Genomic DNA, 111,737 nt, shown 5'->3' on the forward strand with positions numbered 1-111,737 from the left:
AGAAAATAATGAAGATGAGTAACAAATATGGCACATTTAGAACTTGTTTATTTGCTAAAAATAACTAATTTACATGGTTAACACTGATCCCAGGAGCTGTGTTGTCCGGGGCTTAATGCCGCTGGTAGGGTCTTCCAAGGCAAACAGGTCCTAGGTGACGGGTCAGACTAAGATCGTTTCCAAAGCCCCTAATAAATAAAACAACAACAAGGAAGTGTACATCGCCCGGAATGGCGTCACCAGGGCCCCACCCTTGAGCCAGACCTGGGGTTGGGGCTCGCAGGCGAGCGCCTGGTGGCCGGGTCTTTGCCCATGGGACCCGGGCGGGGAGAACCCGAACGAGCGATGTGAGCCCGCCCTCCTGTAGGCTCACCACCCGCAGGAGGGTTCATAAGGAGCCGGTGCAGTGTCACACTGAATAAATTCTGACAAACCATCCCATGCCTCAGGAGGGGGAAGCAGTCCTCCACCAACACTGTTTACAGTGGAGGTGGGGAGCTGTTGACCGCGACTGGGGACATTGTCAGGCAGTGGAAGGAAAACTTCGAGGAATTCCTCAATCCCACTGACACGCCTTCCATAGAGGAAGCTGGAGAAGTTCATCGGTGCCAAGGCACCGGGGGTGGATGAGATCTGCCCTGAGTACCTCAGGTCTCTGGATGTTGTTGGGCTGTCTTGGTTGACACATCTCGGCAGCATCGCGTGGCAGTTGGGGACAGTGCCTCTGGACTGGCAGACCGGGGTGGTGGTCCTACTGTTCAAAAATTGTGAACGGAGGATGTGTTCCAACTACTGGGGGATCACACTCCTCAGCCTCCCCTAGAAAGTCTATTTCAGGGTACTGGAGAGGAGAATTCGGCCGATAGTCGAACATCGGATTCAGGAGGAACAATGCGGTTTTCGTCCTGGCCGCGGAACACTGGACCAGCTATATCCTCCACAGGGTGCTCGAGGGTTCATGGGCGTTTGCCCAACCAGTCCACATTAGTTATGTGGACTTGGAGAAAGTATTCGACCGTGTCCCTCGTGGCATTCTGTGGGAGGTGCTCCGGGTGTACGGGGTCAGTGGCCCTGTACTAAGGGCTGTACCGTCCCTGTACGAACAGAGCAGGAGCTTGGTTCGCTGCCCATTGTCACCGGTTCTGCTCATTATTTTTATGGACAGAATATGTAGGCGCAGCCACGGGCTGGAGGGGGTCTGGTTCGGGAGCCACTGGATTTCATCTCTGATTTTCGCAGATGATGTGGTCTTGTTGGCTCCTTCAAGCCAGGACCTCCAGCATGTCCTGGGGCGGTTTGCAGCCGAGTGTGAAGCGGCTGGGATGAGAATCAGCACCTCCAAGTCGGAGACCATTGTTCTCGACCGGAAAAAGATGGCTTGCTCCCTCCGGGTTGGGGGAGAGCTCCTGCCTCAAGTGGAGGAGTTTAAGTATCTTGGGGTCTTGTTCACGAGTGAGGGAAGGATGGAGCATGAGATTGACAGGCAGATCGCTGCAGTAATGCGGATGTTGTATCAGTCTGTCGTGGTGGAGAGAGAGCTGAGCCGAAAGGCAAAGCTGGAGACATGCTGGAGTGACTATGTGGCTCGGCTGGCCTGGGAACGCCTTGGGATCCTCCCGGAGGAGCTAGAGGAAGTGTCCGGGTAGAAGGAAGTCTGGGTGTCCCTGCTCAGGCAGCTGCCCCTGCGATCCGGCTCTGGATAACGCAGAAGAAGATAGATGGATGGATGGATGGATGGATGGATGGGTAGCACTTTATGATAACCTTTATTAATCAATGGTAAATTTACAGTTTAGAAGGTCTATTTAAGTAATTTCACCTTTAAGAAAAACTGAAATAAGCATTTATGAAACAATTGTAAATGTTCGAAACTTCAATTCCATAATGGCCATCCAAATAATGTTTATAAATGAACTATACAGTATTTATTAACCATTTACACAGTATTATGAACATGAATTGCAACTTTCCTGGAAACAATTGCTAATAAATAGTTTCTAAAGAATTCTATTGGTTGTTAACAGTGAAATCAATGTAAACTAAAGTTAAATTAACTATGAATATATAAGCTTTTTGCATATTTGCATTTTATATTTTATATAAATGTTTTTTTCAATGATATCAAAGACCCAGAAAAAGTTACTGAGGACATGTCCTTAAAGGTAGCTATGACACAGCATACTAGTTTCCATTGTGTGCGTGGCTTTATTTATTTCATGTAATCAAAAAGATAAACTGTAATCATAAAGGATTTGAATCTAACTTTCAAATAGTTTTTGTCGACAAAATAGGACCCATAATCTAATAATGAATTCATGTATTACTTCAGAAGTTTTCTCGAAGGTCCCAATCATTTCAGTTCATACTGAGTGATTTTGCCTGGTTGGATGTACAATTCTTGTGGTTTCAAAAAATAAAAAAACACAGCAGGTCCACATAGTTGGCCATAAACTATAACTGAGACTGAAAACGAACACATCATGTTTGATTGTTAATGCACAAAAATGGGTCAAGATAAGCACAAGTAAAAGCTTTGTAACATAAGCATCCTCTGCATCTATTTGATGTTTTATAAACCACTGAAACATCAAATGATGTTAGTGGAAAACTCCTGGGAGCCTCAACATTGGGCCTCATGCAAGAAGTGATATACAAATATATGTTTTCTTACTAATGTTTGTATCCATGATTTTGTCTTATTTTGTTTGTACCCATTGATTTCTGGGATTCACAAGTGTTTTCTTATTTATGCTCTTCTCTTCTTGTTGGGAGCACTCTTACCAAGAAAAAAGAAAAAACTCCTGTTTACACAGTCCACTGTGTTGCTTCATGCAACATTAATAGGGAGTTTTGGGTAATAATTCACTATCAATGATAATTCATCATTATCAGGGCTAATTATTAATTATGGTAAATATTAAGATCCAATCTTAATTCGATCTCCTCGGCGCACCACCCTTGAAGAAGGGAAAAGACAGCTAATTTACCAAATCAATCTCAGAAAAAGGTACTAAACTGTTTATAACTCTGATTAATAATTAACTTAATAACTACAACAAAAATTACCATAACGGCTGTAATGGTTGAAGGATTTTGGAGTTCTTGACAGTGTAGAGGTTGGCAACACTCACCCTTGTGCAATATTAAAAAGACAGCATGTAGGTTCAAAAATCTTATATTTAACACAAAGATGAAAATACAAAATCTAACTAACATACAGGTGTGTGTGTGTGTGTGGGTGTGTGTGTGGGTGTGTGTCTGGCAGAACAAAGAAACAATGGTGGTTCTTGCATCATGTGCTCACCGATATCACATGTGGGTGTGATATGCTCCAGGCTGAAGGAGTGTGTGTGTGTGATGTGGTACCAGGTTGGAGAGCATGGTTAGTTGCATGCAGTTAAAGGTCATGTGCTTGGCCGTGCTATGCTATGCTGTGTGCTATCTAGGCCAGGTACAAAGTTACTGGTCTTAGAAGAAAAGTAGCTGGTGGTTCCTTGGCTGATGAGCCAAGCAGGAGAAGGTTGGGATTCCAATGTTGAACAATTCTGTTCTTGCTGTGCAAGGTCTGATGAAAGTCAGCAGGTGGAGTAACCTAGTCACTCCTTTCCCTTGCAAGGATAGCAGTTTGGTGCTAACTGGCTTGGTATTCCTCAGATTGTGTGGTTAGCTGGTAAGCTTTGCATTGCAGCTGCTGGTGCTAACTGAGCTGAAACTAGCAGGATGTTGGGCAGGCAGCCACGTGGGTGGAGAGGTGGAGAAGAGAGAGAACAACAGAGGTTTGACTATCTGGTCAGAGGGGGGTCTGTCACCATTCGTTCAATTCGTTCTGAATTTGCACCTAGGTGTGAAAACTGGAGACTTCTATAACTTAATTTATTATTAAGTACTATAATTTGATAACAGAAATTTAATTAATGACAAGGTTTAACTGTAACATTCAGTAATACTGCACATAATAACAACAACAATAAAAATTAAAACTGCAAGCAGTGATGAACAGGCCCTCGCAGTCCGCGCGCCTGTCGGGGCGTGCTGTCGTAGACGCACGTTGCCGTCGGGCTTACCCGCACAACACTTTCCGTTTCAGTTTTTCCTATGATTTGGTGGGCTGTTCCTCCTGTCGGGATTAAAGAATGTCTGAAAAGGCTGGAAAGCTGGATGCAGTATATTATTAGCGTTGGGATAAGCAGTACAATGTCCAACATAACATTAGCAGAGGCAAAGCATGCTAAACAGCATGATGGCTTTACATACTGACTTGTTAACCACAGCTGTGATTTGTGTTATTTAACCAAAGAAATCACTCAGTCGATTCAAATGGCAGGGGAAGCCACTGCGTTCATCGCGGAAAAGTTGGGCTAAATCACAACTACACACATCTTGTTGTATGCCACATTGACAGGGCAGACACAACACGCAAATGGCATCCTTGGCAAATTGGCTTATTTGAAAATTGTGTGCTGTGCTTACTACCGCTGACTTATCCATTATATGGCTCTAAACATCACCCTTCAATTATGCCATGTTGTAATGTGCAATTTGGACAAAACTACTTGCAAATGCCATGTACATCTGACATTGTTTGTCATCACTGCACATAAATGAGTGAAAATTATGCTTCACTTGCCTTCTTTCAGAAATGAATTCATGGCTGTCTGCCAATTTCAAGCTTTTGATCTAATTTTGGCTTTGTTTGCTAGTTTGTATTCCATGAAGTGCATGCAGCCACATTTTGAAGTTTCAATAAAATATGAAAAATATGAGGCTGACTACCTGGAATGGAATGGAATTATTCAGAGGTTATCCAGAGGTTCGATACATGTGACTTGAAAAACAACAATGCCATCTAGTGGCGACTTGTATCACTCACTGCATGTAAGAAGCCCAAATTGACTGAGATAAAACTTACTTCATGTTTCCAGTGGGTGGCGCTATGGATATGACACAGTATTGATGCACAGATCTATTCATAACGACTCCCTCTAGATTCCCTCTAGATTTGGCTGAGATAGGAAATAGTATGAAGGAGTTATCAGAACTTGATACTTCATGACGAAGGATTTTAATGGCGGGCACCGCCACTGCCAGCAGGTATGACGTAGAATAAAGATTTTCCTAGTGTGTCTTTGGCATGGTCTGAGGAGTATACTGACTGACTGTGAAGTCTGTGGTGGCCAATCTGTAGGAGGAATGTAATGATATTTAATTCTAAAGATGATTTAAGTACAAAGATTGGCAATATTTCAAAATGGCGGCCAAAAGCAAAATGGCCGACTTAGTATTGATGTGGAGATGTATTAGGGGCGACAGCCTCTACACTTATGAGCAGTTTGGTGTGGATAGGAAATTGTATGTTGAAGTTATAAAGCCTTGATGCTTGATGGCGAGGGGAAAAAATGATTTCCACCGCCCCGCCCACGGAAGCCCAGACTTTGTGTGCTGACTTCTGCTCTTCCCCTTTGCCTAGAAAGACAATCTCCGTGTCCGTGTCTCATTTCTTAACAGATTTAAACCCAACAACTCCCTTTGCATTCCTGAGAGATTTGGCCAAGATAGGACATTGTATGAAGAAGTTACGAGGACATGATGCTTTACGGCGAAGGATTTGAATTGACCGCTCCACTGCGGCCAGCAGGTATGACGTAGGATAAAGATTTCCATAATTTTTCATCTTCAAGGTCAGAGGATGATAATGAGTGACTGTGAAGTCGGTGGTGTTACATCTGTAGCAGGAGATAATTTAAGTACGAAGATGGGCAATATTTCAAAATGGCGGCCAAAAGCAAAATGGCCGACTTAGTATTGATGCTGAGATTTATTCGGGGAGACAGCCTCTACACTTATGAGCAGTTTGGTGTGGATAGGAAATTGTATGTTGAAGTTATAAAGCCTTGATGCTTGACGGCGTGAGGAAAAAATGGTTTCCACCGCCCCGCCCACTAAAGTATGTCGCAGCTGAATGATTTCCATAACTTTTGTCCTTCAAGGCATGAAGATGATAATTGAGTTAATGTGAAGACTGTGGTGTTTAAGCTCTAGGACAAGATAATTTTCAAAGTAGGCATGATTTGGACAAAAATGCTGTCACACATCAAAATAGCTGACTTCCTGTTGGACTGAGAGCATGGGCCCCCCAGACTTTTTTGTGCGTCTGCTCATGATGAATCTGCGTACTGAATTTCTTTCGTCTACGCGCATGTGGAAGGCAGGGAAGAACATTAGGGGGCACTACAGAGTCCACAGGTCACGACCACACCCAGTGACAATGCAGGATCATAATTTTGGCCGGATGTGACCTATATTCCAAATTTGGTGAGTTTTTGGGTATGTTCAGGCATCCAAAACTGCAGTCAAACTTGGAGAAGAAAATTTCTTTCCTTCCAATTACAATAGGGACCTCGCAGGTTTACCTGCTCGGGCCCTTATAATACTAATATAGCAGAGATCACAAAACATTTTCTAAACTTAAAGCTCCTGTTTGTAAGATGGCAAAACTGACGCTTTGGGTTTCCCAACTTGTCAGTTATTGACGCTTTAGGATTGTAGGTCGGGTCGGCCACCATCTGAAAGCGTCAGTATCTGACGAGTTGGAAAACCCAAAGCGTCAGTTTTACCATCTTACAAACAGGAGCTTTAAATACTCAGAGGTTGGTGTTGGCTGCTGCAACAGTTCGTTTGCACAACCGAAGACTTTCTGCATAAACTGGCAGAAACCATTCCAAGGAAGCTCATCTGTGTGCTTACTGGCCTCACCTTGTTCGTATGGCATGTATGCCATAATAAGGTAATGAGGCGTCCACATCTGCATTTGTAGTAGCCAGTAGAGATGCCCTTTGTCTAAAACGACCTGTGATTGGCAAAAGACTTCCTTCACAAGCTTCACAAGATTTCTGAAGCCTAACACAGAGCCATGGCGGTGCAGAAGTCTAGCTTTCTCTCAAATTGAATTACAATATGCAATCTTATTTTTTTTTATCAAACACTGACTGATACATCTGTGCCATAAACCTCTTGGTACTGCTGAGTGTTTTTAATGAAAAAAAAATGTGTTGTCAGTTTGCTGGATTTTTCAAATTAGGAACAATCATTCAAAGGAATCTGAAATGTGAACGGCTTATCAGTCACCTTATCAGTGGGTTAATGAGGCTGTTGAGAAATTATGCATTCCGATTGGTTTATTGCTGACACTGAAGGCGTGTAGCTTTGTGATGTTGTGTCAGTGCCGCCCTCCTGTGACCAGGGAGCAGAACTGTGGAGTAAAAGCACCAAAGTAGGGACTGGAAAATAAAAGGAGATCATCAGGAGGATCATTAAGAACCATTACATTAGAACCTGTATTCTGTTACCTGATTCAGTAAAAATCATTGATCAAGAAAACAATTTCAAAGTATGGTAGGAATTGCAAACAAACGGTAACTCTGACAACGTGCCTTATATCAAGCAGCTTTAGGATTTTAATTTTTTTTTTGTGCCAGGTAATAAATCATTAGCAGTGGAGCTAGAGTAGAACTGAACTAGCTCAGCGGACAAAAGATCTTATGATTTCAGTTGGGGGACCTGGGACAATCAAAATATTCTCTGAATGAAACAACAGTATGAACACATGTTAGAAGCAGTCAGTCCACTGACACAGATCCTTCATTCTTCCTCCTGGGTTTAACATGAGAATCACACTGCCCCATTCAAACTCTCTGAGATGTCCTCGAGACAGATAAAACTATCCTAAAATTTTAGATAGAATTTTCTCTTATTGAAAACAGATGTGTGTTTTTTCTGACTGACTCACCCACTACTTTTCTACTGGCTGTGTAGCCCATTAGTTAGTAATTAGTTGGTGGTAATCTACAGATTAGCCTACATTTAACAAAATAAACAATATAAGCACATTAATAATAACACACACAGTAAAGGGGTTTAAACAAGATGTAAAGACCCCTGTACAAGATGGGACCTAGAAACCAGGTAATAATGCAGGTTTTGTCTTAAAACCTCTAACAGTTTGGTTTATAATGAAATTTAGCGGCGCATACATTATTCATAAGAAAATGTGTAATTAATGAATGTTTTACAGGCTAGCCCATCGTCACGCTCCTGCAGTCTCACATTCATCTATTTTCATCTCTGTAACAGATTGTAGTTAGTCCTCGACTGACAGATTTTTATCAAGAATTTAAGTGGCAGCATTCAAACACACACAACACTGCATCATTAGTAACTGTTGGCTCCGGGGAGGGAGTGGGGCGAAGGCTCCTCCAGTTGGTTCACTGTTCACTCCCCCATCCCCAGTACCCTCCAACAGCTCCACTAATGGCACCCTCCTGAAACCGCTACTGCAGAAACACCATGCAAATATATACGAAACAGGTTATGTTTTGGATTCGTTCGTTGTTCCTAGCAAATTCGTGAAGATGCGTGTGTCCCCCAAACTGTGAAAAGCTTTGAGAGAGGACATCAGAGAGGAAAATAAACGACGACCGATCGGATCAAACTGTTAACCTCGCTAGGTAAGTGGACTATGCTACACAGCTAGTTAGCTAACATTAGAAGCTAGCGCTGCCGCTTACTCGGTGTGCCCAACCGCCTCCATTGCGTCCATAGCCGCTTTGTCTTAAAATGTCAGATAGTACAGTGACTTGGACATGTAACGTTATTGTGACTTCTTAAGTCGCCTGGCAGATAATGTACTCTCCGGTGTTACCAGGAACGCCCTAGCCAACATCAAAGTCTGACAGGGTCTGACAACGTTTGTCGCAGCTGGTGTCTGGTTACTTCGAGCTTGCTAGCTGGCTAGCTTGTTAGCTGTGACACATAGCTACAAGCTATCGCTGCTATGTTATCGTTCAGCTGGTGGAGCTGACAAACCGCGGTCTGCATTTAGGGAACTAGGGTGACAAACACATGCTGGTAATCGTTTAACTCTGATGGGGGCAGGGATATATAACGTTATATAAATAGCAAAGCATGTAGCTACTCGCATTGCAGTCTCTGTTAAACCACAGAGCAGTGGTTAGCTTACCCTGACCCGTAATGAGGACATGCGAAACCCAGTGGATCTGTGGTTTCAGTTGTTGATGTCTTTCTTTTAAAATGAGATGCTGACTTGATCCAAAATCATGTAATATTTATGTAAATGATGAGGGTGTTGTGGTGAATTCGGTAACGTTATCTAGCTAGTTAACTCGATCAATGCTTTTATTCAATAGATTGCTTTATAAATGTTTCATGCTGCTCTTTACTCTTTTATAGTGGCCGTATAATAGTGGCTTAAACCAGTTATAAAAGTAGCATTGTCAATAATATATATATATGTCAAATAAAGCTCGCCAAGTCTCACACATGCTCTGCGTTCACTATACCAACACAGTTAGACTATCTTACATGGCGAATGACAACAAATGATTTGCTTTAAGATTAGCTGACAAGCAGGTGAGTCTCACTGCATGGGCCACCCTCTGCCAAATGCAAGCAAAGGTAATCTGATTATACGTTATGTACATATTATGAACATACAGATCCAACCAAAAATGTTTACCTTATTTCAAAGCAGCTTGTAATATCATGTTTTCATGTCATTATTTGATAAATACCTTTGAGCGTATATACAAAATGAGAGGTTTAAGAGCATGAATTTTAGTGCGCAAATCTTGAGAAGAGAATTTATCTTTTTTGACATTGTGATTGACTAGATTATTTAATCAAGAAGTTATTTGTAACCAGTTATCTGTTGTTCACTGGTGAAGCTTCAACTTTTAACATGACACATAGCTTTAAGAGCCTGGTTTAATGGAATCACATCTGCAACTTCCTGGGATCAGTTTTGTTCTTTAACATAACTTCAGACACAGTAATGTTTAGTCAGTCAGGACAGTCAGTCATGGCTCTGAACAGAGGACTATGGTAGTCAAGGGGATACGACGCAGGAGGCCTCTGTTGTCCAGGCAGCTTCTCAAGTGTTTCGTGCCCTGTATAAATTCCAAAGCTCGTGTTAATATGCAGCACAAGGGTGGATAGATAGAGAATTCTTACATGTCTGACTGAAACATGCTTTCAGACAGTTCACATTCAATGACCCACAGTAGGGCTGCATGATATGTTCATAAGTGATATTGTTTAATTATTGTTTACAGATATTGTGATTGCGATATAATCCATGAATTTTATGCATAATTGCATTTGAGATCACAATTGTGATTGTAAAAAATCATTGTGATTGTGATTTGTAAAATCACAATGATGTGGCATTCCTCCTGGTCTCACTACACTGAAGTTTAGTAAAGGCCAGCAAAGTCATCTAATCTTTTGACTTGAAAAACTGGAACAACAAGTTGATCAGTCTGTACGGGTGTGGAAGTGTTGTAAAAGTAATACTCACCGCCAAGTTTTGATGTTACATGTGATGAAATTAAACTGAAAAGCTGCCATTGATTTTACATTTTTTTTTAGTAAATAGATTTCCAGGGTCTGCTATATATTGTAACATCCAGGCATGTTCAAATACATAATTATTTGCTCAGCCTCAGAATACAGAATAATATGAAGTTCAAAATGAGCTCCGCCTTACCAACAACAACAAAATCCTGCTTTTACATTAATGCAGGATAAAATGACTTACTAGGTTTTCAATACAGTGAGTACCTGGGACCCATTACAGAGTGGCGATGATTGATTTTTGTAGGTTAACCCAGAATTTGCATCACACTGGTTCCATCGACTAACGTCAATGGGATTTCTGAATGACACCAAAAATAATCTCTGTGACAAACACAAGTTTATGATATTTACGTATTCTTTTCAGCAAGATAATCTTCTCAGATGAATACCACTTTGTGATTTTCGTAAGTGCAAGGGCACATGACTTAAACGTCACCACCACTAAGCGTCTTCCAACACATTTAGTGTACAGATTTTCTATAAATCGATCAATGTACAAGTTGTAAAGTTAGAATAGTTTGAAACTAAAGTCGACCTGTAAAACGGACTAGTAAGTAGTATAAGTCTCTGAGATTGCTGTGTGCTTAATAATTACATTCTGCAACATTTAGACAAACTTGTAAATATCTTTAGCCCGGTGATAACCATAGACCTTATCTCAGGCATTTAACTGAAAACCAATCAAAAAACCATAGACTGTGAGACAAGGGAGCTAAAAGAGCAAAAATGCTAACTGATTTCGGGGTTTTAGGAATACAAACTACACTACATTTCAATACAGATTTGATGTTCACATTTATTATTATTATTATTATTATTATTATTATTAAGGATAATAGATTGTGCGTCCACTGTGGACAAATGGATAATGACCTCACTGCGTCTTTTCAGATTTTAATGCAAGCAACGTCACTGGTGTGTGAAAAGTTGTGGTGAATAATAAAGTTTATTTTTAAGACATCGCTAACACTGACCTCAATAAAGTTTCATCAGCTTCATCAACAAAAGCAGGCAGCACCTTAATGTCTCATGTTGCTTTCTGTTGCAGAACTCTACAAAGATGCCTGAGGTTAGGGAGCTTTCTGAAGCTTTGCCTGAAATGCCCATGGACCCAATCACTGGAGTTGGCGTTGTAGCCTCCAGGAACAGGGCCCCCACTGGATATGATGTGGTAAGTCACTGAACATGACTCAGGACATCTGATTTACCTAATTACCATGTAAAAGTAGTTAGCTGTTTCAATGGTATAGCCCCAAAAAATGTCAAGGCTGTCATCATGCCACCATGAAAACAAAAAGCCTATTTTGATGTATTTCAAGACTATCTAATTAGAAAAAGTCAAGATTCAAAGTGATTGCTGAACCAAACCATACCATGACTCTAAAAACCTAAACCCTGAATGGCTTCACTCAGCTACATTCCTACGAAGGACGTTTTGATAATGCAATATATAAAAACCTGTGTGTGTGTGTGTGTGTGTGTGTGTGTGTGTGTGTGTGTTTTTCCTTGCATGTAATGCAGTTTTTGCCTTCTATTTTGGGTCATTGCATTGTGTATTTGGTTTTAGCCTTTTGAGTAATTGGATAATTGGAGTGCGGTTGCTTTACTGGTTTTTATTTTACTTTTTTACTATTTCGATACTGTTGGTTAATTTCTGATAAAGACGCCAAAGACCATTACAATAGTCCAACAGTGACGAAATACACACATGATGGATAGTTGTGATTTTAGTTTCAAAGATAGACTAGTAAAATACCCTGTAGATATTAACAAAGCCCAGCCCAGACAATCAAGGCAGTTGTTGAGGTTGTCTTTACTGTGTGTACAAGAGGAATTCTTTAAGGGCACACTCACATTGGCCCACATGCTTGTGTTTGTGCTTGCTTGTGTTTGTGCATGAGCAACTGTACTGTACTGTGCCGAAGCACACCTCTTCCAACTGCGCCAGGGCCAAGAAAGTGTACCGTGCATGGTACGGAATGCTAGTCTAACTCACTAATCAAACAAACTGGACTTTGGGGGAGGGGGGTCAAATGTGCCTGGACATGGTACAGATTGTCTTTGCTGTGACCTGAAGATTTGACTAAAACCACATGCAGCAGCTACTGTCAAACTGTACAATAAAGCCTTCATCACTGTTCACTACTTAAGGAATAAAGAACTGTAGTGTGCTGACATTTGAATCACTTTCAAAATGTCAATCACTTATATTGTGAACATCATCTTTACAGCTGCAGTGGATGTCTTTCAATTGTTACCATTGTTATTATCATTATTATTATTGTCATTATCGCCATTACTATTGTCATGTAACAGTGACATTTATCGATCCTGTCAAAGAAACCAGATGTCCTTTTCAAGTTATTAGTCTTTGGAATGTTGATGACAATGATCAGAGACAGGTTAGCAGAATCATGTGACAGCCAGATATTGTAATTGTTGTCTGAAGCCCCTTTCACACTGATATTTAAAGGCGGGAATCCTGCATCGCTACTCCGCCTCACTGTCTGGGTGAAAGTTGCAGAGGCGGAATGATCTGCCAGTGGAAGTAGTAACGGACCCGCAACAGAGACAAATTGCCGTTTGTGTGAAAGGGTAAGCTGGCAGTGCTGGACAGGACTGTGTTGGTCTGATGGTGTTCACAGTCTAGGGCTGAATGATATGGACAAAATTTCATATCTCGATATTCATGCCAGATATCTCGATATCGATACGATATGACTACAGGTTCGGTGAAAACCAAGCATTTTTCAGAAAAATAAAGAGATTATTTTAAGCCATATACAAATGGTTGATAGAGAAATCTTTACCAAATAATCACAAACTCACTACAGAGACAAATATATTTGAAGTAACAACAGTAAAGGTAGGGAGAAGATCAAACGAACTATGTGCATTTTTTCAAGATGAACGATGACATCCTAATCTGGAGAGAAAGAGTGAGAGTGAAGATCGAGACTCAGCAGCTTCAGGTTATCGCTGGTTAAGTACCAGTGTAATTTATAAAGACTAAGAAGTCAGAGAATTAACGGATCAAAACAGAGTAGACGTCAGCTGTACGGTCTCAAATCCACAGAGCGAGCGGCCGCAGTGTCCGCTCCTGCTGCCCCAGCCAGCCCCCCCCCATACACACCTGCCGCCTGCAGCCGTGTGAGAGGACAGAGAGCCGGCGCTGCTGCAGGGGAGCCGCAGACTGTGATGACTCTGAGCAGCAGGAGAATTACAATATGATATATTTCTCGCCTTTCCCCTGATGATCTGAATAAGTCGCTAAATTTTTTGCTAGTCGCTTTTTAGAAATAAAGTCACTAAGAGGGCCTGAAAAGTCGCTAAACTAGCTAGAAAGTCGCCAAGTTGTGTGTGTGTGTCTCAGTCTCCGTCTCCCTTACTCCCGCCCTCGTATGTTTGTCATTGGTTGGCTTCAGCTGTCGATCCACAGCAAGCATGAAATAAGGTTTGTGGTTGGCTGGCCTTAGCGATGCATTCAAGGGCAATCGTAAAAAGGATGTTTGTTGTAACTGCCAGAGCTGTACGTGCAGGGCGAGCGGGGTAATCTATATCGTTTATATCGTTGCTTTTTCGATATGAATATCTTGAATGTTCATATCTAGATATAGATATGATAACGATATATCTTTCAGCCCTAACACAGTCTGACAACTGAACAGATCCTTCACTCATTAAATAAAAGAGAAGCGTCCGATACTTCGACCCACAAAGGAACGTTACACCCGCCACACGTTTTTTGGTTCAGCTGCTTGGTACAGTTGTGACAAATAGAGGTGGTGTAGAGACGAGCCTTCTTTGTGTTGTCATTGCAGAATCTCTGTCTGAAAAGGGTCTGAGATTGATGATGCCTCCTACCTTGATTTATTTGTGTCCAGGTCTCTACAACAACAGACGGCCTAGATGCTGACCTGTGGAAAGATGGCCTGTTCAAATCCAAGGTGACCCGTTACCTATGCTTCACCAGGGTCTTCTCAAAAGAAAATGTAAGTAAACTCACCTCACCAATTAGCTCGACCACTTACAATCTTATCTCATACATTTAGCATTCAAATTAACAGTTTGGTGAATATTATGGAGGATTTAACCCCCTGCTTAAACACATTTTTTCTCTTCTATTTTCCCCCCATATCTCTCTCCTTCCCTTTATGTGTCCATCTGTCTCCTTTTTCCTTGATCCCTTTCTCAAAAGAGCCATTTGGGCAATGTTCTTGTGGACATGAAGCTGATCGATATAAAGGACACTCTGCCTGTGGGATTCATTCCAATCCAAGAGACTGTTGACACTCGTAAGTAATCAAGTCAAGTATACAGGCATTGATGGCATCACTGTGTGGTAAATGTGTCTTGAAGGAATTAAATGTTATCATGTTGATCTGCAGAGAACCTCTCTTTCTCTCTCTGGCATTAATGTATAGTTAGTGAGCAGACTCTCTACAGTGGAGTGACTGTCAGTCTGTTTGTCTGTTTCATTTGTGTCCCACAGAGGAGCAGGCCTTCAGGAAGCGGCGACTCTGCATCAAGTTTATTCCTCGGGACTCCACAGAGGCAGCTATTTGTGACATCCGCATCCTGGGACGCTCTAAACAGGCCCCTCCCCAGTACACTTTTATAGGGTGAGCAGCTTGGGACCATATGATGGAACATTAGTTTTGCTTGTTGACAAGAAAAAAGTATCCTTAGAATAGTTTATTATCCAGATGTTTGGACTGAAATTATTAAGACTGTAGTTGAAACAAATTACTCTTCTCAGCTGCAGTTTCAACTGGATCTTCACACTTTTTCAGGCAGTTTCTGTTCGAAGGGTGTTGTATAGAACCCTTTACACACAGAGGCTCCATATAATCAATGTAGCAAAGGCTTGCCTTTTCTCTACTTTTGTTTGTTCACACTGAAATTTGTTCACTCACCAAGTCTTTGTCTCACAATGAGAAAAATGTTTTGTGATTTTGTGATTTTTTTTATACTGGGCAGCAAACCACCAATTTGGCCGTCCGTTCTGCGGCCAGATTCGCAAATTTAGACAGATATGGTATATTGGGGGTCTGTTTTGGTCTGCCAATATGACGCCTCGGAGGGTACACTTTTTTCCACCTCCATTGCTATGTAAATCCAAGTAGTCGATGTGCCGGCAATTGCGTGAGATGGGCGGAGGTGTCGATGACCTGCACTGTTGTGCGACCCACAGCCGGGATTTTTAAAACCAGGAAACAGCTGATCACAGCAGTCAGTCCATCACTTCATCCACGGACGTCAAGATGAGCGACTGGACAGCTGCTGAGATCCGGGAGATGCTGGCGTCTCCTTGGTCTCTGTAGCTGTCTTTGGTTGTCCATTTGTTGGTGTAGTGGCAAGCCAGGAATAGTTGCTACTTTCAAATTGAGCGGGCAGCTACGTAGCAATTATGACTGACACTGGTATCACAGGGCTAAATATTCTTCCGACGCACATGTTGTATGTCACTGTTCACGCCCAACTTCGTGCTTCACATCACGTCACATGTTTACGCCTACCCCAGTGGCAGCTTTTTTAAAAAGACGGAATATTACACCTCCCTTTCACATAGATGAGGCGGCAGATTGCAGCCTTTACCTGGCTGCAGATGTGGAGCTCTGAATCTCTGAAAATGTATGTATTAAATGAGAAGTTTATGTGCAGATGTGACATAGTGGACAGGTTCGTTTTCGTCATGTGTAGACAACAGTTGGGCTTTTTTGGGGAATTTGCTGGTCCAGTCTGGTCTACTTACTTATACTAGTTGATTTTATGTTATGTATGTTGAGCTGACAAATATATAAGTTGTAGGTTGGAAGGGCTAGCTGCAAGCACTTAGACTCAGGAGGGCACTAGGATGGCCAGTTAGCTCAGTGTGTGTGGATCAATCTGGTAATGGTGATAATTGTGATACCAAGTGTTTCTGTTGTATGATCGATTTTCATATAAAAAGATAGATATTCAAGTTTGTCTACAGGGAAACGGTATAAAGTAACTAATCATCAGGATCTAGTTCAAATTATACCGGGTTCATAGCAACTACTTCACCTTCTGCCTGTCATAGTCATATGTGAACTATTGCTCCATGCTCCAAAGGTACAATGTCTGTTCATTGTATTGGTACCAACCTGGGTGGAAGTCAGTGGTGTTTTGCATTTCTCAGCGCCCCTGAGTAGTGCATTTGCCCATTTGTGCAACTGTACTGCTATACTCTCTAACCAAAGTCTCACTCCTCCTTGCCCTGTTAAAATTATAACACTATGCTGTTAATACAATCTCAACACGTCCTGTATCTGTTGAGGCAATGTGATATCTGATTTTGGGTTATATAAATAAAATTGGACATGCTTTATGTTAAACATGTGAGTTTTCTACATTATGTTAAAAGCCCTTTTTGTTAATATCTTCTGATTATTATTGCTTATTAATTTATTAAACAGTGAGCTCAACAACATGGGAATCTGGTATCGCATGGGGAATGTACCTCGGGCCCAGGACTCCACACACACACCAACTACCAACAACATCCAGAATATGAACTCCTGCTCCAGCTCAGCTCCAGTTCCAGCGGCTCCTATGCCCAAGTATGTCTACCCAAATAATGTATTTGTGCACGTGTGTGATAACATGTGCCCAATTTATACGCTCTTTCCTAGCTAGCTCACATGTATACTACATTTACTCACATGGATATGACTTTTTGCTCAGTGCTGAATTATGGAAAGAGGAAGTGCACTGTCCTTGGAACATTCTTTTATCAAGAGAAGGGAAACCGATCTATCTTTAGATGAACATGAAGAAGGAAAAGGTGACGCTATCAGCTGGAAAACAAAGAAAAGCACTGTCTGATGCATGTTGAACCCAAAGGGGGAAAAGTTGTCTGCAGTGAAGTTTAATTTCTACTATTGTGCCCGAAAGTGCAATGAAAATGGCAAATAGGAAAACACAGGAAAAAATTCAAATCAAATGAATTGGGCTGTCAAGTGATTGAAAAAAAAAAGTTACTAATTCCAAGCTTTGATTAATTAATCAAAACTAATTGCACGTACTGTACCAAAGTGTACCTGTTGTAAGGAGTGACATGGTTCCTTTAAGAAAAGGACGGTTTTTATTGAGTGAGTAGGTCGATAGTCAGTGGCTGAGCTTAGAGGAGACAGATGTTAGCCACTGGAGTAGATAGGAAAGTTCAACAGTAAAGTTGTCTAGTGGCAGTAAATGGACAATACAGTTTGACCATGACTATAAACTCAGCAGCTCAATACACAAGAAGACCTTTTGTTTGAGTAAAAGCTATCATCCATTTTTTTTCTAATATTCATGCTATGGACTTTTTCATTCAGTAGGCCAATGCTCAGCAGCTTTAAATCATCTTCCGCCATCATGTTTGCAAAGTTAATCTGCATTATTTTTTGTATTGTACTAATCAACCAAAATAAGTGGGTCTACACAGATTTTTTTAAAAGTGGGTACCCTTGCTAAGAGTCGTGTATTGACCCTACTCCCACTTGCTGAGGCAAGGCAGCCCAACTGTGATTTTTATCTGAAGCATCAATGACGTAACATTTCATGTCACAAATGCGCTGAAAACAGTTGTAACGGAAGAGAAAACAACAATAGACCCACTGTGAGAGAAGCATTTGTTAAACAGTAGATAAATTCTTTTGAGCGTCACAACCTCCACGAAATGACTTGTTTCACTGTCATAATTTGAGCCATTTGGTCCAGTAACTTTTGGGTAATCTAGAAGAGCTTCACTATTAAATAATGTTTTCCCTCTTCAAGTTATCTGGCACGGTCAGCTATTCAGCTATTTATCAGAGCCTGGAAGTTGAGCTTTTTTAGCTTCAAAACACAACTGAGCAGCTTTCATAGAAATGAATGGGGCTCCACCTCCAACACTGCGTCCAGTAGTAAGGCGTCCTTTAATACACAGCATCCCAAATGCCCTTCCTTATTTATGCACCACCACCAGATGTTGATAATTGTGCACTTCGCGCAGCGAAATGTAGCATGTTCACCTGGGCCTTATATTTAGATCAAAGCCCTGCCGAGGTGATAAAAACCAAGGTCTATTACAGAGTCAATTGACATGGGTGTAAATGCCAAGTGTACTCATTCCCATTGCACACAAAAGACCAGTCTTAGCGGGGTTAAGTGGGATTTTTTACCTTTCCCATCCATTCATGGTTCACACACAACCTATAAACACCAGACAGCCACTTAACATACACTTAGAAAATAGGACGCTATCCAGCTTATTCTTGTCTCATTTGTGTTGTGATTAAGCATTAAGACCCACTGAGCTCTCCATTGAACTAACCAGATGCTTTAATTGTTCTTCTTTTTGTCCCAAGGCATATTTCTATGACTCTCCCAGCCAGCTTCAGAGGGAAGAACACTACTAGACCAGACTATGAACACCAGAACTCCAACCTGTATGCAATCTCAGGTCAGCAACATGCCATGACTGTCCTCTTATCAACATCCTCTCCACAAAATCCCAAATGTCAAAATCGGTGTCCTTTCACTCATGTTGTTGTAACTGTGTGAAAACAAAATGCAATTTTAAGATTTCATGTATAAGTTTCAACGTCATCAGAAGCTCAAGAAGATCAAACTGAGAAAAGCTAGACTCTGCATGGGTACAAAATTGTTAGCAAAGCCTGAAGACAGTAGATTGTGCTTTACAAAAGTACTCACTGCTGCTGGTGTTATAGATGATACAATTTTATGAGACTTGGTTATTTATAGTCTCTGACTGTAGCTACATCATTAAAACAGAATAATTCAAATTGTCAAAATGACAAAAAGTATCAGCAGTTTCACTTCTGTAGCATGTAGCACTGTAGCATGAAAATATTAGATAGAAGTACTTTTTCAGATCCTGTGCTGATAATCCTGGAACCTTAACATGCACATACTGCTGCTGTTGTGATAATATGTGACTAATGACAACATAACATGCAGACTAATTTTGACAGAAATATAAATGTTTCTGTTTTATGTACTTCAATTGTTGCACTTATTGCTTACTGCAACTTGCTGCTTTTCTTGCTAGGACCCGCCCCACCCCTGTGGTCTGTGATATTCTTATCCTAATCAATCACACTCCTCCTGCCTAAACCTAACCAGACCATATATCAGATTCTACCAATCAAAGACAGACATAGAAGGGTGCATCTTGGCAAGAGAGGCAATGGAATCCATAATAACATCACGTCCTATGTCACTGGTTCCGATATTTTTTAAAGGAAGACATCTGTAATGTGACTGGCTGAGAGCATATGTATGCCTTTTCACAGCAGACATTTTGACTTGTAAAAGCAGTAAAAGCACAGGTGTGACCAAAAATGTTAACAAAGGCACCATTAAGTGTCCCTGAAAGCCATGGCAATGAGCAACCTAAATGAAATGCAGCCATCATTGATGTTATAAATTCCACCTGTGCTTCTCCTTCTATGACAATATGTCTGCCGTGAAAAGGGTCATTTCCACTTCAACCAGCCATTTTGAAATTTGTGTTTCTGCACTTACATGATACTAAATGTCAGTCCCACAGTAAGAGTGCAGTACGCTTTTCTCAGGTCAATTGAAATAGGCCCTTAAGTTTCTCTTTTTCTGAATAAATGTTTGTTTTGTCACTTCTTTGCTGCTAGTGTAAAAAGACCCATTGACTTATCTTTTTTTTTTTTACTTTGTTTTTTTAGCAATGGATGGAGTGCCCTTCATGATCTCAGAGAAGTTTGCCTGTGCTTCGTCCGACGTAAGTTGCCTGAGTAACTTCTTAAGTCTTTCGGCAGCAGGTTGACCTGATGGTGGGACACAGGTTTTATCCTCTTATAGGAGAGTTTTCCAGTCTTGTGTTTTAAATACCTTTGATCCAGCACTTTGTGTTTAAAGTAGTTGGTCTTCAAAAAAGAATGTTTAACCTGTAAACTGTTCCTCTTGCTCGACTGATCAATATTCTGTAAAATACAATGGATTTGAAATATTTTTGATAGTAACATAAAAAAAAACTGGATAGATAACACCAAAGTTGTCTACATATACTTGTTTCCAACTGGACAATTAACTAACTGTCACTACTCTTCATGTTCAGCTGCAGCAAGTAGATCTGATGGGTATAACAATCAAGTCTCTGGCTGAGATTGAGAAAGAGGTGAGTAGACAAATGTATTCAAGTTTGAGTAGTAGGATTACAGATTAATCAGTTATGATAACATTGTAGCCTTTAAAGTAATTGCTAAAAAAAAAAAAAGGGAACATGGCAACAACACTAACTGTACAAACCTGAGCAGTCAGATGATCTGACAGGCTGGTGTTCGGCATCAGTGTTTGTTTCAGAACAGTCACGTGATTAGAAAAGATGCAGAGTGTATATGTGTGTGTATGTATGTATGTATATATATATATATATATATATATATATATATATATATATATATATATATATATATATATATATATATATATATATATATATATATATATATATATATATATATATATATATATATAAAATATATATGATCTATCTATATATCTATTTATTTATTTATTCATGGGTCCTACATAGGTTTTTGTGAAGCATACACAGTCTCTTGCCATGTTTGTATTTTAGAGATAAAACGTTGAATGGAAAGTGGTGTACACCAATTTTAGTGCCTACGCATGTTTTCTACATTTCTACCCTGCTGATGTCTTGAATCGGTGTGGCCATTTGTTTGAAATGTCCCTGTAATTACACAAAGAGTCCACCAGAGGTCAATGTGTTCCTTAATTTGAACTGTATTATTGTAAATCAGAGAAGCTTTGTTGATGATTTCATGAACGTTTAATGTTTGGTGTAGAATTTTTTCTGCCAGATCTTATTACAATCGTAATGTTTGACCCTCCTCCCCTCTGTCAGTATGATTACAGTTTCCGCACAGAGCACAGTGCAGCAGCTCGCCTCCCTCCCAGTCCAACGCGGACCTCCCTGAGCTCTGAGGCCTGAGGATCCTCTCCTAACATCTCGCAAACAACACTTTCCCCTATGGAACCCAGCAGGAGAGACCTGTACACAACTACTGAGGACCTCCACACAACTAACAGTCCAAAACACATGTACTGAGAAGAGAAAAAAAAACAGATTCTGTGGGTCTGACTGAAACTATTTTAACATTGACGAGTGGTTTATGAGAGGGAATTTACTCTCCAGAGGAAAAATGGAGAGAAATTTCACTCATATGATTTAAAAATACATTTGTTTTCCCAAACAGCCTTGAGCGTTGTTCCCTGTAATACACATAACCACTCCACATCTGAAGGACTTGTTACAGACAAGATAAATGGATGAAAAGGATACTTAATTCTGATGGAGGGCACCTGTTAGGCCTTTTCACTCTGATGTAGAATGAGAGTCTGAGAGCAGGCATCATGTTTGCCTTTCTTGTTCCTGACAGACCTGCTGCTCTGTCATTGGCCACAATGGAGGCACCAGGAAGGACCATCATCCCACTTCATGTGATGTAAATACAAAAGGAAAACAGTGTGTCATCGGATTTTTCAAGCATATACTGGTCTTCTTAATGGGAAAGATTATTATTGTTCTCTAGATGTTACTGTAATATACTGGTGCGTCTGTGAGTGCACTCTGTGTTGGGAATTTCAGTGCACTTCTTTTTTGTTAGATGTTTTGTTAACCACTCCTTCACTGTCTGTATGAGCCAGCTACTCTGCCTACACATAGAACCACAGTTACTGCTCAGAGGTTGCTAAACCCTGACACAGGTTACTGCTGGACTACATATACCACTGTTATTCTGATTTTTAACAACCAGTAAATTCTTACATTTTTTTAGGGTTGGGTATCATTTTTCCATATTAGTGATGATATGCCACCTGTGTTGGTACTAAAACAATCCTTTTTATTATACCACAAACCTTGCTTCCACATAAGTAGTTCCATCATAGTACCCCTTTCCTTGATGAACTGTACCAGACAGTTCTTATATTGTGCACAAAGTTGTTGGTTGTGGTTGATCAAGCTTCATGTGTCATCACTTCTTTTTTTTCAAACTTAACCGAACAGGCCTGCACGGTGGAAACAAGGCTATACTTGGCCAGCCATTTTATTTTTTTACAACACACCTGTCAGTACATTTGCAGAGTAAGTCAGACTGAACCGCGCCCCAACTACTGTTGGTCACAATCTCAGTCTATTCAAATGAAACCTCAAACTAAAGTTTGTAAGCAGGGTTCAGTGAATTATATTTAGCTGCAGTTATACTAGTTTCTGCAACTGTGTACAGTCCAAAGTTCAGTGTCCATGGTGAGTATGTGTTACAGACACTGATATTAGAAGCAGAAACCCTCATAAACATAGGAAATGAATGATACATTTATTAGCAGTACTCTATAACTACAGCTCCCATTAACACCACTGATCTTAATGGAAATCGTATTCACAAAAAGAGAAAAAAATATATTAGAATGATGTCTTTGCCATTCTTATTTTGACACAGATTTTACTACACATCATTATATTAGATGCCAACTTCTGGTTCTTGGTTGATACCAAAAAAGTATATAGTTTTGATACCCAGCCCGAGTTTCCTTACATCATCAGAGCTATCTCCACTGTTTGAAGTTACTCTTCTAGGCACTGCGTTTATGAAACTGTTTATGAAACCCAAACTGTTGTCCATTCTTTATCCTACATGAGCAAAGACGAAGTTGTTATGCTGAAGTGCTCTTTTTTTTCTATTAGAGTACATTGGTTGGTAAAAAAGCTTTGTACCTGCAGTGTATGTATCCTCTGTAATAATGGTAGGTCTTGAATTCAGCTTGTTTCCCTTAAACTGTTTCTTTGAGCTTGATTCTGTTTTCGTAGTCTGATAGCTTTCATTTACCTTTTTTATTTTTTTACACAATTAAACATGTAAAGACCACTATCACTCCAGAACGTACTATTGAGCTAAGCTATATTGACAGCTGGATGGAATGGAAAGGAAAAGGAAGGGGCTGGCATGAAGGCAGTTTAGGCAGGTGACTTCAAGTTCTTTGGTAATATATATTTCAAAAGACTCGAGAGTTCAGGAACCAGCTCAAACAATGGCTTCTCATTGGTGGAAATGTCCTGTGAAAAAAGTGTCTTGTTAAGAAAAATATCCAGTTACTTTATAGGATGTCAGGTTTACACTTTATGGGATTATTTCTGGACAATTGTGACTTAATGTTGTCATGTAATCCCATTTATGAATTACAGTACACTATACTTTATTGTATCAAGTGGAGCATGACTATACTGAATTTTGACATAAATAATTCATATACTGAGACATTACTCTCAAGACTCCCCAGCAAGCTGTCTCTGTGTAATCATTGTGACTTTTTCTGTGTTCATACAGTATTGTCTTGAAAATGACCAGAGATGTTGGTGAAGAACAATGACCCTGTATTACTTTGCCTTTTTAAAAAATGCTTTGTTTGACTTTTTTTCCCGCAAGTGTCTGCAGTTTTTAAATGCATGGATTAACTCCTTTTTTATTTTATTTTTGTTTGTCTAATTTATTAGTTATGTCAGTATTGTGACCTTCTGTTGTTTTCAGAACTGTTATGTAATTGTCGATTGCACTGCTGACATGTCTGTTGAGGGTGAAAAGATAAACGGCTCATGTTTCATGTGATGCTCTGTGTATTTGAGCTGAGTGTTTCGACCTGCACTGTGCAAATCTTACACACAAATAATTTCTCAGCTGGAGTTCTAACTTCATGCCAGTTTTGCTGAATCATTTAATTGCTAACTTATATGGTATCTGCATTAACAGCAAATAACAATCCTGCTTTGATCTGTCTGTTAGTTTGCATGCATGGTGACATGAGATGTCAGAGGTTTCATAGCTCATTTTTTTTTTTCGAGTTTATTGATCAAGTCACGGATTTTGTTTCATAAATCGAGTTTATTCACTAATGAATGGACAAGATGGCATCAGTTACATTTTTATTATAAGGAAGTTTTATTAAACTATGATGAGCTGAAATTGTTTGGATTTTATTTTGGTAAGGATGATGATGTCAACTTGAATCTGTATATTGTCCTATATTTAAAATGCCTCAATGCCGGTGTCAGCCATTTCTGGATGTTTCTGCCCGATATCAGTCCCAACACATCATATACAATATTTAGTGGCCATACGCTTCCAAATGCGACTCTGTGGGAACCCTTGTAGTGTCAAGTCTTAAACCACCGCTGTAATGCAATGAAATGAGCAAGAAAAGTCCAAGTTGTTGGATGTTCAGGGGTGTTGGGTGGATCACACACTGGTCCATCAATTAGGAGACTAGGGATAACATCCACTTTGTGATAAAGAGGGATTTGTTTTTGAATAATGTTGTGTCAGTATGATAATGTACGGAAATGACATAACTTACTTTGCTTAAGTCACTTGCAATGTTACTTAAGTTAGGAGACCGAACGCCGTTATTTTAACCCAAAGTATGATCTTTGCCTACACCAAACCAAACTGAAACTTTTTGACAATGTCAATAAAAGACCAAAAGTCATAATAAGTGATTTGTTTGTAAGCAAGCTTCATATTAAAAGTCAAACCACACATTGCATATTATGTATTATTGCTAACTTGATCACAGAGCCCATGCAGAGTGCACGATGAAAGCTGATGCTAGAGGGGTAGGTAGTGTATTATAGTTTGGAAAGTGTGAATCAGCTCATCGCATCAGTTTGATCACATTTAATATAGTGATCAAGTTGGGTCTAGACATCCTTTAATTAACTAGTTGGTGTTACGCAAATGTGTATCGGCAGGGGGGATAGGAGACAGACAGGAATCACCATTTAAGGTATGGAGATCAAAGAGCTCCTCCCAGACGTCACTCCAAATGTCTTTTTTCTTTCTCACAAGTTGAGAGTGACACATTTGCAACATGTGTTCATTTAGATAGATCCTTTTTGCAGAATTCCTACAGTAATGTAGTGTTCAAAAAGTCCACAGAGCAGTTATTAAAGTAGTTATTAAACAGAGGACACTGAAGTTAAAGGGACTTTTTTCAGTGTGTGTGTTTGTGTGTGTGTGTGTGTGTGTGTGTGTGTGATGTGATGCCAGGTTAGAGAAGATGGTTAGTTGCATGCAAAGGCCCTGAGTCTGTGTGTGTGTGTGTGTTCACTCACAAACATGAGCCAGTTAGCTCTCCGGCAAACATAGGGCTCGTGTCACACTGTGAAGTGGCTGATAAACATCTGGAGCTGCGTCACTACACCACCAGGAAGGGCACACAGCTGGTCTTGTTCCAAATCTTAGTGGCAGCTGTTTTGTCCATGTGAGTAATCTTAGGTCGGGGCACATTTGTTCACATAACTTTGTATACCAGCGTATACTGCTTCACATATGCTCCTTCTGAAAAAACACTTTGATGATCAGATCATTTTCTTCAGTTTCACCCAAGATGGCTTTACCTGTTGCATCATCATCATGCTGTAACACTTGAGAATATATGCTGCTGCTGCATTGTAATTCTTGGACTTCTTGCTACTTTTGCTGTTGGCCAAGGTTATCATAGAGAGACCTCCTCTGTCTTTGGTGTCAAAGTGTCACCATAAATTGTGTTCCTCTGGCACTGCCACTGCATGGTACTTAGATGAGTGTGAATGAAATGGACTGTCAGCATGTGTAATTACCATGTCAGCAATTACTGTAAGATGAGGGCCTGTCTCGGGCTGATGATTAATGGAGCACTGACTTGTTCTCACATTAATGCACAGGCAGGTGGGCCCGAGGGAGCTCGACTGGCTGTGGAGTGACGGAAGCTTGTGCAGAGCTTGAGGTCAGCTACAAGGCTGGGTGTTTTCTGTCTTCTGTATGTATTTTTTGTGCACTTTTCAGAAGTTAGAAGAAGTAAATCTATTTCTAGATTATTGAGATAATATTAGATTGTTACATTTTCATGACGGCAGGATCATTTATGTTTATTCACCCCAAACAGCCTGATTACTTAACGTTGAATTTAACTGTAAGGTAGCAAACAATCAGAAGGTGTGTGTGTGTGTGTGTGTGTGTGTGTGTGAGAGAGAGAGAGAGAGAGAGAGAGAGAGAGAGAGAGAGAGAGAGGGCACCTCCAGAGATTACTACTGCAGTCAGGTTGATAAGCAGAAGTGAAGATAAATCCACTCCTGTCCGTGAACAGCTCCGGATCACAGCAGAATCTATTTATTCCTCCAGATGGTCTGGCTCTGCACCAGACTCTTTCCTCCAGAGCTGGCCGGCTCTGAGGAGCTGAGCAGTGAATCAACAGAAATGACTAATTGTGCATTTATGTGTTGCTGTACAACCCAGGTCTCACAGGGGAAAAATTAAGTAGTTTTTTGGCCTATTCTATTGCCAGTGTCTGCGTGATGTGACCATCGACTTTCTGGCTGCGAGAACAAAAAACATAGCTGCCATTTCTTTTATTTCCATAAAAAAAATGCAAAATTTTAAGGTTATTACATTAAAATGTGTTTTGATGACATTTTTATAGAGATTTATGGACTTTATTTTCATAATCCTTGCTCAGTGAATGTGTATAGTCTTTAGTTTGTAGTTTTTACAAAGATTATTGCAGGTTTTACCAGAAAATTGTCACGTATGTATAGTTGCTATGGTGGTTGCTATGGACGCTGCTATGGCGAAAGCCACAGCTTGCACGTTGTCTGTATCGTTTTTTGTAATGTGTAGTTATCTGGGCTGTTATATTATTTGTGTTCTTAAATGTAGCTGTTTTATGGTGCTCTTTCTGTGACTGTTTTTCCTAGAATTGAAATTGAGAGTACAGTGTGGAGATAAAGGGGATGCTAAACACATTTGTGCAATCAGATTTGGAATATGTAGTTGTTCAATGGGTGAAAATCAATTATAACCATGATTTATCTAGATTTGACAGCGCCCCCATTTGTTGAGTGTACCCATGTGATAGCTGAGGTCAAGAGCTCTTTACAACAGTTGGTCCCATATCTGTAACACGTTTTGTTGCTGAATCACACGCTGCTAAACATTCACCCCAGTCAAGGTTCTAAGATCAGCATTTCAAAGCCAGAGAAATGAAGAGCCGTCATACTGACATATGTTACTCTCCAGGTTGAGACCTCTCCAAAGATATATTTGGTTTAGCTCTACGCCAAAGTTTCAGAGAGGATTTTTAGGGCCAAGTATATAAAATGAGATGTTTTGTTGTCAACAGGTTTAGCTATGAATGTTACTTACTTTGGTCACTTTTTCCACAAAAAAGAAAAACAAACAAACAAAAACTTTGATCCAGAAAGTTGACGGTCACGTGCCGTGGACGCAGGCGATAAAAAAAGAATAGGCCAAAAAATTGGAGACATCTCACAACTGCATGTGTGTGGCCCTGTGGACCAACGTAGCTATTACATTTTGATCTGATGTCAGACTGGGTAACACATTTTTCCTGCGGGTACTTTAACATGACAGTTTTATCTCATCTCAGTGCATTCAGGATTCTGATTATGTGGTTTGCAATGTAGTGGTTAAGAAGTGACTTAGTGTCTTATGTAGTAGACGGGGTCGTATATAACATTAGAAAACAACAGAAAAAAAAACATGAGCTTGTCGAGGGTGTGACTATCATCTTCTCAGATATATTTTTGGATCTGCCTTGATTAGAACTTTATGAATTTTATGGAAACATTTTCTGTTTTTTTTTTTTTTCAGGTTGTTTTTTGAATTTGCTGTTTTGTTCAGAAGAATGCTGCTTCACTGTTTAACTGTGAAGCTCAAAAGATGTTTTGCAGAGTGTGAAACTTCAGACAGCTGTATATGGGCATGGGGGGGAGATAATGGAAGAATTTTCATTTTTACCTTGTCCTTTAAAGCAGAGAAAGAGAGTATTGTTGCTAAATAGATAAATACAAAATAATAATCCAACAATAACTGCTTCCAAAATGATGCTAAACTGGTAACAGTTGAGTGGACTTCACAGACCACCAGCACAACATGTCACTTCTGTTCATTTTTAATGAAGAACATTCACCATCGACGCGTTTAAACCTAACTACAGCAGTCTGCTGCACACAATTACCCAGAGTGCTTTGTGGTGGTGCCACCACAACTGCTTGAAGATGATGCCTAATTTTCCACAAACCTTTCCATTGCTCAGACACATCACTCAGACAGCGTTATAAAAACGTGTGTACAAGCAGCCAGCTGCTGCTGATTTCCTAACACACTGTTTTACAGCTCTCTGTGACAGAAGAAGCTGGTTAAAATCACACAAATGATGGAAGTCACTGTGTGGGGCACATGTCATCAAAGAGTCCTCGCTGTACTCGGACTTTCTTATCCCAGTCTATAAATGTGTTACATTACATTTACAGGCAATATGTGCATCTGATGGTTAACATCAAACCTCCTCTTGTCTGCTTTTTTATACAGCAGCTGCTGGTAAATGAACAGAGTGAGCTGCTAGGAGTAGCTACATTAATCAGGCGTCACTCAACTTGTACTGGCTGACAAAACCGGCACAACAATTTGTTTTCATTATTTTGTTTTCATTAATTGTGTTCGAGAATCTTTGGCCATGAATAGAGAAACTCTAGAGAACTTTAGAATCCCTGGTTGAGACATCATCTGTTTAAAGGCTCTTCTCTCAGAGCTGACAGCTGGTCTGGAGGTCGCGGTTGTGCCCTTTGTGTTGGGGAGCCAGCAGGTTTCCAATCACTCCATTAAAGTCCTCAACGTGTCCGCGATGGTGTGACGTCACTGCCACCTGACCGTGCGCTCCTTTCGCTAGATCAGTGTGTTAATGAAGCCTCTCCGCTCCTCAGACGTCGCGGGGACGTGTCTGACAGCAGCGCGGACAAAGGAGCACACGGTTGATGACTCGGGCTTGTTATGGCTTTCCACACAGCTGATCTCGGGCCTGCAGAGGAGAGCTGATCCGTCTGACACGCTGAGCACTGTGGTGTTATCTGTGGGTGATATCCAGCAGTGGGCCCTGCAGGTGGCGCGCTGTGCAGCGGGCTCGTTATATTAAAAATCAGGCAGCAAGTGCACACATGTAATCTCGGGCCTCCGTGCGCTCAGATCAGTGTATACTGTTCTGATCCACAGAACCAACATCACACACACAGCACGGGAGCTGTAGAATACTTCCGTGTGATATTATTTCACAACCACCAAATACCCTGAATAATTCACCACACAGAAGAACCTCAATACAGTGTGTTTAGCCTCATGCTGTATTAGTGGACAGGGCCCACAGCACACCCAGCAACACCGCTGTAGGGAGTCCTCACTCAACCCAAACCCAGCAACACCCAATGTTTTATGTTTGTTATTTTAATATTTAATAATATGGTTGGTAACACTTCATAATAAGGGTACAAATATTAAAGCAGGATGCATGATGAATTCCTGTTGAACGCCCTTATGTGATTTCCTCACGCTAAACACATCGTGAGTGGAAGAACATTCACGGTTTTATTCATTTTATTTTATTTTTTTTTAAAATGTAACTGTTATCAGATGCATAGGAGGGGCAGACTTACAGAAATGTTAAATTGGCGACCAGAGTGTGGCACTGAGACCAAGCCCTGCATGAAGACTAACTAAGTAATATTACTGTGGCACCTGAGCGCCTTTGAAATCAATTCATTGTTTGATATTTATTTTTTCTTATATGGCTTAAAATATGGTCAGAACAGTACAGCTGCAGGAGCTCATATCCTCCTGCATTTGCTTGCACAACTTTTCAGATAATTAGATTCCCCCTAGTAGATCCGTCCCTGCGCCAACATTCACATATTAGATAGAAGTAGTTACAAAAAAATAATAAAAATACAGAACTGAAATCCAGCTGACCGATTCACATCTGTAACGTTGTTAAGTAACTTCCTAAACTGATTATCTATCAGTTGTGATTGATAAATTCATAATGTGTTGGTGGTGCGCATTAACGCGTGCATTGAACCATCATGAGTCATGCATTAGACAGTGATTAACTGAGTATATGATATGTGCGCATATTATAAAGTGTCGTTAAAATGTCAATTCTATCATTAACAACACATGTGTTTACATTTACACGCTTTTGTCCGAAGCGACTTACAGTCAGTACATGTGTCACAAGAAAGAAGCAACAGCGCATCACTGTCGATAGAGTGAAAGAGACAACATAGAAACAATGTTCAAGCCCTCGTCTGAGCAGAGAAGCTGCACTGGTTCACGTCTGTGTGGATCAGGTATCAGGATCAGTGGTTCCAGCAATAAACTGGAGGGGAACACATAAATAAAACAATGTCTTTCAAAAAATAGTCAGATGAACGCACATTAAATCTAGAAATATTGTAATCAACCTTTAAAATATAGCATGTGTAGACTTTAAATTGTAAACGCGCCCGAGTTGCTAAAACCCCCCAAACGCAGATGATGGCAGGTCTGACCTCAGTGCTGCAGCGGGGCATGACAGCTTCAAATAATAATGGGCTTTTTTTTCATTTGTGTGGAATAAGAGGTTACCTGCATTTTAAATCCACCCAGTGTGGATATTTGATTCGATTTCAGACAGACTCCCGGTGCAGCTGCTCGTGGAGGCGGATCTCTCCGAACTCCGGGCACCAATACAGCTGCAGAGCGGAGGAGAGCGCTCGGCGGAGGGCAGGGGGAGGGTCCGTCCCCGCTGCGCTCCCTCTCTGAGAGAAGCTCCGGCTCAGGATGGCACATCGATCTTCAGACGGCTGGAGCATTTCCATCCCACACATCTGGATTTACATCGGCCGCACATCTCTGTCGGACACTGAACACTTGTGAACGTTTTTTTTTTTAATCTTTGCGGAACTCAAGTTTGCTTAATTCTTTGAGAGAGGTGAGACGGACCGGACGGGCCGGGACCTCACGGTGCGTGCGGAGCGGCGCGGCGCTGCTGTTTAAACATGCTGAACGACATTAAGATAGAGGACCGTCTGCGGACTGATGCCAGCTCTCTGGAGGTTCTGCTGGGTGAGTGTTCTCCTCCTCCCGAACCCTTCAGCTCATCTGAACACAGCTGGACAGTTTTCAGTTTTGTTGAAGAAAAAAAAAATGTGAACTTGATTAAACAAACTCTTTGATTTTGTTTGTCTGTTTGTTCCAGATATATTTGATATTTTGGCTTGCGGTCTTTAAATTGCTATTTGAATTCATTCTTCTTCCTTTGCTGCAGCACAGCTCAGAAATCTTGCTTTATATTTGATTCAGTCAGATGTGGTAGTAAACAGGCCTCTGTTATATCAGCACACTCGTTTTGTTGAGTGTTGAAAGACGTGCGCACCTTAGGGATCTGTTAAACAGGCTCAGAGGGAACAACTGCTTCAGGACAGAGTTTAGCTCCACATGCAGATCTCTGCCTCCAGAACAAAAGCCAACCCAAACCACCTCCGTGTCCTACAGTCCCCGGCCCTCCTCTCATCAGCTCCACACACCGCAGCTTCTATTTATGCCTTCACTATATTTGCTTTCTACTTCCTGTTTTCCTCTTATGTTTTCTAGGAGTTCATCTTTTTGTTTAGTTGAAAAATACCCGAACAGGCCTGAATAATTCCAACTCCATTTTACAGCAGGTTGTTGTTTTACAGGCTACTTGACGCTGTTCTTAATTCATACGCGCAGACACGGAGACGTGTGAGCGGGTCGTGCTCTGTGTAAATGGGTGCTCTGGCCTTTATTGAAACAATCCAACATGTTTGATGTCACCATGGCGATGACGCAGCTGGCCGTGACATCTGACATCTGTAATAGCCTTATCCTCGCGCCAGGCCCAGTGTTGTTGGTTTTGTTGACTTATTCACATGTTCCAGCAGTCACACACACACACACACACACGCACACACGCACACACACACACACACACACACACACACACACACACACACACACACAACGCGCATGTTTCCTTCTATGAAACTCGACCCGCAGAAAATAAATCCGTTCAGCTCAAAACAAACCACAGGCTGGAATATTTTGCCAAGTTTAATTTGTCCTGTTTGTTATTTTGCTTACAGCAGTGGTTCCCAAACTTTGCATTTTTGGTAGATAACAAAATGTTAAACCTCTGACTGTGAGACAGTTTAAACAGGTGATTGCATTGTGCAGCACGGTACTTCCTCTGCATCACCAGGCTTCTCCCTCTGCTCGGGAGGTGTAGTCCTGATGGATCAGCTCCATTCTGTCTGAGCTGATCTGTCGACACAGCTCACACACCGTGGTCTCTGTGACGACCCACTGCTGTGCTGCTGAAGCTGACAGATATTCATCCTCATATTTCTTGTCCTTGTTATGGCTTTGTTCAGTAGCTCTGCCACCCACCCAGGGGTCCTGCCCCTCACTTTGGGAACCAATAGTTTGCAGCATTAAACAAACGAGACAGTCCGCAGGCCTCAGTGTGAACCGTTTTCACTAAAGGCGACTTTCATCTGAGGAACTAGTCTCGTCCACAATCCTCGTCCAACAAACCGACACCTCCAAACCTAATTTGAGAGATGTGTTCCCAGTGCCGGCCCTGACCAGTGTGGTGCCCCAGGCAGGATTTTAGCTGGCTCCCTCTTGCATCGCAGTCAACTTCACAATCAATTTTCACACAGAAACTGAATGTATCTATTCAAGATTTTATTTCTTTTAATTCAAAAATATCACACCAAATAAAACTGAAGGAAGAGACAAGTGATAGGCCTACATAAAAAATACAATATAAATCAGGCATTGCAAAAACATATTATACTCTAACCAGTGTGCAAAAAGCAGGTAAGTGCAGTGTGCAGTATATATATATATATATATATATATATATATATATATATATATATATATATATATATATATATATATATACATATATATATATATATACATATATATGTATAAAATGTGAAAGCTAAGGTATGGAGTATTAACAGCAATACACTTTAACAAACATAAACCAAAGGCTTACAACTACCATATTGCTTATAAAGGGGATGGAAACCTAATAGCATTTTAACTTACAAGTAGGAAAACAGCCAACAGGTTAAAATAACACCTGAACAGGCCTAACGTTAACTTTCCAAATGTCCCTGATGAATTTAGGGGGAGTAACATTAACTTACGTCGATTTAAGCTGTTTACTGATTATTAAACAGTGCTCCTATTGTCCAAAGTAAACTAGCAAGTTAACACTCTACTCCAACAACGGTAACTACAATGCATTAAACTATTTATTTCATTTACTTCATCACACTGACGTCACTGTACCTCTATCTTCTTCCCGTTTTTCTTCTTTCCTTCTTTCCTTCCCTGGGTGCCGGCTGGTTTCAATCTTTTGGACCTTGTGATTCTGCCACGGCATCAAAAAAATCTCTCAAAAAAAGACAGCATATGTCTATGGCCGGCTGTGACTGTTGCTCAGGATTCTGAAGGTTTTTCTGGGCCCCCTCTCTTCCAGGCGCTGACCGGCCCCCGCACGCCGTGTGTGCGGGCTGCACGCGGATCATCGCAGACCGCTTCCTGCTGCGGGTGAACGACGCGTCCTGGCACGAGGAGTGCCTGCAGTGCGCCGCGTGCCAGCAGCCGCTCACCGCCACCTGCTTCTCCAGAGACACCAAGCTGTACTGCAGGGCCGACTACCACAAGTAAGACCGAGCTCTGCTCCGCATCACTGCGGGGCTGCCGGGCCTTCATGGCGGAATGTCTGTGGCGCTGGTGGAGGGACATTTCTCGCAGCTATTAAAGATGACATTTGCTTAAGTTTGAGCGGTAAAGGCTTGTTGTTCATATACAATAGGCCTGTTACACAGCGAATGTCGGCCGGTGTGTTCAGCCCACTCTTTATTCAGGGAAACGGAGCGAAACAATTTTAGAATCGAACGATTTTCTCAACAGCATTAAAGCAGTGAAATAAAGGAACACAAAAGGGTTAGGGCTCTTAGTTGGCTGATTTTTTTTCTGCCTAAACAAACTAAATAATCAAACTCTCTTTGATTTCTTGACGAATAAACGGAATAAACAAACGGACCAAAAGAACGACAAAATGTATACTTTTTTACTTTGTGTACTTTTACTTTCTTGCTTCAAACAGTGTTCTGGGGCATTATTTTCCTCTGAGAACAACTTATTTATTCACTTATGGAAAAATACGTATTTCTGAGTTTGTATCATTACCCCATTAATATTGTAAATATTAAAATTCTGAGTTTGAATTTCTTCTCCAGAATTACATAGTGCCCCTTTAAAATGATGATTATATGATTTTAAAAAAAACAATAAATCAATAGATACATTTGGCATTTTTTATTGTAGGTGAATTCTGGAATTGTATTTGTAATTTTGACTGCACACATTAAGCCTCTAAAAATCCTTGAGAAGTTTTCTCTCCATGTCAGAAAATAGATGTAGTTATCACATCCAGAGGAGACATGCCACACCTAATGGTGCTCTGTGTGCCAACAGACAGTTTTAATGAATTATGCCTGAATTTGATCATCTTGGAAAGGTCACTTTCTAATCTGAGGCACAGAAAAAGAAGGTACAGAGAAGAAGCCTAAATTACCATCATTTGTGGATGCCAAATTTAATATCACCATTTTTTATCACCATTTTTTGAAATATTATGAAAAAGTGTCAAAGATAGGAAGCCTAAAAAGAAAGAAATGTAATGAATTTATACAAACATATCAAAAGTATTTTCATATAAAGAGGTAGATAATGAAAGAGAGAAAGTGATTTTACAGAGTATTGTCCAACTGCATTAGACCTATAAAGCTGGTGTCATGCATATGATTGACAAGCAGTCAGAGCCTCAGGTCATGGTGTCATTGTGGGGAAAAAGAGCATGGAATATGCCTGTGGGCTGCAGAGGGCAAGGAGGAGGAGGAGGAGGAGGAGGAGGTGGAGCAGGTGTAGGGGTATGCAATGTGAAAAAGAACAACTTGAAATAAATGAAAACCAAATGATACCAGAATCAAAGGATAGTCTCTAACCTTTTTATGACCCACTTTGGATTGTTTATATAGAGGCAACATGTGTTGTTTTACACAACATGAAAATAATCATATGACTTATTTGATAACAATAATTACACAACTAAGAATGTTTGAGAAGAAATAAATGATCATTTCTAACAGCAGTATTTTTCTCTGGGCACTCATGAAGGTAGTCCTTGTATGTTAAACATAGTCCCAAATCACCTACACAAAAATGCTGCCCTACATCCCCAGTCATACTTAACAAAGTAGAACAACCAAAATATATTTGAAAAAAGAAAGACTAAAAACACTCTAATGTATATTTTGTTGCTTAAACAGATCACAAACATAGTTTGATAGAATAGGAAATATTTTCTTATTTGTGAAAGATTTATGTCCCTAACACTCATCTAAAAAAAAATCCCATTGCTAGGGTTGATTGTGGCAAATGGCCTGCCCCTTTCTGTGACATCCCCCCCAAAGAAGTCACATTATTTAATTTGCCCGTTAATTAGATTTTGTCAGAACAGGAAATAGTAATCCTGAAACCTGGCTGTGACTGTAAATGTCATGATTCTCACAACCCTTCAATCACTTAATATATATATATATATATATATATATATATATATATATATATATATATATATATATATATATATATATATATATATATATTCTCACAACCCTTAAATCATTTTGCCAAGACAAAGGCAGTCTTGGCTGTTTGTGTTTGTGTATAAACTGTAATTTACAATTTAAGATTCCTTTTAATTGAAAAAAAAAATAGATTTATTTAGCTATTTGTACTATATATATATATATATATATATATATATACATATACATATATATATATATATATATATATATATATATATAATATATATATATATATATATATATATACATATACATATATATATATATATATACATATACATATACATATGATAAAATAGCCACAACAAGGCACTGAAATAATACCATACTCATCTACTTTAGCATTTAAGGGGTCGTCCTAATAATAACAATGATATGTTATGTGAAGTCTGTGGGAGAGGTCTTTAAAAAAAACGTTTTATGAAAACACTGGAAACAGCATGATATTTTGCGCTTATATACAAGCAGTATGTTTCAGATCAATGACACACAATCATTTTTGAATTACAGGCGACCAGAAAAGGCACACAAGAAAAAGAATGTGTGAGCACGACAACACAAGTGTGTAGAAATGTGTTTTGGATGACAGACTGGAGTGTGTGATGTGGTTGATGTGGTTGTGCTGTGACAGTCCTGTGTGACAGGAGCAGTGTTGGTGGACTGGTACCCTGCAGCTGGGTGGTCTCTCCTGCTGTATTGAGGTTTCCAGACAGCCCAGGCAGCGTGCTGACAGCGGGTCGTCTGACTGTCACATCACCTCTCTGCTGGGTCTCTCTGTGAGCCTGTCTGCTTCTCTTAAAGAGCCTTTGTCCAGTCCTTTAAACACTCAGTGCCATGTGTCACGCTGCATGCTGGAGGTCTGGTGACCTGCAAGGGGCAACAAGCAACTTTCTATAACATTGTACTGCGGAGACATCCCAGTGTGCACTTATAGCAACATTTCTCAGTGCAGGCCATTCAGACTGACCTCACCTGTGACTGAGAATCCTTTTCAGAGTGACAATCATTATGTGTGACAATTTGTTGTTTTTTAATACCTTCTCATTTTTTAAATTTTGACATTAAAGCTAATAATGATTGAAGTAAAACGAAGAAATGCACAAAATACAATAATGTATAAATAAATGATTACATAGACCATAATTTAACAACTGAATTAGGGGAGCAATTTAAAAGGCAGAGGTAGACAAAGAGTAGATCATTTAAGAAAAGCCAAGTCCTAATAATGTGTTTAAAAGTCTGATCTGCTTATTTCTGAGTTGAGCGGTCCTGCTCACCAATTTTTAGTCCTGGCCTGGGGACAGCTAACACCCCACCTAGATCTGGGGTGGCCTAACCTTTTCCCACGGTGGAGCAAAAGACGAAGACATCTACAGGACAGCAGCAACAGGTTTGTGTAGACAACAGAGAGAGATGGGAAGGGTTTAGTTTTATCACGTCAATTTGCAATCTGCTCACATATGGCCAATACTAAAATCAGTCATACATGTAAATTGCTGCAAATTATAACATAGTATAACAAATTATATAATTTACTATAACAAATTATAACATATATATATATATATATATATATATATATATATATATATATATATATATATATACATATATATATATATATATATATATATATATATATATATATATATATATATATATATATATATATATATATATCCAATATGTGTCCTAAAAGGTGATCATTTAAATGTCAAAATCTACTCTGAAATGTGCAAATAACACATGATGTCACACTGATCTTTAGTTTAGAAATGCTTTTAATGGATTCAGTGACATTCACAGGGCATTTATTTAATCACTTTTTTAACTCGCTTTTGCTATCCTTCTTAATCAAAGAAAAATTCTGGTAATGTTTAATATTAAGCTCCTTGTAATAAGTATTATTTGATAGGTAATAGGACTCTTATAAAAACAAATGTGTTAATTGTTAGATTATAAGCACTTTCAATAAACACTAGTGCAGTACCCGTAGGAAATATGTATAGAAAAGTGGGAGGTTAAGTAACTTTTTCATGGATGGCCAAATGAGGCTGTGTTTGAAGGTGAGATGTCAGGGATATTTAGGCTTGTTGTGAAATCCGATATTCCAGGGTATAATTGGCCGTTTTTGACTATTTTTGCCATAATATTTCACCTTAAAAACTATTTACCTTGCCTTGCTTGGTGTCATTATTTTCAGCACAACCTCACATGTGTGACTGTACAGTTATTTTTTCATTTTGACAAACTGCTATAACACAATGGACCTTAAATCACAAAAAACTAAATCCAAGTAGATAAAATTGAGATTTTTTACTGTGAAAACGACAAATATGTTTAACAAACTATTTTTATTACTTTTAATGCAAATATATAAATTGTTGTTTGCTAAAAATTGAAATTTACAAAGTTATACATAGTGATATGTTTCCCCCAGCTCCTTCCTGCCTGCTGAACATTCAGCAGTCTCCTCATTGTTTTGCCTCATTAAATTAAAAAAAACCCGACTCCACTACACACTGAACTAAACACTACATATCACACTAACAATACACTCCAAACACGCTTAATGCCACAAATCTCTCAACTCTCAAAACTCGCTATCTCTGTCGCTGTCCCTCCGACAACTTCCCCCCCGTTCCTAAGCAACCAAATCACGTAGTTTGCCATTTAATTTTGTGATTTGTTGGTGGGGTGCCTTTTTCCACGAAAAGGAAAAGGAGTAGCACAAAGCAAACACTTCCTTGCTTCATGAGGGAAGCCCGTTTTGACCGTTTCTTCCTGCACCAAACGCGCTGCAAACGTGACCGCATCAATGATCGCGAAAAAGCATGGCGGACATTATTTATCATAAGTCCGGTTTTACTTGGCCTATCAACACAATTTAAAAACTGGTATATAGTTTGAAGGCAGCTCCAACACATACGTTGGAACCGAGACTCAGCGGCTTTCTGCTACGTCATCTTAAATTGGTCACGTGACGCACTGGCACGTCCGTCGACTCAGGAGGAGGTGGTGGGGCTGGGCTAGCAGCTAGCTGCACACGAACATTCACAGTTTGTTGTCCTTGCATGTCCGGATCTCCTCAGACCCGAACAGACTCGGTCTGGACTCATTTAGTCTCATTAATCCACAACAGTCAATTTAGATGCACAGAACAGAACGGGACCGAACCGCCGGCAAAATCCCGGTCCAGCTCGCGCCCTGCAGCTATAAATCTGCTTGTTTCTTACGGTGTGTCGTGGGCTTGAGCTCTGCAGTGATTGGCTCTGGTGCACACGTGGCTACGGTATACAGTGATTGGCTCTGGTTCGCACGTGACTATGGTGGCTATGGTTAGCAATGCTAGCGGAATTCGTAAAGCATTTCTGAAATAATGTATTCATGGTATCATTGTAGTCCAAACAAATCCGACGTTGCACACTTTAGAACCATGCAGCAGCCATATTGAAACTCTCAGGTCAGTCTGATCCTGATTCGTAGAGATATTTGAGGCATACACACACACACACACACACACACACACACACAGACAGACAGACCGAGATTCCTTGCTTTTATAGAGAGATGTGAACAGTTAATGCTGAAGAGCATTAATAGATACCTTATGAGTTTCTTATAATTGTTGATAACAGCATTACAGTCAGCATTACAGTCACATGCTCAGTAATTTAAATCTAAATCTAAATCATCTGCTCATTGTAGTTTTACTCAAATAGGAGGAAACACTGCACTTGTTGGGGACTGTATTCATCAGCGGAGCAATCCCAATGTGGTGCTCCAGTGAGTATTTGAAGCAGCACAATGGTTTTTGCTCGAATGCGTGTGTTCATTTTGAGAAAGGCATTGGTTTTAATTCATTATTGTTCTACCATTTTTTGATGTGAACATCACTTAACCATGTCATGTGATTTATTAGTTCAGTACCCAAATGCAAATGTGTGTGTGTGTGTGTGTGTGTGTGTATGTGTGTGTGACTGCTATTGTCTCATGAGAAAATTGTATATCATATAGTTTTTCACTGTGTTTTGGGAAATGCAGCTCACATTTTCGTGTAGATAGTGAAGCAGATGGATATCTTTTTCTTGTTTTATGCCCTGTCAGTGTAACCTCTTGATTATTCATTATGAGACCAGGTGGTATATGGGATATTTCATTGTAAAACTGAGCAGGCTTACTTTACTAGAAACCAGAGAAGCTGGTGTCTTCAGCATTAATCAGAGCAGACCCCGGCCGGTGAGCATCCTGGAGTAAATCCTGGAGCTAGACACAGCGAGCTGTCCACATCTCTAAATACACACCACCCCCCTGGGAGCAGGGAGCAAAGAAAAGAGGCAGGGGGTGTACACGGAATAACACAGGAACCAGCAGGAGCTCCTTAAAGCCCTGTTCTGTTTGGATACCACAGCTGACCAACAGCCGAGCTCAGCACTAGAAAAACAAGCCTTCATGAAAACTTTACAGATTAGGTTTCATCACCTCTCCAGACTCTTGCCCCAGCAGCCACAGGTTGTCCTCCTCCCACAGTCTCCAACATCGACTAACTACAGTGATTTATACCACTGGTCCCCTGACCCCACCTTGACTTCAAACAGAGGCAACATGAGACAGTTGGTGGACGTGGTGTACAGGGAGCTGTGGAGGGACAGTTTTCAGGATATAGCTATCTGAGGAGCACTTCGGCCTTTAAGAACTCAGTTCAACTTAACATTTCATTAGGTGCAGTTCTCAATTGCATCTTGTTACAACACTGTATTTATGATCTAGTTGGGTTAAGGCAAACAAAACCTACATTGTTAGAATAAGAAAAATATTTAGTTTTGGCTTAAAATATCTATTTTGGTATGCTTGTAAATCTTTCTACCTCCTGATGTGAAAGTCAGATCTGTAATATGACCATGATGTTGCACATGTTGTAGAAATATTGAGATGGCACGTTTGATATGTGCATATTTGAGCATATCAATGATTTGTCGAAAAGTTGCCAGCATTTTATTCTGGCAACTGGGCTGAGCTGTCAATGGGCAACAAGAGATCTTAACAATGGAAAAATACAAGTCTGAATATTTTCATTTATGGACTGTAGATTCTAATGGAAGGAGGCCAGAATGAAGTCTGAATTAAATAAATATTCACATTCACAAACTGAATGGCTCTTCAGCCATTTTGCATGCAACAGTCCTCAACTTCAGATCCTCCATTTCGTGTCTCCTGTTTAGTCGTGCACTAGTATCAGATCATGAGGGAAAAGCAACTGTTGTGCATCCGTTTTGTTTTGCACTGCACAGCGAATCTGGTGAAAATGATTGAAATGTTATTAATCATCACTTATGGATAACGCCATAATTACTATCACTAGTAAATGACACATTTATAGTTAATCAAACTTGAGTTACTAGTTATTTCACTGTTAACAAACAATAAAAAACATTTATTAAGAAATGAAGTATGGTAAAATTGCAGTCGATATTTATAAACCTGTATCATAAAGCGTTTCATTGTTTGTTAAGAGTGAAATAATTATGAACTACAGTTTAAATAACTATTATTTTAACATGTATCAATGGTGGTTAAGTGTTAAGCCATAAATGATGTCTTACAAAACATTACGTTGGACACCGCATCGAATCACATTTGATTGCTACTGCACTCATTTGATCCCTTTAGCTACAGTCAGTTTTGAGTTTTATTACACAAGTTTAGATGTATTTAGGAAGTGATCTGTGTTTCTTCCCACTGACCTCAGAACAGCTTGGCATTCCTCTGTCACACTGAGACAGACTCTAAAAGTTGACAGAGCCACAAATCATGAAGGGGCTGCAGGCAGTCTCTGATGAATGCCTGGTGATGCTGAATCTGCCATCTACATCCACACCACCACATCAATCAGTGGTTAATACCACAGCAAGCCTGCTTGAACTAATTCCATTAATCCCACATCACATATTACTGGAGTCTCAACTTGGCAGAAGATGTGAATGATCAGGTGTAACTCACATTATTTCATAATTATAGTTAAAAACGTTTTCTGAGATTTATAGAGAAATGGCTTGCAGTCAGTGCTCATATCTTCTCATGGGAATTGTATGGTTTATATAGTAATAATGAAATTAGTCCAAAAAAAGTATGCAAGCATTTTAAAGTGAGCAACATGTTTTTAATCCTGCATTAAAATTGGTTTAACTATTTACATAAACATAAGGCTGCAGAATGTTAAACTTTTTGAACTATAAACTATTTATTCAGGTTCAATATTTAATGCTCTTTTTGTGACAACGCTGTGCTTATGCTGTGGTTAGGTTTAAACACAAAAACCACTTGGTTAGGGTTAGGAAAGCCTCATGGTTCGGATTAAGATACCTGTTTCGGTCGCCACAAACACTGAGATGTCCAGAAATAACTGGTGGCGTCACACTTTACAAATGTGGAAACACAGACGCCAACAGTGGTCTTTGGCTTGTCAGCCTTCTCATCCACCACCATCCCCTCTACCTCATGAAATGAAAGTCAGGTCACAAAAATGTAATTCAGTTATAAAACTACATGTACTCATCTCATGCAAAGATTTCCGAGATAGAAAACACAGTTCCTCTTGCTGAGTTTGATAGCAGGAAAGCAGCATGTGCCAACATGACAGCTGACTGGCATAAACTTTTTAAAAATGTAATCTGGGAGGCATTACTGTTCCTTCAAAATGTATTTGGCAGTAGTAATTAGACATCATTTTTAGGGGATAGAGTTGCTAATACACATGAGTATCCCTAGGAATTGTGTTTGTATTGGGCTACTGCAGCACACAGTATACTTTATGTCCACTGCTAATGTTCAGTGTACATGCAAGTGGAGAGCAGGGTGTTCAGGGTGGTGGATAGTTTTGTAGAGCATCTTGGTTTCATTTTTAAGAAAGTGTAAAAAATGTTGTCTTCACTGTCACCATTACTGTAACCCTACCCAAAGGTTTTGCATTGCCTAACCATATCCATACCTTAACCATACTGTAGCAACTATGCACAGATGAGCAGCAGCTAGTGACTAATAACCTGGTAGTACTGAAGGCTTCTCCTCACATACTGAAGCCTAATGTCCACCAAAATACCTGTTCCGGTCAGGATTTATGTGGCTGTTCACCAAGTGCTGGAAGCGGTATCAGCCAACACTAATCACTGATCAAAATGTTGTTAATTTACTCTACCACCATATAGTGTCATTATAAAAAACAACTTTAAAATGTTAAGAAAATAGTTATATTTATTTTGCTCAATCAAAGAAAACAGACGGATGTAAACTGTAAAGAATAATATTAAGAAAAAATAAATAGGAAACAGAACAACAAACTAATTTTGGGAAAAATGAACCATGGTAGCTCACATGGTGGTGGAGCGCATGCTCATTGTAATAATGCTGAGTCCTTACCACAGCGGCCTGGGTTGGATCCAGCCAAGACCAAAATATAATTTATACCAAAAAGAAAAAAAAAAAAGTCTGTGTCTTAGTTGTGTCAGTGTTTGTCTGAGGTCTTTGTGCCTTGAGGCCACTCCTCTACCACCTGGTCGCAGCTTCTGTCTGGTTACTTTCATCTCTGACAGGAGTTTGGTAAGATGTACACTGATGTTACGTCCCTGTAACTCCAACTCAAAGTACTTTTACCTCCAAACACACACCAGAAGAGGCTCTAATAAAAACGACCTTGTGTTATGGAAGTAGACACAGACACAGGTGTGATGAAGTTAGAAGATTTATTAAGTACAGGAGAATAGAGGTGAAGAGGAGAGGAGATGATGGCTGGCAGGGGCCAGGGACAGATGTGAGATGGCGTTGCTGGTGTGGGACGAGGGAATGAGTGGAAGTGTGGCTGGGTGTGGATAGCTTAGAGGCTAGGAGGTTGCCTGCAGTCTGGCAGGCAGGCAGGCCTTAGTTGGCCTTAAAGTGTAGCTACCACTGAGGTTGTAACAATGTTCTGGCGAGGAGTGGGTGTGTAGAACCTGGGTTATGTATACTGCTGGAAGATGAATTGATGGGACAGAGATGGGAAACCTGGAACACTGGGAGGAAGTAAAATAGCAGAGAACTGTTGGTAAAGGCCCAAAGCCACAACAACTTCTGTGGATCATGTAAGAGGATGTTGAAATGTCATTGTTAGATATAATTTACTTATTTGGTTTAACATGTGTGTGAACCTGTCTGTAAAGCCTCCATGTCTTACCATAGCTACTTTGCAGCAACATCCATCTGAAGCATTGTAGTCCACCATTAGCTCAGTGGTGTTACTGATATTGAAATCCAGCGGATTATTGTTGCACCATGTGATGAGGCTCTCATCATTTAGTTGGACAATTAGTTTCTAAGGCTAGACAGCATGTTTCTCACTGGACATTAATCACTGAAATCACACGTTAATATAGTGATAACTTTAATTTCACCGAAAACACTATTTAATACCTTTAATTATATACATTCACAGTTTCTCTACATACAGTAGACAGAAATGCAACTTCACTGGTGTGCAGAGGCATATAACCATGAGGTGGCAATTTGTGGTATTTCATGCTAATTACTCTTGGTTGACATAAGTATAATATATTTATCATGTTATCTATTATTATACAAGAATCCAGCTGTGTTTATATATACATCGGCATTATAATGACATGTTTTCTGAAGAATTCATAGTTGTTCATCTGATACTACAGAAGGTGGCACAGACTGCGTGTTCTATAGAAAAGGCTTTTTTGTAGGTCAAGACAGTTAGTTCACTCAAAAGATGTGGGTGACATGACACAAGGGGAAACTTTAACCATAGGAACAATATGACATCAGGCTACTGTGGTAAGGATCGGTGCCCTCCTCAGCACTATTTGTTGTGTATGCCTGAGTGCAAGTCAGTAGCCAATAAATAGTGTCAGTCGGTGGGTTTTATGTCCCACTTTCTTACTGCTCACGGTTTAATATGTGAACCTCACTTTTCCTCCCGAGCACCACCTCTGCACTTCAGCCAGCTGCAGCTCTAAACATGTCTTTGACATGAAGAGGTTTATGTAGTAGATTCATAATGGGTCTGTGGATCAAAGAGTGAGTCACAGCAGCAGAGCCAAACCACCACCAGGGGGTGGAGGTGGAGGTGGGGGCACAGACAATTTTGTGGTGTCGACCATAACAGTCAGATTTATAGAGCATGTTCGGGTGGGACAGCATGACCGTGGAGTTTGTTGAATTAATTATTTTAATGACCAGTGACAAGCCAGAGAGAAAATAAGAACCAGATCCTCCCAACAATAGTTCATATGAGACAGACAGACCTCATCGTGTTGACACTGTTTTATATGTGCCCCACTATGTCATGTCTTGACCCAAGGTTTGGCCAGACTACTGATTGGTTTATTTTTTTAAGGTTCACTTCCCACAACTGCAACTAGTCTGTTTTTGTGCTTACTGCCCACATCCTTGTGTCAAACACTGGCTGTTTTAAATTAAATACCAACTCAGGATAAATTCTGTTTAAGTTTTCTACTTGCTTCTTGCTTCCTTTCCACTATACTTTTCAATTGATTACAAATCAAAATGGACAGTGCATTTAATGGATTTACATTTGTAACCAACAATGTTTGCTCTTGAACTTCTGGCTGTATCACAGTCCCTATGTGGTGTAATACAGCTGGAAGCTCCAGAACAAGAGTCAACCAGGTTCTCGCTTTTTTATGCTGGAAAAGAAGGAAGAAAGCAAAAAAAAGAAAGAAAAAGGTTTGCACATGTCGGCGATCAACAAATATGGAGTGTATGAACAGATGGACAGCTCAACTTAAAGCTGCAGTCTGGAGTTTTGAGAAAAAAGTGGACTTAGCCAGAATATTTGAATGATACAGCTCCCAGGTCCCTCCTTCTTCCTCTCTGCTGCTGAACCCTGCCTTCAAAGCCCCTCCCCACAGAGGAGCCTGCTGTGCACGAGCAGGCTTGTAACCACGGTAACAAAGGACGCCAGATAACCAAGATGTCACATTCTAAATAACAACAACAACATAAGCCCTGATTGTTATATTTCTGACCAATACTAAACTAAATTACAATGACAAGTGCCTCATGCAGATCCCTGTAGATATCCAGAGTAACAAACGATATTCCTCATATCACTGTAGACAAAGTTTCCAGCTAATCATTACCTGGTGCAACACCAATTTAACCACTTCAGAGCGTACTGAACATAAATGTTATAACTGCCAAAAAGACATAAAGACAAGCTAAACTCCGGAGTTAGCATACAAGCTAACAAGTTAGATTTAGCAGCAAGCCACATAGCTCCACTGCAATATCGTATGGCGATATGCGCTTTTGTGAGTATTACTGTAACTGCCACCATCATAGCCTTGTGGTTAAAAGAATTAAAGAATTAAACACATATCAAGCAGGGGTCCTTACTTGTCCAACAGAAAAGTGGCAGACTCTGTGTCGCTCTTAAGTCCTTACAAATCCTACAGATCCTTCCATCTCTGACATGATGCTCCGATATTTAGCCTAGTTGTTTTCCTGGCTCGGTCTAATTCTTTCTTTTTACACTGCTTTTATTTATCAGTCCTCTTATTTCTTCTCTTTGACATGGGCAATGGTGGGGTATTTTACGGCTCTGTTGTTCTCTATTCAAACATTGTTTACAATTTGGGCTTGAACATATCTGACCAGGTAAGAGCAGACACTGCGCCTGCGTGGGGGAGGGGCACTGCCCAGTAAGCCTAGTAAAGGAGGGGGGCTGCCAGCAACCTATTCACGACAATGATTGACACTTCTCAGACACTCCCCTTGGCTCTGATTGGTTGTGTTGATGCAGGAGCAGTGGATTCTTGCAAATCAAATTACAGCCACTGGATGAAGCCACAGACAGTGGATTTTTTCACAGCTGACTTGTATCCAATTCTACTGTCAGATCATGATGACAATTTTAGCAAATATAACAAAAAAAATAATTATAGACTAGCTTTAAAGGTGCAATATATAAGAAAGATATCCCCAAAGTAACTGCAGGGAGTGCGGGGGGAGTGCTAGTGTTGTTTCCTACAGTACTATCACCCTGCAAAGTAGCTAGGGGCTAGCAGGTTAACATGCTAACTTCAATAGTTACTTTTGCAACACAATACAGAGATGTCTTTGACATTAAGTCAAAACTGTTTTTTCTTTACATCTCTCTATAAAAGCAAGAAATCTCTGTCTGTCTGTCTGTGTGTGTGTGTGTGTGTGTGTGTGTGTGTTCCTCAAATATCTCTGCGGATCAGGATCAGACTGACCTGAGACTTTCAACATGGCTGCTGCGTGGTTCAGTGGTGTGCAACTAAGCATTTTCTTGGACTGCAATGATAGCGTGAATAAATTATTTCATAAATGCTTTACAAATTCTGCAAGCATTGTCCACCGGAGCCACCACAGTCGCGTGCGCACCAGAGCCAACCACTGCACACCGTGGCCACGTGCGCACCAGAGCCAATCACTGCAGAGCTGAAGCCCACGACATACCTTAAAAAACAAGCAGATTTATACCTGCAGCGGCGCGAGCTAGACCGGGATTTTGCCGGTGGTTCGGTTCCATTCTGTGCATCTAAACTGACTGTTGTAGATTAATGAGATTAAACAAGTCCAAGTCTGTTTGGGTCTGAGGAGATCCGGAGACGCGCGGACAACAAAGTGGGATCGAAATCTGTGGATGTTCGTGTGCTACACAGCCCACCGCCCGAGTCGACGGAGCGGACGCACTGGCATGTCCAAAACCGGATTTAGGGTAAATAATGTCCAACACGCTTTTTCGCGAACATGGCCGTTACGTTTGCTTTATGTCTGGTGCAGGAAGAAACGGTAAAAATGTGCTTTTGTCACAAGCGGATTTATACCTGCAGCGGCGCGAGCTGGACCGGGATTTTGCCGGCGGTTCGGTCCCATTCTGTTCTGTTCTGTTCATCTAAACTGACTGTTGTGGATTATAATGAGATTAAACAAGTCCAGACCGAGTCTGTTCGGGTCTGAGGAGATCCGGAGATGCGTGGTCAACAAAGTGGGATCGGAATCTGTGGATGTTCGTGTGTAGCTAGCTGCTAGCCGCTCACCGACCCACACGGCCCACCGCCAGAGTTGACGGAGCGGATGCACTGGCACGTCCAAAACTGGATTTAGGGTAAATAATGTCAAACACGCTTTTTCGCGAACATTGCCGTTATGTTTGCTTTGTGTCTGGTGCAGGAAGAAACAGTAAAAATGTGCTTTTGTCACAAGCGGATTTATACCTGCAGCGGCACGAGCTGGACCGGGATTTTGCCGGCGGTTCGGTCCCATTCTGTTCTGTTCATCTAAACTGACTGTCGTGGATTATAATGAGATTAAACAAGTCCAGACCGAGTCTGTTCGGGTCTGAGGAGATCCGGAGACGCGCGGTCAACAAAGTGGGATCGGAATCTGTGGATGTTCGTGTGTAGCTAGCTGCTAGCCGCTAACCGACCCACACGGCCCACCTCCCGAGTTGACGGAGCGGAAGCACCGGCACGTCCAAAACTGGATTTAGGGTAAATATTGTCCAACATGCTTTTTTGCGAACATTGCGGTTACGTTTGCTTTATGTCTGGTGCAAGAAGAAACAGTAAAAATGTGCTTTTGTCACGAAAGTGTCCAAGCAGCAAGTTTGGTTGTTGAGGAACAGGAAGATGTGGGAGGGACATCGGCGGATGATTGACAGCAGCAGTGATGTGTTGGAGACAGCGACAGAGATAGCGAGTTTTGAGAGTTGAGAGATTTGTGACATATAGCGTGTTTGGAGTGTATAGTTAGTGTGTTATGTAGTGTTTGGTGTGGTGTGTTTAGTGAGTAGTGGAGTCGTGTTGTGAGGCAAACCAAGGAGGAGACGGCTGAATGTGGAACAGGCAGGAATGAGCTGAGGAGCCTGAGGCATTGCCTGCATTTAAATGTAAATAGTTACACATAACTTTGTAAATTTCAAAAACTTATGCACCAATTTAGTAAACAACAATTTATATTTGCATTATCACTAATGCAATTGGTTCATTAAACATATTTGTGGTTTTCACAGTAAAAAAACTAACTTTTCTACTCTGATTTTATGTTATTTTGTGATTTTAGGTCCATAGTGTTAATATAGTACCTTAAAATGAAAAAATAACTGTACAATCACATATGTGAGGTTGTGCTGAAAATAATTACACCAAGTAAGGCAAGGTAAATAGTTTTTAAGGTTAAATATAATGGTATAATCAAAAGTAGTCAAAAACAGCCAATTATATCCCTGACGTCCCACCTTCAAACACAGCCTCATTTGGCCATCCATGAAAAAGCTACTTAACCTCCCACTTTTCTATAGGAATACATGCTTCCTACGGGCAATGCACTGGTTTTATTAATAATAGTTACATTTTGAATGTGTCAAACAAAAACTCTTAGATATTGCACCTTTTACATTTTTTGACAATTATTAATGAATTGTGAATGTAACTCTGTGCTTTATCAGTGTATGAGGTGTATACTGCCGGCTGCAGTTTGCGCTGACTGTGACAGCCATTTGAATGGATCCAACCCAGGCCAAATGCTCACTGAGTGGATGTGTGTCTTACCTTTAAAGAGAGTGGTATTGACTTCTTTCAGGTTGTGCAGTGCCAACCGAATAAATAAAAAAAATCCAGGTATAGTATTCATTTTGTGAGATTTTTAACATAAACACATGACATAAAGGACTTTGATAAACTCAAATTATGTAAAGAAGACACTGTTTCTATTCCTACTTAAACACATTTTGTTGTGTCTGTACTGACATTTTTTTGCTGATCTGATATATGAAAATATTGTTAATATAATTAGCAACATTTTGCGATATCGCTGATTTCAGTTGCTACATTTTTTTGTCTATTTAAAAAAATATATATTTGCGTATCAGATTTAAATAGCAGTAAGGTAAAAGATCAGGTTAGCAGATTTATTTTACACAGTTCCTCTTTAAGTTAGCGATGTTGTCTCACAGCAAGGAGGTCCTGAGTTTGATTCTGGGGCATTTGGGGCAGGGCCTTTCAGTCCACAGACATGCAGGTTTGGTTAAGTGGTCACTCTAAACAATGTGCGTAGGTGTGAGTGTGAGTGTGAATGGTTGTTTGTCTCTATACCGAATGTCAGCCCTGTGATGAACTGGCAACCTTGGAAGAATAATCAATACCGCAGGTTGTAATAGTCTGTGATGTTCTGGTCCAAATGTGGATATGACTGAGCCCTTTTTATTGGATCCTTTTTAAAAATTAAAATCTCCATCACTGCGTCGGCTACATGTTGCCAGTCTGTGATAGGCTGTCTCCCTTTCTGCCTCAGCCCTTGTCTTTTCCTCTGCTTCATGTTTTTTTATCAGCGCTGCAGGCCTCTCCTGGGAATCTGTCTGCCATTTAGCAGACTGAGAATGCTCAACACCCCAATGGCTCATCCAAAACCAGCATGCTCCAAGACATTATTAGCTTCCTGCTCTCAGCAGAGAGGACACACACATGCACACACACGCACACACACACACACACACACACACACACACACACACACACACACACACACACACTCCTTCACTCTGTTTCTTTGATTGTCGTCTCCTCATCTTTTCTCTCCAGACTCTCCTGTGCTCTGTGTCTGATCTCCCTGGAGAAAAAAGTTGTTTGTATTGTCAGACAGCATCTCCACCATCAGTGTAACAGTAATTACTTCATTGATATTCCTCATCTAATTGTACTGCTGCAGATCATTTGCATAAATCTTTTCCCTTTTTTAAAAAAATCATGAGGACAAACAGATGTCTGTAATCTTGTTGGGCTCGTTTCACTGCAGCATACATTATGTCTGCCTCTGGGGTCTCTCTCTGTTTCTGACTGCCTCCCTCTATCTTTACACAATACTGGGAGAGTATGTGACACCAGGGTTACTAACCCACATGGTGTAGGGTCAAATTTTTACCTGTCTGCTGCTCAAAGCTATTAACGGCCAGCAATGAGAACAGCTTATGAAGCAGAGCAACACTTACAGAATTACCTATGTAATTGATTGCTAATTACAAACCAGTATTTATATTCAAAAATCATAAAGATGTGTAATAAAAGATTTTTTTTTTTTTTTTGCAAAATCCTATAGCTGTACTCCAAATGTTTTTATTTTTGCTATAGTTTTTATTATTATTATTATTTAGCCCTCAGAGCTAAATTTCACCATTTCTGTTGATGATGCTTATTTTTCATGAATGGTCATTGGTCATTTGATTGGGTTGAAATCGGTCCTGAAAGAACCCTCATGATGATTTGCGACATGTGTTAATTTAAATAGTCGCAGAACATTTACAGCAATCTGATTAATAAAGATAAATAATTTTGTACCTTAATTTACCTTGATCTTAAACTTTCAAAAATGAATTCTGTGTAATGCTAATATAGTTCTATCACATCTAGATGTTATTTATAAGCTATATGGTAATTTAATCCTCATGAAAAACACTGGGTTGCAAAACGAAATGGAAGTTCATGAACTCCTTCATGCTACATAAATTATGGAACATATATACAATTATTTATATACAAATATGCAACATATGCATTATGATCCTGCATAACATTTTGAGTGCCATAGATCTTGCTAAATAAAACTTTTTGAGATATTTTGACAGTAGAGGACCATTCCATCATTTGATTATTTATTTTTTTAAATAGCCAATTTTCCACACTTTTCACTGGCTGTGATTGTACAAATATGTACATATGAGACAAAAATGAGAGTGGTTTGCATATTTGTATTGTTGTTCTTTTTTTTCTTATTTTTTTCAAATCTGTATGTTACCAGGAATGGGTTTTTATTATCTCTGCATTTTTAATTCAGAAAGATTGAAAGCAGTCCATCCTTACATATGATGGATTCAGGTATCGGATGAGAAACTGGATTAAGTTATGTATCGAAGATACTTTCTGATACCACATCTGAGGTGCCACAGAGTCAGAAATTTCAAATCTGACACATAGTGGCTTTCCCCCCCCTCTGATATACTTTGGTTTGGTAAACATGATCCTGCTGTGTGCAGTTTACCGACAGCATCTCTGGTTCTGATTTGAACAGTTACCACCTCCTGCCATTTGGTACCACTGAGATCCAAGGTTGCCATGTGCAGCTTTATAGGGATAATTCCAAACTATGCAAATATACATTGCAAACAATGGCATCTTTGTTTTTCAATGCTGCATCACTTTTGACAATCTGGAGCACATAGCTCACAGTGATTGTCAACAACCATTTGTTTATCAGCTGACATACAGGAAGAAATAGTATGTTTAGCACAAAGCAAGTGATAAAGACATGCAGTGATATTATACCACAGTCGATGTGCAACATTTCCAGCCACTGTTATTCAACAATAAACCCATGATCAAACTTTTTCCTTAGTTCAATTAGATTTCACCACTTGATGTTCCATGTGCCTGTAAGCCTGGGACAGAGGCTACTGGTTCATACACACACATCAGTCATGGTCCTCTGAGGGGACACATGAAAACATGTATGCAACACATCAGCTGCTCCCGCTGAGACCTGCACTATAAAGCACCATTTGTGGTCAGGGAGGCAACTAAAGCTAACTTTAGGGGTCACTCTGTGTTTTCAGTGTTACGACACTGGTATAGTTCTTGCTGGGGCTCATCACCATGGTAACTAATGCTGCACACCTAACCTTCTCCAGAGCAGGTTTCATTTGAAAGAACAGATCAACACATATGAAAACACCGCCCTCCGACAAACTCATTCTCTGAAAAATGGCATCATCATTCATAAGAGCTGTCCTCCTGTCTCCTTCCTTTCTTTTCTTTCCTCGTTGGCTGCAAGCAAGTCAAAACCTTTTTATTGTGCTTTATATGCCAATATCATCTAACAACACAGAGAGACTGAAACAGCCTCCAATAAGATATGGTCCAGAGATTGTTTGTCACTACTGGGGTTGACTAAAACATGCCCCAAGAATACATCCAAGCAACATTTAATTCATGAAATATGTAAATGTAACTATAGTTGGATGATCTACTTGCACCCTAATGATAGGGCGGAGTCCTTTATACATTCACAGTCAATTATTTCACTAAAGTTGATTGTCAAAAAATAGTTGGTGTGGGAGTAAAACTTAGATGGAATTGTTGACAGGAGTATTGTTTTATGCAGGAAGGAATTTTCATAACATCGAACAACTTAAAGTCTGAGATATCCTCTCCTAGTAAAGTTTTATATTTCCATTTATTCATTGATTCTCTCATCTAACAAAATACTTTTGCACCGAAATGTTTTGAAATGCTTCTTATGGCAAATATTGGTCCAGTTAGTGCAATACATTTAGATCGATTAATCAAAAACACAAAGCATTTAATTAATTATATACATTTTTTAAAAAATAATTTTTAATCTCAAAATAAAATGACATATCTGTGACTGCAAATCCATAAAATGTTATTGTTTTAAAGAAAATTGTTTTTTTCCACATGGAAGTACTTTGGCAAATGTATCCCTCTAAATGGAGGTGTTTTTCTGAAACGGTCCGACAGTGATGCAGTGATGAGAACCTTCGTTGCTGTGTTTTGTATTTGATAAACCTTTGAACTAATGGATGGAGTATTGATATCTAAAGTGGACTTTCTGGGTTGCAATGAATGTTCTCAAGAGTATCTGCAATCACACTCAATGACAATGCTTTTTGTATTTTATGAAATATGATTAATTGATTATATGATTTGGATTCCTTTAGTACGCACAATTCTTATGCTCAATACTTGCTGCATCGGACAGCATGAGTTTCAGCTCTAAATGAAACAAACAAGTGGTGAGCAGTAAAAGACAGTGAGTATATTCTCTGGGTGTTTGAATGATAGAAGTGGTTTGTGAGGCTCAGAGCCTGACAGCAGACATTGTAACAGGACGACAGGATCATGCTGCAGAGAGCAAAAGCGACCTTATTCTGATGTCTGCCTCTTCTTCATGTTCTGTTTCTTCATCATGTTGCTGTTCACTGACACAATGGTGATGAATGGTAATGTGTTTATCTTTATTTGTTTAGAAACCTAGAAGCTGGGACTTTTCGGACCTTTATGCTATGAATGTGGATATGTGTATGTATGTCCAGTATGTGAGCACATGTGTGTAAGTGTTAAAGTGTTGTTGGCTGGGATAAGGACTTTTTTTTTTTTCTCGGCCAGTGGTGACCGTACAAGAAAAATATACATTTCTAATCCCCCTGACAGTTCTATGGCTTAAATAAACCATTCATTTTCCCCCACTCCATACTGTGGCACAGAGTGACAGATGAAAGATGTAAAGAGTGGTCTGATGACATGCAACACAAAGTAAGTCTGATATGAGTTTATTGTATGTGCAGTCTGGTGCCTCAGAAAAAAATCTGTAAGTGAGAAAATTCTCCAAGCATAACGAGTGCTGTTCCTAAACCATCCTAGAAATGTATTATATCTTGTATCTTATTCATTATCAAGTCATTCACTCTCTGTGCTTTTAATACATTGCTAGTAAAATCTTTATAACACTAATCATATACTCAAAGGAACATTGTATAACTTTTTTTCAGCTTCAAAGTGATTTTGAAAGTACAGTGTCTTGTAATGGGGTGAATAGTGTCTCTGTCACATGTATCTGCACTATGTACCTACAGTGAGAGGGCAGGATCACAGTGTTACACATTTACTTCAAGATACTGAAGTTTAAGATTAAAGTGAAACTCTCGACAAAAAGCAACCAAGGCTTTATTTGTGATTAAATATGTATATATAGTCTAGGACACTGTCATCGAATTTTAGCCAATGAGAAACAGGAAAGCATAGCAACCGTTTCCATGAAAAAAAAAACTCATTTCATTTCGTTCATAGCTCACCGTTCTCGTTCGTTAACTGACTCCTCTCCTGGCATTTTCGTTCAGTCAGTCACTCGTTCTTGGTTTGCAGGCTTTAGCTGTTAGCTGTTGTGTTGTCTAAATGTACACATAATCATGAATTTGCAGCTATGTAATTGCCTTGAACTACAGAGTTATGTTGACCGTTAGCACGATCGTTTGAGAAGAGGAGCTGAGAACTGTGCATTACATGATTCACCACTAAACGACGTTGTACTGGAAACATGACTAAACGAACGAACAAACGATATGAACGATTCGTCCTGCTGAACTGACCGACAGGAACTGAATCTTGACATCGAACGATGAAATCCACCTGTAAAAGTTACAAGTCAGCCACGGAGTACGCCATTATTGTTTACAGCTCATAAATGCCCACTCACAGTATGGACAGATATGGTTGGCAGATGTGCTTAAAAGAAAATAGTTCCTACATGAAACTAAACACAGTAAGATATGTGGATTATCTTGAGTAACCAGGTCATGATATCTGGAAAAAGACACAACAAGCTAACTGCTACTGGGGAGGGCAGACATCTCTACAGCTGATATCTCCCAAACTCTGCAACTCACAGCAAAATAATCTCGATTGATTAATAGCACTAAAGGTTAACTAAAATTAGAAATATATGTTTTCTATTTTGGGGCGAAACATACCTTTAACATGGTTTAAAGGGGCAACAGAAGTTTGCTACCAAAGTCAGTATCAGTATTTAAAGGTTTCAAGAAACACGTCAGAACTGAGAGAACAAGCTTAACTTCCACCTCTCAATTCTGGCTTCTCAGATTTGTAAGTTCTGAGAAGTAATTACCTGCTCCATCACATGCTCCTGGTTCTTCTCTGAAATAAAGACACATATCGGGAGCAGCACAGCTCGGAAGTCATCCCACCTTTGCCCCTTCTCAGACAGAGTCAGAGTCAGTTGTCGGTGGTGTGTCAGTGCTGTCTCGTCCTGGAGGGAGGTCACAGGCACTCAGAGACAATCTGCACTGCCAGCAGTAATGAACTCTTTCTTATGGCGGGTACACACTACAGGATTTTTCAAACCTTCACAGATTAGGAGACCACACACTTGATAACAAAAGACAGATCGCACAAGATCTCTCTCTCTGAGGTGAGTAAAAATTGTCAGAAGTATTACAGATAGCTTCGAGAGCAGCGCTGTGTGCTCTGGCCCCCGGTACTGCGGGTAACCATGGTAACATGTAAATAAAAGGCTGACGGAGAAACACAGCTGACTCAGCTCGCGTCTTGATTGGCTGTTGGTCACCCCACACACTACAGGATTTCTAGTCGCAAATATTAAACATGTTCATTATTTACGATCTCTCCTTCCGACGCCTTCCGAGAGGATCTGACCGGACAAAATCACTCTTAACACACCCCACACCACAGGAAAATCAGACACGATGTCCTTTGCACACATCAGATAATCGGGCCTTTGCTGGCTTTGATCGTAAGGGGGAAATCGGGACAAAAATCGGCCCGATTATCCTGTAGTGTGTACCCCCCTTTTTATAGATTTCTGGGCTGAGGATGGGAGGAGGCGTCCCCTGGGAAATAAAATCCAATTCACCCACCCACCCATCCATCCCCTGTGCTCAAAGCCTTGCCTATTTATGAGGGTATAAATGGTGTTAAGTCCCTGTGCCTCCAGGATGTTTATTAGTAGCAGGTCCAGGCTGACTGACATGTTGAATGGAAATAATGTTTCACCTTTAACCCACATAGATGAATTTATTTAAAAACTCTTTGATACAGAACAACATTCTAACAAAAGGCAAGGTGAGAACCTTGTGGAGAAATTGACAATTTGTGGTAAATGCAGAAATATTCATTTAACATTCACTCTCAGTGTGCCCAACACTATGTAGCTAAGATGTCATTTAGCTACAGTCGCTCCATGGATTGCAATCTCATTCAATCAGTCCAGACTAAAATATCTAAACAACTGTTGAAATGTCAACAGTTAAATTTGTCCAGTACAGTTTATTACCAAATACCTGTAACACTACAGACAGTCCCATCAGCCTCAGCTCTAGCTACCTTGAGCATTCTAATGTTAGCGTTTTGCTCAAATTACTGCTGTCCTGAAGTCCAGCTTTGCAGAAATGCTGCCATAGCTGTATACCCATAAAGCTGTGATTGGTAAGATTGTAGAAATGACTGTAAGCAAAGTAGCAAACTCATTTTCTAAAATTATTCAAATGAAAAAATCCACCTCCTGCTGTCAGAGCCACTTGTCCAACACACAGAAACATACACACAACCTGACTGCAGAGCACCCTGTCAGCTGGGAGACGTATTAGCAGCTCATTCTGTATGCTTACCATCTCTCTTTGCTTTTTTAGACTAATAAATACACAAGTTAACATGTAAACACAAGCAAAATAGCCAACAGGAATGTAACTCAGTTTAAAAAGTCTGCTCTGAACGACTGCTGAAACAGCCTGCGCTCAATTAGTCTGTTGCTTCTGTCATTCTGCTCAGGGACGTGTGCTCGGTGTAACAGAGTTAGCTGCTGAACAACATGCCCAGAAACCATTAACCACCAAGCTAGCATGTTAGCATTTGGAAATAAAGGCTGCTATTCTTATGCCGCTATCTCATTTATAGCTTTAGCAGAAAATTCCACATTGTGGAAGTCTCCTGTAATGTTCAGTGACTGCAAGAGTGCACTCAGGGTGCAGACAGGTAGGCAAACAAAGGTGGATAGACAGGCAGTCTATGAGGACTGCAACTGCCTGTGATACAGTCACATAGGGTTTGTCTTTTTTTACTTTAAGGATGGCACTGAGGCTTTGTGCAGGTAACATGGTAACATGAAAGTTGAAAGTTGTCCTGTTTCAGAGATGGAAGAAAATTATGTGAGGAAAGTATGAAGTTCACACAAAAAAAAACCCTCAGTACCTGATTCACTACAAACAGTGACCTCTGTGGCAGGCAGACAGTCAGACGGATAGACAGACAGACAGTCAGACAGATAATTCAGATGTCGATAATGGAACAGTGATTGGTTGGGGTTTGGCACGAGGTAACTTTCACCATCACCGATTCGTTAGTCGCCACCCGCAAGGGGATAACAATGGCAGCGTCAACAACACGAGCAGAACATGCTGCTGCATGAGACTTGCCCGACGTCCCTCCGCTGCGTAAAGCCACTTTTGACGGTTGGAGATACAAACATTACTTTGAGTTTGTTGAACGTAAGGAAAATAACTTGACTGTAAGGTGCACACTTTTGTCCGTGTTGGTAACTTCTCTCCACCACTGCTAACACTACCTCAAACTTAAAGTGAAACTCTCGCCAAAAAGCAACGTAGGCTTTATTTGCGATTCAATATGGGTCAAACCTTCATGTAAAAGCATAATTACGAGGAAAGTCGCACTTTTAAGATTTACCGTAGTTGGGTTTTCGGGCACGTTCATTTTGAACGGGAGTGCTAGGGGCAGAGATACGATGGCATCAAAATCGCTATTTTTAGAACACTAAGAAGGCTCGACACAACATGAAACTTTGCTCGTAGTATCACCAGGGTCTCTACACATGAACACGAGCATTGAGAACATTGTTAGTGTACACAGAGTTTATGAAAAAAAAGGTTTTTGAACTACTCACGTTAGCTGCTGCATCTCTGGCGCACGGCAGTCATGGCAGCCAAAAAGTGTTGATCCCTGAGTGAGACCTGACAGGCACGCTTGAGGAGCGGTTCACCATTACTCTCCTGCCTGACACTTTTTGCCTGCCATGACAGCTACGCGCCGGAGATGCCGCAGCTAACGTGAGTAGTTCAAACACCTTCTTTTTCATAAACTCTATGTCTCGGTTGCTTTTTGGTGAGAGTTTCACTTTAACGAAGCACCCGGAAGCACCTACAGAGACAGCACGCACACACACAAAGCTTGTTGCCGAGGAACCGTGGAGCAACATGGATGTTACCAGCAATGTAACCAGTAATGTAACTAATTACTTTCTTCAGGGAGTAATCATGTAATGTAAGGCATTACTATTTTTGAGAATAATGTGTAATGTGTAATATATTACTTTTTTGACTAACGAGCCCCAACACTGATTGTGTCTTTTTTCATGCTAACCAGATAAACTGCAGCCGGGCTTATTTACATGTCTGCTCTCAATAACTATGCAGATGTACTCAAAAACGGAATCTTGTGTCCCTGGCTGTCATTTGCAAATGAGTATTGCTCTTAAAAAGCTTTTATGTTAATGACCCTTATGTCAACAGATATTTATATCAAGCCCAGTCTGTTGTCACACATACAGGACAGACGCTGGGTCACTGTTTCCAGCATCACAGAGCGTTTGGCAGCAGGACAGACTGTGGTTTAGTTAATGAGGCCACCGCCCTGCGAGCATCACACACACACACATGCACACACACACATGCACAGGCACAAATGGACAAATATGTACCACTCATCAGTTTTCAACAATGAGTTCTTAATGCAGATTCACTTGAAGCCGTTCCTGCAGACTTCCCAGGAACACTGTTGATATTGTTAGGACATTTAGTAAACAGAATGAAATGAGCCTGAACCCAAGACCAAAGACGGTCACACAAATAAAACTGTTGTGATGGAATGTTACTAAGTACATTTACTCAAGTACTGTACTCAAGTAAAATGTTGAGGTACTTTTATTCACTTGAGTGATTTGATGACTTAAGTAACTATTTACTTTTCAGATTACATGCTGACTCAGAGTCAAATAAATTTAATTTATACTTTTGCCAGTCAGATGAAAAGAAAAAAACTGATTCCGACTCATAGCACATCATTTATACACACATCTAAATATACTGTATATATCATTTACTTTTATTTGTAAGTGCATTTGATATCAGATAATTAAGGGGTATCAAGGGTCCAGAACCAAATACATACATAAGTCAATGTATGATGGAATGCTTAAATAAATGGATATATATATTTATATATGTGTGTGTGTGTGTGTGTGTGTGTGTGTGTGTGTGTGTAGCTGAGACAGTCACTGTTTATGTTACCCACAGTTATCTTTTTTGCCATGTACCAGCTCTGTCACAAGATGAGATATGATGTATTAATGTTTCTTTAAACTCAAGCCTGGGCACACATAAATACAGCCAGGAGCAGTTGTTTTACGGGACATTTGGAAAAATATTGGAACTTGCCATTATTGTTGTTCTCACTATGACTTTGACTGGCAGTTATTTTCAGACAGGCATGTGTGGAGTTCTGTGAGCAGGAACAAGAAAAATAGCCCTTCATGTTCTCCACACATGCTTGGTTGTTGGCACAGTAGTTACACTCTTCAGGTACAATGTCATATGCATGCTCATGCAGTCAGGTGGGTTACTGTGTTACTGTGGAACCACCCTCAAACACAAACTAAAACATTCCTGAAGGGTGATGAGTCACCGATGAATAATTCCTTTTAAATCAAACACAAAAGTGCCTCGGTGCCTTTATAGAAGAGAAGGAGCTGGTGTAAGTGAGAAGAGAGAGTGAAAGCCCTCTATTACTTTTTCATTTTTAAATGTGTTGGCTGCAATCAGCAACACTGCAGTGATTTCAGTCTTCATTCAAACTTTGCCCTTAATAGTGTAATGTTTGGCCTGAGGGTGGTGCTAACGGAGGCTCAACAGGGTCAAAAAAAGACAAGCAGTTAGACGACCAAAATTTCACTTGGATCTGTGTGTGTGTGTGTGTGTGTGTGTGTGTGTGTGTGTGCTTGTGGTTGGTGCACATCATGTGTATGCTTGCTCCATTCAGAAACTAAGATTGAGACAAAGATTACAAATGAACAATAGCACAGGTAATTGTCACATCACCTGAGGGGCTCTTGGCACACACACACACACACACACACACACACACACACACACACACAGAGGGTGTAAGAAATCCCCCAGATCGAGATAAACACAAATGTCATGGTATCAGTGCAGCTGCATGTTGAAGCAGGATCCAAAAAGCTTTTCTTCTCCTCTTGAACTCGTCTCTGCGGTTTGCTTCAAGGGCTTTTTTGCTTTGTGTTGCGATGTCTAGACAGAATTTCAGATTCCAATTAGCACACATGGACACCTTTATAGTTCCTGTTGTACCTGTTGGGATTAGTCTTTCTCCTCTTCTTGTGCCCTCAAATGATCTGGATTTCAGAAACGTAGCAGTTTTTCACTAAAAATTAAAAATATTTGTTTGTCTAACACAGTTTAGGTAAAGGTGGTTTTAGTATGTTTTTTGTGCCATTTTAAAAGTTTTAAGAATATTTAAATGATTGTTGGGATAATTTTGTGAATTGCAATTATGTTATGGACTGGCTAATCGTGATGTCCCAGGCATTGTCTGGTCTGCATTGTTACCACAGTTACCACTTGCAGCTGTATTTTGTAGATTTGGGTGATATAGCCTATTTAAGAGTTATGGCTGTTGTAGTGCTTCATGCAACATAATGGGCCAATAACAGATGTATCTCCATTTGCATTTTTTTTTGACAGCACCAATGTAAAAACTTTATTTTACAGACCATATAATGCAGAAAGTTGTGCTTGGAATGGTTTCAATTCCCGACCAGTGTTAGGACAGCGGAATCACTCGCCATCTTCCGCAAAAAGACTCAAGACTCATTTGTCCAGACTTCACCTCGACCCTGCATAGCATGACTCTGTCGACGGTGATATGTTGTGGTTTCTTTCGTGTGACAAATGTACTTATTGTAGGTCGCTTTGAACAAAAGCGTCTGCTAAATGCCCTAAATCTAAATGTAAATGTTGATGGTTGGATGCAATGCTGAAAAGTATATCAACAACAGGTTTTCTGACAACTGTCATTATCCTGCCCATGCTTACCACATCTGTTTGTTATGTCAGCAATTCCCCACACCAGCTAGTGTGTGTGGAACTAATATTCCAGTAGTAACATTGCAGATTAAAAGTTGAGCTGTAAGCATCAGAGCATCGCTATGCAGCTCAGCAGAAGATGGTGCGGGGCTGTTGGGAGTCCGTTGGGTGTTCATTTCATGCCAGGTTGGTTACCTCATTTGTGAGAGGTGATGCTGGATAGTAAATAAACAATGTCCCCATCAGTCCAGCTTCTTGGCAACGAACTTATTGTACGGGTTAATAATAATGTTTACATGACATACATTGATAAACAAGAAATAAGCTTTTCTGATTGGAGTTAAATCCATTGAAATAATGGTTTGGAATCTTGATGTATATATATGATATTTGATATATATAAGGCTATAAACCAACTGATTCAAAACTGGCAATGTTTTTAATTTTACATCCGTACATCTGCCTCATTTATATTTTCACTGCCAGCTCCGGATCTCCTGAGGACCTCTTGGCTTTTGAGTCGGCCTCCGTCACTTGTCTTGACTCTCTCTGTGTGATACTTGGCATCAGATTTTGTTTTGCTTTGCTGTACTCAAAATAATAAGGCGGACATGCACATGTATAATATGCATGGAGACACAAATGCTCTAAAGCATTGTTATACATGCAAATGTACAATACACACACACACAGTGTGCAGATTGTCGTACCCCTGTTTCACACAGGATGGCCACCATCACTCCATCACAGCCAACATTTAATATCACATAACCTACCAACAGCTACCATGGCAACCTGCCTTTTCCAACAATGCAATTTCCCACTGCCCCTGAGCTGTAAAGTACAATGTCTCCTTTCTCCTTATTAGTATCTTGCATCGCCTGTACACCACAAGGTATCAAGCTAAAGCAGCAGGGGTACAGCCAGCCTGATAATCTGACTTAGTGGTGACTAATACATTCAACCCACCTTCCTGCCACTAAAGCCTTGGTCATTTTTGCTGAGCGAGGATAGTATTTGTCACATCAATTGCAGAAATGTGCCGCTTCAAAGTTGGGCTAGTTAAGATAGAAGAAACCAGCATTTAGGAGCCCCCCTCCAGTCATTACTCCTGAGCCACTGCTCATGAAAACACACTGCCCGACTGAAACCAACACCAACTGCCTCACTTGCTGGCAGGGAGATGTGTTAGAGGCTGCTTCGCTATGTTCAATCATCTCTCTTATCTTTTTTAGCCTAATGAATACATAACTGCTACCAGTCAGATCTGACAGGATTTTATAACACGCATTTTAAATCTTGGTGATTTTTAACTGCAGCTAAAAGGTTAATTAAATAATTGATTTTAGTCATCAGACACCTTTTCTGAGGTACAACACACACAAGAGATTGTCTGTGTCAGATTTGTTCACACATGTTGGTTATAGTCTGTATCATTTGGGTTAAGGGCAGGCCCATGACTGTTTTTGCGTTGATATCAATACCACATGAATTTGGACGTAATTGCAATTTCAGCAAAAGAGTGGAGGGTAATATACAGGCAAGAAGAGAATGATTTATTACGCGTTGTTGACATGAACATTTGCTCGCTGTGAATTTCACTTTGGCAGAATTAGTAGGAGCTCCTGGCTGCTGCATCCAAATACACCGCCGTTGCCAATGAAGCGTTGGATATCGCTAAAGCATGGAAGATGGAGGAGGAGCAGCCACTGCCACTGGTGGAAGAAGGGTGGAGGAAGTTCTAGCAGCACATTAGTTCCTATACCTTTGGAATCACATGTTCAACTGTCACATATGGCAGGAATTTAAGGATTTAACATTTTATTTGGGTTTCCACATACATTTGGCTGTAAGTATAACAATATTGTATATATTTTGCCTTAAAGGATAAAGTCTGCCTCACCTTCACTTCATCACACTTCATCACTTCATATTCCTTTTATCTCTGACACCACCTCCTCTGACAGACTCCATCGGGGTAAAGTGAACCTCCAGAAGGTGTATAAAGAAGTGCATCTGAATGGTGGCTGAGATCAATTCCCTGCTAATAAACATGTTGACGTGAGTCCCCAGAGAATCCCGAGGCCTTACTCTGACTTCTTGAGCTTTGGCTGAGCAAACAGCGAATCCCCACTCTCTGAATCCTGCTTTTATTTCCCCATGCCTCCTTCACAATCACCTTTTGATTACTCCTACTAATTAAAACTCCAACAAGCTGCCACCCGAAGCCACCACCCACCCTCCCAGCCTCCTCCTTTGGGTCACCCAGCTCCCTGAGGAGCGAGAACAAACAAGAGAACAGTGAAGGAACACACACAGTCTGTTTTTACTGCTTCATCCTTTCTTCACTCCGCTTATCCTCTTTAATCCTGGAAACTCTTTATGCTTGTTAAGCCGCTGGAGCAGAGTGGAAGCATAGGGCGCAGGGCCAGGAGGTCAAGGAAGCTCCTCTAAAGAGGTGGCCCTGAGCAGTGGTGGTCCTGGTCCCCCCTGAAATGAACTGCTGAGGACTTTTCATGAATCCCCTGTTGGAACAAACGGTAACTCAAAATGAAAGCTGCACTAAACAAAATTTTTAAATAAACAAGACTAAAAGTCTGAAGCATCTCTTGCTGCTCCTTTAAGCTGCAGTAGACCCCACACGTGAGAGAGAATGCTAATTAAGCTATTTTTAAAGCCTTAGTGGTTGTAAAGCTAGTTTGTCCTGAAGAAAGTCCATGTGGCAGTCAAAATAAAAGTAAGGCTCTGTCAATTCCCATGAATATCTGCTTTTTGGATTATGAAATATTTTATATGCATATTTGACATTTGGCCCAAGGGTTGTGCGTGGTTTAAACTCACTGAGTATCCAAAAGAAAAAGTGAATGCCTGTCCGAAAACCATACATTTACAACCCAATTAATAAAAAAAATTGGGAAGCTGTGCGAATTATACATGAAACATCATTTTAGACCTACTTGACTGAGGACAGCACAGAGACAATACATATAATATTTTATCTAATCAACTTCATGGATTTTCTAAATCGATGCTTCATTTGAATTTTAAAGTTGTGGAATGCTCTGGAGACAACTGTGTGGAACATTACACAGGTAAACAGGTTCATCGGTAACAGGTGATAATATCATGATGGGGTATGAAAGGGGCGTCCTTGAAAGGCTCAGTCACTCACTGGCCAGGATGGGCTGAGGTTCACTGCTGTCAGTAAACACAGTTTGTCTGCCAATGATTGCATTCTGTATTTATTTCCATTTTAAAATGCACCCAAACTTTTTAGGAATCTGAGTTGTAAGTAATTTGTGAAGTGAACAAACAACACTTTTGAGAGTCTCACTAGACTTGTGCAAGAATCCTTCAGACATACAAGTCATTCCACTAAATTACGCATTCACCGGTTTTCCCGTAGTCGAAAAAAAAAAAGAATGTGTTGTCCTAGTCTGTCATACAACACAGCATGGAATTTAAATCTGTTACTGGAAACCAAAAATCATGTGACAATACTCCACACAACATAGCCGATGTTTGTGCATTGTTGTTTGTTTAAACTGCAGTTCATTCTACAGGTTTGCTCTCTTCTCTATTTTTTGTTGAGCTACTTTTTTTATAGTACAGTTACTGTGCATGAACTGTGTAGAAGTGTCTGTCTGCTGTTATCAGGTATTTAAGCAATATCACACGAAAGGCCGCAGGCCGAGTGCCGCAGATAATCACACCAGTGCTGTTATACAGTACAACCTCGCGACCACGAGTGTGATATTGCTTTTATACAACAGTTCTACAAGCGCATTTTATTAGTTAACAGTAGTAAACCACAAGAGATTATGATTTGTTTATATAGTTAATCATTTATTTGGCTCCGCCAACACAAATAGTTCCATAACTGGAAGGGAGACTAGGCTGTTGCCAGGCAACACATAAACATTTCCTGCAGACCGCTACAATGTCTGCATATTACCGCTACTTGTATCATTTACATTTATCTGAATGTTTCCATTTATTGTGCAACCACTAAACTAAGAGACCAGTGACAGCCGCTTTGGTGGCATGATGTGTGTTTCTGATGAATTAACAGCTCGATCAGACAGCACGTTGCTCCATCGTTTCCATCTCTCCATCAAGACTGTTTCTGTCTTTTTGGGGGCCCTATGCAAGATGCTGTTTGGGGGCCCCTATTTTGTCAAACTACGATGGATAGATTCCTAACCTTTTTGGGTGAACCATAAAGATGCAACAATCTATTACATTTTAAGAGGAAAACAGGCTAGAGTCGTCAAAACCTCTCTCAAATTAAAGTCAAACATCTTAAGTTGACCCACACTAGTAAGTTGAACTGATAGAAAATGATAATACAAGGTAAACAATAGGGATCCTTGATAGGTCAATAAATGAAACTGATGGTGTGTTCATCAATTTTATTTTATTTTAAGTTGACATTAAACATATAACATACATACACCCAAAACTAAAGTTAAAGTTGTAGAGAAAATAAAATACGCTATTACTTAGAAAAGAAAATCACAATGAGCCAGCATCCATATCAATATGCAAACAATAAAAACAAAAAAACTAACAAGAATAATACTGTTAAGGTAGTAAGGAACCTTTCAAATGTAACACAAGCCCTTCAGGACCAACCCAATAAACCAGCATATAAAAATGAACAATGAAAACAAACCAGCAATAAAAACAATACTTTAAAGGAACCATACAGAACTATATAACACAATCACACCACTTTGTGATGATTATCAGTATCATCTGAGTCTTGTGTTTTAAGCAGATCTACCCTAAGCCCCACCTCAAAATTTCTGCTTCCTTGCCAGCATATGAGAGCTGCTTGCCAATCTCTGGTGCTGAAGGCAGCAGTGCTGCTTCCTGTTCTGCAGCTCCAAAATACTTCAGAATTGCTCCTGCAAAGACGAAACTCCTCAGGTTCCCAAGCAAAACAGATCCTAAGCAAATATTCATACTATATAATTGAGTCATGTTACACTAATGGAGAAATTCATAATCTGTTTTTATTTTAAACCTTGCAATATACAGCACAGTGTCCCTTTAAAGCATGCACCCAATTTCAAAGTCACTTTTAAGCAGTTTTAAAGAGTTATAAAACAAAGATAAATGACTGATGAGCTTTATGTGATATTGAAGGAATATCTAGTTTATATTTCACAGATGGATGGATGGATGGATGGATATTTTCACAGAGTATTACAAAGTGAACTACTTGCTTAACTGATGATTTGGTCTTAACATATATTCTGTGGGCAGAACTAATGGTCCTATATACCGTAGTATAGTTCACTTTAAATTGACTTTAATTTGTGTTATTATGATTCTTTTGAATAAAACAAAGTAATACATCAAAAACATAACTAAATGTAGGCAAATGTGTTCAAATTATATTGTCACAATAAATACTCTCATAAATGTGGAAAAGAAAGATGCAACTAGCTCAGTAGAGTTAACAATAATCCACTCAGAGCAATAATTTACTGCCACAATAGTCCATAATTATTATGGACTATTGTGGCAGTAAATTATATGCATTAGGGTTGTTTAGCACACTTCACATTAGAGACCTACAAACTGAGGAAACACTAAAATTGATAAATTAATCATAAAAACAATCCTAAAGTGATGTTATGTGACAAATATTGAAGAGCAGAGGAGGTCTATGATGGACCAGCAGCTCCACTGGATGAGGATACAGCAGACATGACAGATATCTGCTTAACACACACCCTCCCTCACAAATATAATGCCAAGGAACTGTACCTGCTGTGATTCACCAAAACGGGTGTCACTTCAGTCAATCAGTGTTATGGCATTCACATGTGAGATACATTTTATTTTAGCCCTCTCCTAAAGCAAACACTTAAGCTAGCTAAAAAAATCGGCATTTAAGCAAGCCCCTCCAACCCACATAATGAGAAAAAAACATACTTTTATCCAGCGAGCGTTTTTCTTCATCGAGTTTCTTCTTTTTCCTGCGCCAGATGAATACGCTAGCTCGGACGCCATGCCGTGAATGACCTGAACTTACGGCTCGGCGCAATTCCCCGCCCCCTCCTAGTTTAGCAGTACTGGTCGTCATAGCAACGCGGCGTGGTAGACACCAGATCTGACCAATTAGCGGGCCAGGTGTCAGGTCCTTTTCACAGCTTTTCCTTCGGATCATTCCTCAGGTATTGCAGCAGACCTTGCAACTTCAGTTTTTGGTTTAGGACGATTTAAAAAAATGAAAATCAAGATTTTATTTCACTTGCTCCGCCGCCGCTCCTCATGGGCTCCCGTAGTTCATAGTGGCTCCGCCCCCCCGCATTGACTTTCCACTGACAAACAAACACAACAACATGCAGCGAGCTCGTTCCTAACACGGCGCCGTCTCGTTAGTAGTTTGGTTTTGTAGCGTCGGGCCTCGAACAAACCACCGTCCGCTGAAAAGTTTGTCCAAAGGCTGTTGTTACTAAAGGCAGCGGACCGACATTTATTTCAGCCTCTCAAACAGACGCATGTATCACAGTGGGACACTTGTTACTACGAGAAGACCGCGGCAGCCCACAAATACCTGCTCTTAAGCAACCAACATTAGCAGAATCATTAAATCATTGTGTCCCGTATGAGAAGAAAGGGTCCCGGTGGACAGTTGTTACGGATGCAGTCACGTTGCATATCGCTAAAGATATGGTGCCCGTATTTACAGTGGAAACGCCGGAGGTTCATCCACATGCAGAAAATGTTCGACCACCCAGGTTTGTGCTACAAAGCCACAACGGGGCAAGATGTCTCAAGCCAGAGGAAGTAGACAGGCTCGTCTTCCTGGCCAAAAATGTTTTAAAAAGACAGCCAGCACACACCTGATGTCCTGTACATCTACCAACATGCAGTGTTTACTATGCAATCATGCAGATAGGATATAAAATACTATTTGGAAACAAAAGGCACCTTTTGCAAAATAAAGTATTTAATAAAAGTTATGTTAACACTTTATCAATACCAATATGGAGACTGATCTGTTTTTATAATAGCAAGCAATCTGACATGTTTACAAAAGCATTTGTTATCAAAAAGGGACACATTCTTTTCAAAAGGATGCACTTTTATTTATTTTTTCAAATGAGTTTGAAGCTGCACTCTTTGCAACAGCATGGCAAATTTGTTTAGAATCATAGCATTAAAATAAATGCAATGCTTTTAATAATTTCTTTGTAATTTGAAATTTGTTCTTGAGAAGGATAAAAAAAAATCGCTTAAAATCGTAAATCGAGTTTGGTGTGAAAAAATGGGAGCTTCAATTTTTAGGCCATATCGCCCAGCCCTAAATTGTAGTTTTGTCAGCCCCTCTTGTCTTAAACTGGTTTGTTCTGCCTGTATGTACAGAATGTTGGCCTCGTGTCACTCAGGTGAGTTGGTGGTTAATCAGGTCTGTTCTGTTGTTATATTGAGTTTGCTGTAGTTTGAGTTCGGTTAAGTTCAGTACTGATCTGTTTTGTTGAACTCTTTAAGGGCCTGATTTAGTCAATCAAACGTGCTTTCTCCAATTGTTGGTTATAAAAAAATCCACCGTTGTTTCAATCTGAAACCTGTGTCTTCCTGCTCATTGCCTAACAGTACATTTAATCTCTTCAGGGCCTACCGGACCTGACTAACGCTTGTATCAGCAGGCCTCACAGAGAAAAGACAGGTTTAGAATAACATTACAAAACTGTGCTTGTATGAGACCGAATCCCTGTGAGACTTGATGCAATCTATGTGCTGCTTAAAACCTGTCGGCTTATAAAACCTACACTGTAGTTCCAGCACTCACAAAGAACAGCTGTGGTGTATCGATTTAAATGAGTTGCAGTGGATTTCAGGTTTTCCTGGTGGAAAAACATTAAGACCACAATCATTTCTAAAAACCACTCCTGCATCTAATCCATTTCCCCACTGTATGGATTTATAACATCTTTATTTGGAACGACAGAAGGCTGTTTTTGAAAGAATTTAGAAGGAAAGGCTTTGGCTCAGGGGTAGAGCCAGCGTCTTGTTATTGGTTTAGGGTCGCCTGTTCGATTCCCCTGATCTAAGTGTCCTTGGGCAAGATACTGAACCCTGAACTGCTCCTATGTGCTGGTCGACACCTTGCATGGCAGCCACTGCCATCAGTGTATGAATGTATGTATGAATTTAAAAGTTGAATAATTCCAGTACTATTGCTGAGGGAGCATTAGTATTTGGGAAAGTTGGAAAAGAATAAAGGATGCAAAGAGCTGGGAATTAAACTACACTGCTTGCCTACTGTGTGGGAGCTACACTGCACAGCTGGCTTTAATTTCAATCAGAAAGGAACTGAATCAGTATAAATAGCTGAAAAGTGGGAAAGATTAGTGTACCATTTACAATTAATGGGACTGCAAAGTTTAATAAACCTCACAATGTATTAAAGATTCTGAACATTATCTCAAATCTCAACTGTACGTTGTAAACCTGTATGTCAGTAGAGTTGACTGATATTCCTTTGGATGTGAAACTTAAGCCACAGACAAAGCTTCAAACACGACACAGAACTGTATATTTTCTGGGACGGCTAAGAAAAGCAAAACATAGTTCATAGCAGCCAGCGCTGTGATATTGTTGAACTTCAGGACGGTAACAGTTGGTAAGAGCTGAAGCTTTTTGTTGAGCTGTGGCGATGTTTGGTCCTCATGAGTGAAGTCATGTATGTGTCCTCTTAAATAAAGAGAATCACTTCCAGCCTGAACTGATGGTTTCTTCACAGGCCTGCTCGTGTGCTGCGTCTGGCCTTCAGCTCTGTGCACCAACACTGAGTGTGACTGTGGTGCGTTTGTGGCTCTGCAGCTCTTTTCTTCATCAGTTGTAGATGTTTTGTGTTTTTTTGTCATCAGTGTGAATATTCATACCAGTTCTTAGTTTTCTTTTCATTTTCATCTGCATGTTGGCCAGAGGGCAGAGCAGAGGGATGATTTATGTCATTTAACCTATATATAATACACACACTTGCAGTTTGACAGTATTTTGTCATTTTCCTCCTAGATTATTAGAACCATTTGAGTGTTCTGTGGGTCCATGTGTCAGCCACATGCTGTCCAGTTCTCCTGCAGCAAAACAGTTGCATCATGAGAAAAAACACAAGTTAACATTTAAGAGCAGGCGTTGACTTCCAGATGAAACCTGAGTAAATGCTCTTTATGTGTTTTTTTATTATTGGAAACTTTATGTTTCATATGTATTTCCAATTGCTTGCTCACCTGTAGACAGCTTTGATATTTTTGTAAGTTGAATAAAATAAAAAACAAATCTAAATTAAATAATAATAATAATAATAATAACAATAATAATAATAATAATAATAATAATAATAACAATACTACTACTACTACTACTAATAATAATAATAATAATAATAATAATAATAATAAAAATGCTGTCTTCAGTAAAACCCAAACAGCTTCACAGTGAAACCATACAGTCATTGACACCTACAGTGATATAACTGTCTGTCTTCTCTTGTCTCCACTTCCACTGTGTAAATGTCAGCTCCTGAAGAGACAGCCAGAGAGACAGAGGTTGAAAAAGAGGAACTGAGAGAAATGGAGGGAGGTAGGCAGCAGGGAGAATGAGCTGTTGAATAGAGAAGGCCAGTCACACTCAGAGAGGAGGAGGAGGAGGAGGAGGAGGAGGAGGAGTGCAGCTGTCCAAACACTGAGCCTTTCTGTACCTGCCCTACAGCTACATCCTTCCTCCACCCATCCCTCTGTCCTGGCCTCCTTCAACCCTGGTACCAGATTCAGCACTCAGTCTGCTTCTCCTCTGTTGCATGCTGTAGCTTTAATTGTACACATGACATATAATTGTTTGCGTTTATTACTGATATTTACCGAAAAAAGTTCAGGCACATTGCACATCCATAAATATAAATGTAATATATTCAACACACCCTATGGATTACAGCTGTAAACTTCAGCTAGTAGTGCCCTACAGGACGTCAGCGTCTGAGTCCAGGCTACATGTCCTTGTTGCACAATCCTTAGAAGGAAGGAAATTTGATACAGACAATATTCATGTTTTCATCCACGCTCATCAAATAAAGACCTGTGAACACGGAATCTGAAAAACAACACAAAGGTTTTTACGCTTGGCTGAAGTAGAAAAGTTGTAGTTTCCATTATCATGATGTATACAAAGCATTTTTCCTACTGTTCACTGGAGCCATATGTAACAGACAACCCTCCAAAAACAGCCTGAATTGTATCTTTGTTGAGCAAATGTATAAGCTTATGTTAGTGTACTATCAACTGAGACGGCGACCATTGGTATGCATTATACAGCACACATTCTGTACACAAGCATACATGCTAATGTCAGTTAGCATTCAGCTCAAAGCAATGCATGCTAGATATACCTGATCTCTCAGTAGGCTGGCCTATTTCTGCAGCCTGCTGTGATGTTTCTTATGTACAAAATACTTCATTTAGCGATCTCTAGACTGAACATAGAGTTGCTAGTTGTGACTCCTGCTGATAATGTGTGACTGCTGGACTGACTCAAGATGTTTTTTTGCATGTTTATGGAATCCCACAAGGTTGTGAGTATAGTTTACTGCTGGAGACTTTGCCTCGTCTTTTCTTTTTTCTGTCTCTACAATATGCAGTCAGAAAATCTTTCGTTAAAGCCAAATTTACTAAATGTATATTTAAAAAAAGCATATTTTTAAAAAATGATATGAAAACTAACTTGCACCAAGAAACTTTCAAAAAAGAACATTTTGCACTCCATAAGCACAGTCTGCAGTTTAACACTGGCTACAAAATTGTGACCAAATTTTAACCCTGGACATGATATGTAACACACTAAAAACTAAGGCCAGATAAGAGTCACGAAGAGGAAAACTGTTATTATGATCTGCATAAATTGTGAACTCAATATGTAGTACATGAGATGGAGTAACTAGCTGGCCAGCAAGAATAACCTGCAAACAAATGAAGATAACTTCATCCTGTTTGCTGAGTTTTAGAATAAGACTGCTTGCTAAAGTAGAACCTAATGTCTCTACCTTTTTCCTCCTATCTTTGTTTGGGTTGACTTAGCACTTTTTTTAAATGTGTGGCTAGCTACCATTCTCTTCTATTAACCCTTACACACCTGCCAGAAAATCCACGTACGCCCGCCAACATCAGGCTTTTCTTTTGTGCAATGTGAATGTAAGTTATCGAGATGTACTCTCAGTTGTCAGCTGACCCTGCAGCAGTTATGGTTTTTTTATCACCTTTAGCTCGGCCAGGCTAAGATGTGAATACATCACCTGGGTGAAGAAACAAATTGACTCCCCTGTTCGGGCACAATGCTATGACTAAGTTAGGACCACTGGTTTGTCGCTATCTTTTCATCCATCTTTTTCTAGCAGCTTGAACAACATTCAGTATTCGGCGTGATGACAAACAGAACACACAAGTGGAAGGAAAACAGAAAGGCAGAGCGTGTCATGGCAAATGTGAACAGAGTTAAATGTCGATTATTAGTGGGTTTAAAAAAAACCTGCATCAACATGCTAATTTTAGTGTAAGAGTCATAAGATTGATTATTATCTATCGTGGGTGTTGAGTTGTGGATGTGATGCATATGGATGATTGTTACATGTGCAGTCAGTGTTTCTGTGCTTTTTTGTTATTGACATTGTTGACTCTGTAGTCTAGGCTGTGTCCTTTGGGTGCACCATTACACAATTTTCTCAGCGCCCTCAGTATCTCTGATACGGATCCCCCAATTACATTGCCTAAAGTCACATATGCTGATGCTTGTTGTATGCTTTTTTCATCTTAGCACCACTTTTCAGTACAAAGTTACACCCTGGTGCTCTGGATGGTGAAAAAGCTCCTGTTGCTTCTTTTTTTTTTTTGGTGGTTGAATGCGATATCTACAAAGTACACAATAAATTGGTAAGGACAAAATAATGTTATGTGTGCAGTTCAGTGGCGGCAATAGAGTAAAGGATGTAGGTCTTCTGAGACACTATATTTTCAACCATGCTTGAGGTGTGGACTGACTGATCTGTTCTCACCTCCTCTGTGTCCACCAGTTTATATTTCCCCTTCAAGCCCCCACCAGCCAATGTGTTAGCATTCCCAAAAGTGTTTGTCTTAGAGGTCTAGCCTCTGGGAGGATACATCTGAATGGTCTAAACATGACTTCACTCCAACCAATATTGTTAGGGACATGTACAATTTTTAATCAGTACCAAAGAAATCTGATAGCAGAGCATGAAACCCTCATCTTAAATGTTTTGGTTATTTTAATATAACCATACAAATCTTTATTGTTTTAAATGGAGATTGTAGCAAAAGAAAATGAATAACTTTAAATAGTGAATATTTTGCATAACATTCATTCAGTAGATATATTTTGTGCAGGACATTTAACCATTATGACCATTATATTCATTGTAAAACAAGAAATGCACTTTGGGCGGTATTATGTTGCCCATATAATATAACTGATGTTTGTTGTGAAGAGTTGGTGATGTAAATCAGTTGGTTGGTCTGCTTGTTCAGTCAAGAGAATATTTAGCCTTGAACTATAAACAGAGTTTCAAGGTCCCCAATGGATGAATCCTAAAGATCATGTGACATAGTGTGTTGCCTATAAAGGCCATATTTTCATCCACACATACAAAACACAATGTGTCAGACAGTCTACTGCTGACTGCATAATTGTTTACAAGTGACAAAACCTTTTGCATTTCATGATTCATATTTAATAACAGTTTATTTATATAGTTATTATATATACATAGTTCTAATTATATAATTATATTTATATAGTTATTATCATTATATTCCTGGCTTTTCCCAAAATTGGTCAGATCCTATGAAGTCATATAAATTCACCAACGTCCAATCCAGGGAAAAGAGGTACAGAAAAGAAAGGATCTGTTCTCTTCAGGATCTGCCACACACACACACACACACACACACACACACACACACACACACACACACACCATTTCAACATTTCTGAACAGACCCTCCAAACAACTTACTCTCTTTCGTCTTTTGTTTCCTGTCTATCTTTTCTCTCTTTTTGGCTTCTCGGTCTCTCTCTCTTGCCGCTCTTTCTCTGGGAAGTGTTCTCACTTTCCCTCTGTATTGTCAGGAGGAAGAATGTGTCTATAGAGATCTGTGCTGGCTGTGACTGTGGCTTTGTCTTGAGGCCCAGTCTTGGCTCTGAACTTCTGCCTCGTTGTCCATCGGCCTCATGTCATCATGCTTAAACTATAGACCTAATCCACACTCAGCACCTGCTGTGAGTCCAGACCACAGAACATCACTCTGAGAGCAGATGCTAAAATGGAGCCGTACATGTGACCACTTTGTCTGAGAGAGTTAACACAATTGCACTACTATGCTGGTCACCTTCTGCGGGTACATCTCAATGCAACACTCAGAATACCTTTCAGAAAAGACAGTCAAAAGGTGTACACTGTTACAGTTCATTGAGTCTTACCTAATGGCATTGGCAATTCTGGATGAGAATTTAGTTCCCTAAACCCGGCCTTAGGCTATGAAAACATTACTACATCATAAGGCCTTCCACATATACAGAGAGCTTGAGAGGTTTAAAATGAGAACCAAGTAGTTGCTCGTTCATTTATCTTGAACACATCTTGAACACTTCTGGCTTCTTATCTGATTTTGCTCTGTAGAGATAAAAACTGTGGAGGACTAAAAGTGCCATAATTAAATAACAAATACATCATTAAATAATAAATTAAATGTGTCATTAATTCATCAAAATACCAATTCATTTTATGCACCAAAACATATAATTATTTCACTATTTAATTATTTCATGGTCCTGTGTTGCTTCATGAATTTATTTTATCTGTCAAACTCACCTATTGAAGTCTGTGGGTGGATTCTAACACCCGATTCTTTACCCTGCACCCCAAGTAAAGGCAAATTGATTCCAGATAATGGACTGATGCAATCAAACAAAACTTTATTGGCAACTTCTTAAAATCAAGTGGAAGGCTAGGTCCCCTGCTAGCTCCAACGTTGATACAGTGTACAAGGTGTAGGAGCAAAATGTCAAAAACTTGCCCTCACTCACAAGTTCATCAACCACCATGTTTTGAAAGACTTCTTCTTCGTCTTTCGCTTTCAAGACCTCAGACCAAAGCAATGGATTAGACTAAATTTGCATTAGCCCCGCCCACTGACTTTCATGTAAATTGAAATAAATTCATGAGGCGCTGAAATGCAGGACCATGAAATAATTAATTAAATAGTGAAATAATCATGTGTGTTTTTTAGGCAAAATGAATTGCTTTTATAATGAATTAATGACACATTTAATAACACATGCATGTATTTAAATCCAATTTTAATTAATCAGTGACACATTTAATTAATTATTTAATGGTGTATTTTTTTATATATAATTATGGTACATTTATTCCTCCATAAAAAACTTTGGCCCTGAGGTTTAAATCAAAACCCAATAGCATTAACCTCCACCAGAAAAGATCGCTACTTTCTATCAACAAGGATTGTTGCTCATTGGACCAGACACACTGTCAGCCTTTTAAACATGAAGGGAAGGAAAGTGGACCTGACTGCACCTTATTGTTTGTGTCCCAGCCAATCCACCTATCTGGCCTATCAGCTTTACCTAACAGGTCCAGAGACACTCTTGCAGTGAAGAGCAGTTCTGGATGATGAGGGACCTCATGAGAAGCAGAGGAAGAGCAGGGGAGAGGCTGAAGAGGTTGGTGCGAATGGTGTCTTTCCTTCTTGCTTCAAAGATGGACAGTGCATCCATAATATCAGAAGCAGTCCTTCTTGATTTTCTGATGAGGGAGTTTCATTTGACTGGTGTCGCAATTGCGGCTGGATTTAAAAAAAAAAAAAAAAAAGTGTAATAACAACAGTTATAACAGTTCACCAATGACTGATTGAGCAAGAGGCGTTTATAAAGATAATATCAAATTCAGCTCGAGTCTTGCTAGAAAAACAGTGGGATCTGTGATGATAATGTGCAAACAGGGCATTATAACTTCCAGTTAAAAATATGGACATGGCTCCTGTCTAATCACTAACAATGCTTGCTGATAGGAAGCAATTTAGACTGGTTGTCTTTTCTGTTTTGTTCTGAATTTAATTTCTGATTTGCACCTTAGGGACACCATATGGAATCATGTTTAGGTTACACAAGTAAAGCCAGGTGAAGTCAGTTATATGAGTGGTTACTATTTGGCTCTCTGGAACTGTGAGTGGCCAGGGCTCTCTCAATTCTATTTAATTTAACAGCGCTTTACTGCATTAGATTACAGAGTTCAACTTAACTAAATGTTCCTTATGTCAAAGAATGTTTTGCCTTTGAGGAGGAAGTGCTTCCATGTCTCAACCTTACCTCAACAGTCTAACAGTGACAATGTGTTTTGTTTTGTTTTTTGTAGTCATGATTTTTGTCAAATGCCAATTTGTGGTCAGTGTCACTGAGCCTGTACTTGGGTTGGAACTGTCTCTGACAGTGGAGAGATATTATGCCAATTTATAATCTTGTTTTATGACTAGATAACATTTGATTGTACTTTTACTTCATTGAGTAATATGGTTCACTCTGATTGGTGGTTAGACAGCAGTGTTGTTGTGAGACTGTGTGTCTGAGAGAGGGCTATTCTCTTTTTCTCTCTTCCTTTTCTCTTTGATCTTAATCAGCTGAGGGCATTCACTAATTCACTTAAACCAGTCATATTGTATCATGTCCTCTGTGAGCCAATCATATAGTTTCTGTCAAATGTAAACTATTCCTGTCTCTACTGCTGTCAGCTGCCATTTCACTGTCAGACCCTCCTCCTTTTCCATCACATCCAGAATCTGTGAGACTACTGAGCTCACCAGAGGTGCTGCCCCATATGTTTAACCACAGATCTTCACTACCAGTCCATGATATTACTGCAAAAGACTCCACATATTTCTTCAACTTTCTTTTTGTGCACTGTGTCGGATAACTTAATTGCTTTTTCAATTAAGTCTCTTCTGTTGTTATCGAACACCTTTCCCCCAAGATTCTAACTGTTCACATTCCTCTCTTTCTTGTGTGTCCTCAGGTTGTTTGCCACCAAGTGCAGCGGCTGTTTGGAGACGATAGCACCCACAGAGTTTGTAATGCGAGCTCTGGAGAGTGTTTACCACCTTAGCTGCTTCTGCTGCTGTATCTGTGAGCGCCAGCTGTGCAAGGGAGATGAGTTTGTTCTGAAAGAAGGTCAGCTGCTGTGTAAGAGGGACTATGAGAGGGAGAACGACCTGCTCAGCACAGTCAGTCTCGACAACTCAGACTCAGGTAATACTGGAGCTTTTTATAGCATACTGTTATAAACCCAGGGAGTTTAAAACACATCCAGTTAATAACATAATGTACTAACTTTAGGCAAAGTTTTGGATCTCATAAGCATTGGTCCAATTCAATTTTACTTTAATTGTTATTTAGAAAGGAGAATTTACATTTGCAGTTAAACACAAAACTGCAGTATGTGACTAAATCTTAATGTGGTGACAGATAAGAGTGAGGATGAGGATGAGGTTCGGGATGTGAAGTCAGCAAAGTGTCCTTCAGCAGTGAAAGGAAGCGATGACAGCAAAGACCCTCGGCGGCCCAAACGGCCACGCACAATCCTCACCACCCAGCAGAGGAGAGCCTTCAAGGCCTCATTCGAGGTCTCCTCCAAACCCTGCAGAAAGGTGAGCAGACTGGACTGAGTGAAGTGAGATATCTGTCTGAAATTAAACACTTGTCAAACTGTAGGCATTATAAAGCTTTCTTTGGTGTCCACAGTGCAACTGTAACACTCTCTCTACTATTCTCTCATTCCTCCTGTTAAATCAGGAAACAAGGCTGAGATCAATACTGTTCAGTCAGTAATCAGTATTACAAGATAAGGAGGGCACAGCACACAAAAACTCCAATAGAAATAACAAGATGAATAGTGTGTAAAAAAACGAGATTACAAAAGGGTAACCCAGTTTCACACATTAAAGTGTGTTTACGGGTCTTTGGAAGGACTCCTACATAAAATGAGAAAAAAGTCAAATTAAGTATTTTATGTTTGCAGAAGAAGCTGCATCTAACCTGTTTTAGCTGAGTGATTTCACTCAGTGGCTGAGTTGCACTGTGGGTAATGTAGGCACCAACTTTTTTCACACGTCATTGCTGTCCAGTCAAAGCCACTTATTTCCAAAATGTCTTTTCAAGAGCTATGGCAATGCATTTTTCAGATGATTCAATGACTTTGTAAATAGTTCAAAAACATCAAATTTGGAGATACATGGTTTTGATTGGACTGTTGGACTACTCCCTGACACCTGTAAACACATTTTAATTCTTGAAATTAACCCCTTTGTATTTTATTTATATTAGTTTTGATAAGTAAGAATTCCTAATTTGATACTTGTAATGTATTTGTGTTCATCTCTGGTTGTCTGTTAATACACTTTTAAAAGTAAATTCCTCAATAGGGATTAATTAATTAATAATTAATCATTAACATTCCTAGTTCCTGCACAAACTAAGTTAAAAGGTAAAGCTTAGACCTCTGCATTTTGCAGGTAAACTGAATTTTGTGACAAATAACATTTCACATTAGAAATTACACCTTGAGAGTTTGGTTAGCTTATTGTCCCTTTGCGGGCAGAAAATTATTTGAGTGCCATTAAAATAAATTAGTCTTATTGAAACAAGGGATTGATGCCATAAACTCCAAGCCACTTCTACAACATCTACTGTTTCTTCTGTTTATCAATGAATTATTCTGTCCATCTATGAAAGCTCTATGAATATCTAGCTGGGCCAAAATGGACTCACTAACCAAAACAACTTGGCTATTGAAGGAAATGGAAGTAGTTTATTTTAAAGCGCTGTGTATACCTTTCTGATTATTAGCATTGTATGTCTGATAACATAATAACCGTCTGACATATGCATGCACATATGATGATGGCTGATGAGTGTGACTGTGCTGTGACTTGTAGGTGAGGGAGACCCTGGCTGCAGAGACAGGCCTCAGCGTACGTGTGGTTCAGGTCTGGTTCCAGAACCAGAGAGCGAAGGTCAGTAAAGCAGTCCACAGTAGCCTGAATTATCAACTCAAATCGACTATGGTGACTGGACAGGCAGAGGATACTGTTTAGAGATTTTGAATGAAAAGTCAACCCTAATTCTTTAAAGTTAAGATCAAGATTGTCTTTATTTATCACACAACAGTGAAATTCTCTTGTTACAACAGCACGAGATGCAAAAATACAGGAAAAAGAATCCGAAACATTCACATTATGTTAAGTAGAAAATAAATAGAAAAACACAAGATATTTACAATAACAAACAAATGAGTGGAAAAGTGATTGAGAAAAACTAGGATTGGAAAATTAGTCTAGTTTTTTTTATTTTAATGTCAGGTATTTTCTCATATGTGACTGAAACATTAGGAAGTTGGATATACTAGGGATGAAACCATATACTGAATTTCGCAATTTCACAATAAAAAGTTGTTACATCATCATGGGAGTGTGATGATATCTACCAACATATCAAGTGGTTATTCTGCTCCTAAAGTTCAGGGATCTTACAAGGGAAACAGTATATATGCATTCTACTATCTCTCCTTGTCATAGTATTGTTATGTTTGAACCAGCCCGGAGACACTGCGACAGTCAAAGTGTTGTCATGTTTACTGGTGGGGAAACTACGGCTCAGCCCCTGTTGTATTATTTCCGTCACTGGCGGGTTTTTTTTGTTTGTTTGTTTGTTTTTTACAAACAAACTGTGAGAAAAACACAATGTCAGCCCATTAAAATCAGACAACTACTGAAATACAGTTAGGAAATAACATTGGCGGTCAGTCTAACAGAGATTTGGATGACCCTGGCTGTCTTCTGGACAGGAACTGTGGGACTCACAGCTGAGTTGCCCCCTGTGTCACACCCCCTGGTTTGGGTGCCATGGCACCCCTATCGTACCACCAGAGGGAGGGAGGGATTGCTACTGGCTGCTGTATTATTTTGCAATTGTACATAATCCAATCATTGATACCCTCCCATGAGTTTTTGGTAGCAATGACAACAATGAGCTGCACTCACAGTACACAGCCTCTGAGCCCAAAAAAAAGAGGCCAAAAAAGGGAGCCTCCTTCAATGAATAACGGTGTCAGTATAGTTTGTAGTCAAGCAATGCATGTTCATGTGTATGAGAGGAGTGGCTCAGGAAGGGCCCCACCCCATCCCCAGTGAAATGACACCCTTGGTGGCTGCCAGTCTTACTGTGCCTCTGCTCTTCACTCAATGAGTGGAGATTACAGCAGTCTTACAGTCTTACTGCCACAATTTCAGCTGTTCTGTTGTTTTGATCCAAAAACAAATCCATATTGGCGTCAATAAAGGCTGGCTTACAAATTCAGGGATGAGACAGGAGACTGTCAAGTTTCAGCTAAATAAAATTAAATCATGCATTCTGGTGCAAGTGTTATAAGCCACGTGTAAATGAAAACTGTACATTTCAGCTAGATTCTTAAAAACGTCTGAAAGTCACTCTGCCTCTTCCTGCAACTTACAGCCATCAAGCGAGAGTAACAGATGAGCCCACCCTCTGCCTCGAACAAAAATTAGCCCATGGATGCCTTCAGCTGTCTCTGTCTGTGACCCTAGTCCTCAAGTTTTGTCAAGTCCAAAATCTTGATCTTCATAATGTGTAAGATGTTATAATGATGCATGCAGAATTGGTATCATGATCCAGATCCAGATCTCATGTGAAAAAGGGGGTCTTACTGTTGCCAAAGCGCTTAATTGTCTAAACCAGTTCTTCACCAGTTAAGCCTGAATGGATCAATCATTTATAATCTACTATTCAGTGTCACTTGAGAGAGGCTTGTCTGAATATCCAGCTGGGCTGTGACTGCAGTCAGTTATCAATCTATAAGTATAACATGGCATTTTAACTCATTGTTGAAACATTGATGTTTTACTGAAAGTACAAGTAAAATCAACAACAGTGGAATTTATTTTTGTTGCAGCACAAAAATGCTCAGTACAGTTCCATTGTATAGTCTTCCCCAACATACTGTATATCTGCTGAACATATACATAGCCCCTGTTCTGCTCACTTACAGTTAAAAAAAACAAAAAAACTGACAAAGTTGGTGACTGTTTAAGAAATAATAACGAATGGGGCTGGTATTGTGCTTCTGCGAGTGTATGTGTGCGCGCGTGTGTGTGTGTGTGTGCGTGTGTGTGTGTCATCATGGCACATGTGGTACTGGAGACACCTGTTTAAGAGGGAACTAACACAGAAGTTGTTTTGAGTGCTTTGGCAGGTGTTTTCATGTCTGTCTGTCTGTGGACAGATGTTGTCATCCAACATACCATCACACACTTTTACAGGTGTGTATCAATCAGTATTAAGACAGAGTTTGAAGATGGGTGTGATCTGAATGAGGTGGTTGTGTGATTTTGCTGAGACAGATGAACTTTACCATGTGCTGTTAGACAAAATCTGGAGAGGTTCATCTGTTTCACACAACTGACCTCTCGTGTCATGATCCATTACACCATACACACCGATTCTGTGGTAAGTGGTGTGATAACAATTCAAGTGAAAGAGGCCCAGCTAGAGAACATTTCTTCAAGCAAGGGTCCAGACCATCATAATAATACATATAGTATATAGAAGGAGCCAAATAGCTATGTCAACATCTGTATGTAGTCAACAACTGGTTGTCAAATTAAATAGTACAATTCTGCATTTCAACAATATTGTCTGTTTTCCCATTTAACTAAAATTATTTTAAATCAGTAGTCTATAGTAAAAACATGTTCTGAAAAATGTGCAACTATTAATAAACCATTTGTTTAAGAGAAAGTAAAAGCAGAGTACTAAGATTTTCGCTTTTTCTTTATTTTTGACTCCATTTCACATATTAACACTCTGTACCAACTTAAACAACTTCAACACATTTAACAACTTTGTTTTCTGTGCCCTTTAATTTAGATTTGAGTGGGTACGTTTGCAGTCTTGGAACATATGAGACAGACTGGCTTTGAACTGCTGGTTGGAAAAATAAACATGAAAGAGTCCATTCTTGATCAAAATGGACTCTTTAATTTCTTGATCAAAATCATTTGATTTTTGGTGCACACAAAAAAAATTCTCCAACAGCTGTAATGTGCCTATTTTTTACTCTCCCAAGTCACCTTGCTGGTCTGAATGCACCAATGTAATTTAGTGTCATGTTATATGATTTACAACACATGCAATCGGTCTGTTAGTTCCCAGACGTCATTAAAATCGTGGTGTGAAGGCTGGAAAACACCTCTGATTTAGATAATGTTGGTGTTTTTAACTAGCAAAGTTAGCTTGTCAGCTAGCCTAACTGGCTTCCTCAAAAGCCATCACAAACTTTTACAGGTGTGTTGTCGAAATCAACATTACACTCAGTGCTTGGAGGAGCTGTCAAAAATGAAAGCAAAAGCGAGCAGTAAAGCTTCATCTTCATTTCTGGGTAAAGGATTTAAATCACAAATCACCAAGAAAAGGGTGAACAGTTTACCATTATGATTGTATGTAGAGCTTTTTAGGAAGACAGCTGGGCTTGCTGACAGGCTAACCACGCTAGTTAAAAACATCTATGTGAGTAAATGATCAAAAATGCCAAAAGAAAAAGTCTATTCAAAAAACGAACAGTAACTTTTAACAAAATATACAAAGCAAACATTGAGTAGTGAGTAGTAAGTTAGGGATGAAAAACCACAGAGATATCTGTATACAAATCTGTAGTGGAGGCACTAGAAAAAGGACTTGCCATTTGTAAAGTGGATATACATCACACTGCATTGTGCAAGTGGAGAATGACAAGAAATGTATCGTTGGTGCCTTTGATTGAGACATAAAATAAAATCCATTATAATTCAACACACGGTATGTACTGACACTAGATGCTGTATGTCCACTTACCTATTATATATGCACATTTGTGGACAAATTATCTCCACCATTTTTCCCTTTTGATTAGTTTATTTTGTCAGTGTAACTTGTGTAACTTGAACTTAACTTGGATGCGCGTGTGATTCCGTGGTAATACAGTTGTCCATCTCCCTCTTCTTCCATCCCATCTTTGGGCCTTTTCCTTTTTTCTTTACAAACTAGCTCTCTGAAGATGTTTGTTTTCCACTAAGCTCAGCTAGCTTGATTTTTTAGGGTATACTGGTCCGTGACTGAAACAGGTACGTGTCAAGCGTGCCAAAGAGGAACAGACGGATGTTGTTAAAAGAGAATCCGTTTTTCAAAATGAAACAACTTTCCAAGTATGATCGTCAATATAACGTAAGTAAAATAATGTATTTATTCTTTCTCTGCGGCCCGGTACCAAATGACCCGGTGGTTGGGGACCACTGATTTAGAGAACACTGGCAAGTGAGCTCTCATGGAGCATTTCCACTGGCACTTTCGGCCTAGCTGTGCATTTCTATTGCTAGTTTTACAGTGCCTAGTTGAGCGAAGCCACACTGAGCGATGCTCAATGGAGAAGGTCCAAAATGCACCTGCCTGTGTTTGCGAAACTCATGTCTGTGCTGGACACCTGAGAGAAATTAGTTTTTAGTTTAGTTTCTCTCCATTGTCCTGTGTTTTGCTGTTTCATTTGTTTGCTTTCAGCTGTTTCAGGAGTCGTGTTGAGTTACTGCTGGAAAAAAAATCAGCCTTTACTGATTGTGCTGAAGTTAAGCTTTAAAAAAATTAAATAATGGAGAAGTTTTATTGTGAAAATTTAATAGAAAATGAAACATGTTTTCCATCAAATAGATTTTTTTCATAGTGCTGTGGGGAGGTACAGCCACTCCTCTGACATTAAACAAGCCAAACACATCATCAGCTAAACCACACCTTCAAGCAGGTAGCCCAGTTGTAATGGAAATGCAAATCCCTACTGTGCTGAGCTGATGAGTCAAAGTAAGTTGAGCCAGGCTGGCAGATGTAATAGAAAAATGCCATCAGTCTGTCACTGACTTTTCAATAAATGCCTTTGGGCCACATATTCAGATTTTACTGTTTGTGTATTTACAGATGAAAAAGTTAGCCCGCAGACAGCAGCAACAGCAGGAGCAACACAACAGCCAAAGGCTAGGCCAAGGTGAGGATTTATCATCCGTGTGTGTGCATATGTGTGTGTATACCCTGTGCTTACAAACTTTTTTCTCTGAGGTCGCAAAAAGAAAAGTGTAATTCCATCTGCAAGATGTAATCTGTCCATTATAACTGTAATGACAGTGATTACTGAGAGCTATGTAATTGATTAATTATTTGGAGAAACAGCTTGAAATATAATTTTTTTTATGAGAATAATAAACAGAGTAGAGTCACTTAGCAAACATTCCCTGTTTTGTAGGCTTTAGAATGAGTCCCATTCTCTGAAGCCAGTGTGTCAGCTCTGCTGATAAAAATGAATTTTCCGACAGCTAGGCTATAAAGTGTGGGCCACAGCACTGACTGTTGCTGCAGCAGGCTCGCAGGCTTATTGCCACTGTGGTCTCACAGCGGATATGAGCCCACAGTTTAGATAAGTGTCTCAGTGCTTTGGCAAGCACTGCCTCTATCTGTTCAGGGACTTCCAGCATGTCAATATTGGCATAGCAGGCAGGGTTTATTATAGTGGAAGCTGCTGCTGTTAACCAAATGAGCAAAGCAAACCAGCAAATGGGGGCTGTTTGAAGTTGATGTTAGGATGAGATGAAGTCTCCTGGATGATGGGTTAGATATCAACATCAAACAGTCAGTCAGTTTCAACAGTGCCTTTACAGTATGTGAGTTTGAGAAGTGGTTTGTTGTAAAACATGTAAGCAGTGTCTGTGTTCACGTCTACATGGGTGTTTGGTGCTCAGTGCTCCAGAGCTAGAGAATCCTTTTTTTCCTTGCTATGTATTCATACAACCATCCTGGCAAGAAGGCAAATGTGTATCCATGGAAAAATTCACAGATTCTAAATACACAAAATAAACACACACACGCAACCCTGATTCAGGCAACAGGGACAAATTTCAAATTTCAGTTCTCTGATATTATGATGAAATCCAGATTACATTTGATATTTACACCTGCACTTGTGTCTTGGGCTGATCACATTACCATCTCATATCAAATAAGACCTAAAAATATCAATTTAGAATAAATGCAATCAGAAGCATCGCAGAGGTTGTGATCTGATGGCTTAAAAGCAACTTGTGATTTGATTTGTAACACACTGTAGCCAGATGTTATTTAGATAATAAATATATATATATATATATATATATATATATATATATATATATATATATATATATATATATATGTATATATATATGCATATGTATATGTATATATAAAAATACTTTAAAATACTCATAGGTAATCTTTACTTCTCCCAGAGTGTAATCTCTGTGACTAAGTGGCCTTGGAGGTATAATCTGTAGTAATTGATGGATGTTGGCTAGCTAGCATAACTGTTGACATGGCACCATGTCATATAGCCTGGCCAACATAGTGGTTGAGCATTAGGGTTGCCAACCGTCCCTTGAAAAACGGAATCGTCCCATATTTAGAAACAAAGTTACGCGTCCCGTATTGAGCTTAAAAGGGACGCACTTTGTCCCGTATTTCTGTGAGAATCAAAATGGTCTTTAAAATGTCAATGGAATCAATGAATGACAGGGCGTTTTATATGAAAATATACGGTAATCTTACTGCCAGCCCTCTCCTGCTCTGTGACCAATGAGCTGACAGCACACTCACACAGGAGAATAACAATGCAGAATCCGGCTCTTCTCATTGGTCGAGGTACTGTCGCTTGCAAGAAGATACCGGAAGACAAGACACTGAGGCAACTGGCAAAACAATCCAGCATGGCTCATTTAAGTCCAATAAATGTCCCTTATTTATTTTTCAGGGAGTTGGCAACCCTATTGAGCATATATAATCATGTGTCCATTAACCACGTAACAGACACTTGAAATGACAAGTGTTAATGGGACTTTTTACATAAAGCTGGTGCATGTACAGTTTTAGCTTTGACTGTATTAAGTAAAAAATATTAATAATCCTAAGGCTGAAACAGCAGTCCAATGTGGTGTGTTTGGGGTAGCCTACCACAAATAGGCTGGCAGTGTTGGGTGACACACTTAATTGTAATACAGTACTTACCCATTACACCAATACCCAGTGAAAGGTTAGCACCAGGGTGGGAACTTCATGGCGGCCATGGCGGACATGGCTGTTTTTATTACTGTGCTTATTCAGTAATGATTAGCCAAGGTGCAAGAATATAAGGCACTCACTACCTCAGTTGTTACCCTGTCCTCACTTGTTGCCACTGACTCTTCCAGAGGTGATATCAGGTTGTATGGAGGGCCTGCTCAGCTCTTACTCGGGGCCTCTACCTCCAAACCAGCAGGCGCAACTGGTAACCATGGAGCACAACAGATACAGCACTGACCCCTTCCAGCAGGGCCTGACTCCTCCACAGATGCCTGGTGACCACATGAATCCTTATGGTGAGCCTCACACTCTTTAATGTCTATACCTGTGAGTTAAGGTTTACCCTATGCAATTTGAATTGACTGTATTCTCCTTGTTCCTTTCATATTAATGAGGACTGCTGTGTCTTGTCCATAGTAGTCTCTAGCTGAAGACGAGTAAGGAATTAGACAGGGATGCTGGGATAGGCTGCAGCCCTCCATCACAGTGGACTATTGCAGTGGTTTTACATGTTTTCCTATTTTCATTTCAGGCAGCTACTAGGTCCATTAATCTTACTATAGTATGGAATTTCCTGTTTCAGGGTTGTGAGCCATGTTGTTTAAACATACTACCAAGTTGAATTATGGGAAATGTAGGATCTAGTGTAGAGTCAGGATACATCGTCCTCTGTTGCTTGATTCTATCCTAAACTATGCTGAAGTGCAATACTAGACCACTGAAGTACCTCCTCATTGTATTAAATCCCAATAAACTTCACAGATGGGCTCCAGAATATCAACAATGGAGTGAGACAGAATTTCCAGTCTCAATTTTGTCTCAACCCATTTAACAATTGTATATTTACAGAAGTACCAGAAGGAGATAGCATAGAGACAAACAAACCAGCACATTTTTGAAAATGTATCCAGATCAGTCTTGTGGTGCTTTCTGATATTATGACACTTTCCTCCTCTCACCAAGTTGTCACCTATTAATGTAATCCTCACTCCCAGTGATGGGAATGAACCAATAAGGAGTGGTGGCTGATTAAAAATGGATGCAGATCAAGACGTTATCAACAATCACCAATTGAATATTAGATAAATTCTGTTCCTGTGACAGACCCCCCCCCCCCCACACACACACACACACACACACACACACTATTTAATATTCAATTTGTAGGAATGCAGATCTAATTGCTATGAACAATTGAGTTTTTTTTACATCTGAATTATTGTATTGTTATCAGCAGTTGCATCAGCGTTGGCTCAGTTCGATCGCATAGCAAGTTGGCCAAAAGTTTTGATGGGTTTTGATTTTATTACAACATAACAACCCCTATAGTAAAACAGGTGTTTACATTGAATCCATTAAACAGTTTTCTGCAAATAAGAACTTTGCCATAATTTTAGTAAAGATTCCAATTTTAGTAAGATTGTTGATTTTGAATTCGTCAAATACCAACTGGTGTGGCAATGATCAATTTATTAATCAATTTGTAGTCGTGTATTAAATTCATTGCCAACTGTTTTGAGGATTTATTTACTGATGTGAGTATTCTAAAGTAAAAATGACCTGATTCTTATGAGCAGCACTGTTGTACAAGCTCAAGTTTAGAAAATCGATGTAAACCTCAGAAGGATGTCAACTTTTATTTTAGTTTTACAATAAAAATTATGTAACATGTTAACCCAGAAGAATTGTTACCAAATCTGCAGTTTCCAAGTCTTAAAGAGAATTTGTTCTTGTTTGTTGTTCATTTGTTCTGTGGTTCAGCATGTCGGGCTGTGTGTCAGCTTGTTTTGCAGCTCCCTTCAATGAACAAAGTTTTAAGTCATTTTGAAGTAGACCTCTTCAAAAAACACTTCTGGGCATAGCTTTCCAGACCTCAGCAGTGAAGCTAGTGAAACTCGATAGTGTTTGACTCCCCCATATTTTCTCTGCTTTTCCCAGGTACAGACTCCATATTTCACGATATTGACAGTGACACCTCTCTGACAAGCCTAAGTGACTGCTTCATGGCCACTCAAGATGTAGGGTCCTTGCAAGCACGGGCAGGGAACCCCATTGACCACCTGTATTCCATGCAGAGCTCATACTTTGCCTCCTGAGACTCTGTCATCACCCATCACACCACCTCCTAGGCCATGAAGAGTGAGCACACAGCAGTGCAGACACAAGAAACACAGGCCACGGTATTTTCCTGCAAGACATGAATCAGTGAGGAAGAAAATGTGACTGCAGGATAAAAGCCATCAAATACACCTGACTGACCTCCACCTGCCAAAGGAAAGGGAAAACTCGAAAAGGAAACTTCACATGCCTCCACATTCCCCCGCTGTTTGCATGGCAGGTTGAAGTAGCAGGTGAAGCAGGTTCATTTTGCGAAAGGGATAGCTGTCAACATTTCTACAGATATCATGATGAAAGTGTTTATTTGTGGAATGAAAAACTTGATTGATGAAAGATCAGTCCAAATTAAAATGTGTCACAGAAACATAAACTAAATGTTTCTCTGTAGGTAATATAGTTCAATAGGTGCATTGATACTGTTATACTTTTTTTTCAATGGGACAATAAAGCAAATACAGTGTTGGTGATGTAATTTTGCCCAACTATCAAGCTTTTCTGCTGTAAAAAGGATGGTCTGTGGGCCAACTGATGCTGAGTGTGTATATTGCTTTTTATATAATCACTGTTCCTCAGAAACATCCAGCTTTGCATGTAGATAGGACAGAAATTTATTTATTTCTAACCAATGTGCTGGTATACAATTAATATTACATTTCTATTTAAAATGACAATATGATCCAATTGGAACATACAAAAAAGAAGCACCCTAATCAATGATTATTTGATTCTGCTTTTTATCATAGTATTTGTGTTGTTAAAATGAGTGTGTAAATTAGCATTGTTTCACTATTTATTTTTTTCCCTAGAGATTGTTGAAGTGCATTTCGGAAGTGCTTAATTGTGAAAAGTTGTTGTACCTCAAATAAAAATCATGCATCCTCTTGAACTCTTCTTTTGTTGAATATATGAGAGACAATCAGCAAACACTGGCAGAAAGAACACTATATCTTGCATCGTGCAACATTGGCCAGCTCGGGAAAAATAACACCCTGACAAGCCACATACACTGACTGCACTTTAAGCTAACTGCCTAAATCAGTTTGCTAATAAGTTCGAAGTGGCAATGCTAACCTTGATATTTAACAGAAATAATCTTTTCCATGGTCACTAGCTTATTTTGGTGTGTGGCATACTAAAAATTGCCAATAAGCATTAACCACAGTGCTGAGGCTAATGGAAATATCTTTTTTTTTTTTAAGTCTGAAGGTTGCCAATTTTATTGCAATATATATACTGAGGGAAACATTTACAGTATATCTCAACTGAATTCTGTGCAGATCCATTTACTGTAGTAGATGTTTAGAATATGAGAATATTTAACTGAATAGCTGGAACCCATGACCTAATGGTGTTGCTAGATGAAAAATCACCAAGGCTCTCCTCTAGGAACAATAAATATCTGAGTTGAATTTAATTTTATGGCATTCATCCATTAGCTGTTGAAACATTTTACTCAAACTCAAAAACCCCATGGTTTATGTAACATAAACTGTAAGATCACCAAAGACAGTTGGATTCATCCTTCCGGGACTATGAATGTCAGGAGAAACAACTCAGAATTTTCAATCTGGACCAAAGATGTTGAATAATAGACCAACCACCTTGCACAACTCAAACAAGACTGAACCTAAGAAAAGAAGGTTATTAGATTGCATGGAGAACAGCTAAGATCGTAAAAATGCTTTGGGGGAAACAACAAATTAAAGTGAATAAAAGATTAACCTCTTTGTATGCCCCTATTGATCCATCTACCTGGTTAGAGGTTAGACAACAGTACTTCATCACTCACATTGTCTTGGGACTGATACTGTATAGCAACAGTCTAAAGTACCCTGGCAACTTCTCATTTCACCTCACTCTTAATTGTAGTGGGGTTTTTTTTATAATAGTGATGATCAGTTTCAAGATGCCAATGATGTTCATTGAAAACATTTACACCAGAGCACCAGATTCTGGCATTCATTGTTGGGGACCCCCTGAATTCCCCTAGGCCATAATTCCATTTGACCAACCCTTAATTCCATGAATAAGCTATCTATAAACATTATTACACAAAGGAGCTGGTTGAGATTGGGGCAACTATAAAAAGAGCCTCTTGAAAGCTTTCAAATTAAGGTATTAAAGGGAACTCCAACTAGGAGAAGGAATAACATTTCCTATCTGTCCAGGAGAGCCTCAGCAACTCCAGGGTGGGTGAAACACAAATACAAGGTATGATTACCCCAGGAATAATCTGCCATTATATCTATATTGTACAAACTTGCAAATTTTATTTACGTCAAATGCAAATGTTCATTGCCAATGCAAGAAGTGTGCCCTTTACATACCAATGCTGCTTTTAATTCAAATTTTAAGACAGAGGAGCTGGCCATTTTTATTCACATCTGTCAGACAACCCTACGCTTTGTTGTCTCCTACAGCAGTGGTCCCTAACCACCAGGCTGTGGACCGGTTCCGGTCCGTAGGTCGTTTGGTGCCGGGCCGAATAAATACATTATTTTACTTACGTTATATTGCCGATCATACTCGGAAAGTTGTTTTATTTTAAAAAACGGATTCTCTTTTAATAACATCTGTCTGTTCCTCTTGGCACGCTTAGGTATTACACATTACCTACAACTCATATTACCTGTGGTGTACCACAAGGTTCAGTTTAGGTCCAATTGTATTTTCTATTTATGCTCGACTATATGATCCTACATCACAATTAGTCTTTTATTTCTATGCAGCCGACACATAAAAAAAACCTTCCGCAGAGATCTGGTGAACCAAAAAGCCTAGCTGCTGTCTGTTTCAATGACATCTAATGTTGGATGGCACAACGTTTTTTGTTTTTTTTTACAAATGAACAATTCCAAATCACAAATCATACTTTTCAACTACCCACACCAAAAAATCTGTGTCATAGAAAGTACCCTTGGTTCCTTATCCATGAGCATAAAACCTACTGCCAGAAATCTAGATATCATGATTGATCTAGATCTTCCATTCGAACCACATATCTACAAAGTTGTCCAGCCCTGCTTTATGCGTTTCAGAACCATCTCCAAAATCAAAGCAATACTGTCACACTCTGACCTTGAAAAACTCACACACTCATCTTTTCCTGACTGGGTTACTGCAACTCCCTCCTGTCTGGCTTCAACCAAAAGACTCTCTCCCAATTCCAACTTGTCCAAAACTTGCTTTTGTTATCTTTAGTCCATTTATCGTCAATTTACTGCTTTTACTGCTCATAATCTTTTTATCTGTTTTTATTTCTTTTGATGTGATGTCATCATCTAGTCATCATTTCTTATTATTCATTTTATTTATCCTTTATTTACTTATCTTTTCTGCCCCTTCTTTGTTTTCTGTGATTTTTCTTTTTTTAATCACTTTTATACCTATCTCTTGTAATGACTCATATTGACTTTTTATGTTCTACATTCTCCGTTCTGCTCTCTTGTTTTAACTCACCTAGACTTCCTTGTGTTTGGCTTGAATCTTGCATGTTTACTCTGTAATACTGCGTTTTCTGCTTTTGATTGAGTTGTTAACTCGGAAAAACTAAAAATACAGGCTTATAAAACATACCTGACAACTGGTGAATAATCAAAATCCTCTGATCAAATGTTGCCCTTAAAACTTCAGCTTCTACTCAAATGAAATGATACAGAAATGTTTCAGTATATTCATGAAAAGTTTACTATGAAACAATCTTGGCATCGCAGTGCTAAAACACGCAGATGTCAGACAACAATGCAGCTTACCTCTCCCACGAAGCACAATAGCAAAATGGTTAATGTGGGAAACACAATATATAGGGGGACCCACGAAAATGAATATAGGGTTGCAGGAACAGAGTCTATATATATACTCTGGAGGCTTACCATGTCAGGTAATAACCATTTACAGATTTTGTGTCATTATAATATAAACCTACAGGTGATTTGCAGCCGAGTGTGAAGTTGTTGGGATGAGGGTCAGCACTTCTAAGTCTGAGGCCATGGTTGTGAGAAAATGGTGGATTGCCCTTTCCGATTGGGGGGAGAGCTCCTTCAAGAATTTTGGAGTCTTGTTCATGAGTGATTGGAAAATGGAGAAGAAGACGGACAGGGGGTTCAGTGCAGCATCATCAGTACTGTGGGTGCTGCTCTGGACCGTCGTGGTAAAGAGGTAGCTGAAACAGAAGGCGAAGCTATCAATTAATCAGTCCATCTATGCTCCGACCCTCACCTATGGCCATAAGCTGTGGGTAGTGACTAAAAGAGTAAGATCGTGGACACAATCGGCCAAAATGAGTTTCTTCTGTAGGGCTCAGCCTTAGAGAGGGTGAGGAGTTTGCCACTGCTCCTTTGCTCCTGGGCACTTCCCTTGGGACGTGTCCTGGGCATGACCAACTGGGAGGAGACCCTGGGGTAGACCCAGAGCTCGCTGGAGGGATTATATATACCATCTGGCCTGGGAACACCTCAGGATCTCCTAGGAAGAACCGGAAAGCGTTGCTGGGGAAAAGGAGGTCTGGAATACCCTTCTAAACCTGCTGCCTCAACGACCCAACCCTGGATAAGCGGAAGATAATGGATGGATGGATGGATGTGTAATACAACAAATTACATATACATATCTCTTTGCTACACATATCACCTGCATCAAGCAACAGCTGCATCATTGTATGTTTCAGGGCCCTTTGCTAAAGTTAACAAGTAGAAAGGATGGAGATTTTAAATACAGTATCAGCTGAGTAACAAACTGTTGACTCTTCTTTTCCCTCTGTCTCTATCATTTTCCCTCTTCACCTTCTTTGCCTTCTCAATCAGCGTGGTTCTTTTTCTTTCACAGTGTAGAGTTTCCACAGTTATTCCAGTTGCTGAAATTTTACCTGGAGATAGTGACTGGGAAAACAATGCCTTTTCATGTTTTGGCAATGGCAGAGGTACTTTGTGCCAATTGTCTATCTTATTCTTTCCAGGAAAAAGCCCAGACAGGTTCTGCAAACACTAACACCAGAAATATTAAATCAATATCCCCAAAGTGGGTTTTTTTGTGTGTGTGTGTGTGTGCGGGTACCTTGTAGATGTACATGTTGGATATGGGACAGTAAATAGTACATGTAGTCCACCTATCCCTCCACTTGGTTTCATGACTGACAGACGGCAACAATATTTACCAACCATGCAACAAATCCCTTCCTCCTCTTTGTATGAGCTGTGAGTGAACATGAGTGGAATAACTTTTTTCCGCTCCGCCAAGCTGCTGGCTGAAAGACAAACAGCCGCCTCTTTGCCAAACAATTGATCATAAAAAAAGTGATGCATGCACACGACAGCACACAAAGACATCTCATGGTTTGAGTTCAGTCAGGTGGAAGATACAGAGTGAGACAGATGTCAGTGGCTTTCTACACGATGAAACCTGCCGCCCAACAACGTTTGGCCTCAGTGTTACCGGCAAACATTTCCTGGGTGATTCAGAGGCCATGGTGACAAAACATACTTACAGCATTCCTCATTGAGCTTGCATCAGATGCCTAATAATAATAAGAAGTAACACGTATTTCAAATGTTTCTCAAAATGTTCTCAAAAAGTGCATCCAGACAACAAGCTGCATTGAGTTTAAATAGAAATATAGACAACTTTTTGCAAACTCCACCCTAGCCGCTGTATAATTCAAAAGACATCAGTGGAAATGCTGTAGAGAAATGCACCATTACCTTGCCTGCCTTATCTGAATCCGGGTGGTGCTTTCTTATTGGATGTCTGAAGTCCATCGGGTCCTCATTTCCCACCTCTGGAAGAACTTCTCACTCATCCAGGTGGAGGTTGGGGACATTGAATCCAAATGGGCCATGCTCAAAGCTTCCATTGTGGAGGCAGATACTAAGAGCTTTGGTCAGAAGGTCATTGGTGCCTGTCGTGGAGGCGACCCAAGAGCCCGCTGGTGGACACCAGTGGCGAGGGAGGCTGTCAAACTGATGATAGAGGACTTTTGGCTTGGCCCAGGGGTCTCCTGAAGAAGCAGGTAGAAAGGGGTAGAAAGGACCTTTCAACTTCCTTAACGCCAATCGGGCCTCTGGCAAACCCTTTGGCAATTCAAAAAGGGAAAGCAGGGAAAGGTCTGACTTCAACCATTATTATTCTGGTACATGGGGTTACACAATGCTCTGGCTTATTTAGACCTATCAGTAAGAAAAGGTGATTTTTGAGTCTCACTCCCAACTTATCAAAAACTGGCGCTTTGGGTGGCCGCCGACATGTCCTACAAGCGTCAGTTTTTGACGAATTGGGAAACCAAGAGTGTCATTATTTGAGTTGGGAATGAAACTCAAAAGTTGACTTTTCTTACAAATAACAACTTTAAACTAGAAAATATCCCAATTCTTTGATAAACACATACACATTCATGAGTGGACACAATACAAGCCATTCCAACACATTCTGACACAATCAGTCAACAGCAAAGTACAATCCAACAAAAACTATATAATACTATATACTATATAACTAGCTATATGTATATATATAAATATATATATTTATATATATATATATATATATATATATATATATACTATATATAACTATATACTAGATATATATATACTTATACTAGATATATATATATATATATATATATATATATATATATATATAGGTGTAGTTTGTTAACATTAGACATCAACTGCTCTGATGTAAGATTTGAAAACAGCATATTTTATTTCGCCTTCATGTCACATTTTAGTGTTTTTTGATTCTTTTTTCTTCTGTTGCAGTCTGTCAACCTGTTAGAATGTAATTTTAAGTGTACGTGTTACAACTTACAGTAATACAAGTTTATCTAATACAAGTTGGATGTGAAGCCCAGACATAGATTAAGTGAATATTGAAGAGTCGTGTAATCAAACACACAGGGCTGTTTGTTGCAGTGAAGAACAGGTGAGACTTGATTGTAAACATGAGTGACGGCAGTTTTGCCTCCTCACATGTCTGCAAATTGGATCTTACTGAGAGGAATGCTAATCCTCACACATGCCACATTCTTGGCGCTCTCTTGTAAATATGAGATAAATAGTGAGTGTCTGTTGCTGGTGTCCCCGGGCGTGCGCTCTGGGCCTGCTGCACTGAGCTGTTAGACATTTTCTGACATCACAGCGTTTCTCTGCGCCTTATCAACATGGTAATCTGACATTACAGGTGTGAGAGAAAAGAGCAGTCAATCTGGCCAAGCCGCCACTCTAGCGTGATACAGTTCTCTGCCCTGAGGACAACTGGGCTGTCAGAAGCAGCCCTGCTATTGACTGAGTCGGTGGCTGACACCTTGGTCTCTACAGATCTGGGAACAAACTCACTTTCTGCTCAGCTCTGTAACCTGTTGCCCTTAGTCACATTACAGGCATACTCTTCCTCACCTTGGGTCTGACACAGACAAATGGATGCCAGAGGGCAGGTAGTTCTTTCCGTGTGTTATGGTTTTCACCCTCTCTTCTTTAAAAAACAGAGCTGCCACTCTTGACACATCTTATCAGACGTCTTTTAACTTTTTTAAGAGTTCACAAAATGGCAGACGTATGATTTGACATAATATGAAAAAATACTGTTGAGGTGCACTGCAGCAGTGCAGCCACCTTGTGGCAGAATAGGGTATGGAAGTGATTGGCAGGTCCCTCAAAGCCTATAATGTGTAGTCAGCTGGGTAAGGGGTAACTGCATCAAAAATATTCTATACAGAGTGTATTAATTTTATTTTATGTATGATTTGGTACTATACTTGTGTGGATGCATCTTCACATTAACAGAGAAAAATAATCTCTTCATGTCAACTCACATCTTGCATGGACTTTGTCACTTTATCTGTCAGAACACCTCCACAATTTTAACTGTTTCAGCCTCTGTAAACCCTTGTAGTAAAGACATGTCTACCTCCACGGAATGCTCATGAATCTAATGGAAGTAAGGTGTGGAATCATCCTTGCGTAATGTAATATCCTTAAGTTTATATTTCTCAAGTCTAATTCTTTTCTTTACCAAGACATATACAATCCTGTTTTATGTTGATAATTCCCTTTTCCATCGTAACAGTTACACTGAGATTACTTTGACAGCTGTTATATTTATGTACTGATGCTGATGCACTTAGTGTGGAAATTGTGAAATTCTGGGTCAGTACCAATACTTATGTTTTTGTTGTTGTTTATCTTGTGGTTAATGATTTCTCTGGGGGGGAAAAGGCCAAAAATAGAGGATATTATAATCAAAATCATTTTGGTATTTATTTTATCAATCAACTTTTAAAACCATTCCAACAAACACTTTGTGTTGCTGGAAAGTAAGTCAATTTAAAGAAACCCATATTTTTCATGTGAACGATGGTTAAAGTTTTCCCCCCAGCCTGAATTAACAACCGGCATGTATTTGTTTGTGCCAACGCAGGCCCCAGAGATTATTGGAGACCTGGCTTTTATTTGAGAAAATTCAGTTCTTATTTAGTCAATCAGCAGCATGATTTTCAATTGCTTGTGGCTCACACCTCCTCCTCTCCTTGTCGCAAGAACTACAGCCTCATACCCCGCAAAGCTCATCAGAAGCCTGATTTAACCTCATACAGGAGAACGCAAATAACACTACATAGGATGCATCGGCATCAGTCTAACCAGTTTGGTTACACCCAGCTTTCTAGAAGTGTCCTATATGATGTCTTATTTCTATGGATTTAGTGAAATAAGAAAAAACACATTATTCTTTCTGTTTTTAAGAATGTATTATTAAATTAATTAATTCATTTATTATTAATTATCATAATTTAGAATTTGGAATTTATTAATTTTACCTTTTGCTGTTTGAATTGTGTTGTTTATCATGCTGAGTGTACTTGAGCTAAACTAAATCTTGAAATTAAAACGTTGTTCTGGAGAGCAGTGCTGGGTGGAGGTTAAAGAGCTTTCTCCTAGCTCAGCATTATGGTATCAAAGCACTGTTCCGACAGTATTCCTTGGATGGGCCTCGCTCACTACTATGTGCTGAAGAGGCTCTTTTGTTATAATGCTGCTTGAAGTGGCTGTACCATAATAGTTCCTCAATAGACAGTCAACAAAAATGTAAATGTGGCTGGCTTGACCATCATTTTTCAAATAAAGACTTATTTGACTGCAATTGTTTAATGCAAAACTGTCAGCTGTTAACTGTTTAAAATATTATATCCTTTAACAGCACATTAGTTAAGCTTGGCTCATTAGCTTGACATAGGGTGCACTGACAAAATGCTAAGATTTATTTGAAAAAACAGTGATTGTTTGAACACTCAATGCCCCAAACTTATGTTATATGTCCCAATTATGCATTAAATGTCTAAAGAACAAAAAAGTCATATATATATAAGTATGTATAGTCGAATTGTGTCCTTGCATTATCTCAAATGTTTCCAAGTATGTTCCTATGTCCTGCTAATAGCCATGCTCAGTTAGCATCAGCAGCTGTGACACAAAGCTGCATAACTAATTCCACAAGCAACTAAGCACAGAGTAGCTATCTCTGCAAAGGAAAGCAGCAACTAGTTTCCGGCATCCACTTTCTTTCATCGGACACTGCACAGCAGGAAGGCACAGTTCAACATTAGAACCACAACATTCTCCTGTTTGGCCTCAGCTATGGAACTGTCAGCACCATTTTCCTCAAAGACTGGTAAGGTTGAACTGGGCCTAGATATCATACAGTATAGCATAGCATGGCTAAGCACAGGACTCTTCACTGAGGTCAATGTAATCTAAATTGTTCTGAATTTATCAGGTTTGTTCACTGTTAGACTGTTAATGTGATCTCTGTGTAGTCAGGTTAGCAATAGTTGGTTCCACCACACAGCTATGTAAATGTTAGTGAAGTTATACTTTATACAAACTCAGGGTCATTGAATGCATTTAACTATCTTTTTGCTATGTCTCACACATATTCTTTGCAACGAAGTCAGTCTAAAAGTGTACACAAATGAAACTTTTAAACATTACCTCATTCATAAGTCTTGTCAGACAGATTTTCATCAGCAATCGAGATTGGTGTTTTCAGCAACAGTGAAATTAATTTTCGGCTTGCGTTACTTGCACAAGGTTGACCAAATGCAAAATTGTGTTTACTTGCATTACTCGCTTGTTTATTCACCATTCTCAGATTTACTGTACATTAATCATAAGCCAGTGAGCAACAGTGTGCACTGAGGGCGTGTGTGTTTGGCTGTTTGAATTCAGGTCAATCACTGAACTAAGCACTCACTTTGACACAGAAGAAAAACAGAAGTGGTCCTAGTACTGAGCCTTGAGGGACACCAGTTTCTAGAAGGCAGAGTTTGAAGTCAACACCTGGGGGCCAGCTGTTAAAACTACAAATAAAACTTTATCAAAACTTTAAGCATTATTTATTCACATGTATTAATCAGAGCATTCACAATAGTCATTCAGAATCAGCATAATCATTCCTAATTACAGCTGGTTAACCGTGTTTTATACAACCTTTATTTGATAGTGACAAACTTCAAATCGTGAGGCTATTCTAGACATTCCAAATGTCATTGGACCGAATGGCTAGAATTATGATAGTGTAATGAGTCATTTCGTAGGGGTTGTTATGCTCAAAATAATTTATAGACCGTTTTACAGACACTTCTTTCACAATGGGTCTATTGTGGTCTTCTCTTCGGTTACATCTGTTTCTGGCACATTTGTGACGAGAAATGTGATGTTGGTGACAAACAACATAACCCCTTCAAATAAAAATCACAGACAGGCTGCCTTGTCTGTGGGAAGTGGGAATTGGCTCAGTAGGCATTTTTTATCAGATGTACCAAAGTTTGACAAACCTGTGTAGAACCAGTGATCTAAGTGGAAAAACAGTATTACTTGGCCTGGGAGGAGGTGTCAATGGAGCTCTTGTAAAGATTGGACTTTTTGGTGAGCTGTTTTTGTGGTTTTGTTTTGTACTTTGTTTTTCAGAGGTGCTTGGTGAGGCTTGCCGTGGTTTTCTGCTGGCGGGAGCTGTTTCTGATCCACAGACCTGCAGCTGTGTTGATGTTTCTGCCTATCATTGGTTCTGCTCTGCAAGCCAAATTTTCCGGACCATATCTGGTTAATTGGAAATTCAGTAGCCCCATTCACACTGCTGTTTGGATGAGGGGATCCTGTGCAAATTATGTGCCTTTGCCTCTGTGTGAAAGATTCAGAGGCAGCGAGGGGTAAAATTCAGGATCTGAATCACTACACATAATAACAGCATTCATGTGATTATAAACTGTCCACAGGTTTAGATTGACAGGGGGGACACCAGGGAAACACCTTAATAACACATCATCATGACGTGTACAGTCATGCCTCTGTGGAAGCTGCAGCGCCAGCTTTCTGTGTGAATAACACAGCAGGCAGAGAATTGGCAAACCACTGCTGCGCCGATAATGCGGCTTCTCTGTGTGAAAGGGGTTAGTGAAACGTAATATGTAATCCAAACGCCCAATCGAAAAAAGATAACTTGCTGAAAAAGTATGTAGGTCATTAGGATCGTGGTGACTTGTCCCCTGTTGTTGCACTTGTAGTCTCCATGTCTGTCATTCAGTCTCCCATACAACGGTGGTGATGATGGGCTTGATGACAAGTACAACTCTGTCCTCTATGTGCACTTCGGAAATTCAAAGATTTTGCGTAATTTAGATGTATTTCTTGAACACCTGTCTGGATCCGCCAGGTGATCTCATTCAAGACTTTCCAACTCTCTGTGGTGACATTCGCACACAAACAAATGTGATCAAGCACGATATTGAGGGGGAGAATCTCAAGCCCCTTAAACAGCAAGTGGCGTAGAGTCCCGCAGTAATGATCATCATTGAGCTGCGGAACTCTACTGCACTCGGTAGTCGACTCACAGGGCTACCCCACAACAAGGAAGGCTTCTCGGGTGGTGAGTTTTGTTTATCTTTTCCAACAAATACGGCAACGATATCAAATGTTTGATGCCTCGAAATATGTGCTGGGACCCTCTTTCTAATGTTGCTGAAGTTTGGTGCTGTTCTGAGCATTTTTTGTGGCTTTTTGATGGTGGTTTTATACTTGGACCCATTTACTGCAATGTATTGTTGTCATGCGGTCGTTTCTGAGGATGCTAAAACTACGTAAGCTACCGGTCTGCAAACTTTATCTCTAGGGGGGTCCTACTCGGTGTCACGGTGCGTTAGAACATGGATAAAACTTACACCGGAATACCGCTTTAATTAACAGACTGAACGCCTTGACACCTCTGACTGAATATGTTTCTGATTGTATTTCATTTGCCAACTTTGTTTTTCTATTTCTCTATATCAATATTTTAGCCACAAGGCAAAGTGAAACTTTGGGAAAATTGCTGTGCCATTACCATTTGACATCATCTGGTCCCTCTCATTCTGGAGGGACCAGATGATGTCAGCTAAGTCAGTGAGGGCTAAAGGCATTAGGGGGGAGGAACGGTTGTCTGGATTGGGCATCGCTTATTCTATGCCTCCACCTTGCCAGCGTTAGCCTACATGCTTTGAGCTCTCATACCATAAAAACTCAAAGTCAATTAACAGAAATAAAACATAGATATTCAGAAGAAAACATGTTTTACCCTAAATTACCCAGTGTTTTTTTAAGCAGATCATATACTTCCAAAGCAAATACTGCAGTACTATATGAACCATATATCTGAGTATAAAGCTCACTTCCAATCAATAAGGGCCCATTCTACAGTCTGTCATTGCATGAGGCCCATGTGGCCCTGCTCAGGCCTGTAACATGAGTTGTTTCTCGACCTTTGAGGCTGGTTTGTTTGTTGTTTTATAGAGAGCTACTTCTTTCCCTCCACTGAGATCATTTGAAGCTGTGGAATCATTGTAGGCGCTGAAACCTAAGCTGCTGCTGCCAGACATTATTCATTAATAACAGCAGGCTCCTGATGACATCACAACTCTCATGGAAAAGAGTTCTGTTATAAACATTAAAGATGGCTGTCACCTGTCTGCAGCTACATAAGCAGCTTGCTGCATTGCCCGGATTTTATATGAGATGCTGGCCCTTTTGTTAACCTTCTGCTTCAGGTGAGTCCAAAAGACATGAGAGACACACACTGGTAATTTATACAACTGTGTGTGAGCTGATATTAAGTTTTTCGTGTATTCCTAAGCAATCAGGAACACTAAAAGAGCAAACTAATGCTGAAATCCAGTTGACCCATGGTGGATGGATGTAGTCAAGAAAGATCAAGACCCACATTATTGGGTTTTTCAGACTTTTATATTACAGTAGACCTGATGTCCTGAATCCTTATTCAATTCAAGAAGATGAAAAACAACACAACACAACACAAATCAGGAATGTTCAATGTTGAAGTGTCATTCTCTTTAGACAGCAACATCAATGTGTTGTCTCATTTCAGAATAGACACACATGTTCTTGAAGGTAGTTAAGTGGGGTAATCCAAACAATACAATAGGTCTCAGCCATGTCTGAGATGACATTTTGTGGCACCCACAGTGTGTCATTAGTGTCTGTATGAGGCTGCAATAAAAGCACCACCTGGATAACTCTGTGAAACAGTTCCTGTTTGGTTATGTTTGGGCATTAAAACTTCTTGATTAGGTTTAGGGAAAGATCATGTTAAGTTAAGTCATGTCACTATTCAAGCTTTCAGGGCTGAAAAAAAGAAGCACACAAACACACAAAGTACCAAAAACTGCAGTTCCTCAAATGGCTACTGGAGGCTGGCTCCAAAAGACCCCCTATTAAAATGATGCCCTGACAGAAGAGCACCAGGCTTGGAGGCCAGTTTTCTTAGTGGTCAAACTGTGTAATTACATCATGTGATTCTCTGGGGCCCAAAAATACTTTTTCCCATAAGCAAACATTATGATAGAAGTGTCTGTAAAATGGTGGATACGCCGTCATAATTTGAGTCAGTTGGTCCAGAAGAGTCTAGAAGAGTCACACATAAATAATTACACTACTCACAATAAGTTAGGGATATTGTTATTTACATGAGTGCTTTTCCTATTTGGTCTGAATTTTAATGAAATAAGTAAAAGTTCCCTTTGATATTACAAATAATGAATGAGAAGAAACACCATTTTCATTAGTTTAATATTTATTACCCCAAACATTTAGACAATAACAAGGATAGCCCCAAATAACAAAAATTGACAATGTCAGTAGCGGGTGTTTCCACCATTTGCCGCAATGACAGCTTGACAGCGACGTCTCATGCTCCTCACTAGCCTCATGATGTTGTTCTGAGGCAATGCGTTCCACTCCTCCACAAGTGCTACACGCAGTTCTGCCAGGTCACGTGGGGGTGGGGTACGATCATCCAGTCTCTGCTTCAGCTGGTCCCAGACGTGCTCTATGGGGTTCAGGTCAGGGGACATTGCTGGCCATACCATATGAGGCACTCCGACTTCCTGAAGTCGAGCTGTGACAATTCTGGCACAATGTGGTGGAGCATTATCATCCATGAACAGAAAGTTGGGGGTGTGCTGGCGGAATTGGGGGATGATGATGGGTTCTATGATGTCTCTGAGGTAAGAACGTGCAGTGACTGAGCCATCTACAATAACCAAATCTGTTTTGCGCTGACTGGTGATGCCTGCCCAGACTGTTGCACCTCCTCCACCAAAGGGAACCATGTTTACCTCGGCGTATCGCTCACCTCGCCTTCTCCAGCAACGCTGACGACCATCATTTCTGTGCAAGGTGACCCGACACTTATCAGTGAACACGACGGTAGAGCACTTCTGCATTGTCCAGGTCACATGGTCTTGTGCCCACTGCAAACGTTCACGGCGGTGTCTTGGTGTCAGTGGAGTCACCTGCAACGGTCGTCTTTCATTCAAGCCAAAGCGGTGGAGTCGGTTTCGAATGGTTTGTCTGGAAACCCTAGTACCCCTCACATCTCGTAACTGGGCCTGCAGCTGTGTGGCAGTTGCATAACGATGTCTGAGTGCATAGGTCCTTAGGTACTGGTCATCGTTGCGGTCTGTCACTCGTGGGGCTCCACTCCTGGGTCTGTCACGAACTCTGCCAGTAGTTCTGTGTCTTGATGCAAATCTGCTGATGACACTTTGAGACACACCAAGTTCACGAGCAACATCTGACTGCCTGCCACCGACCCGAAGGCGCGCTATGGTCAGGTGGCACTGCTCGTCCGTTAAGTGACGTTGTGTGTTCATGGCTGTTTGAATGATGAACTTGGAACGACTTACTGACAATACCAGCTTTTTATACCCACAGAATGTTGAAATTGCCACTGTGACCGGTGTGCTTCTGCGTTGTGTTGGTTTGAATGATGCTGTGACACCGGGACCTCTTTGGAGACGATCTCCGTTTATTCTGACAAAATAGATAACAAGCAGAACCTCCATGTAAATCGTACTGTCCACACGAGCTCCTATACAAATAAAATGCAGATAAAGATATCGACAAACCCGGAAGTTAGTTCGGTTTGTCATAGATTCAAGCTAGCAATTTTCAACCGTTAAAACCACTATATTGAAATGCAACTCTGTTAACATGTATACATTATTAGACAGGAACAGACATGACAATAACATTGAGACCAGAAATACATATAATAAACAAAGAGAAACATTAGGATGGTTTGGGATTATCAGCTGAATGAAATAAGGTCACCCACCTCTCCCACAGGAGAATTGTACAAAAGGGCAGAGGTGGGGGGTGCAGGAAGCATTTATAGTGGGGACCACAGAAGAAGAAATCAAAAAGGAGGAGCTCCGAGCTACACACACTGTCTGCACTGGATTTGGAGGCAATTTCTTGTCAGGCAGTAACAGATTTTGTGTAATTATACATATTTCGTGTAATTATATACATATTTCATCAATCTCACAGGTTGACCCGGTTACACCACATTGAAAAGGGTTGTCTTTTAGTTTTTTGGTATTGGCCCCAATATGTAAGGCACACTGTACACAGTGAGACCATTACGTGGAAAACACAAAATGAGGTGTGTCTATCACCCCAATACAATTGCCTCCCTATCCCCAAACTCTCTGAAGTGAAACAAACACCGTATGTATGAAATCCACTGAGTCTCTCACAATATCCCTAACTTATTGTGAGTAGTGTAAATAATTTTATCCCCATTCAAGCTGGACGCTTAGCTGGAAGTTAAGCTCGGTCACAGAAGTCTTCAGTGCATATGCTCTATGGGCCCCACAACACAAGAAGATCCAGGTATTTTCATAGCTGGGAAGTCAAGCCAATGAACAGCATTCGTAGGAATGAATGGGGCCCCACCTCCAACACTGTCCCGATTTAATATAAGGTCCTTGGTTAAAATGCCCAATTTTACCGCAGCTGATAAAAAGGGTTTGGGTCTAGTAGATGGGAAAAAGAAAAGGCACTGTAGGATACCAGACAAAACCTGAATACCTGGTGAGTGCTGACTTTGGTCAGAAACAAAACTGAAGACAAAAATAGACACACACACACACACACCCTTGCTTCCGTTAGATGCTCGCTATCTTGCACCTAATGTAGAGCGAGGTAGTCTGTTTGGAATAAATATACCCACAGTCATCTCATGCCAGTAACTCAAACAAACGCAAATGATCCGGTGTTCAAACACTGGAATTTTCAAATCACGAATAACAGTGTGAAAATTATCACATCTGTGAAGTTGAAGTAAAACACTTAACATTGATATTTATTCACATTATGACATGTGCATTTGTAAATCTGGTTTACACGTATGCAAGGGGCTTGGTATTTGCAGGTGGACTGGAATACACATTTGTTAGCACACATTTTTGTGCACATTTATAAATTACATTTTAATTTGTGGATCATTTTCAGAAAATGTTTTTTCCATTAATAACCATCTAATGATTCATCTCAACATCTGTCTATCTGAAGAACGCAGAATACCCCCAAAAGGGGCAAAGCGCAAGAATGACGTATTTATTCTGTGCATGTGGTGTCACTTTCAAAGATTGTAACACTAGCTGTGATAAATCCATGTGCACAAAGTACAGTCTTAGCTTAGTGCTTCTTTATCACACACATGACTGCAACTTGTTCATGTTCATGTGTGCCATTATTACAATATTCCACATGTTTTAATGAAAATATCGATATTTGGTGCCAGGAAATCCATAATCATATCGTATATTGTAATTATCACAATCTATTGCCATATTGATATTTTGTCCCAAGGCCCAACTTTTCAACATGTGGTTGAGTATATGATTATTTTATTTTCATTTCCGGGTTTACCTTAACTTAAAAAGGAACTCCAAAAATTAGCAAATTACAGTGTGCACAGATATACTGCATATGTGAATAAAGTAGAATAAAGCATTTTGTAGACATAAACGAAGCAGCATTTAATCTGATAAATTGCCTTCAGGGATCTCACTCAATAGCTAATTTCATTTTGGGTAATAAGTCCAACAGTGTTAGGAGTGCAATGCCAAACCAGTGTACTGCTTTTCAAAACCTGATGCCTACATTAAACATAATGCAACTTAGCCACAGAGTGAGGCAGTGTATCACATTACATACAGCTTCCTCTGGAGCCAAAAAAGCTTTATACTACTTTATATGCTGCTTTTCAAGTCCTGTTAACGCACTTTAATGTGTCAAATTGTTGGTGTTACATTCTTATGTCTATTTATATTTGGTTTAAACTTCAGGTTTTTTTTACCATTTTATTTAATTGGGGATTTGTTTGTAGCAGGACATTTTAGTTTGATTATACCCTGAAGAAGCATGTTTTGATTATCCAAGTATTTGACATTGGGCATTCCCTTTGTGTTTATATTTTTATATAGGTGGGGGTTTGGTTTATAAGCATCTTACTGCCAGTACTGCCAAAAAGGAGATATACAGTGTACTGTATCACCACAACTCAGTTGAGGAGATGATTAAATTTTGTGTGTGTGTGTGTGTGTGTGTGTGTGTGTGTCTTTTTGACAGGACAGCTTGAGAGATGACAGGAAATGTGATGAGAGAGGGGGATGACATGTAGCGAATGGCCACAGGTCAGACAGCAGCCCTGGGCTGCTGCGATGAGGGCAGGGCCTCTGTAAATGGGTTGCATGCTCTACCAGCCAAGCTACTGGGGTGCTCATAGTGAACAAATTGTAATGATATCTGTATGTGTCATGCTGCTTTATGAAAGCTTTCCAAAAAGATCTTAAAGGTGGAGAAAACGCCAGAGTAATTCTTAACTTGAAGCACTTGTGTCTCATCTCACAGAAAGGTTCAATCCCAAAGCGGTCACACAGTTCAAAGTCATTAAATTTGCTCCATGTATTGATTGGTTTGTTATTAGTTGGGGGATAAGTGCAGAGCTTCTCAGACCACAGGGAAAAGGTTTTCTAATAAAAATTGTAAGCTAGGAAGAATGAAACATGTTCACGGTAAAAATATAGAACTTGCAAGAGATAAAGTCAGCTCTGATATCCTAAAACACCTTTATATGCTCAATGTAACACAGGTCTAATCAATGCAAATATCAGCAGTTTTTTATTATCGGGAAATCGTTTTTGATAGAGAAAAGAAAATTTTAGATAAAAATTTCATTACATGCTTTGCCACCCAGGGAAGTTTAAACTAACAGTTTAGTCCGAGTGGATGTCTGAGCATCTGTCATAACTATAACATTCTGTATGGATGAGCATGGCAGCACAACATCTAATGAATATTGTGACCCATCGATGTCTATTCTAGCACCCGAATTTCCACATGTGACATTGTTTGGACTCTTCAGAGAAAAAAACAGTGAACAGAAGAAAAATCTATTTTTGGTAAGAAAAGAAAAGAAAAGAAAAGAAAAGAAGATCAATATTTCATGTTATTTATATTCTATAGATGTTTTTGACAATTCAATGAAAAAAAAAAAAAAAAAAAAAGACTAATGATACCTGCCTATACAAAGCATGTTTGTGCAACCCCATCACCAGTCAAGAAGCGTGTTCTTGGACAATTCTCAAAATGCAGATTTACATTAAATGACAAATTTGTAATGTCCGATTAATATTTTTATCATAGTAAAAGTGGTGAGCAAATAATTACGTTACCTATGTAAAGTACCTACGTCACGTATGGAACTGCAGTTACACAATGTACATTGTGTAACTTCATAAATTTGTAAGTTAAAATAACTCAATGTTCAATTATTGTTTCACACTGGACATGAACGAAGGTTTCCTAAGTGAAAAGCCCTGTGCTTCTTTGATCCCACCGTCCAAACAATAGACATCAATATAAATATATTTTTATATGCTGCTTTTGCAGTTGACCTATATGGCTGTTTGAATGATCAGAGATCGTCTGACTTTAAAAAAATGTCCAAGAGGCTATAAACAAAGAACAAAACTGGGGATAGACGGATTGCACTGTGCTCTTCCATCTAAATACACATGTTTCCTATTTTCTCCTCTAAATCCCACTTAGGTGCTGCTCAAACAGAGTTCTTCAATACGGAAATCCCAAGTTAGATACACAGAGAGGGTCCCTCCTGAAGCCCTTTGTCCCCCAGACAAACTCAGCTTCTTATTAAAGCATTAAGGACATGGTAGCAGTGAATTCATACTCAAGCTGCTCAAGGCAAAGAATTTGCCTTTCAAATAAAATATAGCAGAACAACAGAACAGAAATGAGGTAATATGTTGCTTGTTTCTATGATTCAGAGAGTTGAAGAGGATTTCTCAGAAAACTTGGGGATTCATATGCGTTACAGCACTACACATAAAAACTCACACTTGGATGCAAGATATGCATCTCCTCATTTTTTTAGGAGGTCTTATCTCTGGCTCCACCCTGAGGACAAACAATGTCAGCTCCACTGGTCAGGCTTCAAGAAACATCTTGGGTATGATTCGTCTTGTCCAATGCTTTTGAAATGTGATCTGAACAGCAACCTCCATCTGGTTTAATCTCTATTCATTCACTCAGCCCAAAATATTGGATTGAGCTGTTATCTCAATCTGTCACAACACTAAGACAACTAACAAATAAAGTGAAAACATTGATTATGTTGTCACAATGCAATATACTGCAGGGAAACCTTGAGGCCTCATATTCATGTGGATGCCACTTGACATGCACCACCTATCACACGCCAACACCCTGCTGCCAGACATCACAGGACATCCCCAGAGCTCATGTGTCCATGCCTTGATGAGTCGGAGCCAAGTCTGATCCACAGTAGGGATCCATGGATTGGACTTGTTCTGACACATCCAACTGATGCTTGATCTGATTAGAACCGATATATTTTGGAGGCCAGGTTGATGCCTTGAGCTTTCTGTTACATTCCTCTGTCCATTCCTGAGGAGTTTTTGCAGCATGGGAGGGTGTCTGGTGCCAGTCAAGTGGCATCCACATGAATGCCAGGACCCAAGGTATCCCAGCAGAATGCTTTATTAAAACAAGATGATCGATGTAATTCACCTCACCTGTCAGTTCTTTAAAAGTTGAGGCTGATTGGCCTATGTGGTCCTCTGTCTACATGAATAAGGTTGCAGGTAGCTCATACATTCAGAGAGTTTAGCCTGTGCATCATCTGAACAAGCTAACAGCTTCAGCAAGGGTAACGTCTCATAATCCTTACAGTTCACACTGGGAACATTGTGACCCTGTACGACCCATGATTTTACCTGTTCATGGTTTTCTTCTGGATTATGAACCATTTGAATTTTAAAGACCGATTTTAACAACTATGTTCATCTGTCCAATAACTGAAAAGTGCCAATATATCCCAATATATTCCTATACTGGAATTATACACATGTTCATTTTAAGTGCATGAAAACATTGGACTTCAGCTGGATGTTTCCTAAGAAAACAACACATCTCTCATTACAAGTCCTGTGCAGGGGCTGAGGCAACAAACTGTGGTTCATCCTGCCTTTGCACATGGATCAAACACACAAACCAAGGGATCTGTGGGTAAGACAGGAATACAGATGAAAAGATGTGCTCTTTCCCAACAGGTGGAAATGATTTACAGTTTAATGAAAAGATGATTGGATTAGGTTGTCTGTCCTGTGTCTTTACACAAAATCATATGTGAAAAAATCCTGAGGTAAAATAAGGATTTTTTTTGGGATTGAAACACCTTCGGGAAACGTAATATAATGAAAAAGTACTTTCTTAATAACAGATACATATCAAAATTCTGACTACAAGTTAAATTAGTGCCACAATATGTGGTTACAACAGAATATGTTCTGCTTACGTTCCAGAAAAGAGGAGAGCATTCACCTTTGTTATAGCTGGAGCCAGTAAAGAAACCTACGATATGCTTTCTGCAGGAACCCCGTGCTGCCTGGCTACCTAGGCTCTTGCCAGAAGTGCCTGAAGTCACCCTGAGCTCCTGGATCATGCAAAGCTACCCTATATCCAAGCAGATGCTCTGACTGCCTGTGAACTCCATCCAGATGCTCAAGCTCCAAGCTTTCCTCTCAGGATCCACACTGGAATGACCAAAAGTTCAAACATCTACTGCTGCATGAGCTTATATGTATCTTCACTATTTCAGCATTTTATGAATCTCTTGAAAGTTTGACTATGTGTTAACACCGTTAAAGAGGTGTGTTGACGTGTTAAAAGAATAGGTATGTATTAATGTGTTACAAGAAATGCTATAGTTACTTGTAATATTATCATGATGAATTGATGATAAGTAGTTCTTGATAACTCTGAATTGAGGACTATAGTAAAAGAAAAAAGGTATGTTTGTAGAAAACAAACTGGGCGATACTACATTAATGAATTGTTAAGTAATGATTTGTTCGTACATTTCTTAATGAGTGGCTCCTGATTAACTCTGAACACAAAACTAAATCTACTCAAATAATGAACTCCTTCAACTACAGTTCATCTTTGTGTGCCCTTTCAGGTTAAGTGGTCCATCAAACTGCTCATCATTATCTCACCTGGTCTGTCTACCTCAGTCATACCGATGAACCACTTTAATTATATTTTATCAACTATCAAGTTGTTCTGCAGGTTATGGCAGCCACCTTGACAGTCACATTTTACAATACTCTGCTGGACTACTACAATTTCTACTACGAACACTCTGCAACAAAACCTCTTAATCTTGTTCAAGTATGGACATTGCAATGCTGAGGCATGGAAAAGTTGGTAAAGAGTATAATGATGAGCAGCAGCGCAGAGATCGAACAGTGGCTGAAGGTATGTCAATTGCTGCCCAGCAGCATATACTATCACAACTACTGGTGTAAATGTACACATCTTTTAGTCTTTAATGACTATGCTAACTTAACACATTGCGTAAATAAAGTAATGTATGCATTTCTGTTGTATGTTATGTTGTTGGGACATAGGCATAACGCCAATAATTACACTTCGGATTCTTGGGATATCATAGTAAAATAATATGTCAACATTTCTGCCTAACTACTCAAAGCTAATGAAAGAGCCAGCCTTAGCTAACATGGCTAATGTTTACCAAGCTGCCGCAGCCATTCTGACTAATAAACTTAGTCAAACTTTTCCAGGCTTTTAC

General features: G+C 39.9%; 2 protein-coding genes across 5 annotated transcripts; both read left to right on the forward strand.

The window, feature by feature from the left end:
- The first annotated feature begins 8,204 nt into the window (after positions 1–8,204).
- Positions 8,205–24,455, forward strand: mvb12ba (multivesicular body subunit 12Ba). 2 transcript variants are annotated; one of them, XM_030436111.1, is made up of 10 exons: positions 8,205–8,504; positions 11,480–11,602; positions 14,316–14,423; positions 14,630–14,726; positions 14,924–15,053; positions 16,872–17,015; positions 18,786–18,880; positions 20,139–20,194; positions 20,531–20,590; positions 21,341–24,455. In XM_030436111.1, the coding sequence occupies exons 2-10, from the start codon at positions 11,492–11,494 to the stop codon at positions 21,425–21,427; spliced, it is 888 nt and encodes a 295-aa protein (XP_030291971.1). In that variant the 5' UTR covers positions 8,205–8,504; positions 11,480–11,491; the 3' UTR covers positions 21,428–24,455. The 2 variants fall into 2 exon arrangements, with proteins under 2 accessions (XP_030291971.1, XP_030291970.1); XM_030436110.1 differs by lacking the exon at positions 8,205–8,504 and adding an exon at positions 8,559–8,904.
- Positions 24,456–31,059: 6,604 nt separating this feature from the next.
- LOC115592362 (LIM/homeobox protein LMX-1.2-like) lies at positions 31,060–90,102 on the forward strand. Of its 3 annotated transcripts, XM_030434999.1 has the most exons (9): positions 67,964–68,011; positions 71,367–71,429; positions 76,466–76,592; positions 77,938–78,170; positions 78,387–78,568; positions 79,856–79,933; positions 84,933–84,999; positions 87,227–87,394; positions 89,037–90,102. In XM_030434999.1, exons 3-9 carry the CDS (start codon positions 76,540–76,542, stop codon positions 89,192–89,194), a joined length of 939 nt encoding a protein of 312 aa, XP_030290859.1. In that variant the 5' UTR covers positions 67,964–68,011; positions 71,367–71,429; positions 76,466–76,539; the 3' UTR covers positions 89,195–90,102. The 3 variants fall into 3 exon arrangements, with proteins under 3 accessions (XP_030290858.1, XP_030290860.1, XP_030290859.1); XM_030434998.1 differs by lacking the exons at positions 67,964–68,011; positions 71,367–71,429; positions 76,466–76,592 and adding exons at positions 31,060–31,424; positions 33,880–34,066; XM_030435000.1 differs by lacking the exon at positions 71,367–71,429 and having other exon boundaries at positions 67,934–68,011.
- Positions 90,103–111,737: the final 21,635 nt, after the last annotated feature.

This window comes from Sparus aurata, chromosome 12 (genome assembly GCF_900880675.1).
Source record: "Sparus aurata chromosome 12, fSpaAur1.1, whole genome shotgun sequence".
In the NCBI taxonomy this organism is placed as follows: Eukaryota; Metazoa; Chordata; class Actinopteri; order Spariformes; family Sparidae; genus Sparus; species Sparus aurata.

Coding starts and splice junctions, on each gene's coding strand:
- mvb12ba (XM_030436110.1), top strand. Junction 11,603..14,315: donor CCCCCACTGGATATGATGTG/GTAAGTCACTGA, acceptor ATTTGTGTCCAG/GTCTCTACAACAACAGACGG. Junction 14,424..14,629: donor GGGTCTTCTCAAAAGAAAAT/GTAAGTAAACTC, acceptor CTTTCTCAAAAG/AGCCATTTGGGCAATGTTCT.
- LOC115592362 (XM_030434998.1), top strand. CDS start 31,358: ATGCTGAACGACATTAAGATAGAGGACCGTCTGCGGACTGATGCCAGC. Junction 78,171..78,386: donor TCTCGACAACTCAGACTCAG/GTAATACTGGAG, acceptor ATGTGGTGACAG/ATAAGAGTGAGGATGAGGAT. Junction 79,934..84,932: donor TCCAGAACCAGAGAGCGAAG/GTCAGTAAAGCA, acceptor GTGTATTTACAG/ATGAAAAAGTTAGCCCGCAG.